This window comes from Piliocolobus tephrosceles, chromosome 20 (genome assembly GCF_002776525.5).
Source record: "Piliocolobus tephrosceles isolate RC106 chromosome 20, ASM277652v3, whole genome shotgun sequence".
In the NCBI taxonomy this organism is placed as follows: Eukaryota; Metazoa; Chordata; class Mammalia; order Primates; family Cercopithecidae; genus Piliocolobus; species Piliocolobus tephrosceles.
This window is the reverse complement of record NC_045453.1, coordinates 11,788,276-11,912,763: the sequence shown is the minus strand read 5'-3', so window position 1 is coordinate 11,912,763 and position 124,488 is coordinate 11,788,276. Positions and strand designations below refer to the sequence as shown.

The following is a 124,488-nucleotide window of genomic DNA, read 5'->3' as shown; positions in this document are numbered from 1 at the left end:
GGAAGGAAGGAAGGAAGGAAGGAAGGAAGGAAGGAAGGAAGGGAAGTTTTATTATTACCCCATTGCACTGGTAAGGAAACAGCTGAAGAAAAAATTATGTCTTGCCAAGGGTCACAAAGTTATCTAATTTTGAGTGTGGGGCTTAAACCAGGTCTTCTCCAGACCCAAAAGAGTATATCCTAAATGATCCCATGTGTATGAAATTCTAGAAAAGGCAAAGGTAGCCCATAGTGACAGAAAGCAGAATAGTGACGCCTGAGGCTGGGGGCAGTCGTGTTGGTCGTTGACTACAAAAGATCATGAGAAACTTTTTGGATGAAAATGTTCTATATTTGATTTTGGTGGTCACTGTGGTTCACTGATTTGTCAAAACGTACTGACTACCCAATTAAATGAGTGCATTTATTATAGGTAAATTATACCTCATTAAAGATGGTCGTTTTTTAATTCGGGTCTTCTGACTCGGAGCTCAGTGCTCCTGTCCTCCCTACTCAGGTGATGCCCAGTTGTGGTGTCACTAATCTGGGTCCTGTGGCCTGCAAGTGTTATTCGCATACCCAAAGGGTTCCAAATTCCATCTGTGCATGAACAAGATCAATCAAGAGAGGCTGTGAGGATGCAAAGCCCTTTTATCCTGATCCTGGCTGGGGCAACAGACTAATCAATTGGCAAAAATCCCATGTGAAAATTTAACTCTCATGCCTGTAATCCCAGCACTTTGGGAGGCTGAGGCGGGAAGATCGCTTGAGTCCAGGAGTTTGAGACCAGCCTGGGTAACATAGTGAGACCCCGCCTCTAAAAAAAAAAAAATTTTTAACTCCATCTATGCCCACTAAGAACAGGGTCAGGCATCATCACAGTTCAGGAGAAGTGACCTTGGTTTATTAATCTGGGGACAGGAAACCTACCCTGTCTCCCTAGAAGCTGAGTTCCCACGACCCCATCACCACTGGATCAGGAAATCGCCCCAGAATCTGCCCTCCTTCTGAGTCTGCAACTGAAGTCGGGAAGACTGAGGGCGATTTAGAACATCCTTCTCCAAGCAATGGAAAGCTTGGAGTAAGACATACATTGAACAAGTTCTCTGGTGGCCTCTTCCAGTTTGCATACTACCTCACTAACCTGGCCCAGATTTCTGCCTCCTACCAGGCAATCTTTGGAAAACCATATACCAGTGCTAATTAAACTGGTTCTAAATGATCAGCAAGCCCAAGAGAGGAGGGAGCCACATCTGGGTGTAGCAAACACAGCTAAGTCTACGTGTTCCTCAGATGGCAAAAGCTCATCAAAGGATCTTTAAAGCCTTGGCGTATCCAGTTCTCTTTCGCCTCCTGAAGGCCAAAGGCTCAGAAGCACAGGGCCAAGTGCCGAAGTGGAGGGAACAAGAGTCCCTATGGACTGAGAGCATAAATTCCATCCTAAGGATACTGATCAGCAGGAAGGACTTCAATGATGCCGTCTGTCCTACCGGTTCCTGCCTTGGAAGTATGAAGGCGCTCTGCCCAGATAAATCCCATAAGCTACCATCCATTTTAGTAGCCTATTTAATCATAAACTGGGGAGGGCTTCTCCAGTGAGTTCCTTCGCCTGTACTGAAAGGGGCCGCAGGGCTGCATGCCTTTGACTCCTTGGTGATTAGACAAGCTCTGTGGCTGTTGCTGGCTTTCAGATTGCTGGTGAAAATTAACTGTACCGTGGGGCATGTAGAATAAACATGAGTTAAAAGGGTGTCCCAAGGAGATCATGTATGAGTAAAAATGCACCGTGATAGGGAAAGAAAGCATCAAAATGTCTCATGTTGCTGGCCGACTCACTCCATCCCGGGTAGAAGTGGTTCCTGCCAGGCTATGAGCTTGGAGGTGGGAGGCAGACTCCTGAAGCCAACTCCACAACCTCCTGCCTCCCGGGGCCACTGGTGAGCAGGTCTAAAACCTTAGCCAAGGGCTACGTGTCCTAAAATCCACATCTCTTCCAGATAACGCTTGTTCTCCCCATCTTGTTTTATTTCATTTTACATTTTCTTTTATTGCCAATCCTTGTTTCCTACCCCTACCACCACAGGCAGCGCTTCCAATGCACATCTTATTTGTACATATATTTACAGTCGTATTGGTTTTGTGTGCATGTAGTTTTAGTCTCCGTGAACAGGACTATCACATCAGTTTCTTTCTTTCTTTTTTTTTTTTTTTTTTGAGACGGACTCTAGCTCTGTTACCAGGCTGGAGTGCAGTGGCACAATCTTGGCTGACTGCAACCTCAGCCTCCCAGGTTCAAATGATTCTCCTGACTCAGCTTCCTGAGTAGCTGGGACTACAGGTGCACACCACCAAGCCCAGCTAATTTTTGTATTTTTAGTAGGGACGGGGTTTCACCATGTTGGCCAGAATTGTCTCATCCTCTTGACCTTGTGATCTGCCAGCCTCGGCCTCCCAAAGTGCTGGGATTACAGCAGTTTCTTAATTCTTCCACTCAGCTATTGTACTTACCCACAGTGTCATCCAATACATTGTCGCTGCACACCTCCCAGGGATGGACATTAGTCCCCACCCCATCCATCACACCAGTGAGCATCCTTACATGTGTCTCCTAAGGACCCAGGTAAGAATTCTGTTGGGAATACACCCCCAGAAGCAGAGTTTCGGGCTGTGGGGCAGGAACACACTTTACTGGAGAAGTAGTCCCAGGTGGCTCTCCAGGACTGCCGCACCAGCTGTGCACAGGGGCCACCGCATCTCCATCCACCACCTTTCCAGTTTATTGGTAATCTCCTGAGTGCAAAGTGATGTCTAATTGTTGCTTTAGCTTGTGTTTTTCTGATGACTAACTCTGAATATCTCTTCGGTGGCTTGGTGGAGTTTTGGGTCTGCCTGTATATACTGCCTTCCATTCCCTTTGCCCATTTTTTTCTGCTGGGGTTGTCTTTTCACTGGTGATTTATAGGAGCTCCTTGTGCATTCTTGACATTTAATCCTTTGTTTGAAATACCTTCCCCCAGCTCCCACACCTACAGGTAGGCCTTTTGCCAACCACTAAAGCAAATTAAGCATAATAAGAAATGAAGAGGCCGGACGCAGTGGCTCACGCCTGTAATCCCAGCACTTTGGGAGGCCGAGGCAGGTGGATCATGAGGTCAGGAGATTGAGACCACGATGAAACCCTGTCTCTACTAAAAAATACAAAAAATTAGCTGGGCACGGTGGTGGGTGCCTGTAGTCCCAGCTACTCAGGAGGCTGAGGCAGGAGAATGGCGTGAACCTGGGAGGCAGAGCTTGCAGTGAGCTGAGATCATGCCACTGCACTCTAGCCTGGGTGACAGAGCAAGACCCTGTCTCAAAAAAAAAAAATAAATAAATAAATGAAGAAAAGGGGGGCAAAGGAAGTAAAATAAAATGGGAAGTCAACTGTTGAGTTTTAAACTAATACACTAAAGCGGAAGATGAAAATCACAGAAAAGGCCATAGTGGCTCACACCGGTAATCCCAGCTCTTTGGGTGGCCGAGGTGGGTGGATCACTAGAGTGCAAGAGTTCGAGACCAGCCTGTGCAACACCAAGAAACCCCGTCTTTACAAAAATACAAAAATTAGCCAGGCATGGTGGCGCACGCCTGTGGTCCCAGCCACCAGGGAAGCTGAGGTAGGAGGATCACTTGAGCCCGGGAGGCCAAGGTGGCAGTGAGCCCATATTGCACCACTGCACTCCAGCCTGGGTGACAGAGCTAGACTCTGTATCAAAACAAACCAAAAAGAAACAAAAGAAGATCACAGAGGAAAATATTCATAGAACCACAACAACGAAACTAAGTAAGACTTTTTGTACCTAAATGTCCAAAATATAAGTTAAACAAAGAAGCAGAGCATAAAAAAGACCAAAACGTTAACATAAATGTCGAGGAAAAAATACTTTTGAAGAGCATTAAAAATCAACACAACTGCATTCTTAAAACTTCACGGGAAAAAGGAAAATAATGCAGAGGTCAGAGAGGTGGAGATTAAAGGGGCGAGGCACACCCATGAAGAAAAACAAAGAACAGCAAAGAAAAAACATAGGGACAGCAGACACCAGGCAAACTGAAGACCGCACCTGAAAACAGAACAAGCCTACAATGTGGGGAAGAAAAGTAACCAAGAGAAAAAGGCTAAAATAAATAGCCTGAGGGTGAGCTGGTAAGGCCTTATCAGCCAGCTCCTGCTCTCCTGGGGTCTGGGGCGATGCAGAGGCTCATGGCAGTGGTGGGGACGCAGGAAGGATCTCAGGTGACCTTTGGGTCCTATATGGGTCCGCCCATCAGGCTGAGGCCAGCAAAGAGCCCAGCTAGGACATGCGTACTTGGAGCCACTGATGAGGCCATGGTCAAGAAGCCATGAGCTGGGTGTTCACCTGACTACGGAGATCCTGGGGTATTAAATCCTGAACCCGCAACCTGTGCTGGTCGTTCAGCTGGCTACAGAGATCCTGGGGTATTAAATCCTGTACCTGCACCACTCCTCCCTTGTGAACCTCCCAGCCTCCCTAGCCTGCTCATTGCCTTCAGGAGAACCCACAAGTGGGAGTGGTGGCCACGTGTGCCAGAGGGCCTGGGGGAACGCTGCGCTGGGAATCTCTTTGGCCACACTTAAGCAGGCAAGGAGACACCCTGTTCCAGTAAGTCCAGTGCCACCCAAGAGTACAAAAGGCAACATCGCCAGGATTCACCAGAGACGTCAGCCTGTCATCCTTGCTTGCTGGAGGGAGCAATGACTGTGAGGACTCAGGGACAAGCCCTCTCCAGACTGCCTGCCACGCAAACTCCACCTGGTCATCCACAGTAGCCAGCTGTTGGTGCAATTATTTGATTGGCTATTTCCAGTTCCAATGACTCAGAAAAAAAGAAGAAAAAAAAAAACCCGATTTAACTGAGAAGAAATCCAGAGTTCCATCATCCTATTTCATCACAAATTAGAAGGCTGAAGAGAAAATCCAGATGAATCATTGCAGAGCGGAAAATATCTGATCTTATCTTGAGGTGAAGAAGGGATATGGGGCTGAGACCTGCCAACTCAAATTCTTCCAGGGGATAGAAATGTCCCCCAGCAATGCCAAAGTTCACTTGAAACCCAGGTGGGTGCTTGGCAGTTCAGATCCACTTCCCAGAACGATGATCTTGGTGCTGATGCTGCCAGATGCCCTGCCTGGCCCACTCAGCCACAACCCAGTAGTTCCCAGACTTGAGAATTACATCAGTTTTTGTTTCATCATTTTGAATTGGTTTTTAATTGGGTGACAGATGAACGACTGTTGACTGTTTTCCAAAGAAAACATTAAAAAAGAAAACCACCATCTACTATCACCATCATTTCCTAAAAGCATCTTAGCACCAAGAAGACTAAAGGATGGCCGGGCACGGTGGCTCACGCCTGTAATCCCAGCACTTTGGAAGGCCAAGGCGGGCGGATCACTTGAGGTCAGGAGTTTGAGACCAGCCTGGCCAACACACTGAAACCCCATCTCCACTAAAAATACAAAAATTAGCTGGGTGTGGTGGCGCATGCCTGTAATCCCAGCTACTCGGGAGACTGAGGCAGGAGAATCACTTGAACCCTGGAAGTAGAGGCTGCAGTGAGCTGAGATCATGCCATTGCACTCTAGCCTGGGTGACAGAGCAAGACTCTGACTCAAAATAAATAAATAAATAACACTAAAGGATGGTCTTTTATAGAGAATGAACTTAAGCTTTATAAAATGCTTATTACTACACATTACTCATTTTTGCAGGACTCAGGAAAATTCATAGTGGGCTGACATTGATGCCTGCTGCCACAACCTGCCTGGGGTCGAATCCCAGCCCCGCAGATCTGTGTTCTGGGGAAACACGTAAGGCGGATTGGGCTGGGGTCTAAGCACACTTGTGAAGAAACAATTCATCAGCTTTCACTCAGACCTGACGCTCTGATCTCCCCGGCGGGGGCTATCTGCCCACTGGGCTGCATGTCGTCACATCTTCAACTCCTGTCCCCAGGATTCCCAAGCCCACCACTTCATCAGAACCACCCGAGATGGGGCTTTTACAACTTACAGCTTCCCAGGCCTCACTGCCAGACATCCAGTCTTGTGGCTCCAGGATGGAGTCTCATGGTTTTCCAGATTTAGGCCCCTTGGCCTGAGCTTCCCTCCCCCAGCCACCCAGCCCTCTGTCTGGTCAGCAGCAGACATCCTTGCTTAGACTAGGAGATGTGTCAGCCACACGCTGTCAGCGCCAGGCCCTGAAAAACAGAGCTGAGGGCAGGCAAGGAGACACCCTGTTCCAGCAAGCCCCTGGAAAACAGAGCTGAGGGCAGGGCTGGGGTGCTGGGGACAATCCAGGACTGAATGGCAGAGCCTGGCCCATGAAACTGGAGCAGCACTGGTAGCAGGCTGTGCTGACACTAGGACAAAACAGTGGAGATGGGAGCATGGAGCTCAGGCACTAAGCAGCTCTCCAAGTTCATGGCCCATGTGAAATGCTCAGCAGTGGGGTACAGCCAGGGAAGAACATGAGAGCGGTCTGTCCTTTCACCAGGAAGGCATCTTATCGTGGGGAAGTCTCTGTGGATACAGCCCTGGCCTTAACAACCCCTACTGGACCTCTGCCATCTCCTGCCCACCCTGTCCTTCTCATGCGCCAGCTCCATCCTGGTCCACTCAGCTGGTTATTTGTTGTCAAGAGTCTCCACCTCATATCTGTGCCATGCACATGGCCTGAGTGCTCAACATTTGCTGGCTGGACCGAGCGGCGCGCTGGCTGAACCAGGGGCTCCCCATGACAACAATGTTGTCAACCCCTGGGGAAACCAGCTGTGGCAGAGAACTGGCATGGTCTCTGCAAGCCACCAACACAGAAAGCTGCCATCTCTGGGCCTACAGGGCACCACCGCCTCCATGCTTTCCAGCGCCAGCTTCTCTCTGCCCTCTCACTTGCTCCAAAGGGAAGACACAGCAATGCTGTGGGTAATTTCACTAGCAGTATCTGAAGACCTGTGTGGAGCCCAAGGGGACTAATTCTGTGGAACTACTAGTACTGTGAGGTACTAGGCCCTGCTGTCACATCTGTGGGCTGACAGTGGGAACGGGGACACAGACCTGCAACAAACAAAGTCAAAAGCTCTCATCTCTCTCCCCGAGGCCGGGCCCCACTCCCTGGCAAGCTGTGTGGTCCCAGCCTGCTGTTCACCACCACTGTAAAGGGGACTCCCCATGGGCCCAGGATTTCGCAGTTGCTTCGGACAGCAAGAACCTGTCCCACCCATCGCAGACTGTGATATAACACAGGACACAACACTGGGAGCTGTCCCCGGGGGAGCGCTGCCCTCTGAGAGGTGGAGGGACAGAGGGGAGGCATGTGCTCAGGATCAGGGGCCCAGGGGTAGAGGCAGCCTGCAGGGACGGGCTTGCCTCTGGGTGCTCCCTCCAGACTGTCCGGGCTCCTGGTGGGCTCTGGTCTCCAACCTGAGGGTGTGAACCCTGTACCTCCCCTTCCACCACCACATAAGCTTTGTAGGATCAGCCTCAGTCCTCAAGCCAAACTTGAAAAATAATGTTTCTGACCTCTCTACAGGGAGATCCCAATTGGAAATGGCAAGAATTAGCACTTTGGGACTTCTTTTAATGTCCCACAGTTTAATCAGGTCTTAAGGTCATTCAGTCACATTATCTTGCTTTAGGGGGCTTCCTGTGTCCCTGAGATCCCAAAGCTGCTGTATGCCACAGCATTAAATTTCTTAGCTAACGTCAGGCCCTCACTCCGAACAATTCATTAGAACATCTTAACATATAGACCATGAGAACCAGCTGTGGGAGGGAATACATTTACTTTAGGTATAAAGGTTTACTATTATTAACAAGTTATCACTATTATTTACATGTTTATAAAATGGAAATAAAAATGACATACACATTTGGTGCCAAAAGTGGCACATCCAAACTAATATCAGTACAAAAATAAATTTTCCAGCTATGTGTTTTTAAAATAAAGGTCATTGAAACAGTGAGGGGGAAAACATCTGCATCTGGCATGTGTTGAAACGCCATCGTCATCCCAGCAAAGCAGCCCTGGGGCAACAAAACCAGTGCCTGCTGGAAGAACCACCCCCGCGTGCTCTTGCAAGACGCCAAGCAAACAAACAAAATAACAAATACACCAGTTATGTTCCTGAGCTACAGAAGTTTAGGGCGTCTAAACTGTTGTGAATTCCTGCTAAAGAGGAGAGCCTGTGGGATCTGAGCTGATGAACTCTCCTGAGTGCTCAGCTAGTGTGGCACCAGGACCTGGCACTGCACTGAGAAGACGCTAAGCCCACTTGTGAAACAGAAATCCTCAGCTAACACAAAACAGCACACGAGTCCTCTCTGTCAATCACCAATCCTTTGCAAATCTCCTGGCTGCAGACAAACAGGGACAAGGGCTGAGGACAGACAGAAGTCACTGGGTTTGGGAGCCCCTGTGCCCATCAGACATGCCTCTCGGTGGTTTCGGCAGAGATCCCCGATGTTTCGTTCCTTCGTAGATACACACTTGTTCACAAACTTGGCAGCGGACCTCATTGGTTAACACAGCCGTGGCCCCAGCAGGGAAAGCAAAACCAGCCCAGCAAACCATTCCTCTGTCCACCCCACACGGTATTTCAGCCTTCACTTTCCTCCTTGTTTCCCATAGAGCTGGGCCAGGACTGCGTGCCTGCTGGAAGTGGCATGCTGGGTTAGTGAGCGTGCTGACTGAGCCAACTCCCACTCTGCCCGCTGCAGCACAGAAGGATGTCTGCCCATGCACAGAGTCCTCCAGGATCCCAGCAAGGATGCAAATGCTATGGGCAGTAGGAAGAAAGGGCTAATGAACAGGCCACAGTCCCCTTCAGAGCAACCAAACATTCTACAGGAGCTGGTGCCAGCTCACCCCACCTGGAGCCAGGGGCAGCAGCATGGAGGAGAGGACACCAGCAGTCCCTGCAGCTGCGGCTGTGGGCTCCTCTCACTGGTCCTGGACCTTGGCCCTTTTGGCTTTCAGGGACAGGTGCTGCAAGAGAAGAGAAGACACTCCAGTTGGGGTTGATTAGACAAAGAAACCCGACTGCAACGTACTCCCCATATGAATGACCACATCAAATCTTCCATCTGGTCCACACCTTCCCAGTAAATGCTGTTCACGAAATAGCGTGGAAGGAAAAAGCCCAAGTGGCCAATGAAGAAGCAGATCTTAAGTCAGCTGCCAGAAACCTGAGGCCCAAGCCACAGTGGCTGAAGCTGGTTATATAGGGCTCTGCAGAAGCTGTGAAGGCAAGGTTTTCTTTTTGAGACAAAGCTCTCCTTCTGCCCCAGTCTAGAGGACAGCACTGTAGCCAGACACCTGTGCTCAGGAGACTGGGCTCAGGCTGGAAGTGACCTCAAATCTCCAGGAAGTTCCTGACAACAGTCAAGAAAAAGTATCTTCTCTTTTGGAACAAGGAAGTCAATTTACCAAGCGTCTCAACATGCCAGGTACCCATGGAGCACCTGTCTCAAGGATGGAGATAAAGACACGGGCTCTGCCCACATGGAGGGTACAAGCTTGCCGGGAAGACAGAAAGGACACCTCCTAGTGACACTTTTTTTTCTCCCAGAAATGTCACTTTCTACCATTATGAATAACATGAAGCACAACATTATAATCATAGGCATCAGATAACAGGATTGGAAGATGAAGTATTTTTTACATTCTAAAGCAAAGCTGAAAGTGGCAGAAATCCTTAAATATGCCTTTGAGGCACAGTGTGTGAATATAAGCTTTTAATGAAAGACGTCCCCCTACTCATCAACTGGGATACACCCGACAGCCCATTACTAATCATCAGTAACCAAGAGATCCCTGAGCCGTGCCACCCAACACATAGTGAGAGCCTCACATCACAGTGCCCATCCCGCCTGCTCCGGGGCTGGTGTGCCCACTCCTTAGCACATCCATACGGCCTCACAACATCAAGCTGCATCGCCCCCAGAGAGAACTGCAGGCCCTGACAAAATGGAGGGCGTGAATGGAGACACAGCACACTAGCAGGTGTGACGTGAGAGACAACAGGGCTAACGGGACCCAGGTCTAAATGAGCTATGAGAACTCAGACTTTCTATCTGCTTACAGCTGAGGGAGGACCACTACAGACTCTTGCAAAGGCCACGTTAAAGGAGTTTTCCCTAATAATGAAGGTATCTCTGAGAATAAGGAAAAATAATTTAAAAGCCAGAAGGCAAATCTCTGAATAGGCCACCCCATTCTTCCCCTGTCTAGCTGTAGGTCTTGCTGAATTTCTCTGAATTCTCTCCTCCCTACACATCACCTGATACAACCCCTACAGCTAATGTTAGACATCCACGGCCTTAGCTTGGGGATGGGAGATGACGCCATTGTGCCTGTGGGGCCATTTTTGGTGCTTGTTTCTGGGAAGAATGTTGAATATAAACAAAGCTGACTCTGAACCATTTCAGGCCTCCACACAGGGTGAGAGCAACATTCCGAAAAACAGCAGTGATGGAAAGTCTCCAAAGATGCCAGGAACAGAGCTGCAAATGATCTGTGGGCTGTGGATGGTTGCGAGGTGCAGCACTGTGTTCAACAAAGGAACATCTACCGTACATGGGCAACCCCTGCAGATCTGGAGGCTCTCTGAGAAATCAATCTGCTTTGGACAAGTTAATAGTAGAAGTGCCCTTGGACTATACAGTTAAGAAATAACACAAGTTTCTCTGTGGTTTGGGGAACATCGCCATACAATGAGGTTGTTGTACTAGGTGATTTCTTTTTTTTTAGACAGAATCTCGCTCTGTCGCCCAGGCTGGAGTGCAGTGGTGTGATCTCAGCTCACTGCAGCCTCCACCTCCTGGGTTCAAGTGATTCTCCTGCCTCAGCCTCCCAAGTAGCTGGGATTACAGGCATATGCCACCATGCCCGGCTAATTTTTGTATTTTCAGTAGAGACAGGGTTTCACCATGTTGGCCAGGCTGGTTTCGAACTCCTGGCCTCATGTGATCCGCCCACCTCAGCCTCTCAAAGTGCTGGGATTACAGGCGTGAGCCACTGTGCTCAGCCGCACTAGGTGATTTCGAAAGGTCTGTCACAGCCTCTCTAAAAATACTCTGATGACAGTGGAGGTGATGGGCTTAAAAAAAAAAAAAGCCATTTGGAGAGAAGAGACAAATGCAGAAATCTGGGCTTGTCATTTTCTTCAAACTTCTGAAGCTATCTGCTCTTTAATTTTGTGGGTTTGACCTAAAGAAATTGGAATTTTGAGCTGAGAAGGGAAAATGACTCAGCTTCTGGGCTAATTCTGTTTCCAAGAGTCTAAATGAATCCAAGACAATTTCAGGCTTATCCTTCTCTGGCTGTCTGCATCTTCTTACTTGAACAGGCACTTTGACCACTGCACCATTCCTCTTTCAACCACTAATTTACCTTTCTAATCCCTTCTCTTGGACTCCTGAAGTCTGCTGCTTTCCACCTGAGAGGTTTTGAAGGAAAAGACTTTCTTTCACCAGGTTTATTCTTATCAACCGAATTCAGCAAAGACAACACACTCTGCATTTTTATCAGTCCCTGCAGGCTGATGTGCTTTCTAGCTGAAATATCTGAATTGGGATGTGTGAAGAACTATAAAGGTGTGACATGGTTTTTGTTTGATTAGATAAAAAATAAATATTATAAAATTTTGAGAGGACAATTTCCCTTGACTTTGCTGGAGTGGGAGAGATGGAGATTCTTCCATTTATAGGGTCACAAATTCAAATGTCTCCAAGAGTGGAGCAGGCAAGTAAGCAAGTGGGGCTGTGGCACCTGGCGATGTCACTGACGGCAGGCAGCCACCCCTAAGCCCGTGATGCCACCACGCGGGAACTCAGGCCTAGTGTTACCAGACTAAACATGTCTTTCAAGATAAAACAGAAATTCATGTTTAATATGAAATCTCCCAACCTTTAAATGTGGCAATCAATTCAAATAATGCTTTGAAAACACTGTGTAGTCCAATTCTGGCCCTCATGGAGAAAAAGGTTTCAGACTTTCCCTTCTACTGTAAACAACAGTAAACTTGGGCAAAATATGTAAAGCAAGTATTTTTAGGCAACAAACAGCACGGGGCTGTAACCCTTTTTAAAAAGGAGATTAAAGGTGTGGTGGCTCACACCTGTAATCCCAGCACCTTGGGAGACCCAGGCGGGCAGATCACCTGAGGTCAGGAGTTCAAGACCAGCCTGGCCAATATGGCGAATCCCTGCCTATACTAAAAATACAAAAATTAGCCAGGTATGGTGGCGCACACTTGTAATCCCAGCTATTAGGGAGGTCGAGGCGGGAGAATCACTTGAACCCAGGAAGCAGAGGTTGCAGTGAGCTGAGATTGTGCCACTGCACTCCAGCCAGGATGACAGAGCAAGACTCTGTCTCAAAAATAAATAAATACAAATAAAAAAGGAACTGGTGGGCATGGTGGCTCACACCTGTAATCCCAGCAATTTGGGAGACCAAGGCAGGAGGACCACTTGAGCCCAGGTATTTGAGACTAGCCTGGGCAACACAGTGAAACCCCATCCCTAAAAAAATTTTTTTAAATTAGCTCAGGCCAGGCCTGCTGGCTCATACCTGTAATCCCAGCACTTTAGGAGGCTCAGGTGGGTGGATCACTTGAGGCCAGGAGTTTGAAACCAGCCTGGCCAACATGGTGAAACCATGTCTCTACTAAAAATACAAAAAAAAAAAAAAAAAAAGAAAAAAATGAGCCAGGCGTGGTGGCACACACCTGTAATCCCAGCTACATGGGGGCTAAGGCAGGAGAATCGCTTGAATCCAGGAAACGGAGGTTGCAGTGAGCCATGATCGCGCCATTGCACTCCAGCCTGGGCGACAGAGTGAGACTCTGTCTCAAAAAAAAAAAAGAGAGAAATAGTTTGGAAGAACAAAAGGAGAAAAAGCAATACCCTTTTTTTTTTTTTTCTTATGAGGTTAGGGGGATTTATTTTTAATTGCACTTCACTATGAATTAAACGCTAGAGTGCTTTCTCAGAATGTTTTGGGGATATGGTAATAGCCTTTCTACCCTATGCACCACTAGGAGGAACACACATAGGGCATTAAATTGGAGAAAAAGAGTACATTGAAAACATGGAGAGGCTGCTAACAGGTGGCTGGGGCACAGGCTCCGTTCATTCCTACCGTTCCTTGTTGATAAAAGTGTGGAGCCAGTTCCAACAGCCAGGCCGATTCAATGGCAGTCACATCTCTCATGTAATACTTGGAGGTCTGTATAACTTCGTTATAGATAACCCTGAAATGAGAAAGACACATGAGCTAATTTCACCCTCTTGTGATGACAGTCAGGATCCACAGTTAGACATGCTGTTTCCTTTAACAGGTTCTACTCCATGTGCCAGACACTGTGCTAAACACATGCATTTATGTCACTCACCAAAGCCTCAAGACCTAAGTGCTGGGTAATGGTGTGTCCACTTTTCAGATGAGACTCTAAATCCTAAATGACTTCTGGGACATCTCAGTTATCTGCGAAGGACCTTTCTGGATCCTGCATCTGCATTTACAGAACTCTGAACTGAGCCTAATGACTTTATTAGAAAATGCAGAAATAGAGGCAAAGGCTTGCCTGATTCTGAAAGAGGCTGGGAACTGACTGTAAAGAGACATAAAGAATTTCTAAAATGATAAAAACATCGTATAACATGTGGGTCCAGGTTACATGTATACACATTTGTCAAAACTCATCTTGCATTGTAAATAAATTATACCTTTATTTAAGGAAAAAAATGTTTCTGAGGCTCAGGTAATAGACAACCAAAGAGCCAAGAGCATAATATCCAGTCCCCAGATTTTAGGTGTGCATATGAGTAGATACTAGTTTCCGAAACATCCCAAGTGCTGATTCAGGGCTTCCTGCGTAACTATAAACACACCAGCCACACTGCGGTTCCCTACTCCTCAAAAACCAGTAAATGAATCTCAGCTGACAAAAGGAAAAAGGAGGACCCCCTACAAAGAGGCCGTGATGGGGGAGCCCTTTCTTTGCCACCTGAATGGTATGGTGCTGCTTCAGGCTGGCTCTATTTCCCCAACCTTTCTTTGCCCTTCAGAGCTCCTTAGGAATGAAGCAAGAAAAAGAAAAGCCTTTCTCTTTTAAGCAACTCCTAAATTTAACCACCCAAAAGTCAGCAAAAAAAGGATCTAAAACTGAGGTTTTGCATCTCTCTTGATTTAAAAAAGTAATTTTTTTTTTAAAGGCTGGGTCTCGCTCTGTCACCCAGGCTGGAGTGTAGTGGTGCAATCATGGCTCACTGAAGCCTCAACCTCCTGGGCTCAAGCGATCCTCCTGTCTCAGTCTCCTGAGCAGCTAGTATTGCAGCCATGTGCCACCATGCCTGGCTAATTTCTTTTTTTTTTTGAGAGTTGAGGTCTGGCTATGGTACCCAGGCTGGTACTGAACTCCCGACCTCAAGCAATCCTCTGGCCTCAGCCTCCCAAAGTGCTGAAATTACAGGTGTGGGCACTCTTCAAATTCTCCTGCACATATGAGTGTGCATATCCTGGCCACATTAGTGTAGCCACTGGGTAACATTTCTAAACCCAGAACTGACCAAGGTGCTCTCAACCTAAGAAACTTCTAGGTCTGCACTGGCTACAGGATAAATCTGATTCCTTGGTCTAGGGAAAGAGAACTCAAACTTTACTGCCCAACAGAAACATCTGGAGGGCTTGTTAAAATGGAGTCCTGGGCCCTAGTCCAGTTTCTGACTGAATGGAACTTGGCATGGCCTGAGAAGCTGCATTTCATACAAGTTTCCAGGTGATACTGATGCTGGGCTGGAGACCATACTTTGAAAGCTGCAGTTCTAGGGTACAAAGTGTTTGACCACAGACCTTCTTGCCTTCAAATCTACCGCCATCTTCTCTCCCTCTCTTCACACACGCCCCACCCTTTTTCCCAGGGCTTCTCCATCTTTCAACTGGAGAAGGACAAATTGTTGTTGTCTTTAAAATTTCCAACCTGGGCAGGTTACAGTGGCTTATGCCTGTGATCCCAGCACTCTGAGAGGCCAAGGCAGGCGGATCACCTGAGGTCAGGAGTTTGAGACCAGCCTGGTCAACGTGGCAAAACCCTGTCTCTACTAAAAATACAAAAATTAGTTGGGCGTGGTGTCACACACCTGTAATCCCAGCTGCTCAGGAGGCTGAGGCAGGAGAATCACTTGAACCCTGGAAGTGGAGGTTGAAGTGAACCAAGATTACACCATTGTACTCCAGCCTAGGCAACAGAGTGCGACTGTCTCAAAAAAGCAAAATCCAATCCATGGTTGATCAGTACTTTTAATCAATATTTTTTATTGGTAAAATACAATATAAATGAATTCTAGAAAAATGAAATTGTAAACAAGAAAAATGTTAAGTCCCCAATTTTTATTATTAAATTGGACAAACCTAAACTATTGAAATGCCATAAAGATGTCTAAAGACAAACCTAAACTTAACCATTGAAATGCTATAAAGATGACTCTAGACTTCTGTGCTTACCTCTTTCTTCCCAGGCAGTGTTACAAGAGCAGCACCATTTCACAGGCCACCCATACTAATGATTCCCCATTTTCCAAACGCAAGAGGCTCCTTTATGTTCCATGGCTCTGGCCCTGCTACTTCTCTACCTGGAATGCCCTCTGGGTCCTTTCTGCCTGAACATTCTTGTTTCCAGGTTCAGATGAATGTTATCTCCTCCATGAAGCCTGCCCTGATTCTCACTGGCACATGATGTGCCAAGCCCAGCACTTCATCCACGCCACTAGTAAAGCCCTTCCCCCAAGGCAGCTGACTCTGTGTCTGTCTCTATGTCAAAACTGTGGGCTGGGGCCGGGTGCAGTCGCTCACGCCTGTAATCCCAGCACTTTGGGAGGCCGAGGTGGGTGGATCACCTGAGGTCAGGAGTTGGAGACCAGCCTGGCCAACACAGTGAAACCCCATCTCTACTAAAAATACAAAAATTAGCCAGGTGTGATTGCACATATCTATAGTCTCAGTTACTCAGGTGGCTGAGGCAGGAGAATCACTTGAACCTGGGAGGCAGAGGTTGCAGTGAGCCAAGACAGCACCACTGCACTCCAGTCTGAGCAACAGAATGAAACTCTGTCTCAAAAAACAAAAAAAAAAAACCGTGAGCTGGGATCCCAATTCATCTCTGCATAGCTGTGCCTCGTGCAAGGCTAAGCATCTAGTCAGTGGGTGAAAATGAACGTTTGCTTAGTGGATGAGTGAGTAGACAAATATCACTCTTTGCTTAAGGAGATCTTTGCTAGAGCAGAAATCCTTTTTTTTTTTTTTTTTTTTTGACATGGAGTCTTGCTCTGTGGCTAGAGTGCAGTGGTGTGATCTTGGCTCACTGCAACCTCTGCCTCCCAGGTTCAAGTGATTCTCCTGCCTCAGCCTCCCGAGCAGCTGGGATTACAGGAGCCTGCCACCACGCCCAGCTAATTTTTGTATTTGTAGTAGAGATGATGTTTCACCATGTTGGCCAGGCTGGTCTTGAACTCCTGACCTCAGGTGATCTGCCCACACTGGTCTCCCAAAGTGCTGGGATTACAGGCATGAGCCACCACGACTGGCCCAGAGCAGAAATTCTAGAGGCAATGTCAAGAAACATGTACAGGAGAAAACCAAGAACATGGCCCTGCTCAAAACAGGCACAGGCTAAGCAGCAGGACATGCTTACCAGCGAGGCGGTTTCTCTGCATAGAGGACTGACGCAGGGTGTATGTGCAGCTCATGGTCATCACGGATGGTCCTTGGAACATAGAGGAATTTTGTCTGAGGCACATTTTAAATACTTATAGCAAGACTTTCCCACAGATATTTTTAATATTACCAAAAAAAGCATGCAGACTGAACTTGTCACAAGCAAAACAATTATCTCCATCTTTTCTTATAATCTTTCTCGATCCCTCCCCGGCTGCCACCCCAGAAGTCAACAATAAACCATGTGGAAAAGAGAAGAGGAGAAAAGCAACATCTGGACACTTAGAGAAAACATTTAGGAATAAAATGCTCTGCCTATGTTTATGTGTATCTTCTGCAGGTGCTCTTTCAAAACAATTTCCTTTGGAATGGAAATAATACATGTGATTTCTTCTATAATCTAAAAAGCAAAGTTAAATACTAAAGATAATGACTATAGGGGGACATAATGATAATGAAAAAAGAAAGTTCACAGGTGGGCGCAGTGGCTCATTACTGTAATCCCAGCACTTTGGGAGGCCAAGGTGGGCAGATCACCTGAGGTCGGGAGTTCAAGACCAGCCTGGCCAACATGGAGAAACCCTGTCTCTACTAAAAATACAAAATCAGCTGGGTGTGGTGGCACATGCCTGTAATACCAGCTACTCGGGAGGCTGAGGCAGGAGAATCACTTGAAGCTGGGAGGTAAAGGTTGCAATGAGCCGAGATCACCCCATTGCACTCTTGCCTGGGCAATAAGAGCAAAACTCTGTCTCAAAAACAAAAAAAGAAAAAAAGAAAGCTCAATACTGGACTATTAATTTCTCTGAAATAGTACTTCCAATTCCAACTCAGTAGAATGATCTGTTTCTTGGGGGAAGCGCTTCAAGTGCTGTGAGAGCGCCTCGTCGGTGCTGTAATAAAGCCAGTGTCTTGGGGTCCTAGGCTGTCCTACCAGGTAGTGGTGAGCTGATCAACACTAAATGTTGTCTCAAAGGAATGACTAGCCTGGAACCTCTTAGGTAGCCCACATTGTTGCTGAGGACACTGATAAAAGAATTTTCTAAACACTAGTCGAAATTGCTAACTCTCCAGGAGAGTGGGAGCAATCAAGATGACAAGCTGGCAGCACTCCTTGGGAAGATCTTGGGCCACTGCAGAGGTCACCTCCACATGGACGAGTTGCCTCAAATACAGACAACTCAGGGTGGGGAGGTGAGCTCATACAATGGGCAACTGAATCATGATACTGACAGGCTACAACATGCCTGGAGTAACAAAGAGAACAGACTAGAGATCAATGTAAAGTGCTATCCTGCAGTTCAAACAGTCAGCTACTAGCATACTAAATGGAGCAGATCCGGCTGCCAAAATTAAAAAAGGCTCAGTGCAATTCTGGACTCATTAACAGGACCCCAGGACAAGGAATCTCTTGGCTGACCTCAAGATAACAGGGCAGTAATATTTTCTGAGGGAAAAAAAAATTAATGACAAAATAACACATAGGAAGAAGAGCTGGGGAGAAATTCTTTGGAGTGTGCTCTTATTAAAGAACAGAAAATGATAATAGCTATACTTTAAACAGGCTACAGTGAGGTTATGAAACTAAAATGAGCCAAAAGACAGACTAAAAGTAACAATTCAAAGCACTGGAATGATTAGTCTGGAGAAAGGAAAGCGAAGCTATGCTGAGTTTTCACTGCATTTGAACATACTAAAGACCATTAGGAAGGCATCAACGATCAGTGGTTTTCCGTGCCTAGAAAACGGAACTGGAAGAATCAGGTTACGTAGCAGGAGGCACACCAAGCACATGAGAAACACCTGGCTACCTCCAAAGACACCAGACGTGGCCACACTGTACCAGGGTGGGTGGGGACTTCAGTCCTGCAGATCTCTGAAGACATAATAAACTAGCCAACTGTAAAAGTAACTTATCTGGGAAAGATTATTTTTAACGGTTTCTTCAGGTCATGTTATTCTATCATTAGAATTGAATTATTACCAGCCTCAAGATGTAAAATTGTCATCCTTCTAAAACATACAACATATAGATGAGCTGAATGTGTGAGAATCATTTTTAGAAAGTCAAGATAATTTTGCTTAAAGCTATGTCGCTAACCTCAACTCAGTTTTGGAAGGAGACATGGTAGAAATTAAAAATAATTATGTAATTACTATCTCTGCACAGCTTTCTGTGGGGTCTGGGTCATTTGTAAGACTGTTCCTTTAACAAATGCCTTCACCAAGTATCGTGTTACCTATAAGCTCCAGTAGAATGAAACCTCGCTGCATTGGCGAAGAAGCCGGAGACAATGCACCTCAGAACCGGGTCCGGATCACCTACACAGGCAGCCAACAGACAGGCGCGTGAGACCCTCGCCTGCCCTATGCTCCGTGTGCTCTAAGGCACAGGATTCACTCCCAGCACCACCCCAGGCTGCTTCAAGCCACCTCGAAACCCTCCCCCGAACTGGCTCCAGCCCTGCCCTTCTGGCACTGTCTAAGGAGGTCCCACTCCCCACAACCACCGCTGAGAACTATGCTGGTCTGCTCCTTGAACCTGGGACCCCTCCAACTTCCCCGAAGCCACACATGGCTGGACCATGGCTGGGCACTAGAACCTAAGAGTGCTGCTCTGCAGGCTGGTCAGTGACCTCAGGACTCCTTTGAAAGAGAGTGTGATATGGCAATGATGCTCTTTCTATAAAACACAAACTGGAAATATTACACAACGTGACTTCTGTGGTTGTGAGCTAGTGTTTGAAAATTGAAGTGATTCTTCAATTTTTTCAAATGTTCTATTTTAACTGTTGTTTCTATTGCTACAGCTAACATCTTCCATGAATAAAGCTTCCCCACTATTAGATGATGTCCATGGGATACATTCCAAATTGTTGTGCAAAAGGCTAATTTTATTTTTATGGTTAATGACATACCATATCTCATCAATTTTAAGACTCCCTCTTTTTCTAACTTTAATTCACTGAAATTAGGATAGCATTTTACAATTATAACTGGCAGCATTTTTTTTCCCTTGGTGATACATAAAATGATGTTTCTTACACATGATGGTATCTTAGATCCAATGGAATATAGCATGTTGGTAAGTAAGTTCCCTAACGGTGGTACTATTTCCAAAGCCATCAACAATATATAAAAATGGCAGTTTCACTGCATTCTTACTAGCAATGTTTTGGCAAAAAGGGTTACCTTCTTTTATGTTACATTTATTTGATTACTATTGGTATATTTCTTCTTTTGTGAATTTTTTGTTCTAATCCTTAGCCCATTTATCAACCCGAAAATTGTTTTTTCCTAAATATATTAAATAATTCTATAATAAAGTTTTTAATTTTTATCTCATGACTGCTGAAATTATCTTTCACTAATTGCTTTCTATTTTTTAACACTTAGATGTTTTAAATTTGCATGTAATTTATTTAGTCTCCATGATTTTCTGTATTGTGCCTAAGCACTAAGTTGATAAATCTCAAATCTACATGTATAACCATGATCTAATCCGATGCCCAGTCTCTTCTCTCCTATTGTCCATAAGAAATTTCCATGTAAAATATGCACTCTAATCAGGGGTGATACCACTTCCAAAGGGGTGAAAACTGGTTCTTGGAGGCAGGGGAAGGGAATTATCTTAGATACTACAATGGCCTGTGGCCCTCCAGAGCTCAATCTTAACCCTACAAAATCTTATTCCTTAGTATTTAAGTATTTAATTTCTCAGGCTGGGTAGAATTTAAATTTAACTTTTCTCCTGGGCAGGGGTCTGATAATGAAACACAGGTGAAGACCACCAATTGCTAAAGTAAGGCTGTCATCTACCTGCTGGGTGACAGGCATTTGACCAGCTGCTCTCCAATTGGGTGCTCCTTGTAAGCTTCCTGTTTCTATCAATAACTCCAACATGGCTCAATGGCCCAGGTTTCAACTCTTCCCTCTCTTGTGAGCGTATTCACCCATCAAATATTCTCTGAGCGTCTAATACACTCCTCACTCCAAGCACTTGTCTCCAGTCCTCCGTCCCTAGAGTGCTCTTTGCCACCATTTTCTAATTCAACCAGACCCCACAGCGTGACCGGACTCCCACCACACCTCAAGGAAGCTGCAGGACTTCCCAAGCCAGCCCTCTCTGGATTCCTTCTTCCTGGCATTCCTTCCACATTTTTCAGCACATCTTCTATGATTACTAAAGTATCTACTACTTTAACTTCTAAGAGGACTGATAATCTTAGTACTTTGTCTATTCGTATGAATCTCTCCTTTCATTGCACTGTTCCCTTAGAGTAAAAGCCAAGACTCAGTCATTGTTTAATCACTTACTCTTAGTATAAAGACAAAATAAGACTGAAATGGAACCACCTGGGCTCAAGTTCTGACTCCACCATACCCTCACTGTGTTACTTCAGCAAGTTATATTTTACCTCTTAGCCATGCTTTTCTCACCTATAAGATGGGGAAAAGAGCACACATTTCACAGCACTGTTGTGAGCGTTAAATTAATAAACACATGGAACACTCAGAGCGCTGCCTGGCCACTTACAAGCACTCAGGAAATGTTACCAAGTACTAATGGTGCTGAGGATGTGGCTGAGTACCTGGCACACAGTAGGCTTTCAAGCTGACTGCTGAAGCAGGTGTGTCACTTCCTTAAAAGCATAGACTTCTGAGCCACATACAGGTCTGGCTCTCCTCCTTACCAGCTGCATTGTCCCGAATTTAATCTAACTTCTCCCTAGAATCTTATGACTAATTGTAAAATGAGGATAATATTGCCGACACCTCACAGAGTGGGAGATTGAGCAAGAGAATATCTGGAGAACCCCTGCCACAGTGTAACCTACCATGTCCCTGATTAACAGTAGTCACTGTCACTGCTAGAGGCCACAGACTATGTCTTACATAGTACTTTTCTGTCTTACCCTTAGTGACTGCATAGGCTAAACACCTAGCACTTGCTCTAATAATACTTGTCGTTGAAAATAAAATTTAATTTTTATGTAATAGCTACTAATATCATCAACCAAAAAGTAATTTTTCTTGCAAAGGCTACATGGGAAAATCAATGACAGGATGTGCACTGATGTGACTGTTAATGATTCTTAAGTATTGTCATGGGCTATGAAATTCCCTTAGTAAGAATGCCCATCAGACAGAAAAATGGACCTCCTTGGAAAAAATATGTAACTTGACCTTTAGATTTTCATAGATGCAGGCAACTCAAAATATAAAACCCAGTGTTGTTACAGAGTACGCCACGCTGCCTCGCACCAGCCCAGCATGAATACTTCAGGAAGACAACGCAACAGAATGAAGCAAGGGAAGTCACCAGCTGGGGCAGTTTCTTCTCACCTTCACTAGACTTCTTGGGCACTTGAAACTTGACAAGAAGCTTTTTCAATTGTTCTCTTACAGTCGCAGCTCTGACAAGACCCTTGTAATTCAGGAAATGTTCCTGACACCATTGAGAGTTCTTATTGTGCTACAGAACAACCCAGAAAGAGGGAGTTAGAAAACAGACGTGTTCTCGACTAAGTCTACGTTGTAAAGATCATTCTTCTCTCTTCCCCCATGTGCTGTTCAATGGCATGAGATCTAAAGATTGGAACTGGCCCTTTTTTGCTCCATCTCTCAAAACAGATATAACAACCTTGCACACATCTGACTGCTCTGCAACCTCACTCTTTGCACTAAAGGGCAAATGAGAACTTAATGACACGTAGAGATGGTTTCGATCTTAAATACCTTCATTAGATGTAAACTATCAGAAAGAACCACTTCTCCATGCGGTTCTTTGTAAATCAATTTTTCTTCTTTGGCATGCTTGAATTTATCACTTTATTATACTAGAGGCCAACAATATGACACTTGCCAATGTAGAAATAATTTACAAATTACTATTATTTGTCCCCAAAGCATGATTTTTCTATCAATAGTATTCAATTTTTTCTGTATTCATAAGTATGATCATTATGTCTTAGAGTAAATTATTGCTGTGGAAATGCACCTCTGAAATTATATTTTAAGTTAAAGTGCTTTTAAAAAGAAAATGTAATTAAAGATACTCCAAGAAGGCAACCATAGAATAATACAATGTAGACTTATACCCACTTTCTACTGGTAGAGAAAGCTTCAGACTGCAGATGATACATTGTGCCTGTACAAATGAATTTTAACTGATTTAAGCCATAAGTCTCAATAAGAAGTGAATTTCTTTTTTCTGAAAACGTTTCACCAACTGAATCATCTCCTCAAATCACTGGTAAACAAAAATTTAGTATTTCTTCATTCTAAAAGAGTATTTAAGAAATGAATATTAAAAATCTGAAATACTATACCCTTTCTTTTATGTAAGGTTTCTTTTTTTATCATTTCCATCACCTTTATTAACAATTTTTTATGAGAACTTTAAGCTGTATTATTTGCTTAGTTTTAAAGAATATTAACAATAAAAAATTAACATCACTTATAGCTAAATATGGGTGGGATATGTGAATATGCACAGATCTCAACTAAATGTCTTCTCATGGCATCTGGCATAGCTTTGAAGAGTCAACCCAGGACTACAAGTTGCTCTCAGAAAATGTAACAGAACTTCCTATTCAAATGTTGCCTTTCTGTCTACTACACGGTGGATATGAGATGATGTGAGGCTGGGCCACTGGCCTGCCACTAGTGTACCGTATCTCCAAGCAAGGGAAAGCAGTGAATGATTCCCATGTTCTTCTCAGCAATACAGCACCACACACTCAGGCAGAAAGCCCAACCCACCAGTTAGTACTGGCAATAAATCTAAAAGGAAAATCAAGGGCTCCCTTGGCCATTCCTTTACGAACTGAACTTCTGGGATCCTCCTTCCTAGATCACCTCCACAGGGTGGTGTGTTGAGGTGGCACTTTGAGCAGTTGTGCTTACTTTGATAAATGCTTCATATACATTGAGCATAGTGAGGTGGTCGCCCTCCTCCACAGCAAATTTACGGTGCACTCGAATCTGGAAAGAATAAAACAACATTCAGAATTTGACTCTTGGCTGGGTGTGGTGGCACATGCCTGTAATCCCAGCATTTGGGGAGGCTAAGGTGGGAAGATTGATTGAGCCCAGGAGTTTGAGACCAGCCTGGGCAACATAGGTAAACCCCATGACTACAAAAACTAAAAAGAAAACAAAATTAGCAGGGCATGGTGTTGTGTGCCTCCAAGTCCCAGCTACTAGGCTCAGGTGGGAGGATCGCTGGAGCCCAGGAGCCATGTTTGCACCACTGCACTCCACCCAAAGGAAACAGAGCAAGACCCTGTCTCAAAAGAGAAAGAAAGAAATTGACTCCTGTGAGCCTTTTGCACTGGGAAATAATATTGCATGGTGAATAGCGTGTGGGTTATGGATTCAGAAAGAACTGGTTTGCAGCATTCTAGCTCTGCCATATCCTGAAAGAACTCAGCTTGGTTACTTAACCTTTCTCAGCCTTGACTTCCTTATCTGTAAAATCAGGAAACTAAACCTATCAAGATTGCTGTGGATTAAGATAATTTACTATAAAGTATCTGGCAAAGAAATTTGATAAAATGTTAGTGTTCTTGTCCCTCTCCTCCTCCAGGTTAATTAAAACAAAACTAAACAAAAACAGACATAAGCATCTGGGCACAGAGGCAGAAAAACCTTGTAATCTATAGTTACACAACTGACAAGGAGGATCCCAACAATCCCTAAGAAAGTCTCTCTCCTCCTCATTACACATACAAATTCAGTCCCTCCATGCATAAGGCTTCTGATTCTCTGACTTTCAAACAGGAGCTGACTTTGAACTCATCTTTGACCTAACTCTATCAGCACACCTTATGTCTGAGTATCTAACTCTTCAATATCAAAACTTCTCCTTCCATCTTTCCAGTGTTCACTCACTTAGTCATTGCTGATGCCTGCGCCTTAGGTGGGGATTGGATCTCTCTAGCTTACAATGGTCCACCTGCAATATCACCATGATGCCGTATGGTGCCCAGAATCAGCCTGCTATACCCTGGCACCTGACTTCTTATGTCACAAATGTGCCCACCAAGGTTTCTAGCAGAGCAGTCTGAATGACAATTTCCCTGACAGAAACTAGAAGTTGGTATTTCCATGGTTAAGGTGTGGGGCTCTGGACTGTGAATACAGAGCCAACAATTCTGGCTGTGCAACTGTAAATGAGTTATCTAACCTCTCTGTGCCTCCATCTTTAAAACATGATAATAGGCCGGGCACAGTGGCTCACGCCTGTAATACCAACACTTTGAGAGGTCAAGGCGGGCAGATCACCTGTGGTCAGGAGTTTGAGACCAGCCTGGCCAATATGGTGAAACCCCGTCTCTACTAAAAATACAAAACTTAGCCAGGCGTGGTGGAGCACACCTGTAATCCCAGCTACATGGGAGGCAGGAGAATTGCTTGAACACGGGAGGCAGAGTGCAGCTGCAGTCAGCTATCATGCCACTACGCTCCAGCCTGAGCGACAGAGTGAGACTCCCTCTCAGTAAATAAATAAATAAAATATGATAATAATATCTACTTCCCAGGTTTACGATGAAGATAAAGTGGAATGACGCCTGCAAAACGCCTGACAGAACATCAAGCACACAATAAACACTCAAAACATGAGCAGATCACATTTGTACAGCTCTGTCTTCAGCAGTTCCTGGGTACAGTTTTGACAAGGAAAGCTCAAAGCGAAAGAGACTGGCACAGACAGCCTGGGGACAGAGCTGACTTACTGCCTGAGACTTCTGGTTTGGGGGGACCACAAAGATATTCTGGATCTGCATCATGGCAGCGATGCTTAGAATTTCCTGAGAACAGCCGAAGTTTCCTGTAAAACAAAAAGCATGTTTGGTTTCAACTATATAATGTGTCAACAAGAAGTGAAAGACATTTTATGATACTTTCCTTGCACCACACTGAAGACTAAGAACATATTTTTTTCTATAGCTTAATTTTTTAAAGTTTATAGTATATAAGCCTGTGCAACATGGCAAAACCCCATCTCCACAAAAAATTAAACAATTAGCCAGGCATGGTGGTATGTGCCTGTGGCGCAGCTACTCAGGAGGATTGCTTAAAGCCGGGAGGTCAAGGCTGCAGCGAGTCAAGTTCACGCCACTGCACTCCAGCCAGGGTGACAGAGCGAGACCCTCTCTCAGAAAAATAAAAATAAAAAAATAAAGTTTATAGTATATAAATATTCACTCAGCCAAATGTGAAGTCCCATATGTAGCCCAGATGAACAGTAGCCTTGAAGGACTCCAAAAAAGAAGGTGTTACTGCCCTCTGCAGCTGAAATATGAGGGACTCTGACTGTAAGCCAAGGTCAAGACTGGCCCCATCACTAAGGGCAGGTCAACTCCACACCTGCTCCCTACCCTCCTGTGGGAACATCTGGAATCCTGGCAGGAAGTCCGAGAGGGGAAGGGGACAGGGAATGAGAGGCTTGTACCCCTTCTGCTGTTTCTCTGCTCCTGACCACTTCTATGAAGTGGCTTCCTTCTCAAAAGGGTTCATCTCAGCTGGGAAGCCCAAGGCACAACTAGACCAGCAAAGCATGCTGCGGGGCTGCTGGAGCACCTGGGAACACCTGGAAACAGAGTCGGCAGCAATCACCACTCCAGGACACAAGACAAAGCACACTGCACTGCCCGTGTCCCATCTCCCCACCGCCTCCCACCTCATGAATGATGCACTTCCCCAGTCCACACTTAGAATCCTGTTTCTCGGCTGGGTGCGGTAGCTCACACCTGTAATCCCAGCACTTTGGGAGGCCAAGGCAGGCAGGTCACCTGAGGTCAGGAGTTTAAGACCAGCCTGGCCAACACGGTGAAACTCCATCTCTACTAAAAATACAAAATTAGCTGGGCATTGTGGCACACACCTGTAATCCCAGCTACTCAGGAGGCTGAGGCACGAGAATCGCTTGAACTTAACCTGGGAGGCAGAGGTTGCAATGAGCTGAGATTGTGCCACTGCCCTCCAGCCTGGGCAACAGAGTGAGATACTATCTCAAAAAAAAAAAAAAAATCCTGTTTCTAAACGAAGCCTGAGGACAAGTGGTTGTTTCAAAACATAATTAGTTAGCTTTCCCCATACTGGGTCTGAATCTTCATAAATTGCCAATTGCTATAAACGTTAGACAAAAGCAAGAAAAAATTAAACTCTTTCCCAGGGGTAAAAAAACAAATTATACTTTCTAGATGATTTTGATTTCTAATTATGAGAAGACTTCCAGATCTTTTATCCTAGAACTCATGTCCTCACAAAAATCTGAAGAAGTTAAAGAAATTGGAACCCTCGTGTACTGCTGGCAGAAATGCAAAATGGTACACCCCTTAACGGAAAATCATATGGCACTACCTCAAAAAACTAAAAATGGACTTATATGCTCTAACAATCGCACTTCTAGGTATATATCCAAAGGAACTGAAATTGATATTTCAAGGAGATAACTGTATTCCCATATTCATTTCAGTATTATTTACAAAAGCCAAAATTTGGAAGCAATCCAAGTGTCCATTCATTGGATGAATGAATAAAGAAAATGTGGTATATATAAATATGTACACACACAATGAAATGACATGCAGCCTTAAAAAAAGAAGAAAACAATGTCATTCACGACAGCACAAATGGAACTGGAGGACATTATGCCAAGTGAAGTAAGGCAGGCACAGAAAGACAAACACCATATGATCTCACTTATATATGGAATCTAAAAAAGTCAATCTCATAGAAACAGAGAGTAGAAAGGTGATCACCAGAGGCTGAGAGATCCCTTAACTGAAACTAACAAAGTTTCAGTTAGACTGGAGGAATAGGTTTTAGTGATCTATTGCACTGCATGGTGACCACAGTTAATAATAATGTATTGTATATTTCAAAATTGCTAAAAGAACAGAATTTTAACATTCTTAGCACAAAAAAATGATAAGTTGGTGAGCTGGTGAATATGTTAATTTGCTTGGTTGAATATACAATGTGTACCTAGATTAAAACATCACACTGTATCTCATAAATAATTACAATTATTATTTGTTAATTAAAAATACATTTTTAAAAATTAAAGAATTATCATGATTTAGTAATTCCACTTCTGGCTATATACCCAAAAAACCTAAAAACAGGGACTCAAAAAGATATTTGTGTATCCATGTTCATAGCAGCATTATTCACAACAGCCAAAAGTTAGAAGCAACCAAAGTGTCTGTCAACAGATAAACAAAACATGGTATAGATATACAATAAAATACTATTCTGCCTTAAAAATGAAGAAAATTTTAACACATACTACGACATGGAAGAACCTGGAAGACATTATGCTAACAGACACAACAGAGTCACAAAGGACAAATACTGTGTGATTGCACTTCTGAGGGTTCTTAGAGTAGTCAAATTCATAGAGACAGAAAGTAGTGGTGGTTGCCAGGGGCTGGGCAGAGGAGAGAATAGGGAATTTGTGTTTACCAAGTATGGAGTTTCAACGGAGAAGATGGAAGAAGTTCTAGAAATGGATGATGCCGATGGTTGCACAACAATGTGAACATAATTTGTATCACAGAACTACACATTTAAAATGGTTAAAACAATAAATGTTATGTTACAGATACATATATACTTTTTTACCATATTGTACCCTCTTCCCCAGGGTGCTCAGAATTCAGGCAAACAATACCTCTGACAGTCCAAATAACATCAATTCGAAGCTATCAGGCTCTACCCACCTGATTCAAGCAGCATTTTGGCAAACATGGGATTCAAAGGAAACTCTGCAATTCTCATGCCAAGCGGTTCAGTCAGGTGACAGTCTTTGTCCAGACCTGCCGTAAGAACAACAAAAGAAATCAGAAGGTAGGTACCATTGTGTTGGAAGGCACACAGTTGTTGGGAGAATTAAAGAAAATATATGCTAAAAAGAAGAAAGTATCCAAAAGATGATTCATGCACTACCAAACTCCATGACACTAGAGTGCTATTACATTAAAAGAAGAAAAGATCTCCACTGAACTCTTGAATACCTAGTTTTTAAAAACTGATACCTCTAAAGACTTCTATTCAAGGACTTAATTATAAGGAAATGCCCTGCAGCCTTCTGCTTGTACCCTCTCCCGAAGCCACAACAGCCTCATCTGTTCCCACTACTCCAAAGAGACCACTCTTCCCAACAATCTAACAACTGGGTAGTGCCAAACGCAAGGCATCTTCCTGACAGCCTCAGCAGCACTCAGCTCTGCTGGCCGCTGCTTCTTGGAACTACTCTTCGCCAGCTTCTGGCCCCCCACTCTCCTGGTTCTCTGCCATCTGCCTTGTCCCCTCACTGTCTGGACTTTCTACCACCTCCAGGACAGGACAGGCCACAGATGTGCCGGGATGGCATTGATGGCATCCCATGTCCTGTGCCCTTCTCATACTACATGAGTGATATGGTTTGGCTGTGTCCCCACCCAAATCTCACCTTGAATTGTAAACATGTCAAGGGCGGGGCCAGGTGGAGATAACTGAAACACAGGGGCAGTCTCCCCGTACTGTTCTCATAATAATGAATAAGTCTCCCAAGATCTGATGGTTTTATAAATGGGAGTTCCCCTGCATAAGTTCTCTTGCCTGTTGCCATGTAAGACATGCCTTTGCTCTTCCATGATTATGAGGCCTCCCCAGCCATGTGACACTCAGTCCATTAAACTTCTTTCCTTTATAAATTACCCAGTCTTGGGTGTCTCTTTATTAGCAGCATGAGAACAACAATGAGCAACTACAAGGCCAGCAACCTAGAATTTAAACACTAACCCAGATCCCTCTGGTGCCAACACCAGCCCTGTTCATGTGACTGCCTCCTGAGCACTTTGCTGAACTGGGCTGACTCCTTCAACTCCCCAACTGCCTTCCTTGCGCTCTAACACTTGCCAACATCCAGGTATTGGATTCCCAAGACCCCCAAGATATAGACTACTGTTTTACTACTTAAATGCTGCAAGACCTCAGAGTAAGGCAGAGTTCAGTAAGACATCTCTTTAAAGGTGATGACTCAGCTTGAAATTAAATGAGGCTGGGGGGCTCCCTCTACCTTTTCCAGCTTATTCAGGCTATTGAAGAAATAGGAAATATTTTAAATTTCATTGTTTGACTGGAGAAAAATCATCCCAAATAAAAATTCCTATGCTGTCAATATTCTCTCATCCTCACTACAGATCAGCCCAGGAAACATGCTTTCGGTTCCTATTACATGCTTGAGAAGAGGGGGTGGAAACCTTCTCCAACACACATTCACTCCAGGTTGATCTTATGTAAATCCAGCTGAAGGTCTTTTAAATCACTGGCGCTCTTTTAAATCAGTAATTGGCTATTCACAGAGAAGTAAAATCAACATAATGAATGAAGATGGACCCCTACCTCACTCCACACCAAAAAAGTAACTCAAAATGGATCAGACCTAATGTAAGGGCCGAAACTATAAAACCCAGGAGATCTTAATGACTACAGGTTAGGCAAGTTTCTTAGACATGACACCAAGGGCACAGGTAACAAAAGAAAAATTCAGATAAAGTGAACCACACAAAAACTTAAAATTTTTGTACTGCAAACAATACTAATAAGTAAGTACATGTAAGTAAAAAGCCAAACCACAGAAATGGGAGACATATTTACAAACCACATATCTGATAAGAATATGTGCCCAGAATATATAAAGAACTTCAACTCAATTTAAAAACACAATAGCACAAATAAAAATGGGCAAAGGATTTGAACAGACTTTTCTCCAAAGAAGATTTGCAAATGGGCAGCAAGCACATGAAAAGGTGCTCAACATCATGACTCATCAGGGAAATGCAAATCAAAACCAAGAGATACCACTTCATACCCACTAGGCTGGCTACAACACAAAAGACAATTACAAGCATTGGCAACAATGTGGAAAAACTGGAACTCTCATACATTGCTGGTGGGAATGTTCACAAAAGCATATTTACATGCTAATATTCATAGCAGCATTATTTATATTAGCCAAAATGTGGAAACAACCCAAATATCCATCAACCAATGAATGGATAAAAAATATGTGATACATCCACACAACAGAATATTATTCAGTGAGAAAAAGGGATAAGGTATGAATATATGCTACAACATGAAGGAACCTGGGAAATATCTTACTAAATGAAAGAAGCTGCTATGGTTTGGATGTAGTTTGTCCCCTCCAAAGCTCATGTTGCAATTTGATGCCCGATGTGACAGTGTTGGGAGATGGGGCCTAGTGGGAGGTGTATGGGTCATGAGGGTGATCCCTCATCAACAGGTTAATGCCCTTACCCACGGTGAGTAATGGATTAGTTCCCATGACAGCAGGTTCTTAAAAGAGCCTGGCTTCCTCTGTTTCTCTTTCTGGCTTCCTCTCTTGCCATGTGATCTCCGCACCCGCCCACTCTCCTTTTGCTTTCCACCTTGAGTGGAAGCAGGCTGAGGCCCTCCTCAAATACAGCTGCCTAATCTTAAGAGCTTTCAGCCACCTGAATCGTGAGCCAAATAAACCTCTTTAGAAATTACCCAGCCTCTGGCATTCTGTTATAGCAACAGAAGACAGACTGAGACAGAAGCCAATCACAAAAGTCCACATATTATACAATTCCATTTATATGAAATGTCCAGAAAAGGCGCACCTGTAGAGATAAAAAGTCTCTATAGAGATGGAACCAGATAGTGGTTGCCCTGGGCTAGGGGACTAGGGGGAAAGAGAATGAGAAGTTCGGCACTAATGGGTAAAGATTTCTTTTTTGGGTGATGAATATGTTCTACAATTAGACTGTGGTGATGGTTGCACAACCCTGAATATACGCTAAAAGCCTCTGAATTTGTACACTGTAAATGAGTGAACTGTATAGTACATAAACTATACTTCAATACAGCTATTTAAAAAAAAGTAATACTCAAAATAAATCTCAAAAAGCAAAATCTCCACTAAAACTTAATTCCAAATTGGAAATTATATTCATTTGTGGTACCAGTCACAGAAGAGACAGTACTCCCCGAACAGGTGAATTCGGACTATGATTTTCTCTATGTCAAGATAAATGCTATTAAGGTTGGTACAAAAGCAATTGTAATAACATCTTTAATCAACAAGTGAATAGAAGTTCCCCCATAACATCGTATTTCCTTGCCCAAACAATACTAGAAGCTGATAATGTCCCCAATTCTCCACAAGTAACTCCAGGAATGAAATGAAGAGGATTTAGGGAGAGAATATTGAGCCGTGATTAAGGATGTGGTTGTTAGGTGGAGAAAAAAGGTCTGGGGAGGTAAGATCTGACATCATGGTTGGGAACTGCTGATCTCTAGACATCTCTTAGGAGTGTGGCCCTGGTGATTCTTATTAATAGCTTCTGATGAACTGGCATGTTTTATACACTGGCTGTCATAATCAGCTTTCATCCCCCTAATTATGGTCCTAACTTTCTATTTCAATAAAGTACCATTAAGGGGATTATATATATGGGGAGAACCAACCCCATTTCTGAAGATACTAAGAGCCCTAAAGTGAATACGACCTCACTTTTAATATCACAAAAGAGAACACATAATAACAAGAGAGAATGATGAGAAAAACTGGCATACCTCCCAGCGCATACAGTAACTCCAAGGCTTGAACCATCGACTGTGCTGGAGGGGGCTGGAAAAAACATTTAAAAATCTTCCTAAATCAATTTATTTGAGCAACAAACATTAAAATGTGGCTGTTTCCTGTTCAGATCCACTCTCCCCTCTACCATGCCCCATTCTTCCCAGCCTCCATGTTTCTGTTCATGCTGCTGGCACTTCTCGAAATGTCCTTCCTGTTCTTCCAGGCACCCTTGCACTGCTTGGCCTTTACGGCTCAGCTTGATGAAACATTTCCCTTCGAAGTGCTCCCTCATCCTCCCCTCCATCAGATGTGATAGGTCCCTATCTTAAACTACCTCTTCATTTTCCTTAAACCCTCCTGAGCCATTTCTAATTTTTACTTTGCAGACTCAACCTTCTACCACACTGGAGCCCCAGGACACTGCAGCACTCGGGGATGATTTATCTTTGCATCCCCCAGAGACCCACTCCAAGCCCCATGGTGGGTAAATAACATACGCTAAATTTGTTTTTTCTTAATCCCTGTCTGGAAACTGCAACATGTGTTGAATTTGAATTTCAAAAACTAATAGTTCTAGAGAATCTAAAGTTCATAAGTAAAGCTGATGTAGTGAGCCTCAGTCTGATTTTCCAGATCTTTACCTCCTTTTCTTCTACAAATCTTGACTGAGCACCTAAGTGCCAGGCATCATATTTTTTCTTTTAAAATTATGTGGTTTCTAATAACCCAGGTAATGAAATTATAGTACGGTTTTAAACTGCATAGCATGTTTTCTAAGTGCATTTTTTTCTAATTCACATAGCATTTTTTTCTAATTGCATTCACATAGCAAATGTATTTTAATCATCACATTGTTTTAGCTCAGTTTTACAGATGAGGAAAGTGAACTGTAATAAGGTAAAGACATCTGAACAAGGTCATATAGGCAGTTGGTGGCAAAGCTGAACTCAGGCCTCATTTTTCCCAGTCTACCTCCCCTACTTTGTTTGCCAAAGACCAAAGTCAAACTATTTTAAACGTTGTAGTGACTGAACACACAGGTGAACACACTTATAAGGGCAGGAACTAAACCTATTGGATTCATTACACAGAGAGGATTCAACAAATCAACACTGAGCAAATCATGTAAATGATCCACTAGTCCTTCCTTGGTGCCTACAACATCTTTCTCTACAAAGAGGCAAAACGGACAACACTTAAACCAAGGAGCTTAAACTCTCTGGGATCTTTTATACTGAGAGTGGATGAGATAACAGGAATAGCAATCTCTGAACTAAGCTTTTAACAATAACAGAAAAAACTAACAAGGTCATCTCTGACTCAATTCCTGGCCCGATTTCTAGTCAATTAACAAAAAAAACTTATCCCCCTCCCCACAAAAATCTTATCCATAGTATTTTCATCTAATCACATTCACTAGTATTTCTCTCTGACCTCAACTGATTTGGGATAATACAGAAACACTGTTTTAACATATCTGGAATTACTGTGTATGTATAGTTTTAGTGTGGTCTTCTCACTACATGTTTTTCTGTTTTCATTGTTTCTTGCACCCATACAAACTTCACAGTAACTACTTGGGATGGCTGCATAATACTCGATGACGATCATACTCCATAAAGAAGTCAATTTTCTTACTGCTGGGCAATTAAGTTGTTTCCAGTTTTTCACCATTGTAAATAACACTGCTAAATACACAAAATTATATGTGCTCTGTAATTTCAACCATAAAAACCACAATTTCAGGGGATAATAACCAGAAGGAAATATGTGAAGATAAACTTGTATGTATTTTTTTCATTTTTCAACTGTTCTAAAGTTTTGCGATAATTTTCATTATTTATATTTTTAAATTTAATATAAATGCTATAAGCATTATCACATATGTAAGCTTTTTTTCTTCTTCTGAATTATTTTTTCAGCAGAAATTTTTATGAGAAGAAATAGCAGGCATTTCTACAGCTCATTAAATGTTGTCAGAAAGTCCTCCATGGGGACAGAAACAGCATAACATGGGAGGAATTTACTTTCCCAAATTGTGGCAGTTTTGGATTTCTTTATTTTTCTTTATACTTGATCATTTAATTAGTGTAAAGTCAACTGCCCACGGTGACTCACACCTGTAATCCCAGCACTTCGGGAGGCCAAGATGGGCGGATTACCTGAGGTCAGGCATTCAAGACCATCCTGGCCAACGTGGCAAAACCCCGTCTCTACCAAAAATACAAAAAATTAGCCGAGCCTGGTGGCTCTTTCCTGTAGTCCCAGCTATTTGGGAGGCCGAGACACGAGAATCGCTTGAACCCATGAGATGGAGGTTGCAGTGAGCTGAGATCACACAACTACACTCCAGCCTGGGTGACAGAGTGAGACTCTGTTTCAAAAAAAAAAAAAAAAAATTGTGTAAAGTCATCCTTTATAGCTGTATCAACGTGCAGTCACCTCTCTCCTAGAGAAGCTCAACATGTCCTAATGATAGTTACAATTTGAATTTGTGCTGTTTTTTTTCCTTTAGCTTTATTTATTGAATATTTACTGTGAATGATGTATGTATAAAAACTCTTGGTATTTTTTGAGATACTGATCTGTCATTTCTGTCACCGCATGTTTTTCTTTTACATGTGGGGCTTCTCATAAGCTTTTAAAGTGGCACATACTGTTCATCTTTTCTTTTTTTTTTTTTTTTTTTTAAAGAAGGAGTCTTGCCCTATTGCCCAGGCTGGAGCGCAGTGGCACAATCTAGGCTCACTGCAACCTCCGCCTCCCAGCTTCAAGCGTTTCTCCTGCCTCAAGCGTCCCAAGTACCTGGGACTACTGGAGCATGCCACCATGCCTGGCTAATTTTTGTATTTTTAGTAAAGACAGGGTATCACCATGTTGGCCAGGCTGGTCCTGAACCCCGGACCTCAAGTGATCCACCTGCCTCGGCCTCCCAAAGTGCTGGGATTACAGGCATAAGCCACCATGCTCAGCCTGTTTATTTTTTCTTTATAATATCTTCTACTCTACACCAATAAACAAAGGGTCCATTTTCCCTATACTTATGGTAAGGTAAGTACACAGTTTTCTTTGGGAGAGTTGATATTTGTATGTTCTAGTCTTTCATTCACCTATTTTACCATCACATATGACATTAGGGACTTTACGATCCAAGAATCCAGACTTGTCATACCATATACAGTTGGGAAAAAACAAAGTTCCCAAATCATAAAAATTCTAGAAGAAAATATGAGTGAATATGTATTAACTGACCCAAATATAAGAAGTACTTCATAAGCACAAGAATAACCAAAGAGGCCGGGGGTGGTGACTCACGCCTGTAATCCCAGCACTTTGGGAGGCCCAGATGGGTGGATCACCTGACCTCAGGAGTTCAAGACCAGCCTGGGCAACAAGGCAAAACCCTGTCTCTACCAAAAATATAAAAAATTAGCCGGGCGTGGTGGCACACACCTGTAATCCCAGCTACTCAGGAGGCTGAAGCACAAGAATCACTTGAGCATGGGAGGCAGAGGTTGCAGTGAGCCAAGATGGCACCATTGCACTCCAGCCTGGGCTACAGAGTGAGACTGTCTCAGAAAAAAAAAAAAAAAAGAAAAAAGAATAGCCAAAGAAATCATAAAGGCAAAAATAGATTACTGTGAATATATTTAGAATGTCCATACATTAAAAAATAAAATAAAATACAAATAGAAAATATTTGTAAGAAATATTATAGATAAAGATTAATGTCTTTAATATTCAAAGGATTCTTGAAAATCACTAATAGACACAAATTCTAACAGACAAATAGCTTAACAATTCAGAAGAAATACAAACTGACTAGTAAATGTTTTTATAAAAAGCTACCTTATGAGAAATTTAAAAATAATTATAATAAAGGTAATTTCCCCCCTCTCTCTCTCTGGCCAATCAAGTCAGCGAAACTAAAAGAAGATAACATGGCACAATGGAAGTACCACAAGGTGGGCATTCACGCACTGCTAGAGTTGACATTGGTAAAGCAATCTGGCCATGTAACAGGACCCTCAACAGGACTACGGCCCTTTGACCTAGTCATTCCACTCCTAGAAATCATCTCAAGAAGCAATCAGACACAAAGGTCTTCCTGCAGCTCCATCTAAACCTTCCAGGATCCCCTAGTCATGGTACTCCTGCATCTAGGCCTGTACAAAGACTAGCCGTCCTGGAACTCTCCACTCCTCCCAACCTGGTGAGATCCTATTTGGGTTTCAGGTTTCACCTGGGACACGACTGACTAAGGGGGGGCACTTCCTCTGTCTCTCAGAGCCCTGGGCACACTGCTCTGTAATTACCCACTTACTTGTCTCTATTCCCCAGCAGACAAGAATAGGAACTATATAAGAACAGGAATTGAGGCTACCTTGTCTGGCTGTTTTCCCCTACGTCCTGCACAGGGCCTGGTTGCAAAGCAGACACATAACACATGACCTGAGTAGGGAAAAAGAAGAAAGACAGCATGCCCTACGACAGTGTCCTGACATCCCCCGTGAGCTCCCTAGCCTCCCTATGGCCCCAGACAGCAGGCAGGACTTACCGACATGAAGTGGAACCTGAGGACATTGTCAATTCCTAGCGCTTTCAGCTGCAGGATGACAGGTGCCAAATTACTACGCTGCATCTCAGGAACCGTAGACTGAGGCAGCTTGTCAAAGGCTTCCTCTGAGGATAGGAAATCAGAACTGTTTGGGACCAAATGTCACAATCAAATGCAATCACTATACCAAGGGACAAATTTTCTTCTCTATCTTGAACAAGAAGCTCTAGGATTCTAGGAGCAGATGCACATGATACCATGATATAAAGTTATTTTTATACTTAGGAAAGACCATTCTATTTTAAAATGCCTTAGATAAATATATTTGAATACACCTTTATAAAACTTTTTCTTTTTGCTTTAAAATGCTGTTTTTTTAATGTTTTTTAATGTTTTTTGTCAGCAAAACATTAAATCAAACCAGTAAGTATTTGCTGAACCACTCTCAGTTCCCAGTTGCCACCATCTCTGTTTGGAATAAGTCAAGGAAGCAAGAGCTTCACATACAAGCAAAGAACAACCTCAAGATAAATCACCAAAATATAACAAATGACCAAATCTTATAAAGAGCAAAAATTGTCCAAATCAAAGTTTTTAAATCAACGAGCCAGGTACACAATATCGTTCCCAGAATCCAATGCTGCCCCAAACCAAGAAATGAATGTTTACATGCCCTGCCAGGAAAAAAAGGTGACCTTACACAAGAAAAATCATCCTCAGACACAGAGATCCCAAGACAGGAAGGGCAGAAAAGGAGGGGGAAGGAGAATAGACTTTGGAAGAAGGCCTTTTTATAAAAGCTAGGCAGGAAGGGTGGGGAAAAAAGAGGAAGAGTTTAAATCATTTTCATGTATATTCTGAAAGCTTAAGGATTATATAGAGAATGCTCCACCTACCAAAATCTCCCACATCAGTCAACATTTTAACCGATGCACACCCTTCGTAAACAATACAAGGGTGACCCAACTTCCATTTAGATCTTAAAGCTTTAGTTAACTAGGAAAAAAAAAAAGTGCCTTGAAGAAATACCACTGTCCCTGAAGAACTTCAAAAAGGTTTTCTTTGAGAAAATAGACAACCAATATTCTGTGGACTAACTGATACAAATTGGGTCTAACTGGAAGGTTCTGGATGACGGCCAACAGCAAGAATTTCCAAACGAGACACTTCAACAGCATTTGGGGTACAGCTTCTTGATAATAGAACCCCATTTTCCAAGCACTCTACTGACCAAAGGAGAAACCAAGTTACCACATAAGAGGACCACTCTGCTGAAAAGCTCACAGGAAGTGGGTGTTTCCTGAAAGTTCAATGACATGCAAGTTCTCCTGAGGACTCAAGTGTGTGAGGCATAGGGCCAGAAGCTGTAGGAGTCGCAGGCAATCCCCTTGAAAAGCTTCAGTGATATGCAGGGGTCTGGGACCTGGACCAGAAACAGTTGACCCTCAAGGAGAAATAGGAAAAGTCCCAAGGAGTGGTCTTCCCAAAGAGAAATGGAGGCTCAGGGAAGCAGGAAGCAGGGTGGCTGGAGGAAGGCCTCCAGGGAAGCTGCATGTTGCCATTTGAGGGAGGATTTGAAGGACAAGGAGGATCTGTTGGGCAAAGAGGAAACAGCCCAAGGAAACAAAGAGAATTCCTGCATGGTTTGAGAAACTGTGGAGGGTCTGAGCAGGTGGCACCCTGTTCAAAGCAACACTTTCTGGAGGCTCCTGTGGAAGCCTAGAGGCTGGACACCAACGCATTCACTACAGTCAGGGGCCATCCCCAACCCAACTTCCACTAAAACTGCTCATGCAAAGGGATTCAGCGACTTTTCACCCAAACCCACCTGCCTATCTTTAGTCTGTGATTTCTTGGCACATGAGATAATGCTGGCCTCTATAAAAGTAACTTGAGCTCCTTAAAAGTTAAACAAAATTACATATAACCTTGTAATAGCCAAACAAATTAAAAACACCTACTCAAGTACATGTACATGCAGGTTCATACCAGCACTGTTCACAATAGCCAAAATGCAAAAACAGCCCAAATGTCCACAACTAATAAATGAACAAGTGTGGTTTATCTATACAACAGAATATTAGTCAGTAATAAAAAGGAATTAAGTACATGCTACAATGTAGATAAACCTCAAAAACATTATGCTAAAAGAAGCCAGACACAAAAGGTCACATATTGTATGACTCTTCACATGAAATATCCAAAAGAGAGAAATCCATTGAGAAGAACACAGGTTGGTGATTTCCAGGGACTCGCAGCCAGAAAGAATGAGAAGAAACTGCTTAATGCATAAGGGATTTTACTCTGGAGTGGCTGAAATGTTCTGAAACTAGATGGAGGTGGTGGTCACACAACATTGTGAATATAATAAATTGTTCACTTTAATTTGGTTAATGTTGTGTTACATAAATTTCACCTCAATAAATAATTTTTGAAGAGAAAAATGTCTTGAAATCTTCTCTGCATATCAGAATCCCTTTCAGTCCTGGCTCTCCCTTTTCTACTCTAGTCATTTCTTCTTAGCATCTTCAGTGGTTGCCCTTGGTCCTCTGGTCCTGGATTCTGCATATTCTCTCCCTTCCATGAATGTTCCAAACCCACTTCCTTCCCTGCAAGTACTTGTACATTCCATTCCCTCTGCCTGGTGTGCTGAAATTCAATCTCCCCAATCACCTCTTCACCTAGATAAGGACTGTACTGTCAAAAAGATCAGGCTCAAGCACCACCCTGGTTGTGAAGCGCTCCCCAAATCCCCAGAAGGATAACACCAGCTTCTAGGAGAAGGCATCTAAAGTAGCTTCATGAGGGAATTGCCATCTGAGAGAGGATTTGAAAGATAAGGAGGATCTGCTGGGCAGAGAAAACAGCCCAAGGAAAAGCCTCTGCTCTCTGCTTCCAAGGCTCCCGATTCTTTATTGCTCCCTATCATACCATAGTATGCTGATCTGTTTGAGGTCTACCTCCACCACCAGACTGTGAGCCACTGTGGCCACAGACCGTGGTTACTAGCCCCAGATCTCCAAGCTCTAGCACCATGGCCAGCATACAGCAGGTGCTCTACAAACACTGCTAAAAGAAAGATCAACATCAGCCCATCCTGGCTTATCGGTGAAACCCCGTCTCTACTAAAAAAAAAAAAAAACTAGCCGGGTGAGGTGGCGGGCGCCTGTAGTCCCAGCTACTCGGGAGGCTGAGGCAGGAGAATGGCGTGAACCCGGAAGGCGGAGCTTGCAGTGAGCTGAGATCTGGCCACTGCACTCTAGCCTGGGCGACAGAGCGAGACTCCACCTCAAAAAAAAAAAAAAAAAAAGAAAGATCAACATCAAAGACTGAACAAGGACAATGATAACCAGAAAGGAAAAGAAGAGACAAATGGCAGAGCTAAAACCCCTGGACCTTCTTCAGGGGTAGCCACACCAGAAGAAACAAAACAAAATAAAACAGAAAACCCTGGGTCTGGTTAAGTGAATGCAGATGGATACTGGATAGAGAAGCGAATTAACAGTGACTTGGAAATTGAGTTTGGACAACCGGGGAAAATCTCAGCAGCATTCCCCACAAAAGAGAAGTGCAGAGAGAGAAAGAGCAGCTCTGGGTCCATCACTGTCTGTAGGTAAGGCTGTCTTCAAGCTGGATAGAAAGCTCCAAAAGAGCTGAGACAGTATTAAAATTGCCTTCTGTTCCCTCAAAGCCTACCTAGCATGATGCACAGCACAGAGCAGGAGTTCATCAACTATTTGTTTTCTATGAATGAGTCTCGGGACAGACCTTCCATTTTCACTTGGCAAAGATGCTCTGAACCAGAAGTAAAAGTGGAACCCAATGTGAGGCTCCACAAGACTCAGGGATCTCGGAATACGAAAACAGCACATTAAGTCAAGAAAGAAAGGCAAGAAAGGATCCAGGACACACAGCCCATGCCCTAGGGGTGCATGGCTACACAGACCTGTGCCCAGATGTTAGGTTAGAACAGGATAGTAAATAGGCGGTCACTCACAGGCCAGCTTTGGCCAATGGGGACTAGTAACTTAACACCATATTTAAAGTGAGGAAGGCGGTGGGGGGCAGATTACACAGGGCCTTGTGAGGAAGGCCTGTATTTTATGTTAAGTTCTACCATTAGGAATAAACATTTGCTATACTCTGATGCCCAGGTTGTCTATGAGAAAGTCACAAACCCTTAGGGAAAGCCACACTAACCTGTATAAAGGCGATAACATTTTCCTGAGCGACTACGACCACCACGTCCTGCTCGCTGGTTAGCTGATGCCTGGGAGACTGGCACCACCACCAAGCATTCAATAGCTGTCCTGGGATTGTAGGCTCGGAGTTTGACAAAGCCACAGTCGATCACATACACAATGCCACTGATTGTGATAGAGGTTTCTGCCACATTGGTGGCCACTATCACCTAAGTTCCGCACAGAAAGAAGAATAAAAGTCATTTTACTCTTTTTGCTTTTAATAAACTCCTAAAAATCCTAAAAGATTTAACATTTCCAACATTGCAGAATCTGTGAGAGGCAGCTTAATATACTAGAAAGAGTGTAAGTTTCAATGTCAGAGGGAGCCCTGGATTTGAATTCTCCCTAATCATGTGACCCTTGATAACTTACTCAACCTCCTGAACCTGTTTTCTCATCTACATCATAAGATTTACCACCTCCCTTAGGGCTACTGAAGGGACTATATACAATTAATATATAAAGTGAGCAGAGCGTATTATTTGTTAGTTTTTCCCTTTGGCATAACCAAAGTAAATCACCACCACCTTGCACAGGTATAGTCATTTATTCATTCATATCGTGATTACTTCCTGACGGTATGCACTTTGTCAAGCACTGTTCAAGGTGATGGGATGTAGGATAAACAAGACAGACAAGGGCCCTGCTCTGCCAGAGTTTACATTCTAGTGTGAGTGGGGTGAAGACATGCTGAACATAAACAAGAAGATAATTTCAGAGTACAACAAGTACTATAAAGAAAATATTAATACAATGAGGCAATATGATATGATATAGTATATAACATGTATATTATATATTATTATAATAATAGGGCATGCTACTTTACAATTGTTGGCCAGGGAGAGCCTCTGTGAAAGATTTTGAGCAGAGACCTGAGTAACAAGAAGCAGCCTACAGAGATCCAAGAAGAAGAAACAGTTCAAAGGAAGGAGAAACAGCCAGTGCAGCCAAAATACAGAGTAGGTACAAGATGAGGTTGCAGAGGGAGGCAGAGATGCGATTATATGTGGTCTCTGGGCCACCATGAGGTATTTGCATTTTATTCCCAGTACATTGGGAGCTGCCCCTGGAGGGTTTAAGTAGCAGGGGACACATACACATACATATAGCAGTTAGAACTATTTTCAGGCATTTTACATTTTATAAATCATTTTATAAAAATTATTTTATAAATGATCATTTTATAACATAATCTTCCTAATATTTGTATGTAGCTGGGATTAAGATATTATGCTATTAAACCACCTATCTGAAAGTTATTATTATTTATGTTTTACAGCTGCAAAAACTCAGATTCAAGGTTAAGTCAGTTGTCCCAAGGCACACAGTAGCTCAGGGGCAGAATCCAGGTCTCCTGATTGACTGGCTGCAATTAATGTTTGACGCGGCAGACTCAAGTTGCTCCATCCCAAAGGTTAAGAGGCTGAGCACCCTCTTCCAGGTGATCTGAAATTGGGAGTGGATCCTCAGACCATCCCTCACCTGCTCTATTCTCTGCCATCTGTTCATAAATAGCTACTACAGTAAAAGCTGTCCTTGGGCTGGTTCTGCGCAGTCCTCATCTAATGAAAGGAAAAGGCAGAGTCAGGCCCAGGGGGACCATGGACAGTGGGCGGACTGGCTGCCTGCCAGCTCCTTCAAACCAGTGCTTTCCACCACACGCTTCCCCACTCTCACTTCAAGGCTAAACATTTTTAAGCCACACCTTGAATTAACTGATTTAAATTTGGCCCTTTAAAATAAGCAAGCTGATACTTAAATTATTTAGAAACCATGTGTACCAACCTTTCTATTGCTCCTGACAGATGACCTAAATCCCCACAAACAATCCCTTCAGCCAAAGTAAGCATGTGTCATGGGAAATATTAGGAAGGCAGAAGAGAAGAAAAGGGAAGTCACCTGATCTGATAACTACTGTCAGAGTGACCCTTCAGTGGGACGGATTTAGAATCTTCACAACGGGCCAGGTGCGGTGGCTCACGCCTCTAATCCTGGCACTTTGGGAGGCCAAGACAGGCGGATCACAAGGTCAGGAGATTGAGACCATCCTGGCTAACATAGTGAAATCCAGTCTCTACTAAAAATCAAAAAAAAATTAGCCGGGTGTGGTGGCAGGCGCCTGTAGTCCCAGCTACTCAGGAGACTGAGGCAGAAAAATGGCATGAACCCAGGAGGCAGAGCTTGCAGTGAGCTGAGATTGCGCCACTACACTCCAGCCTGGGGCGACAAAGCGAGACTCCGTCTCAAAACAAAACAAAAAAAAAAAGAAAGAAATCTTCAAAATGTATTATTTATTGTGTGCTTTTAGATCTACTACACAGAAATACAGACCTAGAAGTCTGCCTTGTATTTAGCAAGTTTCAAAACAAGTAAATGAGCATCATTATGATTACAGACAGCTGCCAACACCCTTGGTCATCAGGATAGTCTCACCTTTCTGACACTGCGTGACACCCTTTCAAACACTTTCATTTGCTCAAAGGAAGGCAGTCCTGCATACATGGGGAGAACTCGGAGGTGTCTCTTCATCCCAGTGCGAGCTAACGCCCGAGCCTGCTCGATGAGCATCGACACAACAGTTTCTACCTCTTCCTAAAGACATTGAACCAGAAACCAAAGAAACTGAGATCACTTTAAAGCATGCTATTTTATCATACTGAAAGAAAATCAAAGTCAGAATCTGGATTTTAATTTTGGTCAGATTCAATAATTTCAGTGCCATCTTGTTCCACTCTGGGATGATATTTAATTAAATGCTAATAAACAATGATGACAATGGGTGAAATTCTGCAACTACACTATTAGTTACTAAAAAATCAATATGATCTGCAATGAATGGACGAGTTCCCAATAAATAAAAACAATGACTGTTTTACCCAGCATACATACACAGTGTCAAACAAGCATCACATGCATATGGACAAGTTGTAGCATATAAAATCACTAGAAGCTTTCTCCAAAAAAGATTACTGAACCATGGAAAGTGTTTGGCAGTGGAAAAGATTACAGTTGGAGGGCAGGTCTGAATAGTGTTGCCACCTTCAGTGAGCACTTGGGTCTGTTCAGTTGTTTTACCAGTAATATGGCCACTTATCACCTTCAGGATGAGCTGTAAAGGTGTCACTGGAAAAAGAGGTACACAGCAGCAACATGTGTGCAGGACCATGGACCTAATGTAGTATCCAATTCTGGCAAACAAAACAGCCCTCACTCAACTACTTAGTTTATTTTGGAATCAGTTAATACATTTAAAAAACATTTAACCCTCTGCAGACAGAACAGGCAGGGGCTAACGACTCCCTGACAATCTAGATGGTAGATGAATGACATCAAATCAATTTTTTACATAATTATGGAACTACAAAATATAACAAAACATGCAATAAACGGCTGAGTAAAGTAACAAGGCTCTGTATTAATTTTGGTGCTGTCTTAACATGTGTGTTCATCAGAGAAGTACAATGGCATTACCTGGCCAGTAAGAAATGCTAAAATGTCTCCGTCTCCCTCTGTCTGGTGAATTTTCACCACAGTTTCCACAGTTGATTTGATATAATCTGGAACAGGACTGAAAAGACAAATGGGATGAATTCATCACTAGAATATGCCCGTTAATTACAGATCAATTACCCTAATAATCTGGCAGCAAAGCTCATAAAAATAAGTTTGGGCCTGCCCAGTAGGTAAGTAGTACATTGATAAATAAAATAAATAATCATTTTTTTCAAATCTAATATTCAAGAATAATCCATAATTATATGTCAACTATGATTTTTAGCTTTATTTGCAAAGAAATAAAATGATATACCCATACAAACAGATGTGCTATCTTTAGTATGCAAAGACATCGGACCAATGAAAATCAGAAGCTGTGGTCCCAGTGCTAAAGCCCTGGCTCTTCCCAGCCCGTTTTCCCTCCTAATCAATAGCAGCATTTATGGGTCAGCTGGATGGCCCTGATGGATGTGCTCTGCAACAAAACGATTCAGAAATCAAGTTCACAACTCTGGATTTATCAGCCACTGGAACAGGCTCCTGGTCTTTGTTTGTGCAGTGACTAGTACAGGAATTAGGATGGCCCCTTGCTTGTCCAAGTAGGCTACTCCCAAAAGTGCCAACTGGGCCTTCTAGCTAGGGATGTAGAGAACTGAGAGCCAAATGATTCAAATCACCAATACTGCCCCTGCTAACATGCAGCCTTGTAAATCCCAGTTCTGAAAACTATCAAGCTTCCCTCCCCAAAACCTTTCACCATTTTTGCTTTCTCTGGCTGAGCTACTAGCCACAGACTCACGGAAACTTGTGTGTCAGTGTGAAGAGTTTAAACTAAATTCAGCAGTGATGCAGAGCAGGGTAAAAACATTCTAGACCAATGACAAGGGACACAAAACATGCTCCTCCCCATCCTTTAGAGTTGTGAGCAAACGCAGTTCTGACATTCTACATCAGAGACCGAGTTTTCTAATTACCACCATCAAGAAATCAAGCATCATCAAACCTTTGTAGATAAAAGATATCCACCGGAAATGTTCGCCCTTCCACTGTAAGGATCACACTTGTATCCCTTGCTGGATCACTGGTTTCATTTTGATTAAAGAAATCCTGGAATTTCTAAAAAGAAAAAAATTAATTCTTCATTTCTCTTAGAGAAAAAGGTTCATAGTGATTCATGGAAGGAAAAAGATAATATTAAAACTGGCCAAAGACAGGTGAGTAGCAAGGATTACATATACGCAATACAGATTATGGGTTGAAACATACATTTTTTAAATTCACATTTTTCTAACTGCAATTGCGGGGAATCACATTTCAACGACAGTCTTTACTAAAGTTTTCATAAAAATAATAAAGGTTAGATTTCAAAAGTGCATTCAGTATAGCATCTGAGTTAACATGTAGCTGTAGTATTATTTATCTTATTCCTATGCTATTTCATTTAAGCAAAAATTTGGTCAAAGGTGTGATTCAAGTTCAGTACAGGTTAGATCAGGTTGGCGCGTGACTCTATCTGGAAAACATAGATATGATCATTCGAGTTATCAATTTATAAGGAAACTTTTCCTTCTGTGAACAGTAGGTGTGTTTCTGGCCCCACTGTTACTGGTTTTAGGTCACTTGATGGCAGGGATAGTGTCTTCTCCATCTTTACACGCCCTACAGTAGTGAGTGCGAGGCTTTGCATGGGGTAGGCCATCAATCATGTACTTCCCCGACACTCCTGCAGTACCGTTGGGAGAAGTGTCTCTTGGCAGTTTCTCCCAAACAGGTGGCCACATCCTATTTAATGGTACTTGACTATCACTTGCAGCCCACAAGGAGACCTGTCTTAAGGGCTCTGGCCAATGATGGAGGAAGGAAACACCACCAAAGATCCTCTCTTGGGGAATGTGACCCTAAGGTACAAAGAGAAGCTGAGACTGAGAAGAGTTAAGTGACTATGCAGGCAGGCAAGTGAGCACCAGATGGGAAGCAGTTGGTATCCACTGCAGAGGGGGCATGGATGTCCCGTCGGGTGGAGTGCTCCACTATTTGAATCTGGGTCCCCTTTCCATTCCCCACCTCTACTCATTTCCCCAAGGCCTAGCTACGTAACTGCAAAGCTTGTCTTTACTTCCCTATGTACCTTTATAAAACATGTCCATCCTGCTCCAGGAAACCCAGAAGCCCAGGAGCTGTGCTAATGAACGGCATCAAACACTAAGTGAAGGGGCTCTGAGGGGTATTTTTAAAAGAGTAAACTAGATTTAACTACAAAGTACACGGATGTTATACATTAACCTCAAAATTGAGAAGAATAAGCACAGACATAAAAGTGCCTCATGCCAACAAAACTATGCTTTGCTATGCAGAATTCCACACAGTACCCCTGTTCACTTTCTTTTGGGTAAATTCCCTGCAAGTCGCTTCAGCCTTCCTGCATCCCTATGACATGCACAGCACAGGTACACTAGAAGTAACACACGAACAAGTGGGAACAGACACCCCATGCCCCAAAAGAGTAAAGAGTTCACAGAAGGCCGATGTGCAAAGAGCTGATAAAATAAACCCTAAGGCAGACTGACCCTGTGACCAGGAAAGAGCTGCAGATTACAATCTGATAGAATGAAAAGTTAAGAACTACTGGCTTTCAGGGAGAGCTTCATGGAGGCGGCAATATCCCTCGCCTGCACCGTAAAGGCTAAGGAGGATTATTACTGGCTGAGAAGGGGAGACATCCCTTACCAGGACAACAGCACAGTGTGGACTAAAATGTAAAGGGGTCCCTAAGGGAGGACAGAGGCAAGGTCTAGGGCAGGCCTCCCTCATCTCTGAGTCAGCCCTCTCATCTGCAAAATGGACAAACTGCTATCCACCCTGCAAGGTTGCTGTGAGGTTCAAATAAAGTGTGTGGGACAGCTGTGGCACACGTCTAGCCTAGAATGGCACTCAATAAGTGATGTTAGCCATAACTCTGAAGGGACCCAAGTGCTGAGCTGCACTGACACTTTATCCAACGGGCAAGACAAGGGCAGTGAGGATGGACATGATATTATCAGACCCGCAAGCTGGATCCTGGACTCCAGTGGCCATTTTGGAGAAGGGCAGAGGAACTAAAAGATTCGAGGCAAACAAACTAATTAATGAAGCTATCATAATAGTGCAGGGGAGACAAAGTGTGAACCTGGGCAAATCATTCCAGAGATACAACTGGTAGGAACTAGCAATCAGTGAGTGAGGGTTCACACACATGCACATTGGAAAGAAGGCTGGAGTGACTTCTTACTCAACTGGGGATAAAAACTTCTTAAAGCAATGGAGGTCTTGGTCTGAATGATCACGAGAAAGAGACTAAGATGGAGAATCCGAGAGTCACAAGTTTATGAGTTTAGGATGTTCACAGCTAGCCAGCTGCCAGACAGCTAAGGCTAGTGTGCAGGCACACAGTCAAGACTGCCACAAGCATGAAGGCTCAGCTGAACTAGGGGCCACAGGGGTGTGTAGCCTTGAGGGGGAAGAGCAGACAGAGAAGGAGCCCAAGAGGAAGCCAACAAGGAGGTGGGAGAGGGAAGTTGGCAGGGCTCCAGGAGCTTTGGAAGGAGGAGGAGGAAGATTTTACCAAAGGGCTTGGACAGGGGTGAATGTTACCAAAATGGCAAGCAGAACAAGGAAGATGATGCCTTGACAATTTTATTAGAGTGGATGTCTAAACCTTACCGTTAAGGAATACATAGTACTGAAAAGTAAAGATAGGGAGTTACTCTTTCAAGAATTAAGTCTCGGCCAGATGCAGTAGCTCATGCCTGTAATCCCAGCACTTTGGGAGGCCAAGGCGGGTGGATCGCTTGAGGTCAGGAGTTCAAAACCAGCCTGGCCAACATAGTGAAATTCCATCTCTACTAAAAATGCACAAAAAAAAATGGCTAGGCGTGGTGGCGGGCGCCTGTAATCCCAGCTACTAAGAAGGCTGAGGCAGAGAATCGTTTGAATCTGGGAGGAGGAGGTTGCCGTGAGCCGAGATCACAACATTGCGCACCAGCCTGGGCAACAAGAGCCAAACTGTCTCAAAAAAAAAAAAAAAAAAAAAGAATTAAGACTCAGCATTTACTGAGAAGGCACAAGACATTTAAGATCTTTATCTTGTATCTTTATTTGGAAAGACAAAATACATAAAAAAGTAAATAAATATAGTACCAACAATGCAAGAATCTTGAGGCAGGATCAAGGAACAAGAAGAGTAAAATGAGTTCAACACACCCAGAAAAGAGGAGTTTGAGTCAGGTTTGAAAGAGGTGGGGTCACGTTGACATACAGACACGGTAAGAAGCGTACATCATATAAAGGCAGGGGACAGTCTATGAAAAGGAATGTAAATGATGTGGCCATCTGCAGGGTTGTCTTCTAGCTCACCACAGGCTCCTTCCCTGGTAGCTGCTCCTTCCTGATCCACCGGAGTGGCCGCCAAGCAGCCATGCCTACCCAAGACACCCATCCCTTGGCCAACAGCCCTTGGCCCATGTAGACAGGTCCAGGGTGGGGACCTGACCCCAGCTGATCCTAAGTTCCTTCTCTAAGAACCTGGAAAGAGAAATTAGTCTCTCTTCAAGTAGCTGGACTTACAACAAAAAAACTATGGGAGCAGTAACCACATATTCTGCCATGTAGTTGGACGCAAATAAAAGAAAAGCAATATCATAATATCGTGTGATACAGGATCAATAAATACTGCATAATTATATCCAGTCATGTTATATAATTGTTCGTTTAAATGGGCTTACATTAAGAAAGCAGCTAAAGCAACCAAAGCAGCTATTTGATCAGCCCCATCATGCTCTGCTGGTCTCTGCCTCCCGGCTGCAGCCGCTGCTGTCTTCATCTGCAGGCTGGGCCACCCCAGTCGCTGAGAGAAACCACAGCAGGTGGCCTATCAGCAGCCCTGGCTCTAGGAGGTTTGAAATTAGTCTATCACCCACAGACCGAGCCGCTGGGGGACAGGGGATGAGTTCTGGACTTCCCTGGGTCTCCAGACCAAAATGTTTCCTAAGCCATACCCAACCCCACTGCCACTCCCACATGGTCCTCCTCGTTCTTGCCCTCTTTCGCCCACTCACATCTTCTTTCTTTCCTTCACTCACATACAAACTCACATCCCATACCTCACATAGGCCGCTCACACACGGACCCACAACCCACACAGAGATGACTCACACACACAGATCCCCCATTCAGAGACACATAGAAACCATTGTCCTCCTCACACAGGAGGTACCGGCTGAGCAGTGAGGATGGAATAAGAAGGAATGGCCCAGCTCACCAGGGTCCAGCATGTCCTGTACCACAGCAGAGCAAAGCAGGACAAAGTTCCTACATGCTGCCTTCCTGCTTACAAAACTGCTTCCAGAAAGTCATCTATATCAACTACCATAGACAGAACTGAAAGAAGCTATTTTTTTCATCTCTGTGTCACACCAAGACAATAAAAGGCAATTGTGAACAATTAGTATTAATTAACAATGAATCTGGCCGGGCGTGGTGGTTCACGCCTGTAAATCCAGCACTTTGGTAGCCCGAGGCGGGAGGATCACCTGAGGTCCGGAATTCGAGACCAGCCTGGCCAACATGATGAAACCCCTTCTCTACTAAAAATACAAAAATTAGCCAGGCATAGTGGCTCACGCCTGTAGTCCCAGCTACTCGGGACACGGAAGCACGAGAATCACTTGAACCTGGGAGGCAGAGTTTGCAGTGAGCTGAGATCACACCACTGCACTCCAGCCTGGGCAAGAGAGACTCGGTCTCAATCAATCAATCAATCAATCAATAAAATGCATCTAAGAAAAGACTTGGACATTACAGTTTTGAACATAATAAAAACTAGAATAATTTTTAACTTAATTTAATAATTTTTAAGGGGGGGTGAAAAAGAGATAGAGATGTTCTGTGTAACGTGGCCACAGAGGAGCTAACTAGAGGTGAAGTCAGCCATAGTCCACAAAATAGCACGCCAGCAGACACCATGGGTGAGAGAGATGACAATTAAACAGGGCAAGAGAGGAGCTTTAACCCAAAAGTTGCCATGAGCAGACCCAAGACGACAGACTCCTACAGCCTGTAGAAAAGTCTGAGAAACCAGTCTCCGGACACATTGGACATTCACCTTTGCCATGCTGCGCTTTCTCTCTCTCCAAGTTGTTCTGTTTCCCAGAAGCCACAGGGAGACTAGGAGCCAGGAGCCAGGGACCACATCTCACTTGGATTTCAGAACTGGCCTCCATATCTGCTGGAGACTCCGTATCTACTCTTGTCTCCCATATACAGCACTCAGAATGATCTTTCTAGAGCCCAAACATGATGAAGTCACTGCCCTCTCTCACATGTTCCCATGGCTCCCAACCAGATATAGGATGGAGCTCATCCCCTCTGGCTGAGCCTGTAAGGCCTTCCGTCATCCGACCCTAACCTCCCCATTTTAATCTTCCATTGCTTTCCATTCAATCAAAATTCATTCGACCCAAGTGCCTACTCTGTGCCAGACATTGTTTTAGGTGGAAGGGACAAAATGAGACAAAGTCCTGATCTTCATGGAGCTCATGTTTTAGTGACAGGAGACACACAATAAACAATGCATATAATGTTAAGTAGTGATAGACAAGTGATAAACAAAAAAAAAATCAGAATAAGGGAATAAACAGCAACTGGGGTGCTGTTTTAGATAGCGCCTCTCTGAGGAAATAATAAATACTCAAAACTGGAACGAAATTAGGAGAGAACCTTAGACTGTCTGGGGAAGAATGATCTAAAAAGAGGGTTCCTCCATAGCATAAGCATGCCTGGGTTGTTTTGAGGACAGCAAGGGGACCAGTGAGGCTGGAATGTAGGGAGTACTGGAAAAAGTGGAAGAAAATAAAGTCAGAGAGGAAGTTCAGGGGTAATTCACCCATAAGGGTCTGGCAGATAAGATAAGACTCGAAGTTCCGTCAACTCATGGTCATGTCCCTGCGATTTCATTTATGCTTAGGGTGCCCTTCCCCACCTTCATCCATCTGGAAAACGGCTGTCCATCTTTCAAGCACAGCTGGTACGTCACCACCTTTATGAAAGTTTCTGGGCACTCCTCGGCTGGCTGGAGTTAAGGGCTCCCTCCTTGGCTGCCTCAGTACTTTGAACACACTGAACTGCAAACATCTATTTCTGTATGTATATATAGCAAGTGGTCAAAAGTATTTGCTGAGTTGAGCTGCTGTTTAAACTATCGGTCATCAAGAGAAAAAAATAATTAAACCTAGCCATAAAAAACTTCAACATGGAAATTACTATACATACAGGAGAAACTTTTTTTTTTTTTTTTTTTTTTGAGATGAAGTTTTGCTCTTGTTGCCCAAGCTGGAGTGCAATGGAGCAATCTTGGCTCACTACAACCTCTGCCTTCCAGATTCAAGCAATATTCCTGCCTCAGCCTCCCAAGTAGCTGGGATTATAGGGATGCGCCACTACGCCCAGCTAATTTTATATATATATATATATATATATATTTTTTTTTTTTTTTTTTGAGACGGAGTCTCGCTCTGTTGCCCAGACTGGAGTGCAGTGGCCGGATCTCAGCTCACTGCAAGCTCCGCCCCCCGGGGTTTACGCCATTCTCCTGCCTCAGCCTCCCGAGTAGCTGGGACTACAGGCGCCCGCCACCTCGCCCAGCTAGTTTTTTGTATTTTTTAGTACAGACGGGGTTTCACCGTGTTAGCCAGGATGGTCTCGATCTCCTGACCTCGTGATCCGCCCGTCTCGGCCTTCCAAAATGCTGGGATTACAGGCTTGAGCCACCGCGCCCGGCTTAAATTTTATATTTTTAGTAGAGACGAGGTTTCACCATGTTGGCCAGGCTGGCCTCAAACTCCTGACCTCAAGTGATCCGCCTGCCTCAGCCTCCCAAAGGGCTGGGATTACAAGTGTGAGCCACCGTGCCCGGCCCAGGAGAAACTTCAATTGCACAGAAAAATCTAAATATATACAGTATAGTCATAAATAAACAAATTCAAGAAATACAGACTCATACTGAAAAAATAATAAAAAGAAGCTGCCTAAATGAGGAGAAAGACAGAATGTAGATAAACAAGACAGGTAGGTAATTATGAACTTACTTAATTACAGGCTAATTTCCACCCACAAGCTGAAAAGGAGTATCCTCTGATTACATGAAATCTAGGACATCAGATGGTCCCATAAAGAAGGTAGGCCATGCTGCCAAAGATAAGCTCTTGCTAGAGGTAACTTCCCAAGGATATATAGGACGAAAGTGTTTGTGAGGAGAGGAGGAAAGGGGAGGAAAGGCTCTTACGTCCGCATCCAGAGTGGCTGAAGCCACAATCAATCGAAGATCCCCTCGCTTTTTCTGAATCTAAAAAAAGAAGACATTAAGAAATAATAATAGTGCAATACTTACGGATGAGATCATTTGATATCTAAAACGTATTTCAAAAATTCAGTGTTTTTTTTTTTTGACTGAGGAGGAGGTAGGGAAGCTTACAGATGAAAGGACTGACTACAAATTAATAATTGTCAAAGGTAAAGCGGGGGGTCATTACACTATTATTTCCAATTTGTAAATGTATGGAATTTTCCAAAGTAAATTTTTTTAATTATAAAAACTATAAAGAAGCTTTAAGACCCAAATCTGAATTTACTGAGAATAAAACCTTTTTTTCCTGAAACCCGGGTCTCAAGATTGTTTGAATCTATGTATGAAAAAGTATATTAAAAGCAAACAAACAATAAATGATAACACCAAGACAGAAATATGGCCAAAAAAAAAAAAAATAGATAAAAGATATTAAGTTACTCAAAGAAACACATAATCAACAGGCATTAGAGAAGTGATCAAATGAGCTACAGCTAAGACATATAATAACAATGAGATTTTTTCCCCCATCTATCCCATTGGCAAGGATTTATTTTTTTAAGGCTAATACTCAGTGTTGGCAAAAATTCAGTGAATTCAGCCCTCTTATTATACTGTTCCTGAAAAAGGTAATAACATGGTACAATAATTCCCTCAAAGTATCAAAAAATCTAAATCTTTGGCAATGGAATAAAATCATAATGAAAGTAGTAATAACAACAACTAATACAGACGAACTTATGTGCTAGCCCAGAGGCCCTGCATACAGGTACACAGTATACCCACTGGGCAAAGATGCCTGGCTGAGGGGGCTAGGGGCATCAGCAATCCAGCCCATCTGCTTCCTACCTAGCTCTAGACATCCTCCCAGAGGGGACATCTTTTTCTAATTTGCACAAAAGAACCTCACAGTCTAGCTGTGACCCTATGCCAGGCACTAACCTAGAAGTTTTTTGCTATCTTACTTAAGCTTCAAAACAAATCACAATATACAGCACCTACGTCTAACAGAACTCTCTGCAATGACGAAAACTTTCTTTATTTGTACTGTCTGATGCATAAGCCACTAGCCATCTGTGGCTATAGAGCCCTTGAAAAATAGCCAATGTGGCCGGGCACAGTGGCTCACGCCTGTAAACCCAAGACTTTGGGAGGCCGAGGTAGGCAGATCACCTGAGGTTGGGAGTTCGAGACCAGCCTGACCAACGTGGAGGAACCAAACCCCTCCTCTACTAAAAATACAAAATTAGCAGGGCACGGTGGCACATGCCTGTAATCCCAGCTATTCGGGAAGGCTGAGGCAGGAGAATCGCTTAAACCTGAGAGGCGGAGGTTGCAGTGAGCCAAGATCACGCCACTGTACTCCAGCCTGGGCAACAAGAGAAAAACTCTGTCTCAAAAAAAGAAAAGAAAAGAAAAGAAAAATAGCCAATGTGACTGAGAACCTGAATTTTTTTACTTTCTTCTATTTTAATTAACTTTTATCTCAATAGCCACAGGTGGCTAGTGGCTACCATAGAGGAAAGTACACCAGCACAGATATAGAGACTCCTATTGTCCCATTTTAGAGATGAGTAAACTCAGCAAAGTCAGAATTTAAACCCAGGTAGTCTGACTCAATGCCTATGCTCTTAATCACCCTGTTCTACCATTTCTTTCTAGACTCTAATTGGGAATCTGTCCAAAGAAAACAATCAGAAAATGTGGGAAGGGAGGAGAGAGTGGAGGTAAGATTGAAACAAGATTGGCTGTGAGTTGTAATTGTTGAAGCCAGATGATGGGTACATGGGGGTCATTATACACTTCTTTGGGATATGTTTGAAACTTAATAATAAAGAAAGAAACAGAAATGCAGCAGATTTAATTACAAGGGTGCTCGCTGCAACAGTATTTATAATATTTAAAATCTGCAAGCTATATAAATTGCTAACAGTAGGGGAAGTTAAATACTTTATGATAGAGATGTGATTAAATAACCATTAAAAATAGTATCTTCAGAGAATATTTAAATGACACAGAAAAATGATCCTAATGTAATGTTAAGGGAAATATGAAAGATACAAATTAGTATATATAATTCAATCAATCCCTAGTATGCCAAAACAGATCCAAGTACACACACACACACATACACAGAAAAGAGAAGAAAACATACCAACATTTTACTGCTGATATTCTCTGAATGAGTAGGATTATGGATGATTTTAATCTTCTTCCTTGGTATTTTGTTGAATTTTCCAAGTTGCTACAATTGCTTTTGTAATCGGGCAATAAAATAAACACACACAATAAAAAGCTGGCAGTAAAGTCATACCTTTTTTAGCAAGCCAATGGCAATGTCAGTGTACAAGGTCCTCTCGTGGGCTTCATCCAGCATGATGACACTAAGAATCAAAGAGAAGCTCTCAGTGAGCCTCTAAAAAAATCACACATCATCTCATCTAGACCATCAAAGAGCCTCTGGGTATTTAGTCCTCTATATACAATCACTCTGCATCAAAAGTAAACCTAAGCTACTCTTCTTTGACAAAGAGGCAATTCTTAGGTTAATAAAAATGGTGACAATAACATATCTGAATTTTAAAAAGTGTACTACTGTTATCTTTAAGCGTTTTACCATTCACACTGAATTCCAACTGAATTTAGTATCTGATTTTAAATGAAAACATTACCTATAACCCCACAGAACACATAAAAATCAGAACAAAGCCCAACCACCTGAAGACTGTTAAGCTATAACAACAGTCAAAGATGTAGCTGACTACAGTTGTGACATACATGGAACAGGGGGTCAAATGTGACACCCTCCTCGAGAATACCAGAGCCTGGGTGGGACAGCTTTAATGCTGTGAGTGACAGACAGATATACAAGGAGGGGGAAAGTGATAAAAAAAATTATTTGGACTCTGTAAACTACATTTAACATGGGTCAGTTAGTTCTCTGCAGTCACCATCAATACTGGAGTGTGACAAGGCAAAATAAAAAGGACAAGTCACCAGACTAAGTAATGACAGGAATTTTAATGTGCCCATTTTTGACTGTCTGTAAAGGGCCATACTATTTAAATTCTGAGAAAAACACCAAGGGTCCCAACAGTGAAGGTCAAGAGAAAAGCTTTGGGGAAGCTTAAAACAGACATGAATCCCAGCTACTAACACACCTGCTTCTCCATCTCCCTGAGGACTTTGGAAACGAGGAAAGCTATCGTAAGAAAAACACATTTACCTATATTTTGTTAACAACGGATCAACCATCATTTCCCTGACCAGCATTCCATCAGTAAGAAACTAAAAAATAAAAACACAAAGCTTTAGAAATAATTCACTTACACTATATATTAATGGTATTTTTTAAGTTCAAGTGCAATCCCTTTGTCAGGATGAGTACAAGTAAATTCCCATCAAGCAATGTTATTGTTCACAAAAGGCTTTAAACATAGGGTCCTCGGCTGGAGTTGCAAATCTCTGAGCAGAATTTCACTTGCATTTATTATGGAAACATCAGCTAAGCCCCATTTCCTCTGGGCTTGCACCACTAGTACTATCGATAAAGAGGCAGTGAAGACCAACTGGTATCTGCCCAAAGAAACACCCTAAGTCTAAGATAAATTGCTCTTCAAATGTCCCAAAGACTACAGATTGCAGTTCTTGATGTTATTAACTTAAACTTCAACTAATATTATTTCACAGAATCTAGACAGGATCATGGTTAAGCACATGGGCTATGGTGTCAGACTGCTGGGAGTTCAGATCCTGGCTCTACCTCTTACTAAGCTGTGTGAACCTTAGGCAAGTTACTTATCTTCTCTGTCCCTGATTGCTCATTTGTAAAATGAGGTAATCAAAGTATTTACCTCACCAAGTTAATGTGAAAAATAAGTAAGATAGTATAGTAGTTCCTTGGTATCCTTGGGGGTTGGTTCTAGAAACCGCCCCCCTCAGCCCACACCAAAATCTGCAGATGCTCAAGTCCATTATATACAATGGCACAGTATTTGCATGTAACCTATGCATACCCTCCCATATACTTTAAATCATCCCTAGACTATTTAGAATGCCTGAAACAATGTAAATGTTGTGTAAATAGTTGTTATACAGTATTTTTTTAATTTACATTTTTTATTTTTCTTTTTTAATATTAGTAATTCAAGGTTGGTTGAATCCACAGATGTAGAACCCACAGGATGTGGAGGACTGACTGTACATGTAAAGCGTTTAGCATAGGACCTAGGACAGAGTAGTGCTCAAGAAAAGTCAGCTAATATTATTTAAGATTAATGAATCTATAATGCTTCAGAAACGTATAGTAACAGCCTTCTTAATGTACTGAATTTGTTTTCAGGTTAAACCATCTCCCTTGCATGCTGTATCTTAGTGTTTTTTGCTTTTTTTGTTTTAAGAGCAGGATGCATTTCCATCATATTTTTCTTGGACCTGGTACTAGCTGCCACATACATATGTAAGAGTGAAAGTGAGAACTTGCTACCAATGACAAATCACCAGTCAATAACTGAGCACCTTGCAATTGTGACCAAATGGAATACAAAAGGTTTTCATGGATGGCTGAAAGGTTTTTATGGTTATGCAAACCACTGAAAATTAGCTAGTTCAAATATATTTGATGGTACAGAAAAATATTCCCTTCACCTAGCAAAATGAATGTAACAAAATATAGTAATCCGGAAAATAAGGTCCATATTTTTATAAATCACTACATTGGTCATTCAGTTCATCTGATTTTCAATTTTTCCTCTGTTGCAAATTAAGAGGTAACTGAGATTCTAATAACCAATTTTCATTTCATCAGATTATTTTCATTCACTGTTTTACTGCACTGACTGATTAGACTTTGATTCTAGCACAGTGCTAGGTAGTAGGCAGACACCCTGTTGAGTTGATTATACACTGATTACTATTGATACTAATTATTTTAATATTAGCAAGGAGGCCAAAGAGCACACATATAAAATCCATTTTCACATGAAAATGGAAAAGTACTAATTAGTGAAACAACATTCATGAATTCTACACTTCATCAACTTATACTACTTGGTCTCTATTTTCAAGTCTTTTACAGGCTTGTTTCTATATTTCGATAGCTATTTGAGTCAGTGAAAATACAATAAAATACACATAAGAAAAGACAGATTTGAGTCTTGGTCCTATCAATGATTAGCATATAATATCAGGCAAGTCATTCAACCTTCCAAGCCCTTAACCTCTTCATCTTTGGAACCAAGGACTAAACCTTACTTCCAATTTCCTTTCTGGGCTAAGATTACAGGACTCTTTGAAAGAGCTCTGTGTCGCCGGGTGCGGTGGCTCACGCCTGTAATCCCAGCACTTTGGGAGGCCAAGATGGGCGGATCGCGAGGTCAGGAGATCGAGACCATCCTGGCTAACACAGTGAAACCCCGTCTCTACTAAAAATAGAAAAAAAAATTAGCCGGGCGTGGTGGCGGTTGCCTGTAGTCCCAGCTACTTGGGAGGCTGAGGCAGGAGAATGGCATGAACCTGGGAGGCGGAGCTTGCAGTGAGCTGAGATCGCGCCACTGTACTCCAGCCTAAGTGACAGAGCAAGACTCCGTCTCAAAAAAAAGAAAGAAAGAAACAGCTCTGTGTCTCCCAGCTGACTAAAGTCTCTGAATGTCAGGATAATTTTCTTCACTTTCTGCCATGGTATCAATGTCCTGTAGAGGAGCAAGGGCTACATGTTTTTAATTCTCCCAAAATAATCTTCTTCCTTATTTCCACTAGGAAAAGCAGCTTGAGCACTTTACCTTAATTCTCGTGGCCAGCTGGTCGGTGCAGTCATCAAAGCGGATGCAGTAGCCCACCTCATGGCCCAGCACTGCACCCCTTTCTTCAGCTACTCTCCCTGCAACCTTTGGGAAGAAAGATCATGCTGAAAATAGAGACATAGAAATTACTGCACAGAGCACATACTATGGAAAATCTAAAGGTCATTTATATTTTAAATAGTATGTGAACACAATGAAAAATGAAAGACAAGTTATTAGAGAACAAGCATAATAACTTTTGCAACTTTTATTATTATTATTATTATTATTATTATTATTATTATTATTATTATTATTATTATTGAGACAGAGTCTCACTCTGTCACCCATGCTGGAGTGCAGTGGCACAATCTCGGCTCACTGCAACCTCCACCTCCCAGGTTCAAGCAATCCTCCTGCCTCAACCTCCTAAGTAGCTGGGATTACAGGCGAGCGCCACCAGGCCCAGCTAATTTTTGTATTTTTAGTGGAGACAGGGTTTCGCCATGTTGGCCAGGCTGGTCTCGAACTCCTGACCTCAAGCAATTTGCCCACCTCAGTCTCTCAAAGTGCTGAGATTACAGGTGTGAGCCACCATGTCCAGCCAATTATTAACTTATATATCTCACTCCATTCTATAAAGGTCTTGGGGCAACTTACAAGAACATACACAATGAAAAACAAAATCACATAAAAATGTTAGAGATCAAGATCCAAAAAATTGCAGAAAAAATTTCAAAAGATCAAAGCCAGTGAGAAAATGTTAAACATAGATATGCCAAAGTTATTCAAGTTGAGCCACAAATTCAGCTCTAAATTTGGTGGCCAAAGCAAAAAGGAAAGTAAAAGAAATGACAAGATTCACCCTGTTCCTAAAGAAAGGGCACACCAACCAGAGACAGCGTTTCATCTCCACGCTCGAAAAGAAAACCCATCCCCCTGGACCATGAGAGCAGAACAGGAATTACCATATTCAATGCCAGGTCAGTTTCATTTTCTCATTGAAGGCAAAAAGGTAAGTTTCAAGAGTGAGATACCCGAAACAGTTCACAACTGTGTTCCAGCTGCCAAAGCCACTGAGAGGGGAAATACAGACTAGAACTCGGGTTTAAAATAAAGAGGGCAGATGAGTGGATGAGAAGATTAATAAAAAATCCAAGGTAGCATAATAAAGTGAAAGACAAAATATGTAATACATTATGAAGACCATAAACTATAGACAAAATTTCACCCATCAAAACATAACAAATAAAATGTGAATGCAGGAAAGAGAAAAATGAATCCAACAGCAAGATCTCTGCATTCTCCCCAAGAAGGCTATTCAAAAGTTAACTTATTAATAGAAAATATTTAAAAGAATGAATAAGCATAAAAGTAGAAAAGCAATAATGAATATCATTTAGTTTAATTTAAAAGAAAATAGGACCGGATACAGTGGTTCACACCTATAATCCCAGCAACTTGAGAGGTCGAGGCAGGCAAATCACCTGAGGTCAGGAGTTCAAGACCAGTCTAGCCAACATGGTGAAACCCCATCTCTACCAAAAAATACAAAAAGTTAGTTGGGCATGGTGGCACACGCCTGTAATCCCAGCTACTTGCAGGAGGCTGAGGCAGGAGACGCCTGAACCCAGGAGGTGGAGGTTGCAACGAGCTGAGATCACCCCACTGCACTCCAGCCTGGGTGACAAAGAGAGGCTGTGTTGAAAAAAAAAAAGAAGGAAAAGAAAGTTTAGTATTCCCACCACATAAACTACCTAAATGAAAAGAACCAAAGGGCAGCAATATTAATAGGTTTCCCCGGGACCCAGCACACCGATCCCCACAGAAGGAAGGAGTTCAGTCTCCCTCTTCCACAGGTGAGACAACCTCCCCAGCACCCACGCAGTTCCCAGGTGCTGACTTTAGAACGTGGCTGGCACAGGAGGTGTCCTGAGGCAGAGCTTACTACTCCAGCCTTTCCACCCCAGCAGCCCCAGGTTCAGGAAGGCAGAGGCTCTCTGCACTCAGCTTCTGAGCCAGGCACACCCAGGCGTTTCCTGCCCATCAGTGTTTAAGACACTGAAGAGCAGATGAGGATCAGAAGCAGCTCTGCCTGGTGACTTGAAATTACAGACTGGGGAGGCCAAAACCAAATCAATCATCCGGCAGCTGGTCTATACCATGTAGGCTTTCAAAACATCTGATGAAACCAGAAAGTTATCCCACACTGCTCTACCTCTGGTTGGTTATATTTCCCAATGACCAGCATTTCACCAGGACAGACTTGTTATTGTTATTGTTCCAATTTCAGCCCTACATGTCATTATATTATAAATCTCAGAATATGGTACAGGTAGAGAATGTGTGCACAGAGATACTAGGAACTGATGGAGAAAAGAGGCTTATAAGAATGAGCATACATAAATATATACACCTAAAATGTACCCACAAAAATGTTAAATTTTAAAAAATGAGCATAAATTAACGAATCTCTGTAAAAATATAATCATTTTATGGGTCTACAAGGTAAAAGCCAAACCTGTTTATTCTTACTCCTTCACTATTTGAATACATCTGCTATAAAAAGTATGTATTTTTATTTTCAAACTCTATTTTAAAATTTTTGTTATTTATAATCACACAAGGTTATATTCTATTGGTTTTTTTAACAGATTTTTATCCCTATCACTTTAGTTCTGGCCCCAGTAACCTCATCAACTAGACTGGACAAATACTATCTTTTTGACAGACCAAAAGGAAAGGGAGGTAAAAAGACCAAAAAAAAAAAAAAAATATCACGGAGCACCTACTACTGGCAAGTACTGTGCTCTAAGCTTTCACAAATTTGTATCTCATTAAATATACACACAGCCCATGAGGCAGACAAGACACTGTTGTATTTACAACTGAAGAAACTGAAATAAGATAGGTGTTAGAGCTTATTCTGAATCATGGGTCAGGGAGGACCTGGTCTTGAAGTCAAACCCAGGCCACGTGAGTTCAACAAGCATCCTCATTACTAATTGCCTCTCACACAGATCAAGCAACAGCTTATACAATCTGTTTTTAGGCTCTGAGATTGTTTGCAGATTTTAGTCTGCACATAAAGTACTTTCTGAGATGTAGCATTTCAAACTTGACAGCTCTATTAATATTACATGCTCTTTGCTCTTTCAAGAGAAAGCTGTGGTTTCATGGAAGTTATCCATGGCTACAAATTTGGAACTAAAATGCAAACTGATTAAGAGCTGGGATTCCAAACCACAAACAGGAAAAATTGCTCTAATTTTAGGTAACTGAGTCATCTTTTAGTGACAAAAAAGATTAACTCCAGGATTTGCAACTTAGTTTCCAAACTGTTACCACCATTTTCATACAAAAACACCACATACACACACAACTTGTAAAACTGTATAACGTCTTAATTGAACACCATTGGTGAAAATGAACTTTGGGCAAAATGACGACACAATAATTAAAACTCAGTACAGAACAAAAATAACTTGAGGAAACAGAATTAATTTCTTGTCCAGGTAAAGACTGCAAACTAAAGGCCCTACTTCCTTCCTTTTCTGTAAGCTTTTGGAGATAGGGTAAAGGTTGGAGTACAACTCACTGCAGCCTTAAAACTCCTGGGCTCAAGCGATCCTCCTGCCTCAGCCTCCCAAGTAGCTGGGACCACAGGCAGGTGCCAGCATGCCCAGCTAATTTTTTTAAAAATTGTTTTGTAGAGACAGGGTCTTGCTATGTTGCCCAGGCTGTTCTCAAACTCCTAGGCTCAAGCAATCCTCTTGTCTTAGCCTCCCAATGTGCTGGGAATACAGGCATTAGCCACCATACCCAATCTCTCAGAGCTAATTCAAAAACGACAAAAGAATTTAAACATACTATCAACGAAAAACTTATGGTGGCTCCGACTTCTACACAGTGATCCTCAATTGCCAAAAGGCAGTGAGCAAAGTCTGCACAGTTCGCAGGGACAGCGTGAATCAAGAATTTTATATCAACAAAAACCACAACTGAACATTCTCAAGCATATTTAAAAAAAAAAAGCTGAATGCTAAAATTCAGCCAATACAAGAAATAAAAGCAAAACAAGCAATTAAAGGTTGGCAAAATCATGGAAAATAACTAATGATGAGTACTGAATCCATTTAAGCTAGAATTAAGGTTAAACACCTGTGAGAATTATGATTAAGAACATGTACATTATAAATATTGAAATGAAAATGACAGGACTGTATCTACGACAAATGGAGAAAGCAAAGGTGGAAAGAAGAATACATGCTAATTTTCTCTTCTTTCATACAGGAAACTATAAGGTATAATTTGAAATATAGGTAACATCCTGAGGTTTTTTGTACTCTTTCTTCTTACTTTTCAAGCTTTAATAAATTATCTTGTGGTGAACATTTATCCAAAGTACAGTCGCTACTCCTATTTCACTAAAGTTTCCTATTTTGTTAAATTCAATAAAAAATAAATATTAAATATGATCTCATTTTTATAAAATTATTTCTATCCAGCCAGTCAACCATTCATCTTCACCTTTAAGAGAAACTTGGAATGATGTTCACAAATGTTCACATTGTTTATGTTGGATGGTGAAATTTGGGGCTTAAAAAACATTTCGTTTTTTTATTTCCTCAGCACCTTATTACTTAAAATGTTCATAATGTGCAGGATCAATTTAACAAAAATATTCAAATCATAATTCTTTTAAAACTGAAGACCTGGCCAGGCACGGTGGCTCATGTCTGTAATCCCAGCACTTTGGGAGGCCAAGGCGGGCAGATCACAAGGTCAGGAGTTTGAGACCAGCCTGGCCAACATGGTGAAACCCCGTCTCTACTAAAATTACAAAAAAAAATTAGCCGGGCATGGTGGCACATGCCTCTAATCCCAGCTACTCGGGAGGCTGAGGCAGGAGAACTGCTTGAACCCAGGAGGCAAAGGTCGCAGTGAGTTGAAATCCCTCCATTGCACTCCAGCCTGGGTGACAGAGTGAGGCTCTGTCTCGGGAAAAAAAATAAAAATAAAAATAAACCACAAAAACTGAAGACCTACATTCTTAAGGAGCAACTTCTATTCATTTAAAGCCTTTAGGAAATGTAAACAAATCACAAATGTAGACAATACAGATAGAATCTTTCCAATACAAAAAGAAACTCACTGTAACAGCAGCCACTCTCCGAGGCTGGGTCACTCCTACCACTCTTCCTTCAGCTGTCCAGCCGGCTTCTGCAAGGTACTACAAACAAAATCACATATAAGTATACATATGACACCACTTTTCCAGAACAGTCTCCCCCAAGATGTTCCCATATTGTGTTAAAGTCACTAAGAAAGGAAAAAGCACAGTTATTGTCCCAGCAGAACTTTGGGAATTATTTTACAGATGGAGAATCTGAGGCTTGGTAATATTAGGTAATTAAGTTCACATCAAAGCTGATCAACAGAAGAACTAAGGCACAATTCCAGCATTCTGACACCCCAGTCCTGGAAAATCACCATGTTCTACAGATGCCTCAAGGAACAAAAAGTTATCCATAGGTCACTCAAAACAGTGCTAAATCTGTAGAACAAAGAATTTTTAAGCACATATAGAGATGGTTCAATATAAATATCAACCATACAACACATTTCAGTCATATTAAATACAACAACTGGATTTTATATATATGACTATATACCATTACATTATATTAGTACACATATATAAAATTTGATTGACCAGGAACGGTAACTCATACCTGTAATCCCAGCACTTTGGGAGGCCGAGGCAGGCAGATCACTTGAAGTCAGGAGTTCAAGACCAGCCTGGCCAACATAGTGAAACCCAGTCTCTACCAAAAATATAAAAATGTAGGTGGGTGTGGTGGCATATGCTTGTAATCCCAGCTACTCAGAAAGCTGAAGCAGGAGAATCACTTGAACCTGGGAGGTGGAGGCTGCAGTGAGCCAAGATTGTGCCACTCCACTCCAGCCTGGGTGACAGAAAAAGATTCTGTCTCAAAAAAAAAATTAATTAATTAAAATTAAAATTAAAAAAAAATTGCTTAAGTGTATTTATCTGAGTTATGTACTTATTTAATATCTATGTATTTATTTGATGATATGCACTTAAAATCCAATATGGATAACAGTGGTTATCAGTTACATGTTTTTCTAACATCTAATTGTTTTACAATGAACATATATTACTTCAACACTAGAAAAAAGATTCTAAAAGTTACTGCGTGTATCTGCTTATGTGTTCAAAAGAAATAAAGGAAGGATAATATAGATACTAAGAAAATGGCTGTCGGCCGGGCGCGGTGGCTCAAGCCTGTAATCCCAGCACTTTGGGAGGCCGAGGCAGGCGGATCACGAGGTCAGGAGATCAAGACCATCCTGGCTAACACGGTGAAACCCCGTCTCTACTAAAAAATACAAAAAACTAACCGGGCGAGGTGGCGGGCGCCTGTAGTCCCAGCTACTCCGGAGGCTGAGGCAGGAGAATGGCGTAAACCTGGGAGGCGGAGCTTGCAGTGAGCTGGGATCCGGCCACTGCACTCCAGCCCGGGCGACAGAGCGAGACTCCGTCTCAAAAAAAAAAAAAGGAAAAAAAAAAAAAGAAAATGGTTGTCTGCAGGGAATGGGTGGGAAAGTCGTAGAAAGAAGGGGAAATGGAGGCAAGGTAACAGGGATAAAGAGGGTGTGTCAATGCTCTCAATAGATCTTTTTGTGTAGCTCTGACTCTCAGAACCATAGCCATGCATGTTTCCCATACTTTTTAAATACCCAAAAGACAAATAAAACCAACCAGGATGTGGAGGGAAACCTAAAGGAAAGACAAACACTAACAGATGACCCTTTCTATACTACAAATGAATAACATAACCACACTGTAGAGGGTGGAGAAGAACTAACCTAAGTAATGATGGAAAAATATATCTTGACTGGATGTTGTAAGGCTAAAGACAGAACTGGACATAAATGCTGTAACATAGTTAGTAAATATCCAAACAAGGTTATGAGTTAGCAATTCTGAAACTATTTTAATGAATCCATAAATATACTGTAGATAATAAGGACTAAGCTTCTCATTGTTGCAGATAAGTTATAAATAAAGAAAGGCTCAAAGGAGCCCTATGGTATTAGACTGGAATCAGAAGCATCTGCATAAACTCATGGTGTTTAAGATATAGATGAATAGACAGATACAGATAGCTAGATTTTTTACAATGTATTGCTTAATATTCATACATATATTTCCTAAGTCTGCTCACTGAGACTCAGCAATGACATCTCAGTAGCAATGAGCACTCTAGCATCCAGATCATGATTTCTTTTTTTCTTTCTTTTTTTTTTTTTTTTTTTTGAGACGGAGTCTCACTCTGTCGCCCAGGCTGGAGTGCAGTGGCGCAATCTCGGCTCACTGCAAGCTCCACCTCCTGGGTTCATGTCATCTCTCCTGCCTCAGCCTCCCAAGCAGCTGGGACTACAGGCACCCACCACCACGCCCAGCTAATTTTTTGTATTTTTAGTAGAGACGGGGTTTCACCATGTTAGCCAGGATGGTCTCGATCTCCTGACCTCATGATCTGCCCGATTCAGCCTCCCAAAGTGCTGGGGTTACAGGAGTGAGCCACTGCGCCCGGCATTTTTTTGTTTTTTTTTGTTTGTTTGTTTTTGAGATGGAGTCTCGCTGTGTTGCCCAAGCTGGACTACAATGGCATGATCTCAGCTCACTGCAACCTCCGCCTCCTGGATTTAAGTGATTCTCCTGCCTCAGCCACCCTAGTAGCTGGGATTACAGGTATGCACCACTACGTCTGGCTAATTTTTTGTATTTTTAGTAGAGATGGGGTTTTGCCATGTTAGCCAGGCTAGTCTCGAACTCCTGACCTCAGGTGATCTACCCACCTTGGCCTCCCAAAGTGCTGGGATTACAGGCATGATTCACCACGCCCGGTCCCAGATCATGATTTCTAAACATCATTCTCCAATAAAAGGAACCAGGGCTTGTGTAGGAAAAATATAAGATAAGCCTGAAACATCTTGTAGTACTAGAAAGTAAGGAAGTGTTCAAAAAAATTAAGCCTTTAGAAAGAAAACAGGAGCCAAAATGAAGGAGCTCCTAATGTTCAAAGATGAAACAATTTGAGCAACACGATAAATAATGACAGTATTGGGCTTTAACACATAGAAAAAAATAAGTATCTATGAATCCATATTGATATACGCAAATAATCTAACAAATAAATGAGGAAGAAAGCACAGTTCTTCCTTACAGAAAATTACATTTAATAAAGATAGAGGGAAAGAGGAGAAAAGAAAATTGTCATTGCTGCAGACAAGATCCACCGAGGTGGATGCTAAACTTAGTAGGTGAGAGTTGGAAGAAAAGCAGAATATTTGCAGTATGAAAATATGTCCCCCAAGATACATATCAACTAAAAAGGGAAAGACAGTAGCTTCACAGGCAAAAGTTGGAACCTTAACCAAGTGACCAAAGTTGCTATTACCGGCGACAAAACATACCAACGTTATGAACCCTTGAAATGATGCACTAAGGATACAATATCATTTCTGTAGTACTCTTGCCAAAAACACATAAGCTCCTTCTAATCATGAGAAAACATGACATAAACCCAAACTGAGGAACATTCTACAAAGTAAATCCCATTATTTTAAAGTGTCAAGTTCATGAAAGATGAAGACATACTGAGGAATTCACACCACCTGGAAAAGATTAGGGAGAAATAACAACTAAAAGCAATGTAGGATCCTAGAACTAAAAAAGAACCTTAGTAGGAAAACTGATGAGATGTAAATAAGATCTATAGTCCAGTTACTATTATTGTCCAAGTGTTAATGTCCTGCTTTCCATCTATGTACTAGCAGCGGAGTAAAGAGTATAAGGGAATTCTGTATTGTTTTTTGCAACTTTTCTATTAGTTTAAAAGCAGTTAAAAATAAAGTTTAGAAAATGACTGTAAGAAACAAAGCGTAGATAATGTAGGGTTTTTGCTATTAAAAACTATAAAGTTTATCTTGTATTAAATACCCACGCAAAATACTACCAACCACCCCAATCAACACAAATACAAAAACAGAACTATAAGAATAATACCTAAGAGTCAATGAGCACCTTACTAAGTGCCAGGAACTGTGCTGAGTGCCTTATATGCATTACCCCATTTAATCCTCAAAACAAAACCTATAAGGAAGGTAAAATCATCATCAACAATACACAGATGAGGAAACAAAGAGGCCACAAAATTTGTTCAAGGAAACAAACAAAAATCTGTGTCCTGAACTTCAAGTTCAGCAAACCAGTCATGACACATAAACAGAACAAAACATATTATCCAACTTCAAACACACATAGCCAATCTCTTAGCAGTGGTGTTAAGTGAAAGAAAAATAATTTCCATAAAAACAAACCTGTCCATAAAGCTAGTCACCTCAATACTAGAAGACTGAATCTGTGATTCAGACTTCTACGGCATGCTTATGATTGCTGAGAGGTGGAAATGTAAAGCTACTGAAAAAGCAGGTATAGCACTGACGTCAAGAGGCAGCGGCCTGTCACCAAGGGAGATCACTAAAACATAGCTGAAATCCATCTGAGTTCTCCACTTTTTAAGGATCACCCAATCTGGGCTTCTGGCTTAAGCACAGAAGTAGGAAGAACTCCACCAATAACAGTACTAATAAAAACTGTACTTAAGAAGAGCTTGTATTCATTGCTCTTTTTTTTTTTTTTTTTTTTAACAGAACTCTAGTAAAAAATATATATATATCATCTAGGTTCTACCTATAGTTTGTAGAATTTCAAAATTATTAAGTATTTGGTGCTTTTGCATGTTGTTTTTTCCCAAGGAAAGGTACTATATAAATCTAACAAAACAGAAAAACCTGCTCCGTATCCTTGCTATAACTTTAGTTCCTCAGTCATTCCAATTTTCCTAGGCCATAGCCCAAATTTAGCTTCACAATAAGTTGAAAACAGTGACTGTCTCAGGGACGGGGAACTGAGTGGCTAGGAGAAAAGGGAATACTCCATAGGAGATGTAGCAGATATTTGGACCAATAATACAATCTATCATAATGATCTAGTCATTTTCAACGGCAAAGCTTAGGAGATTCACTTTTCACCATTTATTCCTCTGTTCTTTGTGAATTTTGTACCATGTAAATGTATTTCCTATTTTTAAAAAGTGTTTATAATAAAATGCAATTCCTTAATTAATTCAATTCAAATGCATGTGTGTTTTGAGCCAGCAACCCCCGTATTTTATTTATTCTATAAAAATATCTATATGTGTGCAAAACGATTTATGTGCAAACCAACTCCACTGCATCATTGTGATAATACAAAACTGTAAACAACCTAAATGTCTATCAACTGGGGATTAGTAAATTATGTTCACATACTAGCGTCTATGGAACTGGAAAAAAACCAGTAATACATTACATGAAAAAAAAAAGATAAAGTGTGAAGGCATTACCTGACTTCAAAATACACTACAAAGCTACAAACAGAACAGCATGGTCCTCACATAAAAACAGACACACAGACCAATGGAACAGAACAGAAAATCCAGAAATAAATCCACATATTTAAAGTCAAGTGATTTTCAACAAAAGCACCACGAACACATCTTAGAGAAAGGACAATCTCTTTAATAAATGGTGCTAGGAAAACTGGATAATCACATGCAGAAAAATGAAACCAGTTCCCCAACTCTCACCACATACAAAAATCAAATCAAAATGGATAAAAGACTTAAATGAAAGGCCCAAAAGTATGAAACTACTAGAAAAAAAGAGAAGGGAAACACTTCATGACACTGGTCTGGGCAAGGATTTTTTTGTATATGACCTCAAAAACACAGGCAACAAAAAGCAAAAATAGACAAATGGGATTGCATCAAACTAAACAGCTTCTGCATAGCAAACAATCAAAGAGTGAAGAGAAAACCTACAGAATGGGAGAAAATAAATGCAAACTATGATCTGATAAAGGGTTAATATCTAGAATATATAAGGTGCTCAAACAATTCAATAGCAAAAAACTAAAAATCCAATTTAAATGAGCAAAAGGGTGTGATTCCACTCTGCATGGCTATTCTCTGGAGCAGGGGTCATTTATCTCTATCTGCCTTCTCTCCCACCTAAGTACACGCCACCACCCCATGGAAGATTCGATGGACATGGACATGAGCCCTCTGAGGCCCCAGAACAATCTCTTAGGTTGTGAACTAAAGGCCAACAAAGATCATCACTTTAAGGTGGATATTCATGAAAATGAGCACCGGTTATCTTTAAGAACGGTCAGCTCAGGGGCTGGTGCAAAGGATGAACTGCACATTGTTGAAGCAGAGGCACAATGTTGAAGGCAGTCCAATTAAAGCAACACTGGCAACTTTAAAATGTCTGTACAGCCAATGATTTCCCTTAGCAGCTTTGAAATAATATCACCGGTGGTCTTACAGTGGAAGTGTGGCTCAAAGCCAGCGCATATTAGTGGACAGCACTTAGTAGCTGTGGAGGAAGATGCAGAGCCAGAAGATGAAGAGGAGGATGTGAAATTCTTAAGTATATCTGGAAGGCGATCTGCCCCTGGAGGTGGCATCAAAGTCCCAGAGAAAAAAGTAAAACCTGCTGCTGATGAAGATGATGATGATGATTTTGATGATGAGGAAACTGAAGGAAAAGCGCCAGTAAAGAAATCTATACAAGATACTCCAGCCAAAAAAAATGCACAAGTCAAATCAGAATGGAAAAGACTCAATACCATCAACACCAAGATCAAAAGGACAAGAATCCTTCAAAAAACAGGAAAAAAAGTCCTAAAATATCAAAAGTTCTGTAGAAAACACTAAAGCAAAAATGCAAGCAAGCATAGAAAAAGGTGGTTCTTTTCCCAAAGTGGAAGCCAAGTTCACAATTACGTGGAGAATTGCTTCTGGATGACTGACCAGGAGGCTATTCAAGATCTCTGGTAGTGGAGGAAGTCTCTTCAAGCAAATAGTTTCAACAATATGTTTAAAATTTTCCATCTTATTTCATTTCTGCAACAGTTGATATCTGATTGTCCTTTTTATAATGCAGAGTGAGAACTTTCCCTACTGTATTTGATAAATGTTGTCCAGGTTCCATTGCCAAGGCTGTGTTGTCCAAAATGCCTGTTTCATTTTTAAAGATGGAACTTCACCCTTTGCTTGGCTTTAGGTATGTATGGAATGTTATGACGGGACATAATAGTAGTGGTGGTCAGACATGGAAATGGTGGGGAGACAAAAATATGTGAAATAAATGTGAAATAAAACTCAGTATTTTAATAAAGTTAAAAAAATGGGCAAAAGACCTGAACAGACATTTCTCAAAAGAAGATGCACAACAGGTGTATTATTTCATATATATAAAATAATGCTCAACATCACTAATCATCAGGAAAATGCAAATCAAAACCACAATGAGATACCACCTCACCCCAGTTAGAATGGGTACTATCAAAAAGATGAAAGAAAGTAATTATTGGCAAGAATGTGGAGAAAAGGGAACTCCTGTACACTATTGGTGAAAATGTAAACTAGTACAGCCACTATGGACAACAATATGGAGGTTTCTCAAAAAATTAAAAACAGAACTACCATATGATCCAGGAACCCCACTACTGGGTATTTATTCCCAGCAAAGGAAACCAGAACATCAAAGAGACATCCGCATTCCCATCACTACTCACAACAGCGAAGATATGGAATCAGCCTAGGTGTCCATCAACAGATGAATGGATTTTTAAAACATGATATACATACGCAAGAGAATACTATTCAGCCATAAAAAGGAATGAAATCCTGTCATTTGCAACAACACAGATGAACCTAGAGGACATGATGTTAAGTAAAATAAGCCAAGCACAGAAGGACAAATACGGCATAAGCTCACTCACGTGTGGAATCTAAAACAGTTGATCTTACAAAAGTAGAGAATAGAACAGTGCAGAGGGGAGAGGGTGACAGGGAGTAGGGAGAATAAGAGGTTGGTCAAAAAGCACAGAGTTACAGTTAGGTAGAAGGAATAAGTTCTGGTGTTCTACTGCAAAGCAGAGTGACTCCAGTTAACAATAATGTGCCATAGACTTCAAAATAGCTAAGAGGAGTCTGAAAGTTCTCATCACAAAGAAATGATAAATATTTGAGGTGATGGATATGCTAATGACCCTGATTTGATCATTATATAACACATACACATATCAAAACATTACACTAAATCCCATAAATATGCATAGTTATTATGCCAATTCAAAACAGCTTTTTTAAAAAATGAAAGAATAAGTAAAAAAAAAAAAAAAAAGACAAGGCATACTAAAACATGTATAGATGTTTCATGTTTAAAATAGGGCACAGGCCGGGCGCGGTGGCTCAAGCCTGTAATCCCAGCACTTTGGGAGGCCGAGACGGGCAGATCACGAGGTCAGGAGATCGAGACCATCCTGGCTAACACGGTGAAACCCCATCTCTACTAAAAAATACAAAAAACTAGCCGGGCGAGGTGGCGGGCGCCTGTAGTCCCAGCTACTCGGGAGGCTGAGGCAGGAGAATGGCGTAAACCCGGGAGGCGGAGCTTGCAGTGAGCTGAGATCCGGCCACTGCACTCCAGCGCGGGCGACAGAGCGAGACTCCGTCTCAAAAAATAAATAAATAAATAAATAGATAATAAAATAAAATAAAATAAAATAGGGCATATATGTGCATACACACACACACTCACTTCTCTGTAAGTGCATGAAAAAATTTCTACCAAACAACTGATAATATTGATTATAACTGCACGAAGGAAATGAGTACCAGGAAGACAGGGCAGAAGGAAATCTTTTTATGTCCCTTTGTGCCTTTTGAATTTAAAACCATGTGAACCTATTAATGTTCAAAAATAATAAAAATATTCAAATCTTAAAATTAAAAGAAAAAAAACTACCTTTGTTTGCCCACATTACCCAGCCTAGATCCTCATTCCTCCTCTTTCTCCTTCCCACCAGTTTTCCCTGGACTTAGTAACACAGCAGGCCCTCTCTGTTCCCTGGCAGCTAAACCTTGCAGGGGTAAATGGTCAAATCACTGTGATATATTTATCATTGTTCTAAATACCTGCCACCCATTCCTATGGGAGGATTATATATGCTGCCATCCCGTTGCTATCAGGCCTGGCCATATAACTTGCTTTGACCAATGAAATGTGAGCAGAAGGGCCACTTTCGGTCAGAAGTTTTAAGAGCTATCTCATGATTCTGCCATCTACCACAAGACCAACAAGTCCCTCATAAGAGCAGTACCATCAGCCTAAGGCCCAATGATGATGTGATAGAATCTCGAAGCCAACCCAAGATAACCACATAGTATGAGCAAGAAATAAACCTTTGTGCTTTTAAGCCACTGAGATTTTCAGGTTCTTTGTTACCAGAATATAGTTTATCCTAAGCTGACTACATAACATCACAGACTAATTCCCAAACAATTCTGGAACATCATGTGGCCTTTTACCTCTGTTCTATATTCCATAACCTCACTACTCTCTACAGTGTCCTCACCTATAAAATGAAGACAATAATGGTGTTTGCTTCATAGGGTCATTGAGGATTAAACAGATCAACATGTGTAAAATCACTTTATGCAGCACTTACTACTGTTATTAGCTGTTCTGTTATTGTTATATTACTCTCTAAATGACAATCACACAGTAATTTAACCTTTCTCCTGTTTCTTCCTATAAGAAATGAGTAACTTACTAGGCTCTCAATTCCATCTGCATATATGTTTATCTTTTTCCTCTAGGCCACCATTTCTTCTCCTGTATGCATTTCAAATTGTCCTTCACAAGGTCATTCTCCTCTGTCTACCTTTTCCTAGCTGTCTACTGAGAAACTTTAAAAAAATAACTATATCTGGGTCCCAACCTATTAATAAACCCATTATTGAGAATGGAGTTGGGGAGCAGACAAAAAAGAAGACCTACACAGATGCTGGCATGACCACAAGTCTGGACCAGGCAGTCAACAATACATCACTAACATATTCAAAAATACAAAGGGATTTTTATCATCTTCCCCTTAGACACCCTTAACCCTAAAACCCTACCACTGGACGTGCCGTCTCCAAGATGAACAACTCAGGACTGAACCAGTTCTCCTGCTCCCTGGCCGCTCTGTTGGCTGCATCTGCCACCTACCCACCTCTCCAGAAACCTCTCTTTCTTTGCTTTCTCTAACCATGAACAGTCTCCTCGTTCCTCTGCCATTTCCCTGGCTGCCATTCTATCTCCTTTCTGCTCCTGACTCCTAAATGTTGATGCTCCTAGGACTTTGTCCTTAATCCTCTTCTCAGTTATTTCTGTTCCATCTCCTTCCTGCATGTATCAGGATGTTCAATCCCTATGTCCACACTTCTACATCTGACCTCCACCAAGCTTCAGATTCCCATTCCAATCTTCCTGCTAATAATGTCATCAAAGGCCATCAATAATATAGGAAAAAATAAATCTGTTTAAAAGCAAACAAGTTAATTTTCCCTAAAAAAAATCTTTTTTTTTTTTTTTTTTTTTTGAGACGGAGTCTCGCTCTGTCGCCCCGGCTGGAGTGCAGTGGCCGGATCTCAGCTCACTGCAAGCTCCGCCTCCCGGGTTTACACCATTCTCCTGCCTCAGCCTCCTGAGTAGCTGGGACTATAGGAGCCCTCCAACTCGCCCGGCTAGTTTTTTTTGCATTTTTTAGTAGAGACAGGGTTTCACCATGTTAGCCAGGATGGTCTTGATCTCCTGACCTCGTGATCCGCCCGTCTCGGCCTCCCAAAGTGCTGGGATTACAGGCTTGAGCCACTGCACCCGGCCAAAAAAAATCTTTACTGTCCTATCACATTTAATATTAGCACTGTTCGCCAAGGCAGCAAGTCATGGTCAGTCAGTGTGCACCTTTGTCCCTTCCCCTTTGTCATCACAAATATCCATGTATTAGACCGGTGCAAAAGCACCAACCTAAGTTCCTAATATCTACAGACCCTAACGCTAAAATTGTTCTCCTCCCTATCCTTATCAGATTATCCCACTATCAGCTCTTGGTTGAGGACCCCGTTACACCACCCTTCTCCAGACCACTGCAATAGCTTTCTATGGCCTGCCTCCTCCAATTCCTAAGTCACCTTATATCTCAATACAATCATTTATCTAAAACTCAGCTTATCATGTTGTTCACTTGCTTGCAAACCCTACAAGGACACAACCACTGTGAATATCTTAGACATTATTTACTAAAGGTGAACACAGGATCCAGCAATGCTATTCTTAAGTAGAGCTCAGCAGGAGAATGTGCACGTATGTTCACCAAAGACAAGCACGTGAATGTTCACAGCAGCACGATCCATAACTAAAAACTGGGAATGACTCAAATGTCAGTAACAATAGGAAAAATAAACAAACCATGGAATGCTCATATAATGGAATACTAACTAGCAGGGGTTAACATTACATTTCACATTTCTGTAAAGGGCCAGATGGTACATTTTTAGGTTTTGAGGATCGTAGGGTCTCTGTCAAAACCGTTTACCCTGTGTGGTAGCCTGAAAGCAGCCACCGGCAATATATCAACAAGTAGGTGTGGCTGTGTGCCAGTAAAGATTTCTCTACAAAACAGGCAGTGGGCTGCATCCGGCCCACTGGCTGTGACTTGCTGAACCCGGCTATGCAGCAATGAGAATGAACAAACTGCAACTAATTCAACAAGGAAGACTCACACATAATGTTGGACAAAAGAAGCTATATTACTCCTTTATAAAATTTCAAAAATAGGCAAAACTAATTTATGAGGTTAGTAGCCAGAATAAGAGCTACCTTTGTGTTCATGATTATAGGGGTAAGCAGAGAGGGCAGTTAGAGACCAGAACAGGACACAGAAGGATAGTTCTTGGGGTTTTGGTAATGTTCTGTTTCTTGATCTGGGTGCTGGTAACACAGATGTATTCCACTTGCAGAAACGTATCAAGGTGTACAATTATGATATAGGTATTTTTCTACATATATTTCTACATATATTTCCTACTTCAAGAAAATTAATATTAAAAAATGAAAGAAGAACCTGCAAAGTCTCTCAAGCTCGGTCAGCCTTCACTCTTCAAGTTAAGGTTCTTAAGGCACACTCTGAACTCACCCTATACTTCTCCACCCCAGTATCTCTAACCACAATATTCACTGGCTTGGAATACTTCTCAGTCAGCTCCCACTGATAATTCAAGGTCAAATTCAAATACCAATTCCTTTACAAGGCCTTCCTTGATCCTTCTTTCTACTCCTATCCACACCACTTAGGATTTTTCCTGGTAAGAAAGGGTTATTCCATAGCACTGCATAATTCTATAATGACCAACTTTTATTTACAACTATAGCAATATTCATTTTACCCAACCTCTTCAACTATAACTATTTAAGGACAAAAACTCTGTATTACACATCTTTGAATAAGTCTCCACTATAACTTTCAGAGGATGGCTATTCCATTACTATTTTGGAATTATAATAAATCGAAGACAAACTATTACTGTCGTACTCACCAAAGAAATTATAAGCCCTAAAAGTTTAATTAAAAATATCTAGTTGAAGTGAACATTTCCTGAGAGGAGATCTTAAAAATGTAAATGATAGTAAAAAGAGTTCTCAAGTTACAAAATCCTTCCAGCCAAATCGAAGTGTAAAGACACATATTAAATATGTACTCACCTGAGGAATCTGTGTGCTCTTCCCACATCCCGTTTCACCAACAATCACCACTGTCTGATAATTTTCTATCAAGTATAAAATATGATTCCTAAGCTGAAAAAGAATAACACACCTTGTAAAAAGCCATACATTGTCTCAAAAGACCTAAACAACAATGATATTGAAACATTATGAAATGAGCTGTTTTCAAAGGAAAGTAAATTTTAAATAGAACTATCAAAATGTTTTTCTAACTCTCAGGTACTGTTGTTCCTCTCAGCATGAGCGAATACAACTGCAATCAAGTGTAACACCAAAATACATGCAGACGCCCTTTAACATTTTCACTTATAAGAAATCACAGGCCGGGCAGGGTGGCTCACGCCTGTAATCCCAGCACTTTGGGAGGCCAAGCGGGGTAGATCACAAGGTCAAGAGTTCAAGACCAGCCTGGCCAAAATGGTGAAACCCTGTCTCTACTAAAAATACAAAAATTAGCCGGGCACGGTGACAAGTGCCTGTAATCCCAGCTACTCGGGATGCTGAGGCAGAAGAATCGCTTGAACCCGGTGGGGGAAGGCTGCAGTGAGCAGATATCATGCCACTGCACTCCAGCCTGAGCAACAGAATGAGACTCTGTCTCAAAAAAATAAGAAATTATAGACATACTACTACATACAAGTGTACAAAGACATAAATATAAGCATACTCACTGCAGAGTTGTTTATAGTAGCCAAAAATTCAAACAGCCTAAATGTTGATCAACAAAAGTTGGTTAAATCAGTTATAAAATACTCCAATAATGGAGTAATTTGCAGTTATTAAGAACAGGAAATATCTATTTGTACTGATATGGGATGATCTACAAGATATGTTAAGAAAAGGAAGTAAGATGTAGAACAATGTGACTAATACACCAGTAATTGCATTTTTTTAAAGGGCAAACACGTTATCTACTTGTTTAGTTCTAGATTTATCTTTAACATCTTATAAGATCTCAACTGTACTTAAACTCTACTTTGCTTTGTATGAATAACGTATACCCTTCTTCTTACCATTTTAATTTTATCACCATTTCTCAACTCCTTGTTGCTTTTCTTTTTTTTCATTTGCTGTTTCATTTATGTTATCTTTTAAGTACAGTTGGGAGACAAAGAATAGTCAAGAAAAGGCCAAAATTAATAAACAGTAATTTCCTTTGTACTTGAGCATTTATTACATGTCAGGTATCTTGCTAAATGTTCTGCATGAATGACCTCATCTGGTCCTCATAACAGTCCTATGAGGTAGGTACTCCTGTTAGTCCCACGTCACAGATAAGGAAAAGCAGCTCAGAATGGAGAAGTGCTTCACCAAGTACATAAATGGTGAAGCTGGGGTGTGAACCCTGAAGTCTAGCTCCAGAGTCCAGACCCTTCATCACAGCTCAAACTGTGTCCCTCAGTGGTGAGAAAGCAATACTGAACCTGCCATCTCATCTCCTGACAGTCAGACCTGCTAACATTCATACATAGTGAATGAATTAGTCACTTGAGGAAGAAACCCAGAGACAGTCAGTTCACATGTGACTAAAATATTGGGAGCCACATAAAATTCCAAGTAAGGCAATCTGGCTAAATTAAGAAGGCTGCTGTTGCCTATCTATTTGGTGAAAGAACACATTAATAGAAGAGGAATTATCAGGACAGTCTAGCCAAAAGAACTCCCTGAGTATAAGAACTTGGCACCTTTTGGCTGCTCACACCTATAATCCCAGCACTTTGGGAGGCCGAGGCAAGAGAACTGCTTGAGCCCAGGGGTTCGTGACCAGTCTGAGCAACATAGGAAGACCCTGTCTGATTTATTGACAGACAGAGAGAGAAATAGAGATAGAGAGAGACAGAGAGACAGAGAACATGGCAACTTTCACCCAGCAACATCTAGGAGAAAGAAAGAGACACAGGTGCTGGTGGCCACACCTACTCAGGTCATTCCAGAGGCATCCTGTGGAGCAGGGAGAATTCACCCCTCATCAGGGGCTGTATGACATTTCTGTAACCTGTCTTGGCTCTGTACTTCCAGATTACAACTTGACTTCCCATGTGGATGTGCCAACAGGAAGAAAGTGTATATATCAACTGTGTCCATCTGTAGTGGAGAACTATCGCTAGCCATAAATGAACATGTTCTGAATGAATTCTAGTTTGCACTTTGGTCTCTTGTAGCTGAGTACGCATCTATTTCATGAGCACTAATAAAACCGAGCATCGGCCGGGCGCGGTGGCTCAAGCCTGTAATCCCAGCACTGTGGGAGGCCGAGACGGGCGGATCATGAGGTCAGGAGATCGAGACCATCCTGGCTAACACAGTGAAACCCCGTCTCTACTAAAAAAATACAAAAAACTAGCCGGGCGTAGTGGCGGGCGCCTGTAGTCCCAGCTAGTCGGGAGGATGAGGCAGGAGAATGGCGTAAACCCGGGAGGCGGAGCTTGCAGTGAGCTGAGATCTGGCCACTGCACTCCAGCCTGGGCGACAGAGCGAGACTCCGTCTCAAAAAATAAAAAAATAAAAATAAACCGAGTGTCTGGATGTGCACTTGGTAAGTACTAACCATACCAAAATCCTGTCACTGTCTGAGGAAGTCAGAGTATTAACTGATGTCTTCAGCAGAAACAACCTCATATTCCCAAGTAAACTTGTTTAAAGGAGTGTCTTTAAAAATAAAGCAGAAGTTGGCCATATGTTGGTAATCTGTTACACAGAAAGTAACTGCTATTTTCTCTACTTTTCTGTATGTCTGAAATTGTCTGTAATTGAAAGAAATAAAGGGGAAAAAAAAAGTCATTCTAATTCTTCCAGTTTCCCAGTATGTACGATGCAACTGAAAAAATCTTAAGAACTCTCAAGATTTACACGGTTAACTAAAAATTACATAGTATGAAATCATCCCTTACGATAAGGGTTTCTCTGAGCTCACTGTGTTCTAGAAAGAGGACATCATTCCCTTCAGTGGTGAGCATAAAGCTAATGCAGACATACGATTCAAGCCCACAGATCGATCACGATTATTTGACATACCTTGAATACTGGCAGCTTCTGTCTCTGCTGCTCTATGGAAAGGGCAGCATAAGGGTTGTAAACAACTGTTGTCCCAGAGTTTTCAGTCAGACTTTGTCTCTCTTCAGAGATGCTTACACCTGGCCCCTCTGTACCTGCAGCAGAAATGTTTTTTTCAGATTCTCTGATATGATGAACAGAAAAAGGTGTTAAGGTTACAAACTTTTGAAGATGAAGATATACAAGAGAAGCAATACTTTTTATCTCCAACTACTCGAAGGTATTCAACGTTAACTTTATGAAAGCATCCAGAAAAGTGCCTATGAGGAACCGAAAATCTTCCCTAAGAGCTTCACCACAGTGTCAAAAACAAACAATGATGGGGTCAGGCGCAGTGGCTCATGCCTGTAATCCTAGCACTTTCGGAGGCCGAGGCAGGCGGATTGCCTGAGCTCAAGTATTCGAGACCAGTCTGGGCAACAAGGTGAAACCCCACCGGTACTAAAATACAAAAAATTAGCCAGGCATGGCTGTGTGCACCTGTAGTCCCAGCTACTTGGGAGGCTGAGGCAGGAGAATTGCTTGAATCCAGGAGTCAGAGGTTGCAGTGAGCCAAGATTGCGCCACTGCACTCCAGCCTGGGTGACAGAGCAAGACTCTGTCTCCAAAAAAAAAAGAAAAAAGAAATGAGATGGCAGTCCCACTGGGCTCCAAAGTGGCCACCCAGAACTGTATATTACAGAGCACAGTGTCTTTAGGTCTGGCCTCCATGACCATGTTATTACTGAATTCTTAACAGAAGTGAAACAAACCCAATGGGAATTAGCTGAGGTAAAAGGATGAATCCTGTTACTGTAGGATGGCAATAAGGCTCAGAGATGACAGAAACTGGGCACTCAAAGCAGCCATGGCTTTCTCTTTCTCTCATCTTGGCACCTCTTGCAGGTTCCTTCCAGCCCCTTAGGTTGGCTACTCTACAGGAGCTGGAAACACAGCTGCCGGCAGTGCCAGGGTTCACGCTTACAACTCCTCTACCAACCATCCATCATTCATCCAGCAAGGACCAGCAAGGCTGGACCGAGGGCCCACTCCACGCCAGGCACTGCTCTAAGCACTGGAAACACTACAGTGAACAATACAGATGCCAGTCCTACCCTCATGGCGCTCACTTGCTTTTTTAATTCTTCCTCTTGGTGGAAGGTAACTTAGTGCATGAAGTGGTCATAAGTGTTATGGAGAGAAATAAAGACACCATAAGGGGGAATGGGAGTCCCAGGTATGTGTTGTAATGTGGGGTGGGGGAGGTTCTTTTACACTGGACAGGCAGACACTGACTTCTCCCAGCTTAGGTCCAATCCCCACCCCAATACAATCAACCATGGCCAGTGGAATGTGATGCGGTAAATGACAGTCCCCATTGCAACCATAGAATTGGGAGTGGATAGATGGGAAATGCTATTCCCAGAAACTGCCATGATGGGCAGATTAAACAAGAGATCTTCACCCCAGCTTCTTGCTAAGAACAATAACAAACCGGTGCTCATGATGGTGAAGAACAGGGAAGCCATATCCCATCCTGAAAACCTGTTGAAGGTTCCATACAGTTTTAGCTCAAACCAAATAAAATTCAGGAGAAATCTAAGTTTAAATTGCGTGATCAGCTTCCATAACTTTTCATGCTGATTTGCTGCTGTAACCCTAGGACAGAACTAGGAGTAATAAGTAAATGACACAGGGTTCAGAATTCAACTCAATGTAAGGAAGAAATTTCTAAAAGGTCACACCGTTCAGCACTGGAGTATGCTGCCTTGTAAATGAATAAAAATCCTCCCTAGATCAAACCCATGCTATACAGCCTCCTGCTGGGGCATTACAGTTACAATAACCAATAACTATCATTTCCTAGGTCTTCTGAACTCAGAATCTGTGATGCTATGTGAAAACACAGAAACTTTGTAACAAGAATACTCAGCTCAGTGACTTATTTTTACACTTTTTAGGGTTCTCAGATTGCTTCAACAATCTGATAAAGGCTATGAACTCCCTCTCCTAAAAAACACACCAGAATTTACCAGAATATAAAATTCTGGGGGTCCACAGAACCCCTAGAGCTAAGTTTAGAATCACTGACCCTTTAGATCTCTGACCCTTTTCCATTTACTTCCAGGAACACAGTTGTGTTTCAGAGGTTCAAGACTGCCAAAAATCAGGTAAGTGGGACAGTTATGTTGCTTTTGCGAAAATGTTGACCTTCCTTTCAACAAGATAAAAGATGGAACAGGATCTGGAACAACGCCTGTCCTCAAAAAGGCGGGCTTCCTTTCCTTTCTTTTCTTCCCTTCTTGTCACTACATCTTAATAATTCCTTGTAATTCTTACCCAAGAAAACAATTACAAAGAATACCTTATGCTCTTCTGCTGTTTTTGTACTGAATTCCTGCCTTTTCATACTATGTTTTAAACCTTCATGTCCTCTCTGGAATATTTAATATTTCAACGTGTCTTTTGTACTACTACATTCCTCCCTTGTCTCTAACCTACAGCCCAATCCATCTCTTCTGTTAGAAGCTCTTTTTTTTTGGAGAAGGAGTCTTTGTCGCTCAGGCTGGAGTGTAATGGCAAGATGCCGGCTCACTGCAACTTCCGCCTTCCGGGTTCAAGTGATTCTCCTGCCTGGGTATCCCGAGTAGCTGGGATTACAGGCACGCACCATGACGCCCAGCTAATTTTGTAATTTTAGTAGAGACAGGGCCTCACCATATTAGCTAGGCTGCTCTCAAACTCCCAACCTCAGGTGATCCACCTGCCTCGGCCTCCCAAAGTGCTAGTGAATTACAGGCATGAGCCACCGCACGCAGCCGAGCTCTTTTATAAGAACAGCTATGTCAGTTGATAAACAATGTATCTTCTCCTCATAAAAGACTTCCTTCAACCAAACCAGAACATCAGGGCTGCTTTCCCTCTATAAACACCCCTCTGCGGCTGCCTATGATTGATCTTTCCTTGAGAGTACGCTCTATGCTTAAGGGAGCAACACCTTCATAACTTTTGCAAACTATGAACATCTTCATTTCTCTATCTCAACAAGGCTGATATCCCCAATCCCACATTCCCTTTAACTCGGTTTTTAAAAATTTGAATGGTGGGTTATGAAATCAATGTAGTATGTCATACCAGTACTTTTTAAATAATGAAATAGAATAGAAAGCATCAGAGCACATTCCAGAAAGGAACACTGTCTATGACCAACTTTTTTGGTTATATATGTGTGCTAGATCACAACACAATATATTCCTTACCATGGGTCAAGTCAAAAAAAGCTTAAAAGCTATTGTTGTAAAGTTTTTGTCAAGCACATGGTCAACAATCATGAAATATTTATCAAATAGGCAAATGAAAATGGGTAGGCCCTTCTGATCCACATGTACTTGCAAATTAAGTAAAAGATTTTTGTAGAAAACTCTCAGGCCAGTCATACAAGGCCTTTAAGTCACACTCCTAAGGTAGAGACCACACTTAAGGTCCCCGGACATGCTATTGTTACAATGTTTTAAATCGTTCATTTAAAACAACACATAAAATTTTCCCATTCAGATCTGGATATCAGGCTTCTTAGGAAAAAAAAAAAGATTGGGCAACTCTGAACCCATATGATAACAATTAGGTGAACCCGAGTACAGCTCCCTATTTTAGAAAGCATACGTAAGCTCTACTGTAGATCTCCACTGTACATATCTATCCAGTGCATGCACCCTCTGCACACTCTGTGACTAGGAGTCACGGGCTCAGGACTACAGGATATGTTCATGATTCCAATGTCTAGCTTTATATCCAGCTTCAACCACCCCCCTGACTTTCACCTTGCATTTCCCACAACCTACTTCATATCTTGAATTTCCTCATTAAGAGTATTATTGTCATCACAGAGATACTGTGACTGTTTAATAAGATGTGTAAATGAAAGTGACTAACACAAAGCAAGGGCCCAATAACTGTGTACTAAAGCCATTTCCATGTCAACTAATAACAACGCAATTTACCTAGACCAGGGTTCTCAAATTTTGATGCATGCTGGAATTCCTTAGAGACTTTACAAAACACTGATGCCTGGCTCCTAGCCCTCCAAAGTTCTAATTTATTGGTGGGTGCAACTGGACATCAGGACTTTTCAGAGCTTCCCAAGTGATTCAACTATAAAGCAAAATTAGAGAATCACTAACCTAGACAGTCACCCAACCCAGAAATCTGAGTCATTACTGACTTCATCTTCTCTCACATCTTCCTCTAAAATGTCTCTCCAACAGGCCCCTACTCTAAGCTCCCAGATCAGAATTAAAGTTTTTTTTATTTTTATTTTTTTATTTTGTTTTGAGACAGAGTCTTGCTCTGTCGCCCAGGCTGGAGTGCAGTGGCATGATTTCGGCTCACTGCAAGCTCTGCCTCCCAGGTTCACACCATTCTCCTGCCTCAGTCTCCCGAGTACCTGGGACTACAGGCGCCTGCCACCACACCCGGCTCATTTTTTTGTATTTTTAGTAGAGACAGGGTTTCACCATGTTAGCCAGGATGGTCTCGATCTCCTGACCTCATGATCCGCCCGCCTCGGCCTCCCAAAGCGCTGGGATTACATGCCTGAGCCACCACGCCCGGCCGAATTAAGGTTTTTAACATCCCTCCTGGATTTCAGTAGTACCTTCTCTGTTATCTTTCTAAAGTAAATCTGATTTGTTCCTGCTAAAAAACAGTGAAGTCGGGCAGGGCCTGGTGGCTCATGCCTGTAATCCCAACACTTTGGGAGGCCGAGGTGGGTGGATCACAGGGTCAAGAGATCGAGACCATCCTGGCCAACGTGGTGAAACTGTCTCTACTAAAAATACAAAAATTAGCTGGGTGTGATGGCACACACCTGTGTCCCAGCTACTCAGGAGGCTGAGGCAGGAGAATCACTTGAACCCGGATGGTGGAGGTTGCAGTGAGCCGAGATTACGCCACTGCGCTCCAGCCTGGATGGCTGAGCCAGACTCTGTCTCAAAAAAAAAAAAGAAAGAAAGAAAAGAAAGGAAAGAAAGGAAAGAAAGGAAGAAAGGAAGAAAGAAAGGAAGGAAGAAAGGAAAGAAAAGAAAGGAAGAAAGGAAGAAAACAAAAAAAAGTGAAGTCTAAATGTTTTAACTTGTCATTAAGACCTTTCACAATGAGGCCCCTACCTACTTTTCTAGCTTCATCTCCTGTCATACCCCAAAATATACCCTAGCACTTAACACCATCACACTGCTCTGTTATTTTGGCTTTCTGGACATTCTAAAGGCACAAATTCCATTCTGCCTTTGTTCATGCTGCACCCTTTGCTCTGAGTTCCATTTCTCTATGAAACAAAACCTCTTTCATCCTTTAATGTTCACCCCAAAAATACCACCTTAATGAAGTATTTCTTATCCATACATTCAACTTTCCCTCTCTCTTCCATACTTTCATATAATTATAATAGTAACCTATCTAGTGCCAAGATCCTTTTGTGTGTTATTTTCATTTAATCCTCACAACAACACTGTGGGTAGGTATTACGCCCAATTTACGGATGGAGTAACTGAGACTTTGAGAATTTAAGAGACTATCAAGTCATCAAATAGTAAGTGGCAGACACAATGGGCACTGCAGTCTGACTCTAGAGCTCATCTTTACCACCACCTTACTCTGCCTCATTGTAAAATCTCTTCTAGAGGACATCTTACTTTATATTCAATTAAGAGAGAGAGCGTAACTTGAGAGCAGAGCCCTGAGCATCTATATTTGTCTCTTGAACGCAGGATTAGGTTTTCAATAAGTGTACCCTCAATGGATGAACTAAAATAATGAAATAGAACTCTTAGAGTAATTCCACGTTCTTTAACCAAAATAGTATTCTGGTCTCATTTCAAACAGTTCATTTAGTTCTTTATTACACCTACCACTTTCACCTGTTACTAAAAGTGTGAACAAATTAAAAGTATTCATTACTTAGTAAGTTCCTAGTTTTTGGATGCAAGTAAAACTCAGGATGGATAATTGCCTGATGACTTAAAATGCTGAATCATAAAACTGTCAAGTGACAAACAACAAATTTTTAAAAAGCATTAAACACATCTCTTGCTTGGGTTTATCTCTCACATCAACATATGCATGGTCAGAATTTCAGGGAACCACTGAAAAATTAAAAGCTTTGCTTATATTACATTCTTGGTGTCATTTCATTTTTGCTGCAATATACTTTGCACATCCAGACCTGCAGGGGTGCAGGTGGTGGAAAAAAATCAAGCTGGTAGCTGTAATTGAAAAACTTTTGTTTTTTACAAGAAACTGATTGCAGAGAGGAAGTAATGCATCTAGTATGGTCTGGCATATACAAATTCAATAAAAACCTGATTAATGAGTAAATGTCAAGACAAAACAAGCAAAGCATTTTGTGATTGTGATTCGTGTTAGTTTATAAGAGAGGAAGTGGTTGGCAGCCAATATGAAGGAGTGTTCCCTTTTCTAGTAGACATTCGGAGTGGACAACAATTATCCTAAAAGAAAATAATACACTCTCCCTTTTTTTGAGCATTTATTCTAAGTCTGACAACGCGTTGTGCTTGTCTTCTAAGCCCACAGGATAGAAGCTATTGTTCTGCCCACTTTACAGGTAAGGAGATCATGGCTCACAGGCGTTAAGTTACTCGCCCAAGGTCACCCTACTACTACAAGGCAGAGACGAAAATTCGAACCCGGACAGTCTGACTCCATAACTTGGGCTTGCAAGCCCTGAGCAGCGAGCAGCATTGTCTATCGGGCCCCAACGCAACCCCAGGGCGGTAACGAGACACGAGGGGGAGCTTTAGTATTCCCCATCTCGCGGGGTGGGCAGGACAAGCATCAGTAACGAGGAAGACGAGGCCCGAGGAGGCTGGACCACTTTAACAAGGTCACAGAGAGTTTCTGCTCACGCTAGGGGAGCACACCCGAATCCCTTGGGGCCACTGGGGAGCCTGAGCCAGAGTCCCCCCCCGCACAGAGGCGGCAGCGCCCAGCTCGCCGAGGTCAGGCCTGCGAGCAGGTCTGCTGGCCCCAGGGCGCCGGTCGCGGCGCCAAGACCGAAGTCAGGCCGCCGCATCTGCCCAGCGTTCCACCAAAGGCCTTACCGGGTCGCCAGAACTTCACCGGTCCCACGGGCGCAGCCATGCTGGGGTAAAAGGTCACAAGGCTGGCTCCACCCCACCGCCGTGCGCTAGGCCCCCAGGGCACGGGGGGCGTGGCCCCCGAAGAGCCGCTGCCCAGGCGCATCGGTCCGTGTGACGGCCACGCCCCCATGGCTACCGCCCTCGTCTGAACCACGTGACCCGCCGCTCCGTTCAGGCGAGCGCACCAGCCCCGCCCCCGAGCCCACGTGACCCTGCTCAGCCATTGTGGAGAAAAAGGCGCGCTCCTCTGCTTCCCTGGTTAACGTGCAGGGTGGGTGCTGCAGGTCATCTAGGTGCGTGGCGTGGCCTGGATGGCGGCTGCACACCTCTCTCCCAAACCGGAGAGGACTGCTGGCCCGAGAGTGGAACCTTGCACGCAGTGGGCGTTGAAGCAGTGCTTTCTGGATTAAATAGGAAATACTGATGTTACCAGCTACCCCAACTTGCCGACTTCTGTTTTATTCTCAATTTCAAATTGAAGGGTAGTAATAGGAACTACCTCGTGGGTTGGATTTGTCAGTAAATATTGGGCGCCTGCTGTGGGCCCAGGTACTGCGGCACAGTGCCACAAATAAAACAGTGTGAAATGATATGGAAGTCTTCAGGGACCGTGAGGAAAAAACGGAAAAACGGACTGGGGGTGGGGTGGAGCGAATGGGTTGGAAGAAGAGACTAAAAATGGGTAGATAAATTAAGGTAGTCCACTAACTCAGTGCTTCCTCCAATCTGATGCCCTTGAGTCAAATGCTTGTTGAAAACACAGATTCTAGGCCTCGATCCAATTCTTAATCGATGTCCTGGAGCATAGCCTGGGAACCTGCATTTTAAGAAGCTCCTGAATTCTTAGGATTAACAAATTTGGGAAAGACTAATCCATCCGAGGAAAGGTGAGGTCAAAGAAAAAAAAATTACAGTAATCCAAAGGAGCGCTAAGGAGGGGTGATGAGCTCAAGTGGAGGAAATGACTTTCTAAGTAGGCAACTAATTGGAAGTGAGAGGCTTCAGAATCTATGCATTTTTAAAGCTGTGAAGAAAATTTTGAATTCTTTGAAATAAGTGGCATCATTACGGCAAGAGCAAGGGCTTTTGTGGACAGCCAGTCCAGACTTGGAATCCTAACTTTGCCATTTCCTAGCTCCTAGCTGTCATTTAATTTTAGTTGTAAATGAGGTTTAAAGAGGTATTAATGAGATAACATGTAAAGTACCTAACAGTGCAAAACATAGCAGGCACTGAATCAATGTTAGCTCTCATTACCTCAACTCAAACAGAGCGAATCCACCAGGGGGAAAAAATCTGAATTTACTTGCATAGGTTCGTTTAACAATCTCCTTTGATTTATCTTTATAGTAATTAACATAGGGACTCAATACCTGTTAATCCCTCTGCCTAGAATTCTCCATCCATCCTTTAAATTATCCCTTAAAGGGCCAGCTCTAAATTATCTATCCAACTTAAACATTCCTCTTGTAGTCTAGGAACCTGTATTCTCGCTTTTGTGAGAAAAGTGACCTGTAGTTTCCCTGCCGCCACTATTACACAGGGAAATTACTGAGGACGAGGACCATGTCACATTCACATTCGTAGCCCAATAACAAGTGCCTATTGAGTAATGTATAGATAAACATCATGCTTTAGGTTTAGTTTTAGTTCTTCATGACATTGATTTTTCCTTGTTTAATTTTTGTCTTATTTTTACTACCAGCCCAAATATGGAAACCAAGGTTTATACATGAATATAAGGCAAAATGAAATAAATGCCACTTTTAAGATTATTTCATGGCCGGGCACGGTGGCTCACACCTGTAAACCCAGCACTTTGGGAGGCCAAGGCAGGCAGATCAACTGAGGTAAGAGTTCAAAACCAGCCTGGCCAACATGGCGAAATTCCGTCCCTACTAGAAATACAAAAAAATTAACCGGGTGTGGTGATAGGCACCTGTAATCCCAGCCACTTGGGAGGATGAGGCAGGAGAATCGCTTGAACACGGAAGGCAGAGGTTGCAATGAGCAGAGATCTGCCACTGCGCTCCAGCCTGGGTGACAGAGTGAGACTCCTTCTCAAAAAAATTTAAAAAAAAATAAATTAACTTCTCTATTTTATCTATTACTCATATAATGAAACCTTCCTGTTTATGAAGATATGGTAAATTGGCCATGCCTGTATTATTGGATCATAATCTTTTTTCTTTTTCAGATAGAGTCTTGCTCTGTTGCCTAGGCTGGCATGCAGTGGTGAGATCTCATCTCACTGCAACCTCCCCGCCCCCCGGGTTCAAGTGATTCTCTTGCCTCAGCCTCCTGAGTAGCTGGGACTACAGGCACGCACCACCACGCCCGGCTAATTTTTGTATTTTTAGTAGAGACGGAGTTTCCCCGTGTTGGCCAGGCTGGTCTCGTGGATCATAATCTTAAAGCTGGAGGAGACCATACATAACACCTCACCTGAATTTCTTGTCTTACAGGAAAGTGAGGTACATGGAAGTTAAAAGGACTTGGTCAGAATCAATGAGTTAATTTAGTATCAGAACTAAAACTAGAACTCGGGCTTTCTAATTCCCAGGCCAGTGTTTGCTCAACCACATGGGCCTTTTAAAATCATTAGAGCTACACTCTCCTAGAAGAAAATTAGTTCATCTGCCTTAGAAAGTTCTCAAAGTCCAACTCTCCCCAAAGGGTTATTTTTGCCTACACAGACTTCTGTTAGAGAAAACACTTAAGTAGTAACCTACATGTTGATGTTGTGGTTTTATTTCCACAAATTAGGAATGGTCTCAACAGATTCTTAGTCTTCCTAATTATTTTCAGAAAGAATGGGCTAAAATAACCGCCCTAAAATTAAAACTGATATTTCTTGAGATAGCATCCAGAATTTATTTAGTTCATTGCCAACGATTCCATAAAAGTGTAATCATTTTGTTACATAAAGGTGTATTTTGCAACTTCCAAATGATAAGCTTTCCAGAAAGATAGTGTTCCTCAAAATCATGTTACAATATGGAAGTTTTTCTGTGCCCATGATAAAGGGTATTTTTTGCTTGGAAATATTTCCAGACTAAACTTATTGATCATGTTCAGGAAGGCATAGAATTTAGGGTTTTCATTTTTATATCAGTTAAGACGTTTATGGATATAAGTGATAGAAAATCCAACCTAACCTCTCCTAAGCAGAAATGGCTCATATAAACTAAAAAGTCTGGCTGGGCACAGTGGCTCACACCTATAATCCCAGCACTTTGGGAGGCTGAGGCGGGTGGATCACCTGAGGTCAGGAGTTCGAGACCATCTTGGCCAACATGGTGAAAGCCAGGCTCTACTAATAATACCAAAATAATTAGCCAGGCATGGTGGTGCACGCCTGTAATCCTAGCTACTCGGGAGGCTGAGGAAGGAGAATTGCTTGAACCCGGGAGTCAGAAGTTGCAGTGAGCTGAGATCACACCATTGCTCTCCAGCCTGGGCGACAAGAGTGAAACTCTGTCTCCAAAAAAAATTAAAAATAAAAATAAGGCCAGGTGTGATGGCTCATGCCTGTAATCCCAGCACTTTGGGAGGCCAGGGCGGGCGGATCATGAGGTCAGGAGATCTAGACCATCCTGGCTAACACGGTGAAACCCCGTCTCTACTAAAAATACAAAAAAAAAAAAATAACCGGGCATGGTAGCGGCACCTGTAGTCCCAGCTACTCAGGAGGCTGAGGCAGGAGAATGGCGTGAACCCGGGAGGCGGAGCTTGCAGTGAGCTGAGATCGTGCTGCTGCACTCTAGCCTGGGCACAGAGCGAGATTCTGTCTCAAAAATAAAATAAAATTAAAATAAAATAAAATAATAAAAAGTCCAAGAGTAGTTCTGACTTGAGACGCAGCTGCATCAAGATTCTTTCTGATCATATTGATCCACCTTCTGCTGATTCAGGTGTAACATGGTAACAAAGTGGCCATGCCAGTTTTAGCCACCACATCCTCTTAAGCATTAAACCTCTTTGAAAATTCCTTGGCAAAGTATTCCTGACAGGCCATGTATCCACCCCTAAATCAATCACTAAGCCAGGGAATCTAATGTACTAATTGACTTAGGCCTTGGTCCCACGTTCCACATCCAGGGTCAGGTTAGGTCAGCTTCAGCAGAACCACGTGGACTGAGAGTTGGAAACAGAACGGTTCCTCAGAGGGAAATCTGAGGGTGAGATTACCAGAGGATGAATGGTTGAATGAATGAAGCAAAAATAATAGATGTCCATTGCAACCATCCATGTATCCACTTGCTACAACTGTTAGCTTCCTAAGAAAAACACTAACTGCCCTTTGGTTGCCACCATCAAGCTAGATGAGAGGCAGCCATCCCCCAGACTGAAAAGTGGTGGTCCTTTGCAGAATTGCTTTACTAAATTGCATTATATCAGGATTTTCCCGAGTCTAAGGTGCAGTCTTCCACAACTTGTTGTAACATATGTAAACCTGTCTGGTTTGTTGGTTTGCACACAAATGATCACGTTCACACAGTTATTAGCATAAGCACAAGTGCTGATGCAGCTTCAAAGATTTGGGTACAGAGTTGTGGAAAGATCCACTGGAAAGGATTCGGCAGCCAGAGGAGCCTCTGTCTCTTTGGCCTGAGGGACACACAATTCTGTGAAGTTGGGTGAATTGGGGATGGCCTCCTTAGGTCTGCGAGGTGCTTTCTGTATAGGATGACTATATACTTTAATGTTCAAACTGGGACACTTTTGAGAATAAAAGGAGGTGTTAACCAGATGGGACTTGGGGATAAGAGGCACCAACTGGAACTCTGCCAGGCAAACTGGGGCATACATCTAGGTGTGTGTGTAAACTTAGCCTAACAATGTTGATCTAAACATATTCAACATAAGGTATGTAGTCCATGCTCACAGAATACACCTGAATACATTCACCTCATTTATTGCTTCAGACAACTGCCCCTGCAGAGTTCAGGGTACGGGCATGCCTCAGAGTATCTGTCATTGTTTATTATCGGAATGTGATTACCAGAATGTCATTTTTATAAGTATCATTTTTAGAAAAAGATCCTTGAAAGAAATTCTCATCTTAGCACCCGGAACAATTTTGTTGTTTTAGAGATAGGGTCTCACTCTGTCACCCAGGCTGGAGGGCAGTGGTGCCATCACAGCTTACTACTGCCTCGTCCTTCCTGGCTCAAGCCATTCTCCCGCCTCAGCCCTCCAAATACCTAGGACTACAGGCACATGCCACCATGGGGAATAATTGTCCTTTCTGTATCTGGATTTACTTTAATCTTCAGGACACTGTGAATGGTGTGTCTGACCAGGTTTCTCTGTCTTCACTATTGGAAAGCTTAAACATGTGGCCTCATGAAGTAGGTGTGTATGTCATGGTGTGCTCTTCAAGCCTCATTCCAGACTCCACTTTGCATCCCTCACTCTTGGGTTTCCTTTATGTAACTTTTCATTTACACAACCTTGTACCCTAGCTTTTCTTGTCAGTCACTTTAAGTCCCGTAAGTAAACGACAGATACTCCCCAGCCCAACTGCCTACAGAGGTGGGGTGGCCGGCCACCTCTTCAGTTGATTCCTTTAAGTTTAATAGGAGAATGTCAACCCTGCATGGATCAACCTCTAATTCAAACAAACCATCGGGGGAAAAAATTAGACAACTGAATTTAAACACTGAATGTTTATTTGATAAGTTTCTATCAAAGTTGTTTAGGTGTGACAGTGGTAGAGTGGTTATGTTTTCTTTTTTGTTGTTTTTTGAAATGGAGTCTTGGTCTGTCACCCAGGCTGGAGTGCTCACCACCACCTCCACCTCCCAGGTTCACACCGTTCTCCTGCCTCAGCCTCCCGAGTAGCTGGGACTACAGGCACACACCACCATGCCCGGCTAATTTTTGTATTTTTAGTAAAGACGGGGTTCACTATGTTGGCCAGGCTGGTCTTGAACTCCTGACCTCGTGATCTGCCTGCCTCGGCCTCTCAAAGTACTGGGATTACAGGCATGAGCTGCCACGCCTGGCCCTGGTTATGTTTTCTAAAACAGTTATCTTTTAGATATATATGCTGAAATATTTACAGCTAAGTCTGCTATGGCCAAATCTGACAGTAGACAGAGGAATATAATTTTCTCCCGGGGAGGGATAACAAATATTTTTGAACTACATAGGCTGCAATACTCACCCCCGGCTCCCCTGAGAGTGGAACCAGTAATCAGCATTTTAAATGCAAGCACCCAAGCACCCCAAGACTGATGCAGGTGGTCCTCAGATCTCACTTTGAAAAACTCTGCCCTATAAATGATACTTTCTGGACTCGACTCCAGAAAAACTGCTTACTCTGAGAGACTGAGGCATTTTCTTGGGACTCCATGTATCTCTTGCTCTTATTTCTAATTGTTGGCCACACTTTCAGAGAATAAAGATTTTGAGTCCTGCTCCACAAAAAGAGCACTCTGTGGTCAGGTAAGTTTGTGGTAGGCCATATACCTGCCCTGCTCTGAGAAATTCACTGTGATCATTACTTCAGAGCTCTGAATAGTCCTGCATTAAAGAACCTTGTTTAAATTTATTTGGCCCAGTTTCTCACACTAAACACAGACCCTTTGTTATGTAATCCTATTAATAGTTCCCTAGAACATTGAGTTAAAATTTCAAACTGCATTAAAATACATTATCACAAGCTGGGTGCAGTAGCTCATGCCTGTAATCCCAGCACTTTGAGGGACTGAGGCAAGAGGATCACTTGAGCCCAGGAGTTTAAGAGCAGCTTAGGCACCATAGTGAGACCCCGCCTTTGCAAAAACAAAAACAAAAAAGTGAGCTGTGATTGTGCCACTGAGCTCCAGCCTGAGCAACAGAACAAGACTGTTTCAGAAACAAACAAAAAGAATTATTACAGATTAGGACTTTGTACTTACATTTGTTAATGAGGCTGTTTTAATTTTCCATTCACCATTGCAGTAACTGCCATTTCTCAAGGTACACTCTCTCCTGCCTCCATACTCCATGTAAAGAAATAGTTGGCTGCGGGGCTTTTTATCCTGGCTGAGAGGAACCTGCGGCCAGCGTGGCTGGCTGGTTTTGCCATTAGCGGGGGCCTTTCCTGAGGACGGCGTACAGAGTGTGGGGAATGAAGGATGGCAGCACGCCGTGCATTAGATCTCAGTGGCACACTTTACATTGAAGATGCAGCTGTGCCAGGCGCACAGGAAGCTCTTAAAAGGTTACGTGGTGCTTCTGTATTCGTTAGGTTTGTGACCAATACGACCAAAGAGAGCAAGCAAGACCTGTTGGAAAGGTTGAGAAAATTGGAATTTGTTATCTCTGAAAATGAGATATTCACATCTCTGACTGCAGCCAGAAGTTTATTAGAGCAGAAACAAGTCAGACCCATGCTGCTAGCTGATGATCGGGCACTACCTGATTTCAAAGGAATACAAACAAGTGATCCTAATGCTGTGGTCATAGGATTGGCACCAGAACATTTTCATTATCAAATTCTGAATCAAGCATTCCGGTTACTCCTGGATGGAGCACCTCTGATAGCAATCCACAAAGCCAGGTATTACAAGAGGAAAGATGGCTTAGCCCTGGGGCCTGGACCATTTGTGACTGCTTTAGAGTATGCCACAGATACCAAAGCCACAGTCGTGGGGAAACCAGAGAAGACGTTCTTTTTGGAAGCATTGCGAGGCACTGGCTGTGAACCTGAGGAGGCTGTCATGATAGGAGATGATTGCAGGGATGATGTTAGTGGGGCTCAGGATGTTGGCATGCTAGGCCTCTTAGTAAAGACTGGGAAATACCGAGCATCAGATGAAGAAAAAATTAAACCACCTCCTTATTTTACTTGTGAGAGTTTCCCTCATGCTGTGGACCACATTCTGCAGCACCTGTTGTGAAGCAATGTGTGCATCTGAAGCAACTTGAAACGCAGTTTCTTATTGTCTGGAATGAATCCCTGACCAACTCAGTGCCAGCATCGGTAGACACACACCAGTCAGTGCTGATCGCTTTTTAACCCTCTTTTGTTGTGCGTTAATTAGAAAGAAAGGTATTGAATTGCGGCCAGCCAGTAAGCCTTGCTAATCTCTTTTATTTTGTAACTGAAGATGAGACCCAAAGAAAGGGAAAGCTGAAATTTTGTGCCATTCCTTTTAAAATATTCATCAGGTTAGGCAGGGCTGGGAGGGAGAAGCTACCACAGGGAAGAGTGTTGTTTGCTGTCTCCTCACTGGAAAATAGGGAGATTTCAGACTGTGAAGAAAGTTGAATGGTGGTTTTCTTAAATTACAAAGTAATGTATTAAAAGGTGCATTAGGCTGTAGTTCTAATATTGAGTTCAACTGTGAAATCCATCAGATGTGCCAAATGGAGAAGACAGAAAGTAACAAAGAGAATTGTCCTTTAGCCCAAGTGATACAGTGAATTTGCTTTAATAGATGTTGAAAACTAAGTTTTCTACTGTATTCCCAGCATGGGTGACTTTTTTTTCTCTTCATTAGCCAGATATGACTAATTTAAATTAAGAACCAGATTTTAATTTAAAATAATACTTCCATTAATAACCTATTCATTGCAGATACCTATTATACTGTGTAACAATTGTTTTGGAAATTTTATGTAAAATTATAACTCAGTATTTTACAGATGTTTTAATTAGACATTGTTATTAACAGGAGCAGTGCAGAAACTAGAATCAAGCCTTGTAATGTCTTATAGACCATGCATTTTTGAAGTTAGTGTCCACTAGGGTCCTATTAACTGTACATTTGCAAGATTTCATTATTTTTGCCTCTGACACTATGGGAAAAAATTTTTAGAAGCTATTGGGACAGATTCAAGCTTTTATGTACTTGGTTACTACAGCTGTAAAATGAAATCTCGTCTTGTAGCATGGATTATTCTTCTCATGTTAAACCCACCAAAATGAAGGGGACTAAACAGGTAATGATTTTCCTAGTGCATTTGCATACTGTGACAATCCTGGGCCTTGCAATAGTTTTACAGGGCTCTTGGGCATTGAATTATTAGGATGTAATTGCACATCATTGTAGTGTTCATCTTATTGAAGCTCACTCTGATGTTAATGAGCTTCGGGTTTTAATGCTTGTTTAGACATCAGCAGTGTTGGATGGGAGGGAACAAAGCTAAATAAATGGTAGTTTGGTGAAAAAAAAAAAAAGAAATAGTCGTATAATAGAGTACTGCACTTAGAATCTAGAAACCTGTGTTTAAATTCTTGTGTCACCATTTACAAGCCATGCCATCTTGAATATGCTACTTAATCAGAGCCTCAGTTTCATCTGAAAATTGGAAATAACAGCTATCTAACCTGCATAGCTCTCTGCTACATTGCTGCAAAGATCAAAGATGACACATATGAAGTGACCAAAGTTTGGAAGATGATTTCAAGTAACAATATGTTTACTCCAGGCTTAGCTCAGAGTTGCTTCTAAGGAGACATGGATCAATTTCCTTACATTTGCTTTACAGCCACAGATTACAGCACTAACCCACTAAATAACCTGACCATCCTAAGGGAGTCCTGGCACAGGCGTGAGTGTAGGGGCACTCGTGATCCAAGTACATCAGCAGTTTATGTGGCAGATGCCTTTCCCTGCTGTAGATCTTGTTTGCTGTAGCTAAGTCAGGAGAGGGAGGAAGCCATTATTTAACTCTCTTCCCTTTTGTCTGTCCATGAGAATGAGACAAAAACAGGATTCCACAGCCATACCAATCCTGATTAGCAGGGTGTAGAAACCAGTTACATTGCCTGCCACTGGACCAGGAAACCTGGATAATTGTCAGTGTCCTCTTTTGCCCCTACTCTAGGATATTAGATTGTAAATCACTGTCAATACACCCAGCTGATGACATGAGGCCCATGGGGCCACCAGAGTTAATATTGGGAATGAATATAGGAACATACACTAAGGCCTCCTTTGGTAGACAAACAGAGTACCAAAGTACCAAGGACCTACCGAAATAGCTCAGGCTTCTTCTTTGGAAAGAGAAAAGGCAGAGCATGTGCAAAGGCCTGCTATTTCTGGCCAGTTTCCTCACTCAAACTATACAGTAACATCAATATTCATGACGCTAACGAAGGTTAAGTGGATCTATTTTCCCTTCTATAGTTTGGATCATCTACTTCTTCCTCACCCTGACACTATTTTAAAAACCTTCAGATATAGATACCTATATACCCATATCTATTAGATGCATTTATTTGTGACATATTCCCAGATTTAAAGAGAAAAGTGTCAGAGAAGGGGGAAAAAAGTACAGAAACACAAGTTTATATTTATTTAATGCTAAGAACACAGATACTCTAAAGAGATAAACAAAAGGTAGTTTTATTTTTTCTAAATAGGATTTTGATCACAAAAATGCTGGTAATTCAAACCTTTAAAGCAGAAGAGCATACAACCTAAGAAAAATGCAAAACATATTTCATCTCTCACCTGAGTTAGACTTAGAACACCTAAGCATTCTTCTTAAGAGATTAATACAGTCACGTGTTGCCCAATGATAGGGATACATTCTGTGAAATGTGTTGTTAGGTGACTTCGTCCTTGTGCAAACAGCACAGAGTGTACTTACGGAACCCTAGATGGTATAACTTACTACACACCTAGACTGTATGGTATAGCCAGTTGCTCCTGGGCTACAAACGTGTACATCATGTTACTGCTCTGAATACTGTAGGCAACTGTAACATCATGGTATTTGTATCTAAACATAGAAAAGGTAGAGTAAAAATACGGTATTATCATCTTACGGGACTGCCATCATATACGTGGTCTGTCATTGGCCAAAACATCATTATGTAGTGCATGACTATTAAAATTGTGCAAAAAAAAAAACAACAACAAAAACCTGTATCCATAGTGTTTAAACCATAAAACCAATACCTGGTACATACATGACAAAAACAAAACAAAGCATGTAAAATAATAGGCAGCCTATAGAATTCAAAGACAACAAAGGTGACAAAGTCAGGTAAAAGAAAAGGTAAAAGAAAGGCAATTAGGGATCATAAGATAGTTTTTAAAGCAGGAAGCTGATGATGTCTACTGTAAGCCTGGAAGAAACCAGGAGTCTGAACACAGAGCAGTTACTGATAGGAAGGATAAAGTGCTACATCTCTAATAGCAAGCAAATTAACTCTGCTGAAATTGCCAGAATGAAGGCCAAGGTGGTTTTCAGTAAAGAGTGTTCTCCTTGACAGCATAGCCAGCATGTGGTTGAGCCGGGACCTGATACCAGCGAAGTGGAATTGCCGCTCTTTGTTCAAGTTTCTAAGTGAGTCACTCAAGTACAGTTCCATGTGGGGGGTGCCCAGGTACGTGGGATAGCCAGGATTGTGGAAGTCAGTGGCTCTGATGGAAGCGGGAGAGCCAGTGGAGCTTGCCACAGAGCCTTGGGAAGACACAGAGGAGGAAGACTTTAAACTGGAAGATCTCGATACAGACATTTTTGAGACTGGTGACCCTTCCGTAGATTGAGTTCCTTGAGGAAAGAGAATGTTCTCATCCATGTCAGTCTGAGTGGTGGTCGACCTGGACCAAACCATGGTTTGAGAGCTTGCTATCCTGGTGGTGACTGCAGTCTGCGTCCCAGCACATGCTGTGGTGATGCTGGTTTGTGTTCCCACCTCACTCACACTCAGCCTTGGCATCTCCTCTCCTGGCTCTGTTTGAGTGGCAGCGTCAATGGCCTTTCTGCTCTGGAGCTCGTCCCTGTGGCTGTTGAAGTAGTCTTCCTCACTAACAGTGGAGGACTCACAGCCATGGGGCTTGCGCTCTGCCTTGCCCTCTGCGGGCATCTCTGGGTCCAGGTCCGCCTTCCTGGGGGTACTTGAGAGCCTAGCCAGCCGCATCCGCAGCAGGTTGCCCAGGGTGAGCTCCTTAGACTGTGGTTTTCGGTCGGTGAGGTGATCAAACTTGTTGCTGCTCTGGAAGTGAGACAGGAGTTTGGGGCTGATGGGCTTGGACTGGGCATACAGGATTCGGAACTCCAGATCAAAGTGTTCAACCACTTGGCCAGACAGAATAACCAAGTTACTGCTGTTTAATTTGCCATCTGTCCATGTAAAACTTAAGGATTAAAAAGAAACAAACAGCAGCTGGTAAGGATGAGCAATTTTGGTTTACTCACTGTCCATCTGAATAATATAGCACAGGTATCTTAACCACATAAGGGTCACAACTTTGGTGATAAAATACCTAACATTTGCATGCATTTAACTAGCCTTAACATATATATAACACATATGTGTGTATTACCATAAAAGTAAAAAGGCCATCTGTTTAACAAACACACTAAATGCTCAGCCTCAGAGGGATTTTTTTTTTTTTTTTTTTTTTGAGATGGGGTCTTGCTATATTGCTCAGACTGGTCTTGAACTCCTGGGCTCAAGCAGTCCTCCCACCTCAGCCTTCCAAAGTGCTAGGATTACAGGCATGAGCCACCTCACCTGGTCCTTGCCTCAGAGTTTTTTAAAAACTAGAAAGGGGGCCATCACGATTGTAATCCCAGCACTTTGAGAGGCCAAAGCAGGCAGATCCCTTGAAGTCAGGAATTCGAGACAAACCTGGTCAACATGGGGAAACCCTGTCTCCAGTAAAAACACACAAAAAACTAGCCAGGCGTGGTGGTGCATGCCTTTAATTCTAGCTACTCAGGAGGCTGAGGTGGGAGAATTGCTTGATCCCAGGAGGCAGAGGTTGCGGTGAGCCGAGGTCGTGCCACTGCACACTCTATGACAGAGTGAGGCTCCGTGTCAAAAAATAAATTAATTAATTAATTAAAAAGAAGAAGCAGGGCTTGTAAGTATTTAGGCCAGCATCCCCATTTTAAAGGTAAGAAAACTAGGCCAGCACCCCCATTTTAAAGGTAAGGAAACCAGATAAAGGGATTATCACAGTGGGGAGCTACTAATGGACCCCAGATCAGGCCCCAGGCCCTGTGAATTGCTAATGCCCTGCTCTTTGCTACTGTTTGAGTGGTAACATGCCTTCCTGCCCTCAAGCTTGTCCTTGTGGCTGTTAAAGCAGTCTTCCTCACTAACAGTGGAGGACCCACAGTCATGGGGCTATGCTGCCATTTTCACAAAACACCATGGCTCAAAACATGTTAGAGCTGATTAGTGGCCATGTGCCCTTGCCTGTCCAGCCTCCCTTGTCTGCTAGCAGAACTCGCACCCACCTGTACCCCAGAAAGCTTTCATTATCATACTCTCTCCAACCACAATGGGGGCAGGCATATGGTCCAGACTGGCCAGAGTATCCTATTCCCTTGGATGCAGGGATTCATTCAGATTGGCCATGTAATCCCACCCGAGCCAAGTAATTTTTTAGAGATTTCTTTTTTCTTTGTCAAATGGATTCTGACAGAAGGGATTGATAGCAATTCTGAGTGACAGAGTTTTACCCTTTGGGAGACAGCTACTAAAGACCATGTAAGAAAGCCAGGATCTGGCTGGGTGCGGTGGCTTACGCCTGTAATCCTAGCACTTTGGGAGGCCGAGGCAGGCGGATCACGAGGTCAGGAGATCGAGACCATCCTGGCTAACACGGTGAAACCCAGTCTCTACTAAAAATACACACAAAAAAAACTAGCCGGGCATGGTGGCGGGCACCTGTAGTCCCAGCTACTCAGGAGGCTGAGGCAGGAGAATGGTGTGAACCCAGGAGGCGGAGCTGGCAGTGAGCCGAGATTGTGCAACTACACTCCAGCCTGGGCAACAAAGCAAGACTCTGTCTCAAAAAAAAAAAAAAAAAAAAAGAAAACATCAGAACCAGGTGACAGTGTTCTGATCAGTGTGTGGGTCCTAGGTCAAGGTGAACTGAAAACCAACTGTAACTTCCTATGCTTCCATCCAAGTTCTTCAAGTCAGTAAGTTTGAGAGTTAGCTGACACTCGCCATCACCCCACTAATGGTGGTATTTGTACCGGAAATAGGTTTCAAATAGAGATCATAAAACACAGTCAACTCTGTCTCCTGTAACCAAAAATCTGGCTAATGCAAAGTCCCCCTGAAAACTGCCTTCAAAGCCTGAGAAGGAAGATTCTTTTGAAAGCCTTCAATGAGGCCAGGCGCAGTGGCTCACACCTGTAACCCCAGCACTGTGGGAGGCCAAGGCCAGCGGATCACTTGAGGTCGGGAGTCTGAGACCATCCTGGCCAACACGGTGAAACACTATCTCTACTAAAAATACAAAAAGTAGCCAGTCATGGTGGCATGGCTGTAGTCCCAGCTACTCGGGAGGCTGAGGCACAGGAATCACTTGAACCTGAGAGGCAGAGGTTGCAGTGAGCTAAGATGGTGCCACTGCACTCTAGCCTGAGCAACAGAGCAAGACTCTTTATCTCAAAAAAAAAAAAAAAAAAAGCCTTCGATGAGATAATGTAAATAAAACACCTATCCAACACCAAGATTATAAAACGTCCTCAACAAATGGAAGCTATCATTGTCATCAATTTCATTTGAAGAGGGTAGTTTTTATATTTTAGAACAGCCAAAAACCACTTGTAGTTAAGTTTGGTTAATATAGATAAATCCTACTTGGGTTAAAAAAAAATTTTTTTTTTAATAAACTTCTCACAAAAGGAAATTCCAAGAAAAAGAGTTCGTATTTGTTTTTTCCAACAGCCTCTTTGGTGAAGAAAGTTCAAATTTTATTCTGAGCAATGAGTATTGTTTAAAAAGGTGTCAAAATTTTCTTGATCTTACTGCTTCATCTTCCACAAGTCTTCACATTTCTACCTTTATCCAGGGCTGACACGTAATTATCACTCAGGGTTGTATGTTTCTTCAAAAATGGGGTTTTCTTTTTACAATTCTTTTTTTTTTTTTTTGAGATGGAGTCTCACTCTGTCGCCCAGGCTGGAGTGCAGTGGCTGGATCTCGGCTCACTGCAGGCTCCGCCTCCCGGGTTCACGCCATTCTCCTGCCTCAGCCTCCTGAGTAGCTGGGACTACAGGCGCCCACCACCTCGCCCGGCTAGTTTTTTGTATTTTTTAGTAGAGATGGGGTTTCACCGTGTTCACCAGGATGGTCTTGATCTCCTGACCTCGTGATCCGCCTGTCTCGGCCTCCCAAAGTGCTGGGATTACAGGCTTCAGCCACCGCGCCCGGCCTCTTTTTAAAATTCTACAGACACACCTCATGCAAACCATTAGACAATCTACTGCAGAGGCAGCAAAACATACAACCATTGGAGCCACATACGTAAAAATGGCACAAATTCTAGAGACTGATGTAAACCACTCATTATCCCCACCCTCTCTTCAACCTCCCTGCTCTCTACCTTAAGATGCCATTGCCAATGTGAGACTTCAAAGGTGGGTCAGAAACATAATCAGTATTTTCTAGACTAAAGTGCTAAATTACAAGGCTTGAAGCAACATACAGGATTTGAGTCTAAAGCTGACAACTGACAGCTCTGGCTCTGCCTTCAACACTAATGGAGATGCCTGCAACTGCCCCTACCTTCGAGTGACCAGGGCAAGCTAGGTCCAGAGCCCTAAGGAACCAGGATTCCAGATTGTGTGTTGCTGTTAACCCCCAATTCATCCCCTGTAGACCTGGATCAAGGCTTGAAATCTAGGACTTGCTGACTGTGTTGTCTCAATACAAGTTCAACTTCTGCATTTTAATCTATGGACTACAAGACGGGGAGGTGACCCCCACCCAAACTGCCTCTAACAGGAGGCTTTGATAACCAGCTCGTATACACAGATGCGTGCATATCAGAATGCGTGGCCATACAGGCTCCCATTGAGAGGAAAAGGCTTTTACCTTTACATGACATGCTTCTTCTTAAGAGTTTAGATTAATAAGCCTTGGACGGGTTAGAAACGTACCTGTAGGAGCCTGTTGCCACGCGGATGCCATCAATCAACGTGAACTTTTCGTGAACCTTCCCAATAATTTTAGTTCCTGACCTTGCATAGTAGATATTTCCTGTGATAGTCCGAACTGTCATCAACTGTTGGTGGGGAGTGGGAGAAATATAAACGAACAATTCAGCAATACTCATCCGTTGAGCAAATGATTAGGACAAAAAGGCTGAGTTTACAATTCCCAGATATAATTATTGGCAGATGCGTGGCTTCAGGTTACCATTTAGTGACAGTACACACGGTACACTAGCCAGACAGTTCTCAAGCCTCAAGTGATGTTACGTCTACATTTGGTCCTTCTTCTCATCTGTTCTTTTCTTATATTTACTTTTGAGACCCTTAGTTCATGTGTGTATGCCTTCTTTTCTAACCTTTTTGGGATACTAAACAACAGAATTCGAGAAATGATTCTGAAGCAAAACGTGTGGGATAAAATCATCAAAGAAAACACGCCAGTAATAAAGAATATTTTAACAAAATCTGAAAGAAGCTAAGCTGATTTTCCTCCAACCTGTTTGTTTAATGGCATCATGTCAGAGTACCAGTCCATCCTCACTCACCCTCAACACCATAATGGGTATGGAGAAGAGGAACACAGGATAGGCGTTCTCTAGTACAGGCCTGCTGAGGCAGAAACACTCATATCACATGTGGCTTAACGAGCAATGTCACATCTCCTACAAATACATAATTACCAAAAAGGTACACTGGTGGTGGTATGCTGGGGCGATATATTGCACATGTATGCATAATTATTCCTGTAAAATGACACACATAAATGTATAAACAATGGCATACAAAATACTACAACAATTTGCATTCTCTGGAGCAGACCAGTGGCTCTATATCATTAGAAATCTTACACATTTAAATTAAATGTGTAAGATTTTTGTTTGACTCATTGATTCCATAAACATAGAGAGCCCCTACTATGTGCCAAGCCCTGAGACAACAGAGATGTAAGGCATGCTCCTTACCTTCAAGGACTAGAATAAGAGAGAGAAACTAATTGAATGATTTAGAAACTACAATAACACGTAACAGCATCCAGAGAAATGAAAACCTATATCCACACAAAACCTCTACACATGTTCACAGCAACTTTATTCATAACAGACAAAAACTGGAAACTATCCAAATGTCCTTCAGTGGCTGAATGGTATAAGATACCATAAATACTCAGCAATGAAAAGGAACAAACTGTTGATACATGCACAACTTGGATGGATTTCAAAAGCACTGTGATGAGGGGAAAAAAGCCAATCTTGAAAGTTACATACTGTATAATTCCATTTATATAATAGACTGTAAATGACAAAATTATAGAAATAGAGAACAAATTAGTGGTTGCTAGGGGTTAAAGAGAGGAGAGTGATGTGACTATATAAAGGAGAAGGAGGAGGGAGATCTTTGTGGTTTTGGAAACTGCTGTCTGGATGTGCATGCATGATGACAACATGGCACAAAGCTGTATACACACATTGTACCAATGTCAATTTCCAGGTTTTGACATTGTACCATAAGTTACATAAGATGTAACATTTGGGGAAACTGGGTGAAGGGTACATGAAACTTTTCTGTGCAATCTTTGCAACTTCCGTTAATCTATCAATATTCAAAATAAGCTAAAAATAAAACACAAAACAAAACTATGGCAAGACATAATACCACTTCTGTGGTCTTCTTATCAAATGCGTAATCTGAATTTAACTTTGAGAAAACATCAGACAAACCCAAATTCTACAAAAAATTGGCTAGTTTTTTTTTTTTTTTTCCTGAGGTGGAGTCTGACTCTGTTGCCCAGGCTGGAGTGCAGTGGCATGATCTCGGCTCACTGCAACCTCCATCTCCCAGGTTCAAGTGATTCTCCTGCCTCAGCATCCCAAGTAGCTGGGACTACAGGCACCTGCCACCAAGCCCAGTTAATTTTTGTGTATTTTTAGTAGAGACGGGGTTTCACCATGTTGGCCAAGCTGGTCTCAAACTCCTGACCTCAGGTGATCCGCCCACCTCAGCCTCCCAAAGTGCTTGGATTACAGGCGTGAGCCACCATGCCCTGCTAGCTAGTATTCTTTAAAGGTGTCAAGACCCAGCCGGGCACAGTGGCAAATGTCTATCGTTCCAGCTACTTGGATTGATTCAAGGGGATCAGTTGAGTCCAGGAGTTCAAGACCAGCCTAGGCAATATAGTGAGACCTCATTTCTTTAAAAAAAAAAAAAAAAAAAAGTGGAGGGGGGGCAGCGGAGGTGGGGGGGGGGGGGGGGTCAAGACCCTAAAAGACAAAGAAAGATGGAGAAACAGTTCCAGATTAAATGATATGCAGGAGACTTGACAACTAAATGTAAGGTATGATCCTAGACTGGATTGGATCCTGGACCAGAAAAAGGGCATTAGTGGAATGACCAGGAAATGTATAACTTTGTAAATTAGATAGTATTGATATCAAGTTTATTTCCTGATTTTGTTATTTGTACTAAGGTTTGTAAGATGTTAACATGTGGAGAACTTGGACTAAGAGTATTCAGGAATTTCTTATATTATTTTTGTAACTTCTTTATAAATCTTAAATTATTTCAAAAAAAAAAAAAAAAAAAAGACAACTAGGGAATGTCATAGAGATACACCTGGACTTGGTGGGAGGAGAGCTTCCTGGAGGAGGTGATGACCCCTGAGCCAAGTCTTAAAGGATCAACATATAATAAGCATAAAACATACCATTATGGGCAGATTAGGTGTGGTTTTGTGTATCTTTCCCTTTGACACACATCTGCATGTTGTACATGCCTCTGTGATCGTGGCCAAAGCACTTGTGAGTGCCTGCACATCAATGTGTGACCAAGTTCCTACAGACAGCACAAGCCAACATTCTGAACCAGCTACAGAGGCAAAGCATGGGGAAATCAGCCCCCATATGGCAAGGGCACAAATTCACTAGCACAGACAGGCACAGGAGACACAAGCAACCAGGGAAGACAGTGCTTCCCCAGGAAGGAGTAAGACCACAAAAACTCGGGAAGCCAGAGAAATAGGCCTTCTTAAATACCCCTACAGAGGATCTGGACACCTATGAAGGCAGCAACCAACAGTAGGCACCTGAACCGGTACCTGCTCATAGATTTCTGTCTAGTAGATAAATCAGAGAAAATCACTTGATCAAAGTTGTGGCCAGAACAATTCTGTGATTTCTCTGCTAATGCACAGCTTTAATTATAGAAAGAGCGCCTTGAAATTAAACACTGACACCTTCAATTTCTTCACCTGGCTAGATGATAATGCTCTTTTCCATGCCAAAGTGTATCTTCCTTGGGTCCACCTGGCCTCATTTTCTAACCACCTGTTGGGTTACATGGCTGTCTCATCTCAATTGGTCTCTAAACCCCAACCCTAGGCCGGGCGTGGTGGCTCAAGCCTGTAATCCCAGCACTTTGGGAGGCCGAGACGGGCGGATCACGAGGTCAGGAGATCGAGACCATCCTGGCTAACACGGTGAAACCCTGTCTCTACTAAAAAAAATACAAAAAACCAGTCGGGCAAGGTGGTGGGCACCTGTAGTCCCAGCTACTCGGGAGGCTGAGGCAGGAGAATGGCGTGAACCTGGGAGGCGGAGCTTGCAGTGAGCCCAGATCGCGCCACTGCACTCCAGCCTGGGCAACAGAGCGAGACTCCGTCTCAAAAAAAAAAATAAACCCCAATCCTGTCTTTATCATGAGGCAATCAACAAGAACTCTGTGGGAGAATCTGAATTCTGTAAATCAAATTGCTTGGTAATAACAAGGTGGTAAGTTAGAGTCTCTTAGGCAATAACTTACAGTATCAAAGACTAAATTCGTTTTGCTGACTGCTTTATATCTAGTACCCGGTGCATAATAGATGCTCAGATAGGTGATGAACAAATAAAGTTCTGAAGCTCACAGGTTAAGTTGCCTAATTTTTACACTTGATCTTAGCCAAAAGGCTGAGAAGCGATGGGTTGCTTAATTTTCAAAAAACAAATTCTGGGCCAGGCATGGTGGGTCACGCCTGTAATCCCAGCAATTTGGGAGGCCGAGGCAGGTGGATCACTTGAGGTCAGGAGTTTGAGACCAGCCTGACCAACATGGTAAAACCCCGTCTCTATTAAAAATACAAAAAATTAGCTGGGCGTGGTGGCGAGCACCTATAATCCCAGCTACTCAGGAGGTTGAGGCAGAAGAATTGCTTGAACCCGGGACGCAGAGATTGCAGTGAGCTGAGATCGTGCCATTGCACTCCAGCCTGGGCAACAAGTGTGAAATTCCATCTCAAAAAAACAAAACAGAACAAAAACAAATTCTGTAATAAATATGACAATTTTTCTTGCTTCTTTCCATGAAAGTGACCAAGCTATCTATGTTGTATAGACTTCCATTGAAACACTTAGATTATTTTTAGAATCAGAGAAATAGACATAAAATCTAATTTTACAATAATGAGAAATGAACAGCAGCAGCATGTGATAGTGATTACAGACACTGGGGTTGGAGGCAGACATAGGAGGAGGCAGACCCCAGTTGTGGACACTTGGGTTCTCTATGTCACTATTTCCTGATCTGAAACACAGATGCCACTTACCTGATAGGGCTGCTGCCAGGATTCAGTTACATAACATCTGTTAAAAGCACAGAGCAGACTGGGGGTGGGGCCTAATACCTGTAATCCCAGCACTTTGGGAGGCCGAGGCAGGCAGATCACCTGAGGTAGGAGTTCAAGACCAGCTTGGACAACATGGCAAAACCCTATCTCTACTAAAAATACAAAAATTAGTCAGGTGGGGTGGTGCACACCTGTAATCCCAGCCACTTGGGAGACTGAGGCAGGACAATCGCTTGAACCTGGGAGAGGGATGGTGCAGTGAGGCTAGATTGTGCCACTGCACTGCCACCTTGGTGACAGAGTAAGACTCTGTCTCAGAAAAAAAAAGCATGGAGCAGGGCCAAATACAGAGTGGGAGCTCAACAAATACTGGTTGCTGTGATTAAAAGGGCAGACTCCTGGAACTACTGTCAAAAGCAGCAGCTTCCAGGGTGGCCTTCGGGCCTTCAACAAGGGAGCTGGTCCAGGCTCTATTGAAGAGGCAGGACAGTACAGGGGAGAGGCCAAGGTCTTGAATCCTAACATTTCTTTCAACAGCTTAATTGAGATCTAATTCACAGATCATACAATTAACACAAATTCTGTAGTTTTTAGTATATCCACAGATATATGCAACCACCATCAACATTAGTCAATTTTAGGACATTCTCATCAGTTAGCAATAACCCCATCCTTCCCTCCACCTCCCCAGCCCTAGGCAACCACTAATCGATGTCTCTATAGATTTCCCTATTCTGACTTAATGGAATAATATCATATGTGGTCTTTTGCGACTGGCTTCCTTCACTTAGCACGTTTGCAAGTTCATCCATGCTGTAGCATGTATCAGCACTTCATTCCTTTTTATGGTTGAATAGTACACTATTGTATAAATAGACAACATATCATTTATCCACTTATCAGTTGATGGGCATTGGATTGTTTCCACTCTTTGACTTTATGAATAATGCTTCTATAAAACTCATACACAAATTTTTGTGGAGGCCTATATTTTCATTTCTCTTGGGTAGACACCTAGGAGAATTGCCAGGTCACAGGTACTGTCCATTTTCTGTAAGACCAGGCAAATGACTTTGCTCATATCCTCAGTCCCTTCCTTGTAAACAGGGACACTGCCACCAACCACCTTGTAGATCATGGATGCTTAGTCACATTCGTTGACTGTGGTGAAACTGGATATAGTGTACCACAAACCTTTTCCTGTTCAGGATGAACTTTCAGATCCATGCACATATCCAAAAACTGAGAGAGGAGAGCCTGGTCCAGAAGGATATACACAGCGACTCCCTGTTTCCTGCATATTTCTTGAAGGTCTCTGAAGATGTCGATGTCTGTGAACACATCCATTACCACTGCAATCACCTACAGGGGAAACGGGGAAGAGCACATGGTCAGCTTATAGGACACCACCTTACAGCATGCTGCCTGGACTCTGGACTCCAGTCAGAACTGGGAAATGATCCCTGTCCAACAGTTATCCTTCCCTCCTGCTTCTGCAATATTGGTGCTCCCCTCACCATAGACTCTTTTGCACCTCCAAAGACACCTGGGCCCCGTATCCTACAAATCTTGACTTGGCCTAGCTAACACTCCATGCTGTCACTAGGAGCTAATACTCCCAGCTAAACTGTCCATGCTGGCAGGTTTCTCAAAAATACAGATCAATCCACTGCCTTGCTCTCTTATGAATCTGCTCCATTCACCTTCTATTCCTCCACTAAACCCCTGTCTTACAGGCTTAATTCAGATCAGCAAGCTGTCTGGTTCTGTGGGTAACACACTGTTATCTTTGGCTTGTAGATTTCCCCAGCAGGATTCAGTTTGCTGTCTGTTAAACAAGTAAATAAAATCTTACATTCTCTCTGAGGGCCCTTCTGGGGGGTAGCATTCTTGAAATCTATTTTTTAAATTATTGTCTGGTTTTGAATCTTAATCTCTGACTTTTTTAAGGCCTGCCCCATTCACCACCAACTCATGACTTGAAAGCAACCAAAGCAGGCCCATGGATTCTCCCATCTTCTGCTTCCCTCCTACTGCATACCACATTTGTTAACATTCTGTTCTTTCCACCAGCCAGGCCTGATCAGCTGTCTGTTGGGCAGGTTCTAACCAAATGGCTTCCACCGCACTGGCTTCTCCTCAGTAAAAGGCTCTCTCTGCAGTTCTTTGGCATTGTCCACAGTGCAAGCCCACAGCAAAGAACAGGGAAATACTTCCTAAGGATTCTGCCCTTAAGCTCAGAGTAGGCCTTTCTTCTCCCCAACAACGTGGCTCCATTCATGCCTCCCAAGTGATTTTCCACACCTAGCATCAGACTACAATTAAGAGCCACCTTTTAGCCACGCATTCTTGGGCAAATTACAGCTATTTCAAATGTCTGTTTCCTTAGCTGCAAAATAGGGTAGTATCGAGAATTAAATGACTATGTTACATAAAGTACAAGGTACAAAGGATCCCTTAGTATCTGCTCATTTATTCACTTTACCAGTCCCGAGCTGGAGCTGTCCAGACAGTTCAACACAGGGAGACACTGCTCAGCTTTCCTCGCTCTTTTAAAGACAGGCTGCTCCAGCCACAATGCCTCTAATCACACCCTTTGCAGGCTTAAAACCAAGGTCCTCAGCAAACTCCTGGCAAGGCAGTGGGGGTGTCCAAACATCCAGGCTTAGAAACAGGTCCTGACAAACTGAGTCAGAAGCCGGGGGTGTTAACTAAGGAAACCAAGGCTTGGGAGCTCTTCTGTAGTCTGGAGCTATATGGGTTTCTCCTTCCTCCCCATTTCAACAGTAAAAGCCTGTCTCTCAGAATCACATTAACTCTTCTTCTGAAAGTTAGGATTATTCATTTATGGGTCTCACTCCTTCTACTGCAGCAAAGGCTCTTGAATGGGATTGATTCATTTCTGTGGTCCCAGAGGACTCAGGACAGTACATGACAGTCACTACTCCTTAAGAATTTGGGGAACTAAAGAAGGAAGGAAGAGACAAAAAGGCAATTTGGCTGTCTTTCTCCAACACTCCAGGGCCTGGTCTGATAGGATGTGAGACCTTGAAATGCCAGTTCCTGGGAAGTCACTGCTGTGAGGGGGTCGAGAAGACCAGTTACTCTCCTGCTGCCTTTCCCTCCCCACCCCTTTTAATGATGCTGTAAGCTATGGGCTATTCTTGGTAAAGAACAGGGCTGAAACCCACTGAACACAGTGATTTAAAAAACAAGAAACATTCTTTCTGAACTCATGGCATCCTCTGAAGTTTGTATTCTCCACTGGCTTTACACATCCTATTTTGACAGTCCTATTCATCCTACTCATTCGGGTCATACAGCAGGGATTAAAGACAAAAGATCTGGGCATAGAACCCAGCTCTACTACCTACCAGCTGTGTGACCTTGGGTAAGTGGCTTAATCTCTCTGAGCCTCAGTTTCCTCCTCGGGAGGATACAATTAATAGCATCTGGGTCAAAGGGCTGCTGTGAGGATTAAGTGAAATAAAGCATGGAAAGGGCTTAGCACAGGAGGGCAAGGCAGGAAACGGGTGCTATTATGCAGCCAAGACCTCCTCAGAGCCCACCGTGGGCTGCACACTGCACTAGGCAGAAAGATGTCTATGAGGAATTTGACATAGACCCAACTTACCTCAAGGAGAGGACACAGGATGCAGAGAGGCAAAATGATATATATAGCCTAAGCAATTAAACTAAGGGGACTGGGCATGGTGGCTCATGCCTATAATCCCAGTGCTTCGGGAGGCCGAGGTGGGTGGATTACCTGAGGTCAGGAGTTTGAGACCATCCTGGCCAACATGGTAAAACCCTGTCTCTACTAAAAATACAAAAAATTAGCTGAGCATGGTGTCATGCACCTGTCATCCCAGCTACTAGGAAGGCTGAGGTACAAGAATCACTTGAACCCAGGAGGTGAAGGTTACAGTGAGCCGAGATCACACCATTGCACTCCAGCCTGGGCAACAGAGCAAGACTCCATCTCAAAAAACAAAACAAAACAAAACAAAACAAAAACAAGGTGTCTCCTCCAGTGGTGGACTATAGGCACTATAGGTACTCAAATGCTTACCAGGTAAGAGCAGGGAAGGCTTCCTGGAGGAGATGGCATTTGAGCTGAATCACAAGGATATTTGGACGACGGCATGGGAGAAGTGAAGGGAGGAGAAGGCATTCCCACAGGAAGCCATATGATGACAAAGGAAGAGGGAGAGAATGATGGGGTATGTACCAGTCTAGCTGGAACGTACAGCATGTATGAAAGGGAGTCACGGGACACAACTGGAAAAGATGGATGAATGAGCAAGATCACAGAAGGCCCTGAATGCCAACCGAGGAATCAGTTTCAAACTTCCCCACATTGCCTGTATAAGAGTAATGAGTTCAAAGTGAAAAATCCAACAGGATGGGAGAAACTGATGCCAGAAGAGACTGGTATAGGTCAGAGTCTGGCCCCACCTCCTCCAACACAGGACCTACAACACGTCAGTCACATGGATATTCTTTAGGTTAAGCAACTTCAATAAATGTTTAGGAGGACTAGAGACCAAATGAAGAAAAATCAGTGACATGGCAGAAGCAATGAGGGTTGCAGATGAGGGAAGAAGGAAAATCAGTGGCAGGCAAGAAGCAATGAGGTTGCAGAAGAGGGAAGGAAGCCATGGGAGAGCCCAGCAGTGGGCGACAAGGGCTGAGGATGACAGGGAGAGGGATATTCAGATACAAGGAAACAGGAAACACAAGACAAGAAGCAAGAGTGAGGGGTGGGCTTCGAAACGAATTTTGAGGTGGCAGTAAAACCTTCAGAAAGAGGTCTGGAATATGCCGGTGTAAGAATGAGAGTAGCACTCACAGGAGAAAGCTAAAGAGGAAAACGCACACACCTGCTTGCCTCTCTGATTTCCCACTCTTCTTTCAAATCTTCAGGGTGGACCCAATCGAGGCAGGCAGGTATTGAGCACTGAGGATCTAGTGTCAATCCCTGTCCTCGGGAATGCAGTCTAATGAGACAGGAGACAAGCCAGGGGTAACAGAGTGACCAATGGACACGTATCCTCAGTGCTTCTGGAAACAAAGACCAGAAAAACCCATCCCAGCTGCTGGATTAGAGACCTGCTGGAGGCAGAGGCATGGGCCCAGGGGCCCACAGCACAAGCCACCACCAAGCTGAATTTTGATTCACCACTTAACAAAACAATTGTGCAACACCTTTGTTATAAGGTGAGTAAATACCTAATTTGCTATTTGTTCCACCGTTTGGTTTTAAAGCCTCACCCTTTCCTGCGTGTTGGATTTGAACACTAGTCCTTAACACCCTCAGGGCGGGTAGAGTTGATGGAGGTTTTTCTTTCCCTGACTCCCCCTATACCCAGCATCCCCTCCTTTGTTACTAAAGCAGAACTCTTAAAAGTATTCATCTATTTTTTGTTTTTGGAAACGAAGTTTCACCCCATCGCCCAGGATGGAGTGCAGTGGTGTGATCTCAGCTCACTGCAACCTCCCCCTCCGAAGCACAAGCAATCCTCCCACATCAGCCTTCCAAGTAGCTGTGACTACAGGCACATGCCACCCCACCTGGCTAATTTTTGTAGCCATAGAATCTCACCATGTTACCCAGGATGGTCTCCAACTTCTGAGCTTAAGTGATCCACCCACCTTGGCCTTCCAAAGTGCAGAGATTCCAGGCATGAGCCACCATGCCCAGTCAAAAGTACTTATCTTTTACGGAGGAAAAGTGCACAGTCCTACTGTAGAAGCAATCAGTAGGGAGGTCTTCCTTCAAATCCCCATCCCCATCCCCCTATTCCTGCGTCCCAGCCCTCATGCAACCAATTCCTGCGTAGCTGAATTAGACCTGGGGCTAGACTGAAGGGACACTCTGTTCACCGAGCTGAGCAATGACCTGGACTCATCCACTAACCGGCCGAGTCCTGCTTTCCAAGCCGGGATGCATCTCCTAGGTGTCTGGTGCTCATGCTGCATCCTGTGGGCCCAGAAATACACCTGGACTTGAATACTGATGTGGAAATTGGCCACTGCTCCCACTCCTGGAGGCATAATGTGCGAAGGACAAAGGCATGCCTGGAAGGCAGGCAGCCCTTGCACATCAAGTGCCCACAGTCATGGCACTCTCCCAGTCTGTGCTATGTGGAGCCCACCCACTCTCTAAGGGCTAGAAAGTCATGAGAGTGGTGACTTTCAAGAGTCCCTTCCAGGATCAACACCCATTTGCAATTTGCAACCCAGTGCAAGTCAGTTACAACAGGAGATGTGAGGAGGATGCATCCAGCTGATCAGGGGCCTAATGCAGCACCCCACTCTTCCTGCACTTCTCCAGCCATATCTGGAGCAACTGCAGCTGTGCACATCATCTCAGGTGACAAATCACAAGCTATCTTTCTCAGTCCTTCTTCCTATCCCCTCCTGATTTGTACCAAGGGACTTGGGAACCTATGTAGTTGAACAGCAGACATCATGATGGCCTTCTTGGTCTCTGGGAAGGTCACAGACCCTGTTTATGTCACTTGCCAAGTAGAACTGAACTCTTTTCTGCTTGCCTTCTTGCACAAAAGCTCAAAAGTGCTATCTAGAGATTTCAAAACCCCATTACCTATCATCCCCAATCTATAGATGAGAAAGCCAAAGCTTGAAGAGGTTAGGTAACTTATTCAAGGTTACAAACTTAAGCAAGTACAAGGGCTGGAATTTCAACCCAGGTCTGTGTGACTCTGCAGTCATCTAAGAAAAGTACTACACTCGGCCAGGCCCGGTGGCTCAAGCCTGTAATCCCAGCACTTTGGGAGTCCGAGACGGGCGGATCACAAGGTCAGGAGATCAAGACCGTCCTGGCTAACCCGGTGAAACCCCGTCTCTACTAAAAAATAAAAAAAATTAGCCGGGCGAGGTGGCGGGCGCCTGTAGTCCCAGCTACTCGGGAGGCTGAGGCAGCAGAATGGCATAAACCCGGGAGGCAGAGCTTGCAGTGAGCTGAGATCCGGCCACCACACTCCAGCCTGGGCGACAGAGCGAGACTCTGTCTCAAAAAAAAAAAAAAAAAAAAAAGAAAAGTACTACACTCAGTATTTTATATCATTCCAAACAAGTTTAATGGGCAATTCTTCACATGATTGGGAGCTTAGAACGAACACTAAAGGCTCAGTAGCTTAGCCCAGGAAGTGCATGGACTCAAGCTCACCACGGATGATTGAGACTACCTACCTCATGGTGTTTATTGGCAGTTCCTAGCATATGGAAAGCCCTCAAATGGCAGCTACTCATATTCTTAGTCCCAATTCTGTCACTATCGCTGGACAAGCCATTCCATCTGAGTCTCAGTGTCCTTGAAACAAGGCCCCTTCCAGCTCTTCAAAGTCAGTGATTCATACACACTCAATGGGCAGGTCTCGGCTCTGACCAGGCACATGTGCAGCCCCAAGAGGCCCCTCAGGGCCAGTCATTCCAGTTCTCATTCCAGCTCTTCTTCCTCTGTGTGAAGCAGGAAGTTCGTACCGATCACCCCTTCTCACTGCACCTCAGTTTCCTTCCCTTCCCTCCCAGAGTCATAAAGTGTGGTCAGGTGTACAACATGCTTGGAATTCCACCAAAGATCTGCACACGTTCAAAGATATGTCAGTTAGTTCACAACTGGGGGCGATTTTGCCCCCAGAGGGCATTTAGCAATGTCTGGAGACATTTTTTATCATGGTAAAATAGATAAGTTTGCCATCTTAATAATTTTTAAGTGTACAACGTAGTGGCAATAATTACATTCACAACCATCACTACTATCTGTTTCTTTTTCTTTTCTTTTTTTCTTTTTTTTTGAGACAGAGTTTGCCCAGGCTGGAGTGCAGTGGAGCAATCTCAACTCATTACAACCTCCGCAACCCAAGTTCAAGCAATTCTCTGCCTCAGCCTCCCGAGCAGCTGGGATTACAGGTACCTGAAACCATGCCCGGCTAATTTTTGTATTTTTAGTAGAGATGGGTTTCACCATCTTGGCTGTGCTGGTCTCAAACTCCTGACCTCGTGATCCACCCACTTCAGCCTCCCAAAGTGCTGGGATTACAAGCGTGAGCCACCACGCCCAGGCTATCTGTTTCTAAAACTTTTTCATAGCCCCAAACAGAAACTCTGTGCCCATTCATCAGTAACTCCCTATTACCCCCTCTGGAGACACTGAATATCGTGACTACCTGGGGTGAGGGATACTATTGGCATCGAGTGAATGGGGGCCATGGATGCTACTCAACATCCTACAATGCACAGGACAGACCCTCAGGACAAAGAATTATCCAACCCAAAAGGTCAATAGTGCTGAGGGTGAGAAGCCCTGCTTGGGGCTGACACGAGCATTTGGAACAGAAACACCACACAGGCTCTACTGTAATGCAGAGGAAAGTTATGCAAGAACAGGAAAGCCTTAATTCAGATACATCCAAGTACATGCCAGGGGCCCCCAACAGATTCCTTAGCTGCTACTCCTCCTGGCAGGGCTCTCTGGGAATGCAATGATCCCCACTACTAACGCTCGGGTTATCAAAAGGATGCCCGAGGGTGAGGTCATAGCAAAAGGGGCCTCTTTGGAACAAAAGAGCATAGGGAATAGGCACTGGTAAGAAAGGTGACTCTGAGGAATTGGAACCTCCTGGTGGTACCAGCTTTGCCTCTGAACTCCCATTCAACAAACCAGGAATAGCCGGACAGCCAATTCATGAGCACATCACCAAAATGACACTACATAACCCTTCCAGGCAAGGGGCCACAGCCCAGCCAAATCCCAGTTCACATAGCAACAGAGGCAAAAAGCTGAATGAGTCATCAATAGATACAGTGGTGGAGGGGTGGACCTAGAGCAAGTACGTGGGGAAAATATCCTGCATAGTTCAAGATTATCCAAAAACTTCCTTAGGAAGCAAACATATGGGTTCTCAAAAGGTTCAAAGCAGTATTTCTTCCAGTTTTGGTGAAGCTCGCCTAAGCACCTGGTAAGCAGCCAGCTTGTATTTAAGCCATGCTACACATAATTGAGTTTTTATTTATTTTTTAGAAACAGGGTCTTGCTCTGTCACCTAAGCTGGAGTGCAGTGGCTTAAGTAAGATCATAGCTTACTATAGCCTCCAACTCCTGGGCTCAAGTAATCCTCCTGCCTCAGCCTCCTGAGTGGCTGGAACTACAGGCACATGCCACCACACCCAGCTAATTTTTTAACTTTTTGTAGAGATGGGATCTCACTATGTTGCCCAGACTGGTCTCAAACTCCTGACCTCAAGAAATTCTCCAGCCTCGACCTCCCAAAACACTGGGATTACAGGCATGAGCCACCACACATGGCCAAACTATTTGTCTTTAAACACTGTACCTCATTTAGTGTGGCAGAATGCCCACACTTTGAAAGGTATATAGAAACAGTGTCAAGGAAGGGGCTGGCAGATTCACAACCCCCAGACACAGCCACCCAGGGACAAATACTTGCTGAGTAGAAAGACAGACAGAATTACCTGAACTACTTTTCTTCCTACCTCCCACTCCCTTCCCCCCGCCCTTTATTTCTCCTCAAAGCATGTAGCTGTATGAGCAAAGCTGCACATAATAGGCCCCTACAGTATTTACTGAGCACCTTTTATGTATCAGACACACTGAGTAATTCTGTGTGGTCAGAGAGCTGCTGGATAAAACCTAGGCCAGAATCAGCCATTTAGGTTGCAAAGCCAGGATTAGGCCCTGCCATTTACCAAGTAACCCTGGCTTCCTGTGCCTATAGTCTGGTCAAGGAGCTTCATATTCTGGCTCCTTCCAGAGACATTCCCGAAGATGCAAGGTGACCACCTTAGTGAAGGCAAATAAAGCTGCACCAGCAAACACTGAGCTCTGACCCTGCTCTACTGCAGCCTGGCCCCAACCTCTGGGGTTAAGTGGGACCCTTCACGTGGCATTCAAAGTTCCTTCATTCACCCACCAAAAGATTCCCATAGATCCCTCTGCTCCAGGTACCAGAAGTATCTATCTGGCTCTATCTTTCCCAGGGAGAGGAAAACGCACTCTAGTTTACAAATCCTAAACCCAGAGACCTATATTTTTCTGGCATCATGAAGCACCTTCCCCACTTGATGGGTTGAGGAGGTTCTCTGCCAGCCTTAATGCCTCCTCCTCTAAAAACTGACCACCTCGTTTTCTTCCTGAAAAGGACAGGTCTAGTCACTGTCATTTTCCTGTTTATTGAATATGCAACATGGAAATTAAAAAGTCCCAATCTTCAACTGTTACAAACCTTCAGCCTGTTGAAAACTAACAAAGCTCCAATCCTTCCTCATGGCAGGGAGGCTGTGTGCAGTAGCGATTAGGAGTGTGGGCTTCAGTGGTCGGGCACAGTGGCTCACGCCTGTAATCCCAGCACTTTGGGAGGCTGAGGCGGGTGGATCACAAGGTCAAGACCAGCCTGGCCAACATGGTGAAACCCCGTCTCTACTAAAAATACAAAAATTAGTGGCAGGCGCCTGTAATCCCAGCTACTTGGGAGGCTGAGGTAGGAGAATCGCTTGAACCTGGGAGGCAGAGGTTACAGTGAGCCGAGACTGTGCCACTGCACTCCAGCCTGGGCAACAAGAGCAACTCTGTCTCCAAAAAAAAAAAAAAAAAACCCTACAAAATTTAGCTGGGCTTGGTGGTGTGCTTCTGTAATCCCAGCTGCTCGGGAGGCTGTGTCAGGAGAATCACTTGAATCCAGGAGGTGGAGGTTGCAGTGAGCTGAAATCATGCCACTGCACTCCAGCGTGGGTGACAGAGCAAGACTCTGTCTTAAAAAAAATAAATAACAACAATAACGAAAAAAGACATGTGAGCTTCAGAGCCAGAACTAGACAGACTTGGGCTTGAGCCCAGCTCTGTCCCATGCTAACCGTGTGATCTTGGGCAAGTTACTTAACTTCTCTGTGCCCAGGCTTTTCTTAATTGTGGCCTCCTCACAGGGTTTGGAGAGTTAAATGAGGTAACTTAGGTCAAGGGTTTAGCACAGAAACTGACCCATTCTAAATGCTCAATCATATCACCATTAGGTACATTTGGCATCAGAACACAGATGCAGAACAGCTTCTCATTTCATCCTGAAAGCAGTCTGAGACCTACATCTTTATGGTCCTCGCTGTCACAGGTACTAGACTTCAAAGGATGTGGTCGAGGTGACACAGCCACTCCCTTGTTCACAATGCATGCCCTTAAACAGTGGTAGCACTTAGCCAACCACTAGATCTGCTCTCTGTCACCTCTCCCCACCCGAGCACAGGCTCCTGAATCCTCCACAGCGAGTGTGGTTGTTAACAGTGGTTCAGACATTCTGTGCCTCAATTTGAGTACACGGTCCTTCATCTCTAGCTGCATGACTTTCGGGCTACTTAACTTCTCTATGCCTCAGTTCTATCAGCTGTAAAATGAAGATGATAATCGCACCTTCCTTGGGATTACTTAGAACAGTGCCTAGCAAATAGAAAGCATTACTTTTTTTTTTAAAAGAGACCGGGTATCCCCACGTTGCCCAGGCTGGAGCACAGTAGCCATTCACAGCATGGTCATAGTGCACTACAGCCTCGAATTCCTAGACTCAACCGATCCTCCTGCCTCAGCCTCCTGAGTAGCTGGGACTACAGGCACATGATACCATGCCTGGCTTTTTTTTTTTTTTTTTAAACAAAAGAGCCTCTGGGACCTCAAATTCAGCACTGTCTCAAACCCAACTCATTTCAGCATCCCTTACCCCAGCTTCCTCTCCTACCACTAACCTGCTATGGGGAATTTGGCTGCCCCCAAACATTCCAGTTCCTTAAACACCTGTGGGCCAGCCCCCATACCCTAGGTCTGGCAAGCCCAAACCAGCTCTGATGTTGCTGCCACTCCACAGACTTTCTTTCTTCAGCCCTTTCCGCAGTACCTGTAGCAGACTCCTCACTGCTTCCCATCAGCACACTGTCCACCCTCAAGTGTTGGCAAGGTTGATGCCTTCTGTGGCCCCAGGCCTGGTAGTGTCTGATACACAGCAGGCAATGAGTAAGCAAATAATTTGGCATCTATTCGACCCACTGAAAATACTCATTGGATTTTTTTTTTCCCAAGACGGAGTCTTGCTCTGTTGCCCAGAGCTGGAGTCCAATGGCACAATCTCGGCTCACTGCAACCTCCACCTCCCAGGTTCAAGCAATTCTCCTGCCTCAGCCTCCCGAGTAACTGGGATTACAGGTGCGTGCCACCACGCCCTGCTAATTTTTGTATTTTTAGTAGAGACGGGGTTTCACCATGTTGGCCAGACTGGTCTCGAACCCCTGACCTCGTGATCCGTCCACCTCAGCCTCCCAAAGTGCTGGGATTACAGGCTTGAGCCACCATGCCCAGCCAATACTCATCTGATTTAAAGGTAACTTTCTCAGTTAAAACTGCCCAGATTCCAAATATAGCATCTCAGAGGGAACTGTGGGTAGCTAGACTAGGGCAGCAGGTTCTATCTGGAAATGTCAGTATTACAAAATGCCCGCGGGATGAGGGAGAGTCTGAGCTCCTGGCTCCATCTCCTCCTCAGGCCAGCACGTGAGTTTAATTTCCCTCTGGCCTCTGGTTCCAGTGCCCCTTTGCTATCACTAAAATTTTGGGATGGGCAAAAGACTAGAACAATCCACAGCTTTCCCTATATAGACCAGTTCTTTACATTTTTCAGGTTCCAAGTGCTCAAGTTTTACTGGAGGTGAGCTTTGGGAATGCATACCTACCCAAGTCTGCCTTTTCCATCTTTTTAATCTTCTCACTGAACCTGCAAGGAAAATGTCTGCTGCATCAAAAAACCCTCAGCCCACCCAAAGCACCTCAGGGCTGGTAAAAGCCTAGCTGCAGCCCACAACTACTCCCTCAAAAGCAAGGCACTAGGTCACTGTATCCACTACCACTGCAACGCCACCAGTCAGGGAAAGAACATTAAGAATATTGGTGAGAGGTGGGGCTTGGACTTGGACATGTCAACCTGACAATGCACTGGTATCTTCACCCACAGTCAGACACACTCATGTACCAGCCCTCACAAGTCTTACCATGGCTGGGGCTTTATCTGCCATGTCCCTGGCACAGGCAGACAGCCAGGAAGCCGGGCACTGCCAGTCAGCAAGCAACCTGACCATGGTTCCAGACCAAGGTGTCTGCCACCATACTGTATCTGCCACACCCACATGCAGGCTGCCTTCTTCCTCCTTGATCCCCAGCACCCTCCTGCAGCTTCATCGAGGCTGCCAAGCAGACAAGACCTCCACCGCGCCCATGACCATGCCATACTGAGTCAGACAGTAGGACCAAAACCCACTATGAATACAGAGGCCGATCTAATGCAAATGTACCTGCATTTTAGGAGACCACTGCAATCTGGCACAGACCCAGTCTATGGAAAACTCCTTGCCCCTTTCATTCACAGCGGCAAATTTCCCCTCCAGTCTCTGGCAGTAGAAAAAACGGCAGGGGGGCCGGGCGCAGTGGCTCACGCCTTAATCCTAGCACTTTGGGAGGCCGAGGCGGGTGGATCACCTGAGGTCAGGAGTTCGAGACCAGCTTGGCCAACATGGTGAAACCCCGTCTCTACTAAAAATACAAAAACTAGCCGGGCGTGGTGGCAGGCGCCTGTAATCCGAGCTACTTGGGAGGCTGAGGCAGGAGAATCACTTAAACCCGGGGGACGGAGGTTGAAGTGAACTGAGTTCCCGCCACTTCACTCCAGCCTGGGCAAAAGGGCGAGACTCTGTCTCAAAGAAAAAAAAAAAAAAAAGACAAGAAAGAAAAAGCGGCAGGGGTCTCACTTTGCCACTTGTGTTTATCTGCTTTTTACAACATAAAATGCGTGAAAGTAATTAGCAATAATAATTGATTCCTAATGCCCCGTAGTTGTCTCTGGAGACCACCTTCCTGGAACCTTCCCTAGGTAAGTTCTTTGGTAATGAGTCTCCTAAGAAGCTCCTGAAAGTGGGATCTAGCGTTGGCTGACAGCCGGGGAAATCGGCAATTTTCCAAGTTTGATTTCAACTGAAATTTGGAGCTGGGAGTACTTCTGGTCCCTCCTTCAGGGATATGAACGTTAGGAGATGGAACCCGGACACAATTCTTATCCTTGGGAACCGAGGCTTCCCCACTATCCCCTGCCACCAGGAGCGGCCCGGGGGATCCGGGGAAGACACGCAGAGTGGGGTGTGAGTCGGGGACCCTGGGACCCCGTGGCCCGCGCTTCCGGTAGGGAGCTGAGGAGGTAGTTGCCCCGGCCTGTGCTCTCAGCAGGCCTCAATTTCCCATTCTTGAAGGGGGTCTCCCGTGCGACCCAGGGCCCGGGAGGGCCGCTCACCTCTCGCGCAGAGCGGAGCTGCTGGCGCAGAGCGTCCTTGCAGCCGTAGGGGCCGCCCTCGCCCGCGCCGCGGGGCTGGAAGTGCGCCTCGACGCGCGTGGCGCCGCGGTAGGCGCCCTGGTAGAAGGCGGGCCAGCCGAGCTCCAGCAGCGGCGGCTCCAGGTCCGACTGCTCGGGGAAGTAGGTGCCCGACGAGCAGTCATGCGAGGAGCCGAATGAGTCCTCGGCCGCCGCCGCGCCCTCCTCTCCCGGCCTCTCCGCCGCGCGCAGGATGGCTTGCACCTCATCGGGGTTCAGGAAGCGAGCCAGGCGCTCGCGTCGCAGGAAGGCCGCGAAGGCTTCGGGGCCGCCGGCCACCAGCTCCTCCAGAGCCAGGCGCCGTGACTCGCTGAACAGCTCGGCCGGGTTGGGCGGCCCGCACGGAGACAGGCAGGCAGCCGGCAGTTCGTCCAGGCCCTCGGACAGCAGAGCCATAGCGGTACACGGACGCCACAACCCTCAGACAAGAACCAACCTGTAGGCCCACTTTATAGGAAACCTTTGAATCAAACAGACCCGCGCCATTGGCCGCACCTCCCCGCCTCCACTCTCCCATTGGCTGCATTCCTTCCAATAGCGGAGCGAGGCGGGGCGTAAGCCTCTACAGTTCCGCCCCCTCATGCGTTATTGGCTGCGATGCTGGGTTGCTAAGCGGAATTTAAACTTGCAGGGACGAGGCGGGCCGCAGAGCAGGGACAGAGCCGGGAGAGCCGGGCTCCTGGCCATCCCAGGGCGCCCCCTGCCGGCCACCCCACAGCGCGGCCATACAAGGCCAGGGACAGTTAGGCCTAGGCAGTGAGGAGAGGCAGATGCCAGCTTCCAGACACGTTGGCCACGCTGCTCCTAGGCTCTCAGAGCTTTGGCATGGCCAACCATATCGCCGTTATCCCTTGCCTTTAACCATGTATTCATTCATTTAAAAAATACCGGCTTATCATATTAGGACCGCTCCTTTGATTACACCCTCGGGTAGTCTTCTCCCATTTCATCGGTTTTTGCCTTGTAAAACTCCAACCAACCCTGGTTATATCCTACTTTGCACCTGCACCCCGGCAGCCCTACAGGGCTGGAGAAAAAAACAAAAAGAGCATAACCATGCTTACTGACTGGTCATGTTTTCAATTCATAATCTGTAAGACTACCTGCTAGGAGGCCGGGCGCACAGTGGCTCACACCTGTAATCCCAGCACTTTAGGAGGCCTAGGAGGGCGGATTACCTGAAGTCAGGAGTTTGAGACCAGCCTGACCAACACGGTGAAACCCCGTCTCTACTAAAAATACGAAAATTCGCCGGGCATCTTGATGTATGCCTGTAATCCCAGATGCTCGGGAGGCTGAGGCAGGAGAATCACTTGAATGTGGGAAGAGGAGGTTGCAGTGAGTCCAGATCACACCACTGCACTCCAGCCTGGGCGACAAGAGCGAAACTCCATCAAAAACAAAACAAAACAAAACCAAAAAACTGCCTGGTAGGCCACATTTCCCTCATTCTTTCTACCTTTTCCTCTCTGACAGCTTGCCTCCTATGTCACCAAGAACACAGAAGCAGTGAGAAGGGAATGTCCACGTGCGCCCGTCTAGTCTACCTTCCTGTCTGCATCTCTGCCCATATACTGGGCATTGATGAACTGCGCCTGTGCCCATCCAACCCCAACCCCTCTGCCTGGGCACTTCCAGCCCCTTTACTACTCACCAGCATCACTCCAGCAACCTCCTTCTTTCTCCTGGAACATCAGCTTCCCTCTTTACTGATTCATTTCTATCAACCTACACGCATGCTGAAATATTTTTCACCTTAAAACAACCCTCTTTTGACCCTACATTCCTCTAAAGCTCCCCATCTCTCTTCTTACTTTTGCAGCATAAAATCTCAGATGTGGCTGGCCATGGTGACTTGCACCTGTAATCCCAGCACTGTGGGAGGCCAAGGGAAGAGGATCACTTGAGCCCAGGAGTTTGAGACCAGCCTGGGCAACATAGTGAGACCTGTCTCTACAAAAAAATACAAAAGTTAGCTGGGCATGGTGGTGCACCTAACTCTTAGCGCATGGCAGTGCTCCTGGTGGTCCCAGCCACTGGGAAGGCTGAGGCAAGAGACCACTTAAGCCCAGGAGTTTGAGGCTGTAGTGAACTATGATCACAACACTGCACTCCAGCCTCGGTGACAGAGTAAGAACGTGTCTCAAAAAAAAAAAGAAAAAAGAAAAGAAAAAGAAACCCTCAAACCAGTTGTCTATACCCGTTGTCTCCAGTTCCCTTCCAGCCCTCTTCAATCAGGCTAAAACCCCCACTTCTTTACCAAAACCTCTTGTCAGGTTCATCATGAGTTCCATAGAGCTAAATCCAACAAACAATTTTCAGTCCTCATCTTTCTTATGTAAATGAAAAGTGTGTCATAAATGTGAGAGGTTGCTATTATTGTTTAGTAACCAATAACCTTTTTAAATGGATGAATGCCTGCGGCTATTTGGATGCCTCTGCCTCTCTTCCCCTGCTCTCCTCATCCCTTTGTGAAGTTTCTCAAGAATAAGTGTGGGGCCTTCCATGTGTCCCTGCTCTGGTATCCAGGGTCTGGGAGGCTACAAGAGGGCACCTTTTTTTCTTTTTCTTTTGAGACAGAGTCTTGCCCTGTCACCCAGGCTGGAGTGTGGAGTGCAATGGTGTGATCTCGGCTCACTGCAACCTCTGCCTCCCAGGTTCAAATGATTCTCCTGCCTCAGCCTCCAGAGTAGCTGGGATTACAGGCTCGTGCCACCATGCCTGGCTAATTTTCTGCATCTTTAGTAGAGAT

At 43.3% G+C, this 124,488-nt stretch overlaps 2 protein-coding genes and 1 pseudogene across 3 annotated transcripts; 1 reads left to right on the top strand and 2 right to left on the bottom strand.

The window, feature by feature from the left end:
• Nucleotides 1-7,807: 7,807 nt before the first annotated feature.
• On the bottom strand, nt 7,808-86,855 carry DHX35 (DEAH-box helicase 35). Its single transcript, XM_023227948.3, has 22 exons — nt 86,751-86,855; nt 79,618-79,751; nt 76,582-76,674; nt 63,998-64,075; nt 58,843-58,947; nt 56,289-56,350; nt 55,377-55,446; nt 53,003-53,062; nt 45,689-45,801; nt 44,662-44,758; nt 43,624-43,782; nt 41,144-41,354; nt 36,944-37,068; nt 32,379-32,433; nt 28,493-28,588; nt 25,499-25,593; nt 23,667-23,744; nt 22,104-22,233; nt 18,998-19,079; nt 16,735-16,806; nt 13,185-13,296; nt 7,808-9,026 (listed from the first exon to the last, which is right to left on the bottom strand). Exons 1-22 carry the CDS (start codon nt 86,788-86,790, stop codon nt 8,982-8,984), a joined length of 2,112 nt encoding a protein of 703 aa, XP_023083716.1. The 5' UTR covers nt 86,791-86,855; the 3' UTR covers nt 7,808-8,981.
• A 6,953-nt stretch (nt 86,856-93,808) lies between these two features.
• On the top strand, nt 93,809-95,003 carry LOC111553276 (annotated as a pseudogene). Its single transcript, XR_002734880.3, has one exon. The product of XR_002734880.3 is annotated as a haloacid dehalogenase-like hydrolase domain-containing protein 2 pseudogene (transcript).
• Nucleotides 95,004-97,119: 2,116 nt separating this feature from the next.
• FAM83D (family with sequence similarity 83 member D) lies at nt 97,120-122,257 on the bottom strand. The gene is made up of 4 exons (XM_023227944.2): nt 121,659-122,257; nt 108,496-108,663; nt 102,651-102,775; nt 97,120-98,878 (listed from the first exon to the last, which is right to left on the bottom strand). The coding sequence occupies exons 1-4, from the start codon at nt 122,130-122,132 to the stop codon at nt 97,897-97,899; spliced, it is 1,749 nt and encodes a 582-aa protein (XP_023083712.2). The 5' UTR covers nt 122,133-122,257; the 3' UTR covers nt 97,120-97,896.
• Nucleotides 122,258-124,488: the final 2,231 nt, after the last annotated feature.

Coding starts and splice junctions, on each gene's coding strand:
- DHX35 (XM_023227948.3), bottom strand. CDS start 86,790: ATGGCTGCGCCCGTGGGACCGGTGAAGTTCTGGCGACCCG. Junction 37,069..41,143: donor ATGTTATCGCCTTTATACAG/GTTAGTGTGGCT, acceptor TCCTATCCTCAG/AGGAAGCCTTTGACAAGCTG. Junction 19,080..22,103: donor GCCCAAGAAGTCTAGTGAAG/GTGAGAAGAAAC, acceptor CTGCCTGTGTAG/GTGATCCGGACCCGGTTCTG.
- FAM83D (XM_023227944.2), bottom strand. CDS start 122,132: ATGGCTCTGCTGTCCGAGGGCCTGGACGAACTGCCGGCTGCCTGCCTG. Junction 108,664..121,658: donor AGCTCCGCTCTGCGCGAGAG/GTGAGCGGCCCT, acceptor TTTCCCCTGTAG/GTGATTGCAGTGGTAATGGA. Junction 98,879..102,650: donor GTGGCAACAGGCTCCTACAG/GTACGTTTCTAA, acceptor TTAATCCTTAAG/TTTTACATGGACAGATGGCA.